Source organism: Salmo salar, chromosome ssa11 (genome assembly GCF_905237065.1).
Source record: "Salmo salar chromosome ssa11, Ssal_v3.1, whole genome shotgun sequence".
Classification (NCBI taxonomy): Eukaryota; Metazoa; Chordata; class Actinopteri; order Salmoniformes; family Salmonidae; genus Salmo; species Salmo salar.
The window spans coordinates 77694017-77810652 of record NC_059452.1 but is presented as its reverse complement, the minus strand read 5'-3'; the positions used below and the strand labels follow the sequence as shown (position 1 = coordinate 77810652).

General features: G+C 44.4%; 1 protein-coding gene across 11 annotated transcripts; it reads right to left on the bottom strand.

Moving 5' to 3' along the window:
• Nucleotides 1-6350: 6350 nt before the first annotated feature.
• On the bottom strand, nucleotides 6351-113306 carry LOC106563161 (RIMS-binding protein 2). 11 transcript variants are annotated; one of them, XM_045689945.1, is made up of 25 exons: nucleotides 113119-113306; nucleotides 112817-112959; nucleotides 95421-95564; nucleotides 48463-48552; nucleotides 42442-42564; nucleotides 36252-36356; nucleotides 33096-33146; nucleotides 31425-31445; nucleotides 28030-28234; nucleotides 26824-26975; nucleotides 26371-26450; nucleotides 24462-24571; nucleotides 22440-23255; nucleotides 22173-22229; nucleotides 20924-21075; nucleotides 15978-16784; nucleotides 15714-15869; nucleotides 15442-15588; nucleotides 15053-15158; nucleotides 13064-13233; nucleotides 12700-12877; nucleotides 12286-12386; nucleotides 12104-12175; nucleotides 11716-11853; nucleotides 6351-8725 (listed from the first exon to the last, which is right to left on the bottom strand). In XM_045689945.1, exons 2-25 carry the CDS (start codon nucleotides 112943-112945, stop codon nucleotides 8528-8530), a joined length of 4308 nt encoding a protein of 1435 aa, XP_045545901.1. In that variant the 5' UTR covers nucleotides 112946-112959; nucleotides 113119-113306; the 3' UTR covers nucleotides 6351-8527. The 11 variants fall into 11 exon arrangements, with proteins under 11 accessions (XP_045545901.1, XP_045545903.1, XP_045545907.1 ...); XM_045689947.1 differs by having other exon boundaries at nucleotides 22206-22229; XM_045689951.1 differs by lacking the exons at nucleotides 112817-112959; nucleotides 113119-113306 and adding exons at nucleotides 34151-34313; nucleotides 111178-111525.
• Nucleotides 113307-116636: the final 3330 nt, after the last annotated feature.

Sequence of the window (116636 nt, the reverse complement as noted above, 5' to 3'; positions counted from 1 at the left end):
CTGTAAAATATTCATCAGAAAAGGCCACCAGAAGATGGATGACTGGTCCCGCCCCTCTGGTGGAGTGCTAGGTAGAATGGGTGGCAGAGATGGAGAGGTCACAGCCGGTGAGCATTTTAAACATCCGATGGCCTCAGAGCCCCTGGGAGCTAACAGCTCACTCAGGATCCGGAGGGAGGCACAGGAGCCAGGATGCAGTGATATATGAGTGTAATCTCCACTGTCTTTGTCTCTTTCTTACTTTTTTTTTTAGAACGTACGCAGAGCCCCTGTGCCAAATGTACTGAAGCATCGCTGCTTTCCACTCTGTCAATAACTCTTTACTAGCTTCTTTACTGTATTGAAAAATACTTGTATGAATGAAGGCTTTGATATTTTTGGGGCATTTGCAGCCAGTATTTAGAAATAATAATGTTGATGCATAGAAGGTTTATCTGTGCTGTTAGACAGTTGGCATCAGTGCATGGTGTATGCACAGTTAGTGTAATGAGTCTTCACTCAGCTTCGAAGAAAGCGGTCATGGCCAGCACTGTGAGGGAGCACTTGCTGCAAAGGCCTTTGCACTTTACTCTTTCTGGAAATATTGCTATTATGGGTGAAGATCACTGCTGCCATCCTGAGGATGTAAGTCTAACACAGTAGTATGCAGGCAGTTCCCTCTAGTGAGCTACTACAGTACTATGCTGTAAAATTCCCTTTGATTTAGGTTGACTAGTGATTTTAATTAATGCATTACGGCTCACAAAAAAACAAACACCAAAATATATAAATCAAAATGTTTTCATACAATCAGATCTGTAACATAAACTTTCTTAACTCTCTTAACACATTTCACATTTATTTTACTCTATATAATATCTAGGATCACATTTTACCAATGTGTACAAATGATTCACAAAACAATGCATACAAATATATAAATACATGGAAGAACTAAAACTTGCAGAGGCAAACCCTCCGGCTTGAACTACTTCAAGCCAACTCAAAACAAAACTCAACTAAGTCATCAATTTACAAAGCACTTTACTTGAAACCTCTGTCATAAGGCCTACATTGCTAATACTGTCCTAACAGTGACATACAAGATGTCATAAACAGTTGTCATGACTGTTTAGGACATCTCGTCATCATTATGTAATCATTATGATAGAGGCATGTCATACAGTGCCTCCTCTACATGCAGCGTCAGTAGGCTCTCCCAAAGTGCTTGTTGACTTTGGCCGTGGCGATGAAGACAACCACTTCCTGGTTGCTGCTCCCCATATGTGCTAAATTACTAAAGTTTGGGGGATATATATACAGTACAGATATGTTTTCACTGATATGGTGTCTAATAAACCAACCCAAACTTGCCACACAAAAATAAACAAAGAGGTCTCTCCATCTATCTTCTGATGCATAGGTCATATGAGGTTGGTTTACCTTGCCCTCTGGGTCATATGAGGTTGGTTTACCTTGCCCTCTGGGTCATATGAGGTTGGTTTACCTTGCCCTCTGGGTCATATGAGGTTGGTTTACCTTGCCCTCTGGGTCATATGAGGTTGGTTTACCTTGCCCTCTGGGTCATATGAGGTTGGTTTACCTTGCCCTCTGGGTCATATGGGGTTGGTTTACCTTGCCCTCTGGGTCATGTGGGGTTGGTTTACCTTGCCCTCTGGGTCATGTGGGGTTGGTTTACCTTGCCCTCTGGGTCATGTGGGGTTGGTTTACCTTGCCCTCTGGGTCATGTGGGGTTGGTTTACCTTGCCCTCTGGGTCATGTGGGGTTGGTTTACCTTGCCCTCTGGGTCATATGGGGTTGGTTTACCTTGCCCTCTGGGTCATGTGGGGTTGGTTTACCTTGCCCTCTGGGTCATGTGGGGTTGGTTTACCTTGCCCTCTGGGTCATATCCTGGTACTTGATCAGGAAGTGCTGGCCCTCGTAGTCGTCGGAGAAGGGCTACTTGTTGTTTAGCATCATTGAAACGGGCATGCTGACACACCAGAAGGGATTCTGGTACTCATCCATCAGGGTCAGGCTCATCATGCAGCAGTTCTACAGAGAGGAGGGAGAGAGAAATATACATATATAGAGATATAATATATATATATATATATATATATATATATATATATATAGAAAGAGAGATACAGAGAAAGACCTATAGAGAGAAAGACCGAGAAAGACCTATAGAGAGAAAGAAAGAGAGAAAGAAAGACAGAGAGAAAGAAAGACACAGAGAGAAAGACATATAGAGAGAAAGAAATATAGCGTGAAAGACATATAGAGAGAGCACGAGAAAATATCTGTCTGCTGTTCTGTTATTACAATATCCCCATCATCTAGGCCTAGTGGTACGCACGCATGACTAAGAAGCTTTGGATAAATCATCTGCTAAATGGCATATATTATCATATATTATAAAGTGTAACCTCAGCCAGTGGGAGTCAGTGTACCTCCACAGTGCCCTCCAGAGCCTCACACTTCCAGGGCATACTGATTCTGCCAGAGAGAGGCGTGTGCTGGGACAGGCTTCCCCTATTGATGACGTTCAACTGGATGACACTACCATAGACCTGAGCTGGACAACCCCAACCAAAGTCAACTACAGACTGTGGTATGGTACAGCTGCATTATGGTACCCAAAGTATATACAGTAGTTCTAGAATAGAAACTCACTGGGTAGTGGTTTGTTTACTTTGGCGGCAGTAGAGTTGAGAGAAGTGGCCAGCCATTATCTGGGTTCGAGTGGTGTGTAGTATAATGTGGAGCGTGTAATCATGCAGGCCGAAGTTAGGGTCCACGTCATCAAAAGGAGGCTTGTCCTTGCATGGAGTAGGGGGAGGGAATGAGAGAATTAATGACTGAATGATTTAATTATTTAATCTATCATGCATTCCATCATCCTTTTCTGCTGAAATGAAACCTGAAATAGAAAGGACATAATCCAGCCAAGCTCTGCTCAAATGTCCCCTCCAAACCCCTCTTGTCAGACACTGATCTCCCAGGTCACACGCTGGCTCCTGAGGCAGGGGAGAGGAGAGCAAAATACTTTAAATTTAATTGAATCTGGCCCAATGAGTTTCAATGAGTAGGTTCTGACAATACTACAGTAGCATATGTTTTATATATTGTATGTTTTATACCTAACAACAGAGGCAGTACAACTTGAGCACTGACTGCAGTTAGTCTAACCTGAGGACACTCAGGCCTGTGAAGAGGTTGATATCTCTCAACTGCTTCCTCCACTTGGTGTCGTTAAAGCCTATCCATGGTCCTGAAATACAGCCTTCTCCAGTAGCCCTCTCCTGCACCACCACCACACTCAGCTTGTCCAGCACCTGGTGGGGGAAAACACCAATGATATTACAAAAAGTACTGTGCTCACAGGCATATAGTCCTCATCGCAAGCATCCCTGGTGGGATAAGCAAAAAGGAGTGTTATAAAATTGAATTTCAATGACCCTTGTCCATACGCTTGAGCCTCCACTTCTTACTCTGTACATACTCCGCAGAGTACATATTGTGCCACGTTCCACTGCAAGAAAATACTGTGGGTCAAAAATGATCATGCAAGACTGTAGGGAGGAAGAATAGCCTACAATGTGACCAGTACTTCACTCCCTACTCATTGTGAACCACCTCATAGAAGTGCTTGTTGACGTAGCCTATGGAGAAGAGAGGCATCCATGTACGACAGGATCTTCAGAAGGATCTCCGGTGGCATCCTAATAAAACACCAATTAGACATGGTTACAAAATGAATTAGAAAGCTCAATCTTTCCCATCTAGAGCAAACCCAATTGAGCAATCAGATTGCAGGGCATGGAACCAGTAACATTATGCAACCCCTTTATCCGTGTAAAGTGGGTACCATAACAACCCACTTTTACCACTCTGCGATTGTGAGTAACTTCACGCAGCTGACTTGAAAGCATGTCCCGTAGACCTTGGCGGCACGCTTGGTAGTGGTACGACTGGCCGAAGGTAAAGTGGCCTTCACTGCCTTGTTTTTCCTCTTATTATTTTGTGACAGTGCTTGACTTGGGCAGAATCTCACAGGAGCTGAGTACTGGCATCTCAGATGTTTCACTGCTTGAGCTCTGTTCATCTTAAAATATTAACTCAAATGTATTGCGGAGCTCCTGCACCTAAATATAAACTATACCGGTGTTGTGCCGAAAATCTCCCCCCTGACAGAATTCCCCCCCCCTTCGTGTGAACTCGCACACACTCAATTCTTCATTGCTGCAACTTGCTTGCTAGTTAAGATTTCTGCCTTTCACTCCGTTGTCAGTTTAGCCTACATTTCACTGATCTTAGTAGCAGAAAGTATTTTTTTATTTGTGTCCTTCAAGGCAGCTGTCAATGATCACGTTAGATGTCCAATGTCTTATTCGACTAGTAGTTGTTCTGAAACGTTTTACTCCCTCCTCTATGTTTACTACAACACACATACATTAATTATTCATTTTGGTTGCCTTTCCTGACGTGAAGTTTGTTCTACAGAAAGTATTTGACTCTAGCCACAAAATTAAGGAAATTAGAAGGGGGGGGGGGGGCGGCAAGGCCATTTTCTTGTCTGCCTGGAGTGCCTGACTGGAGTACAATTCCCTTATACTTTGCTTGAAAAATGTAAATGTACTAAATAAATACCCTACCATCTAACACTACACTCACTAATTTCACAATTATACAAAATAAAATTACCATCCTACTCCACTAACTAAATGTATTTATTCCTACCTCATGCCATCATCCTGAAAGAATGGGACATCACCACTTAACACATCCTGTAACTCTTCTGATGTCAAGTCTCGCACACCCAACTACCTCTGCAGCTGCCACCACAACCTCAATTTTCTGAAACTTCTGTTCCATCCCTGCAATACAGTTGATAACTATTGCTATAAATGCTAAAAATACAATCTTACTGAAACTTATATAACTTTTTGGTCTATCCCTCTGTACTGGTATATCTCTACTACTCTCACCACTCCTCCCCCTTAACCCATCTTCCTCTACTTTCTTCACTGCCTCAGCATGACAACTTCTGCACTACTCTAACCCTGGAAACCTCAACCTGCCTCTCTTGCACGGTACATTTCTGATCCCCAGCTCCATGGGCACCCCTAGAATTAACACATTCCACTACTTTCCCCAATACTACACATTCCTTTGTATCATGCATTTCTGCACACTTCTCACACCTTGGACCCTCCCTCCTACACACTGCTGCCACATGCCCATAAGCTTGACACCTGTAACATCGTAATGTATTCGGCACATACACTTGTACAGGATAACTTATATATCCTAACTTCACTTTGTCGGGCAAAGACTTAACATCAAAACTCAAAAGAACAGACAATGACTCTTCTGTTTCACCACTCTCGCCACCCTGCATGCGTCGCATCAAACGACGGGCATCACATACACCGGGAATCTTTCCACTCAGCTGGTCAAGTTCTATATTTACTGCTACCCCAATTATCACTCATTTCATTGGTGCCCTTTTCTTCAGAGTGAAACAATTCACTTTTCTTGCCCCCATTCGTTTTACTCTGAGCGCATTCTCCCTCTGACTAACAGAAACACAAACAATTATCACTAGACCACTTCTGGTTACCCTCACTGATTCCACATTACCCAACTCTTTTTCACCTACCGTGAAACTACAAAATGGATCATCCACAAGGCATGAGTCCACTTTTCGATGCATACCTCGGTCTCCGATAACTTCACCACACCTACCACCTCCGATACTTCACCCTCACTCCCTTCCATTTCTCCTCCTGTCTTCAGCCCCCTCTGCTTACACTTTCTACCGTTCTTCTTTAACAAACCATCTCCCTTTTTCCCCACAATTTTTATCAGACTCAAGCTCACCCTCTATCTCTTATACCTCCTCTCCCTCTCTTTTCCCCTCCATTCCTCCTCTGTTTTCCAAGTATACGTCTCCTTATGATAATACTGCACTACTCCTGACAACCATCTTGTTCTTGCTTTCTCTAGGGACTCCATTTCCCCCCAGGCCCGTTCCCTCCACTTCCTCTAAGTGCCACAGAAGCTCCTTCCCACTCCTCCATGTGAGTTTGTTATTGTTCTTATCACATTTATATGGCCATCAGGTCCATATCACTGCTGCCATCCATAGGATGTAAAGTGTAATAGCAGGCAGTAAAGCTGATCCCTTCACTAGGTTTCCCCTTTCATCTCTGGTAGGCTATGCTTCAAAATCCACTTTTAATGATGTTATTAGTTTTAATTCATGCAACATGCGTGAGTAATTATTTGTCATTCATGAATAGGACACTGAGATAAAAAAGAAAATCACACACACCTACATGAAAGTAATCCAAACACAGATGTTCTAGAAAATATCAAATTTATTTTTTTACTTAAAAAAAAAATATTTTTTGCACATGCACACAATATTTGATCACCATAAATATTGTCCAATGATTTCTATCTTTTTCGCTTTGATTCACAGAGCAAGCACATAACCACAGACTTAAACATCTTATCTTGAGGACACCATGGAGAATGCTTGCACTGTTTACAGTAAGAATAAATCTTAAAGCACTAAAAAAGACAGTCTGAAAATCAAGTATAAACATTTAGAAATTATCTACAAATGAAAAAAGTACAAAAATGCAACAACATAGACGTACACGCATTCACAAATGAATGACTTGGTATTATGACTTTAACACCTTTTAACAAATGGATGCATAACATAATGCATAACTTTGGACACATAATAAAATATAAACTATTTTGCCTGCTCAACACTTCATACATTCCTTTTTGGCAATCCATCTTTAGATTTTTTATTTTTTAATAAACATAGAAGATCCCTGTAATCATTATACAGCGGGATATTACACTTGCCTTAAATATCTTAGCTGATGGGCATGTCTGATAGGTCTCTCTCTGACTGGTTTTCACTCTCAATCACATTTAAACATATTTCATTGTGAATCATGGCTTGACATATTGTCCATTATGATTATGCACATCAAATGGTGGCTGTACAGCAACTGTAGTGATGCTAAACTATTACAGAAAGAGATCATGGGTTATGAAAATGGGTTAATATAGGACTTTAAAAGCTGTCAAAAATACAGGACAATGTATGTCTAGCGGCTATAACAGCCTCCCCAGTAAATGACAATCAGCTGGATGCATCCTTTATTTAGCCCTCATTTAGCCCATAAGCCACATGACTACTGGTTTAGAGGTTGTAGGTACAGTATGTAGGTCATCACTCCCTTTCTCTTGCCAATAGGTCTATAAGAGTGTAAACAAGTAAACGGTGCAGAATCTTGAGGGCACACCTAGACATCTTTACTGAAATGGCTGAGTGGGTAACCCAACCCTCTGAACTGAACATTACTGAACATTACACCGGCAATGTAGTTAGCGGCACACCACTAAGATCACATGACTCCTAACCACATGTCCTCTTTTTGGAAAAAAGAATGCACAAACATGAATGCACACTGAGCACACACACAGCCTACACCTACACCCACACACACAACAATGCTTTTCCATTCATCAGAAAAAACATACCCCTTTGTGCAATTGGAAGGCAAACACAGAAGGTTATCTTTAATTAACCGTCTTTTTTTTTTATCAAACAAAGCTGCAGGGATGCAGCAGGGGTTCTTGGCAGACTAGTGTTAGTTTAAAAACAACCTTGTTCAACCATAGAAAACGAGGAATGTCATGCTCATATTGTTTTCATAAAGGCCACTGAGATGGTTCAAACAAACGTCTTACCCAATGTAGCTTCCTCTCCTTGCTGTAATGCTCTGTGGCCAACCACTCTGCAGACTTCTAGGTTCTGTGAGTGATTCAACCCTTTGTCAACCTCATGTTTGTGATGTATTGCACTGAATAAAGCCTCTGTATTAGCAGCCAGCATTACTGACAGAATGCCATCAATAACAGTGTAGTTTAGTTGTTGCTCTAGTGTTCCAGGAGTATGGTCTGTCTCCCAGTATTGACATCTGACTATCACAACAACTTGTTTTTGCCACGTCATGTATTTTAGAGACCTTATATTGGCACAATTGCCATGGAAACCACCGCGGGTTGTAACAAAAAAGAATAGGCTACTCTGTTGTTACCCTACTTGTAACAAATGCACACAAATGCCTTATCAGCATTGTCCTGATTTCCAAAGTCCCTTAATAACCATTTGATTAAAGAAAACAGTGGTAAAATGTAATGAAAGTCCTAGTTTATACTCCTATTTTTTCCTCCACCTCAAATATATCACAGTTATACAGTATGTGAGCAAAGTTCTCATTGAATTTGGCACTGAGTACATGTACGTAAATATGTGTATTCATCACCAGAACATGAATGTTGTATCGCTGACTATATTAGATTAGGCTCACATATATTGTCCTGTAATACATACGAACACGTAGCCATTGTAGTTGTGTGCTGTAGATTCGGCTGATTTGATTGTGTGTACTGTATGCAATTTACAATACTGGGCCCAGCATCTTTTCTGGGGTCAGCTGGGGACAGTTTATTTTACCGGAGAGAGTCTCTTGAGCAGTTTCTTCCCCTTGGAAAGCAGTCCCTTTTTCTTTTTGTTGTCCCGGGGGTCCCTGGGGCCCCTGGCGGGGCTGATGGGCCGCATGGTGCCTGGAGGACACAGGGGACGCACTGTGGGGGACGCTGCTCGGACAGGCGGGGCCGTACTCTCTGTGGTATCCATGGCTACCTGAAGAGAGATGCCATGGTGGGTGTAGGGGCAGGGCATTACAAAGCAAGTAGTTGTCCTTTGTGGCCTACCCTTTCTCTGTCTGAGGTAGGACTAGGACACACAGTTTACAGTCAGCACTGTGTCCTTCAATAACACTATCACCCCACTGTCACACTATAAATCCAATGGGACATTAAAAGACTTTGGGTTCAGTGCTCAAGTAGATCCGTTACTGAAAGTTTCCCAGCCATAGCAATAGAATGAAGGGTTGATATGCCAAAATAGCCATTTCTAGAGAGTCTAATTACAATTCCAACAATACTTGAATTTGATATGGTATGTGTGTTGACCTTGAGACTTCTCAACAATAGCTATCAACATACACAAGTATGCATACATAACGCTGTATAAAGTCATGGGAAAAAATATAACAATGCCATTACAGATCATTATACTTACTGTCGGTTTTCCACTAAAATGTGTGTCAAATACATACATTAATGTTTGGGCAATTCCACGATAATGTAATTGTGCTCATTTTTCACATTAAAATGTATGCCAAACAAAAACTATTGATTTCAAAGTTTACCAAACCATGCAACTCTATGCACAATGATTACTTTGAACAATTTAGAATGAAAAAAAAAACAGAATCCCTCAGTTTTATTCTGTTACCAAACTTTGTATCGGCACAGTTCTTTCTGTAAATGTGTTTTTGTAACATTTTATGTGGAAGTTGTTAAAAGTAGTCCTTGTGCATATAATTATATTGTTTATTAAACTTTGAAATCAATGGTCTTTGTTTGGTATACATTTTAAAGTGAACAAATCTGAATCTCAGCGTAATTCCATTACCAGGGAATTGCTCGTTACAAATATATATGGGCTGATTTCCCAGACACAGATTTAGCCTAGTCCTGGTCTGAAAGGCATGCTCAATTACAATTCTCCATTGAAATATGTTTTTAGTGCAGGACTAGGCTGAATATGTCCATGAAACCAGCCCAATAACGTTTTTCACCTATGGAGTGAAATTATTCAGCATTGCAAAACTGTGTGATTGTACTGTACTGTACTTACACCTCTGGTTTAAAAACAAGAGAGAAGAAACAAAGACGTTTATAAAAGAGGTTATGAATCAGGTATTGCTTTTGGACTGTTATTTAAACTATTCCTTTTTAACTCCTGTCCCTCTGTTGATGGGGGACTGAAGACGTTGGTGGGGCTGGTGAGGTTTTATACATACAAACACTGAGTAGGAAGCCATCAAACAGGTTGTTACTAGTTACCACATCCACAAATCCATAAAACCCACTTCTTTCTACAATTGATCTTCTTAAAATCTGAATTTAAAGCTAACTTTAACCACACTGCTAACCTTATGCCTAACCCTAAGACCAAAAAGCACATTTTTGTTTTCCATTTTGACTTTGTGGCTGTGGTAACTAGTGAAAACATAGAGCACAACATCACAATACCACAGGTTCTGATAGGTCACCGATCATGAGGGACACACAGAGTAATTTACAACACTCAGGGACACAACTGTAGATACCATCCCTCTTGTCTAATGCACTGGGCTGGCAACCAAACATGCTACCATACAGTTCACCGAGGACCTTTAAAATGGTATCTCAAAGTTAAAGAGGAATCATAACTCTGAAACAAATGGGGATTTGCAGTTCCCATTAGTAAATGGTTTATCAATGACTACAGATATTGGGAACTTTTGAGCTTGCAAAATAGAGCACTATCTCAGAGAGTGGTAGCAGTCCCCTACTTTGCAGGCGTTAAATCACTGCAAAAAAAAGTGTTCCAAAAAACAACTTTGTAACAATGTCAAATTTATGCTGCAAATAAACATTCTGGTTACACTGGAAAGAGGAAACACTTTCCTCATTACACCAACTAGTATGTAATACTTTAATGTGCAAGCATGGTTGAATGACCATGTTGCTATACACCTGTGAATGTGTAAGAATGTTTACTGGCTACAAATAAACCATTTAACACAGGTGTAATAATTACAATGCCCAGCATTAGATCTGTCAGGCTGGTATCTCTAGTTGCTCACTTACTGTACGAGGCAGATTTTATGACGTGAAATGAACAATCTTCTTCTGTTTGTATTTGCCAAGCAGGTGAGGAAAAAAGGAAATCAGATGTGGTGACATCATCATTTGAGTACAACCCACACCACAACTATGAGAAAAAAAAAGTAAAAAAATACTACAATGCACACGAACACAGGTCGCGAATGAAAATTATTCATATCCAATTTCTGCTTTTATTGTTCCATTGTACCATTACAGTATGGATGTCTCACTGTGGCTGTTATTTCTTCTGGTTTAGATCAAACATGGCATATCTATCCAATTTCATCAGGCCTGAAAAATATATATATTTTTAAGTGTGTGCAGTATACAAAAAGAAACAAAGCCTCTCCCAGGAAATACAGCAGTTGGGCCAATAAAGTCTACTATTATATAAAAGGTATCAAGTTTATTTTTGAAAAAGGCATGCTTTGCTATATTATCAACCCCTACAGTTTACTCAAATCCTTTTCTTCCATTGGAGAACAACTGATAGAAATCAGGAACTCTTCAGAGGTGTTCATAAAGCACTATTGATAGACACAATATCCAGCGTTTGGTTTTGTGTTTCAGTGCAAAGAGGGTACCCAATTAATGACTTAAACCTTTTTCAAATATCCACTGTCCTTTGTCACTGCTATGTGAATATCACCTGCCCCGTACTGACATAGGTCAAGTGTTCTATTTCTCTGTCCACTTTGGCCTTCGCTTCTTCCTTTCTAACAATCAGAAGGTATGACTGTTTGTCCCTTTCACCAGGCGGGGGATAAGGTTTGTATATTCACCACAGTCACTGTCAAACACGGACGACACACACACACAGAACACAGACGGCAAGTGGAGAAAGCGAGACGTAAATCAAGAGAGACGAAGGATGGATGGACAGAGGGCCTAGCGCTGAGAGCGGCGATGTACCCTTTTGGCCTCGGCCCGGTTGGCGGGCTCGTCCTGGGCATAGCGAGACGGAGTGTCCGTCAGGTACACCTCCACGTCGTCAGGCACTTCTTCTAGAAAATTAGAGGGGACGAGGCCGCGGTGGCCATTGATTTCACCCTGCAGAGAGAGGAGAGGAGGGGGCAGTGGGGATGAGAACCATGGCTAGACCCACTGAACTCTGGTAGTCAGGGAAAGAGCCCTCTCCTGGGCAAAAGGACATAATATGCGTATGAACTAGGTTCATCCAATGGCATTTCTTTAAAAAATGATTAACTGAAACATCCCTGACTTTAACAACCTGTGAATGGCCCTGTGTAATAATAACAAGTTAGTCACATCATGGAACCAAGAAAAGAGGCATACTCACATAGTAGAACCCATCTTCATCAATCTCTCCAAATACAGAGATGATGTCACCAGCACAGAAGGTCAGCTCAGCCTATCAAGAAACAGACACGTCATTAACACCCTTACAATGTCTGTCTATCTGGTTAAATGTGCAGTGTCAGTATGTTTGTCTGTATGTTTTGTGTGTTTGTGTGGCAATACCTCCACGTCCACATTGGGGGAGCTCTCTCTGGGGTCATAGTCGTAGAGGGCCACCATCCTCCTGGTGGCCTGGTGCTGGCGGAAGCCTCGTCTGTCCTGCCCTGTGAGAGGAAACAAGAGGACACTCCAGGAGGTGATATAGTGACAGATGTGTGTAGAGTCACAGAGAGATACGTGTGCCCTGCCCAGTGTGTTACCTATGGTGAGTTCGTAAATTCCGATCTACTCCGAGAGTGAAATGCTCTGAATTTACAAACAACCCAGAGCACACTCTGACACACTGGAGGCAATTTACGAACACACCCCTAGAAAAAGAATACATGGGTACAGTCAAAATGGCTGCCAGTCCACCTATTATGGAATCATTGACTTGAATGAGGATGTCTGTTCTACTTATTCTAGTTATGTGGTTACCTATTCCTACTTTATCCACTGGTGTGTTGAGCGGGAGGAAGCCCTGCTTGATGAGCTGGTCCATGGTCTCCTCGTCCTCAGCCCTGATCTCTGACACCATGTTGCAGGGCAAGAGCCCCATCCTGCCTCCCCTGATCTCCCCTCGGTAGAAACCATCTGTGTCCTTATCACCATATACCTGGAACAGACAGACAGAGAGAGAGAGAGAGAGAGAGAAGAAAAGAGTGAGAGAAAGCGCAACAAAAGAGACGAGAGAGGGAACGAAAGTAATTTTTATGTTGTACATCAATGTTGTACCTCAATGTTTTCAAACACAAGCACAATATCTCAAATTGTATGGCCTAGCCCTGTGTGTGACACCAACCCTAATGATCTGGCCCTCTTTGAAGGGCAGTTCCTCATCTGCTGCGTCCGGGTTGGGAGACATGGACAGGGGGTCGTAGTCAAACAGAGCCACAAAGATCCGGAACGATTCCTCTGGTTCCGACTCATCGTAGTTAGGAGGGGAGCGGCGTTCCCGGTCCCTGTATCCCTCTTAAACACGTGAGAGAGAGAGAAGAACACATCCACCTGCATCTCATGGGGTCACAGTCTATGGCTTTATGTTACTCTGACATTAAATTACATTAATCATAGATTCATATAGCATGATAAACACAAATCTATATTTTGACTGAGTTTGGCAACTCAGTAACACTAGTGAGTAGTAGGGAGGCAAGTTACGCATGCTATTGTGCATGGACTAAATGAGGGGAAGAGGCATATACAGACAGGTGTATTGTTTACAAGTGTTTGACAAGTGAGAGAGCCAAACCATTTAGGTGACCATGCAGTACTACATAATGGATTGAGCTTGCTTCGTCAAACCAACACTTCATTTTGTAGCATGCTAGCAGAATTCTGTGGTCAATCCATCAATTGGTCCCATTATCAGCACAAAAGTATATCACGTTATGTACATCCGTCTGACACCACATATGGTGGATGGAGATTGGATGGAGATTGGATGGAGATTGGATAGCAAGCCGGTTGTGATGGGTTATAAGAACATGGTAGACACCATAGACAAAAACACTATGACACACAGCAACACACACACAGAAACGAGCACATAGACCACAAGACTCTGAGTTAAGCATGCCTACTATTGAACCCTGGGGTAGTGATCTGACTATCGTATTAGGCTCCTCTAAAGTACGCTGGGCCTACAGTTTGTCCAAAGACAACTCGCTGTCTGTCCTTCAGTTGACCCCTTGCTTAGAAACGATAAAATAAGACCAGGCCATCAGCAAAGTAAACATATGAAATCCCAAACAAACAAATGAGTTTGTCTCTATGTAAGATGTAAACATTTATTTTCACTATAACTTTCTGTAACAGTCATTGAGTTTGCTCAGCAAGGACAGCATTGCTATATAATTGTGTCTTCAGCAACCATGACTCCTCCCACCCAGTCATGCATAATAACCCCAGTAAAAGTGTGGTGGGGGAGGTTAGATTGAGAGGGAGAAGGGTTTAGCAGGCATCTGATGGAGTTCAGTGCAAGGGAGGGAGGGGAGAAGCATTCTCTGAGCAGCAGTCATTCCAATCCGCAACATTGGGTGGCCAACATGGGCCCAGTGTGGCTCAGTGAGCCGCCATTTTGGTGCAGTGCAGTGGATCATGCTAGGCGTTCTGAGGCATGTTAAGCCACTCGTTGATGTCACTACTGTTCTCTCCACTAGCACTGGTGGCTTTTGGCAGTGCTTTGGCAGAGGAGCGAGGGAGAAACCACTGCACGTACCATTATAGGAAGGCTTGGCGCCCGTGGGGTGTCGGCGGGACGACCATGTCCTGTGCCGTGCTACACTGCCATAGTAAACATCCTCCGTGATGGATGAGAGGTTCCCATCACTGTTACTCTCTGTGGTTATCTCTACAGGAAACACCAATCAGATGGTGGTGGTTAAAGCGCGCAGGTCACTCATTGGTTGGTTCGTTCTAAGGTCTCTTCCCGTCATAACCTTGATAATCCTAACATATCGCTGGCCATAAACAGAGACATCAAAAGCAGTTTTTTATAATTGGAATATTCATTGAAATTTGATAAATGTGTCTGTGTCCACTGTCACCCTAGCAGCCAGGGAACTTTCTAGTAGCTGATAATACTGTGTTGATTGACTTCTATAAGTATGCTGTCAGTACTTGGAAGGCATGAACATGGTTCAAAGACACAGAGGTGATCTGTAGAAACCGAGGAGCTCATGGAGGATTATAACAGGAAGCAGAATATCTACTGGGGCACGGAGAACATCAAAGCACAAAAAGACTAAAATACCCAGAGTCCTCTCTGTGTTCATGTAACCCTACTGACCAATGGAGGGCACCATGAGAGGGCGTCTCTGGGGCTGTGGACCGTCTCGGGACATTCTTCTCCCCGTCTCCCGATCCAGCCGACCCCCAGAGAGGGTGTTCCCAATCTTAAAAAGATCCCACAAAAACGGTCTTAATATTCCCACAACTAGCAAAAATGACTTCCATGCATGTCATTGCTCCAAATAAAGGAGAATGTGAAGGTCAATCAATCAAACAAGCCTGAGTAAAGTGTCCTACTGTAGACACATGGCTCGACACGTGCCATATCATCCAACAGTAATAAAGGGGTTTGCATGCTTGCTTGTTTCCATTGTACGAGTTGTAATCAGAACCAAACTCAATTTTTAAATGTAACATTTCAATGTTGAGCAGATTTGGTATTCCTACCTTGAGTGCATTGTGGGAGTTGCGTCGTCGTCCCTCCTCCAGCTGCATCTCAGAGTAGAGCTCCTCCTCATCCTCCTCCATGATGTCAGAAAGGTCAGAGCCCCGGCTGCTGTCACTGTGGTACTCCTCACTGTGGCTGTAGTGGGCCTGACACACACACACACACACACACACGCAAACACAAAAGGTGTGAAATCATACCAGGATATACAGCATCTGCACAAAACTATGGAGATGCGTGTATGTTCGATCCTTTTTATTCTGTGTCTTACCGGCCTGCCCAGCTCGGACCCTCTGAGAAACTCATCCACTGAGGCCCCCTGTCTCCTGCGGCTTCGACCATACCCTTCCTCATCCTCCTCCTCCTCATCTGAGTTCTGTTGGTGGAAGGCCTGGCACTGCTCATTGTAGACGACTCTCCTCTCCATCTAACCCAACCAATAGGCAGATATGTGTAATTTAATTCAACAGAAAAATGATCAGACTAGAGCTCTAACCAGGGTATCATTGATTGACTTTATGTATGAATGACTCACTCTGCCACTCTCTGCAGCCACCCTCTGTGCTGCCTTGCGGGCGATGGCTTTGGCCATTTGGTCTGGGATGGGGGTTCCCCTGGGCTGGGGCAGGATCCTCTGGGGGGAGGGTGAGCGCAGGTTAGCAGAGGGGGGTGCCTCCAGGGTGTGCCCGTGCATGGGGGTAGGAGGAGGCTGGCCGGAGGGGGAGCAGGTAGGGTCCCAGGGCTGGCTGGGGATTCCCCCATGGTGGGCCACCTGCTCTTTCGGTTCCAGGTCTCTGGCACTAACTGGTCTCTGGTGGAGCTGGGGGGGGGGGTGAGGCAGCAGGGGTAAGCGGTGCTGGGGCATTGGGTGAGGTGGGTGAGGCTGGAGGTGCAGTGGCTGTGGAGGACCACCAGGGTGAGGGGGGTGAGGCTGTAGGTGAGTCTGGGGCTGGGAGACAGGATGAGGTTGCAGGGGTTGGAGGTGTGGCTGGGACTGAGGGTGAGGAGGGTGGTTAGGGAGGGGTTGTCCGTGAGGCAGGGGTGAGAGAGGCTGGGGGTGAGGCATGGGTAGTTGGGGGTGGGGGAGGTGAGGTGACTGGAGGTGGGATGGGGGGGCATGGGGGTGAGGTGGAGGAGGCCCTGCGTGTAGGTGCGGAGGGGGCAGGGGGGCAGTGTGAGGAAGAGGCACCAGTAGGTTGTTTGGAATGGGGGCGACTTGGGAGTCCTGGGACTCTCCCTGTGCTGACAACGTCCTGACGATGACCTCCCTGGCCTCCAGACACTGGATCCTGTTCAGCTCCACTGTTACATAGTCAGCCAGGGGGTACAACACCTCCGCTATCTGACAGGAAGCACAACACACATAACTTGGGTTGGAGACAGTTGACATTCAATTAATTGTTGCATTCCTTTCAACTGTTTTCACCTCTATTGCTCTTACATTCAGAGCAAAGTCCACTACTATAGACACAGTTTAACTAACACAGACCCTGTGCAAATCTACAAAGGGAGGATGTCAATATTTATGTTCACCAGCAGAAGGAGGGAGAGTGCTTTCTAGGGTTTTCACAGGCGCTTGTATCCTGAACAAAAATATAAACACAATATGCAACTATTTCAAAGATTTTACTGAGTTAAAGTTCATATAAGGAAATCAGTCAATTGAAATGAATTCATTAGGCCCTAATTTATGGATTTCACATGAATGGGAAGGGGTGCAGCATGGGTTGGCCTTGGAGGGCTTTAAGCCCACCCAATTGGAAGCCAGGCCCTCCCACTGGGGAGCCAGGCCCAGCCAATCAGAATGAGGTTTTACACCGAATTCTTTTTTTTTTTACAGACAGAAATACTCCTCAGAACCACCATTAACCACCCCTCAGACGATCCTGCAGGTGAAGCCGGATGTGGAGGTCCTGGGCTGGCGTGGTTACAAAATTCTCCTGGGCTGGCGTGGTACTGCAAAATTCTCAAAAACGACGTCGGAGGCAGCATATGGTAGAGAAATAAACATTCAATTCTCTGGCAACAGACATTCCTGCAGTCAGCATGCCAATTGCACACTCCTTCAAAACTTGAGACATCCCTGGCATTGCGTTGTGTGACAAAACTGCTTATTTTAAAGTGTCCTTTTTATTGTCCCCAGCACAAGGGGCACCTGTGTAATGATCATACTATTTAATCAGCTTCTTGATATGCACACCTGTCAGCTGGATGGATTATCTTGGCAAAGGAGAGATGCTCACAAACAGGGATGTAAACAATTTTACCATCTACTCCAATGTCAAAATGGAAGATAATTCAAACTTTTTTTTAAAGACAAAAGGAAAATAATATAATACACTATATCTTGATTGGATAAGTATTCAACCCCCTGAGTCAATACTTGTTAGAATCATCTTTTGCAGCGATTACAGCTGTGAGTCTTTTGGGGTAAGTCTATAAGAGCTTTGCACACCTGCCCATTATTCTTTTTTAAACTCTTCAAGCTCTGTCAAGTTGGTTGTTGATTACTAGACAGCCATTTTCAAGTAACCAACAATGCAGTTTTAATAAAAAAGAACTGTTAAGTAAAAAAATTGATAAGTAAAAAATTGAAAATAAAAGTAAGGCTATAGCGAGGCTATATACAGGGGGTACCGGTACAGAGTCAATGTGCGGGGCACCGGTTAGTCGAGCTAATTGAGGTAATATGCACATGTAGGTAGAGTTAAAGTGACTATGCATAAATAATAAACATAGACTAGCAGCAGCATAAAAGAGGGGTCTGGGTAGCCCTTTGATTAGCTGTTCAGGAGTCTTATGGCTTGGGGTAGAAGCTGTTAAGAAGCCCTTTGGACCTAGACTTGGCGCTCCGGTACCGCTTGCCATGTGGTAGCAGAGAGAACAGTCTATGACTAGGGTGGCTGGAGTCTTTGACAATTTTTAGGGCCTTCTTCTGACACCGCCTGGTATAGAGGTCCTGGATGGCAGGAAGCTTGGCCCCAGTGATGTACTGGGCCGTACGCACTACCCTCTGTAGTGCCTTGCGGTCGGAGGTCGAGCAGTTGCCATACCAGGCAGTGATGCAACCGGTCAGGATGCTCTCGATTGTGCAGCTGTAGAACCTTTTGAGGATCTGAGGACTCATGCCAAATCTTTTCAGTCTCCTGAGGGGGAATAGGTTTTGTTGTGCCCTCTTCATAACCATCTTAGTGTGTTTGGACCATTATAGTTTGTTGGTGATGTGGACACCAAGGAACTTGAAACTCTCAACCTGCTCCACTACAGCCCCGTAGTCTAGATCTATTACTGAATAATGTGGCAATTAATTGAGGAGACTAAACTGCTGGGTGTAACCCTTGATAGCAAGCTATCATCGTCAAAACATAAAGACTCAATGGGAAGAAGTCAGTCCATGATAAGACGTTGCTCTGCTTTCTTGACATCTAAATCAACCAGGCAGGTTGTCTCCCCTGGACTACTGCCCAGTTGTGTGGTCATGTGCAGCAAATAAGAACATTGGAGAATTGCCGTTGGTCCAGAACAGAGCAGCATGTAATGCACATAGATGTGTACATGGAGGGTGAATGTCAGTGGTGCGCATGTCAATCTCTCCCAGCTCAAAGTTGAGGAGAGATTGACTGCATCACTATTGGTCTTTGTGCGAAGTGTTGGTGCGAGGTGTTAAAGGTACTGAACTGTCTGTTCAAGCAGTTGGACCACAGTTCGGATACTCATGAGTACCACACAAGACATGCAACCAGAGGTCTCTTCACAGTCCCCCGGTCCAGAACAGAGCCTGGGAAACGGACAGTATTAAATAGAGCCTTGACTACATGTTACTCTGTCACCCCAGGTAACTCAAGCTGGCAATAAAAACAGATAAAAAACACATAAAATAACACCCACATTTTTGTTTATACTGAACAAAAATATAAATGCAACATGCAACAATTTCAAAGATGTTACTGAGTTACAGTTACAATAAGGAAATCAGTCAATTTAAATAAATTTGTTAGGCCCTAATCTATGAACTTCATGACTGCTGAGCAGGGGAGCTGCCATGGGTGGCCATAGGGCCATCCACTTGGGAGCCAGGCCCAGCCAATCAGAATACGTTTTATTACCACAAAAGGTCTTTATTACAGAAATAAATACTCTGTTTCATCAGCTGTCCAGGTGGCTGGTCTTAGACGATCCCGCAGGTGAAGAAGCTGGATGTGGAGGTCCTGGGCTGGCGTGGTTACAGTTGGTCTGCGGTTGTGCGGCCGGTTGACGTACTGTCAAATTCTGTGCTTAGCTCTATTACGTTTATTTTTACCCTAATAAAACTCCCTAGTTCTTGCCGATGATGAGCATATCCATAACATGATACAGCCACCACTATGCTTGAAAATATGAAGAGTGTTACTCAGTGATGTGTTGTGTTGGATTTGCCCCAAACATAATACTTTGTATTTAGGACAAAAAGGGTATTTCTTTGCCGCATATTTTGTAGTATTACTTTAGTGCCTAATTACAAACAGGATGCATGTTTTGGAATATCTTTATTCTGTACAGGTTTCTTACTTTTCATTCTGTCATTTACATTAGTATTGTGGAGTAACTACAATGTTGTTAATCCATACTCAGGTTTTTCCTGTCACAGCCATTCAACTCTGTAACTGCTTTAAAGACACCATTGGCCTCATGGTGAAATCCCTGAGCGGTTTCCTTCCTCTCCGGCAACTGAGTTAGGAAGGATGCCTGTATATTTGTAGTGACTGGGTGTATTCCTATACCATTCAAAGCGTAATTATTAACTTCACCATGCTCAAAGGACTATTCAGTGTCTGCTTTTTATTTATTTACCCATCTACCAATAGGTGCCCTTCTTTGTGTGGCATTGGAAATCTTCCCTGGTCTTTGTGGTTGATTCTGTGCTTGAAATTCACTACTCAACTGAGGGACTTTACAGATAATTGTATGTGTGGGGTACAGAGATGAGGTAATCATTCAAAAATCATGTTAAACACTATTATTGCACATAGAGTCCATTCAACGTATTATGTGACTTGTTAAGCACATTTTTACTCATTACCTTATTTCGTTTTGCCATGACAAAAGGGTTTGAATGCTTATTGACTCGAGACATTTCAGCTTTTCATTTTTAATGACATTTGTAAACATTTCTTGAAACATAATTCCACTTTGACATTGTGGGGTATTGTGTGTAGATCAGTGGCACAACAACAATGACATGATTACACACATACGTCACGTACTCTGACACTGTAGTTCACTCACTCTCACATAGTGCATACTTTCTCCCTCACTTCTTTGTCACTTAGGGTATTCCCTTACTCACCTGTCATTTTGCGCACAGTTACTGACTCACTCTCTGTCCCTTAGTGCACATACTCACCCACTCCCTCACTCACCCTCTGACATTTAATGCACACTCCCTCACTCACCCTCTGACCTTCACTGCACACTCTCTCAACCACCCACTCTCTCACTCACCCTCTGTCCTTTAGTGCAGACGGCATATCCGATGACGCTGGCTCCATTGGAGGTTCCGGTGGGTGAGAGGACAGGGGGCTTCCAGCGCACCTGCAGGACCCCTGGGGCCTGGCCACACTGCACCTGCACCTCCTGAGGGGGTAATGGGGGGCCTGGAGGGGGGATGAAATATTAGATACTGTCTACACAGGTTTTACACACACAAACAGGGAGGGAGTGGAGGTGAGTGGAGCACTCATGAGACACCAAGTGCTGTTAACTTGTTTAATCCCATCTCTTTCTGTTGTGAATTACATGATTGTGTCATGTCTATAATACACAAAGCAGTTCCCTTTCCCAATGTTGGTTGCATACACCAATTAAATCACAATTTAAATGTCATGCAATATCTGGTCAATTTTGAGTGGATTGTTTTGAGAGTGAATCCCAAATGCATGAAACGTCTTATCTTGCTAAAATCAAACTCTTTGTAATGTCACTCAAACAGATAAAAGTGCATTTATCGATATAGTACTCATAAGCTAAGCTTTTTGGAATACAAGTGTATTTATCGATATAGCATTTATAAGCTAAGCTATTTGGAATGTTTTATGTGCAGCATTGCCCTGTTGCTTGCCATGTATTGTATGATGAAAATAATGAAAGTAGAAGGCACAAAGGGAGACCCAAGGCCACCTGAAAGCATGAATGTGTGTGTTAGTGTGAATGCATGTGTGCATGTTTGTGTGTGTGTGCATGGGTCTGTGTGGCCTACCGTCTATATAGTCTGTCTATGTGTGTCTGTCAATGTTTGTGTCTGTGTGTGTCTTATGTGTGAGAGGCGTCAGTGTGAGTTGAATGAGTACAGCCTGTTCTCTCCTGGTTCACTGGGTACACCATGCAGGACGTCACAGTGATGTCACAGCTCAGGCAGAGGGAAATGCACACGGATACTGATGTGCACATCTCAGTTAAGGATCGAGTGGGAGGGAGTTACTTCGGCAGCTTTAGGGTTGTGTCCCAAATGGTATCATATTCCCTGTATAGTCTACTACTTTTGACCAGGGCTCTGGTTAAAACTAGTGTACTATATAGCGAATAGTTGGCTATTTGGGAAGTACCCTTAATTTATAATGTATATTAGCATCAAGCCGATGGCAGGGAAAAGCTGAGGAAGTTACTCATAATCGTTTCTTAGGTTTTAAAGTGCTGCTAGCTTGTTTTCATTCAATGTGTCAGTTACCCATGCCAATCAAAAACTACTTCCTACTTTTCCCATAAACAAACTGGTCTTCCTTCTGACCTGATCTGGAATATGGTCCAGGACCTGGACAAAACATAACAGACATACATGGCACGGGTAAAGACATGAGTTATCTATCTATTTTAAATGGTCTATATCTAAAGTCCAATGGACTTTTATCCAACCTTTCCATAACACATTATAGATGACAGAAAAACAATGTATTGGACAAAATAACATATAACATATGTTGGACAAAAGATCCAGTTAGACTTAAGAAGAACCAAGCCTCACCAGCAGCTTGTGTGCAGAACTCCACTGCAGTCTCCTTCTTCTCCCTCTGCTCCATGAGCAGTTGCCATGGCACCTGGTGTGGCCGGGCCACCACCCTCACCTTGTACACCGTCATGGCCTTGAGGTTGACGAAGCGCAGTCTGTACCTCCCCGGCCGCACCACCGCATGCTCCGCCCCATCCAGGAACACTGTGTGCCCATAGTTACTGTTGCTGGGCAACCAGGAGAGCTCGGCCGAGTCGCGCAGGATGTCGTCCACACGCAGGCCGTATGGCGCCACCACCACGTTGGCTCCCACCATCAGGGTGCAGCGCAGCTCGTCCGACAGTCCCCTGTCTGTTACACTCTGCACGGACACGCGGTGCGTATACGTGTCCAGATCCAGCTTCTCCAACAAAGACTTGGTCCTGCCCCCGTAGGGCACGCTGGCACGCACCTCACCATCCACCAGCACGTTGTAGCAGCTGATGTTTCCCCAGCCCAGAGTCACCATGGGGGGCTCCCAGGCCACAATGACGCTACGGGCCAACTGCTTGATTAGGGTGATCCTCCGGGGGTAAGGCACAATGTCATCAGACAGATCCTCAGGATCTAGGGGGCCTGTGCCGTTACTGCAGGGGCCCAGTGGGTTGGTGGAGCCCAGTAGCCCATCCTGAGGGGGCCCTCCATCCGCCCCCATTAGGCCAAGGGAGGTATTGTCCAGAGAGCCCAGGTCCTCCCCTGTGTCCCCTGGCTGGATGGATGGTTTCTCCTTGTCTTGGACAAACTCCACAAAGTTGGAGGGGACCAGCCCTCGCTGGCCATCCAGCAGCTCCCCTGGAGCACACGAAGACAGAGACAGAAAGAGATGCTTACTTTATTATCAAGAAAATACAAACTCACAACCCTATGTCTTCAAATTCCTCTATTAATCTCGTCCCAAAACATACAGTATATTCCAAATAATTAAATGAAAAAGTACCTTTAGAATGTATAGAGGAATGTCTAATATATTTATATGGCAATGAGGTATGTAAAGACGAGATCAAAAGAGTTGAATATGGATATTTCAATTGTCAACAACATGTAATATCACTCAGTATTAGCTGGCTGTGAAGATTTTATTGAGTGATTATTCAGGCAGACACAGTAACACCTTCCAGGAACCCTGTTCTGTTCTGTTCTGATACACAGCAGCCTGATGGTAAAGACACCAGTCTCGCACGGCTGTCTCAGGGGGAATCTATGTAACGCTCAAGCCTTTAATGATGCCTGCTGCAAATGTTACCATCAGCTAAAAATAGACCATCTCATTAGTGAAACAAGAGAAAGAAAAATAATGAATCGATAGCAAGTGTGATCTGTGAGTGTGAGTACTACTGGTGTGGAAAGAGAGACTCTGTGGTGCCCGTCCCCAAGGTTGGGACAGTTCTCTTGAGTCAAACAGAGAAGGTAGGAATATGATGTCATCAATTTCTCCAGGAAGTACAGGGGTGAAAAAAACAATTCCTGCACAATGGAGAGGGTGCGTATGAAATCGCACCCAGTTCACTATAGTGACTATAGCCTCTTTCTCTCATCAGTACTGTACTTGCTTTTCAAAGTCCTCTCTATCTTGTAATTCCAGTCAGTACATTAGTGAGGCTGGGAGGCCCTAGATGGCTCTCCATTTGCAGGGGAATATGTCTGTGATTAATCAGAGCCCTTTTGCCGTATTAGCCTTCTAGCTACAGGGATCAGGCTGCATCTTGAGAACAGCTTGGTCTGAGCCCCAGTATCCCTGTGGTAAATACAAACACCATCCATCTCCAAGCAGCCAGGCAGGCAGGAGCTAGGCTAACACTAGGCAAACTCACCCACCACCAACACCACCACCCATGGCAGCTAGTGATGACTCACCAGAGCTGCTGAAGCAGGCTGTAATCTGTGCCAGGGATGCTAGGAGGATTAGCGTAGCCATGGATGGAAAAGCCTTCATAATGCTAATGAGATTGCATATGTTGCTAGTGGTGAAGTGTGTAGTAACCCTGGATTCCCTCTCACCTTCGTAGAAGCCGTCGTCATCCATCGTGCCGTACACATACAGGTACTTCCCAGCCACCAGGGGGAGCTCTGCCTCTGGGTGCTCATTAGGTCCATCATAAGGGTTGTAACTACACAACAAGAGAGGGGAGGGTTCAACATACAGTACCAGTCAAAAGTTTGGACACACATACTCATTCCAGAGTTTTTCTTCATTTTACTATTTTCTACATTGTACTTAATAGTGAAGACATCAAAACTATGAAATAACATATGGAATCATGTATTAACCAAAAAAAGTGTTAAACAAATGAAAACATGTTATATTTGACATTCTTCAATGTAGCCACCCTTTGCCTTGATGACAGCTTTGCACACTTGGCATTCTCTCAACCAGCTTCATGAGGTAGTCACCTAGAATTCATTTAAATTAACAGGTGTGCCTCATTAAAAGTTAATTTGTGGAATTAATTTCCTTCTTAATTCGTTTGAGCCAATCAGTTGTGTTGTGACAAGGTAGGTGTGGTATACAGAAGATAGCCCTATTTGGTAAAAGACCAAGTCCATATTATGGCAAGAACAGCTCAAATAAGCAAAGAGAAACGACAGTCCATCATTACTTGAAGACATGAAGGTCAGACAATCAGGAAAATTTCAGAACTTTGAAAGTTTCTTCAAGTGCAGTCACAAAAACTATCAAGCGCTATAATGAAACTGGCTCTCATGAGGACCGCCACAGGAAAGGAAGACCCAGAGTTATCTCTGCTGCAGAGGATACGCTAACTGCACCTCAGATTGCTGCTCAAATAAATGCTTTACAGAGTTCAAGTAACAAACACATTTCAACATCAACTGTTCAGAGGAGACTGCGTGAATCAGGCCTTCATGGTGGAATTGCTGCAAAAAAACACTACTAAAGTACACCAATTATAAGAAGACTTGCTTGGGCCAAGAAACATGAGCAATGGACATTAGACCGGTGAAAAGCTGTCCTTTGTTCTGATGAGTCCAAATTTGAGATATTTAGTTCCAACCGCCGTGTCTTTGTGAGACGGAGAGTAGGTGAACGGATGAACTCTGCATGTGTGGTTCCCACCGTGAAGCATGGAAGAGGAGGCGTGATGGTGTGGGGGTACTTTGCTGGTTACATTGGCAGTGATTTATTTAGAATTAAAGGAACACTTAACCATCATGGCTACCACAGCATTCTGCAGTGATACTCCATTTCATCTGGTTTTTGCTTAGTGGGACTCATTTGTTTTTCAATAGGACAATGACCCAACACACCTTCAGGCTGTGTAAGGGCTATTTGACCAAGAAGGAGCGTGATGTAGTGCTGCATCAGATGACCTGGCCTTCACAATCATCCGACCTCAACCCAATTGAGATGGTTTGGGATGAGTTGGACCGCAGAGTGAAGGAAAAGCAGCCAACAGGTGCTCAACATATGTGGGAACTCATTCAAGACTGTTGGAAAAGCATTACAGGTGAAGCTGGTTGAGAGAATGCCAAGAGTGTGCAACGCTGTCATCAAGGCAAAAGGTGGCTACTTTGAAGAATCTAAAATCTAAAACATATTTTGATTTGTTTAACACTTTTTTGGTTACTACATGATTTCATATGTGTTATTTCATAGTGTTGATGTCTTCACTATTATTCTACAATGTAGAAAACAGTACAAATAAAGAAAAACCCTTCATCAGTAGGTGGGTCCAAACTTTTGACTGGTACTGTAGATGTGCTCCTGACTACAATATATACTACAAGATGTTTATGGAGAAAATAGTGCTTCTGATGTGCATGTGGAGGTACTAAGTGATCTAGCACTGGTCCAGAGTGTTATGTGTGGATTTCTGGCGCTGCTCAGTGTCAGCAAGCTATACGTGATTCAGCTTTCCCAGGTGTTGTGTGACAGACCCACTGGTCTCACCTGTAGCGGGCAGTGCATAGACGGACTGTGCCAGTGTAGCGAGGCTTGGACCTGGGTGCACGGCGTATCTCATCCTCCATCTTGGGAAACACACGGGCAGGGAAGCAATCACAGAGTTGCATCTAAATACCATAACTCTGATCCATTGAGGCGAAACCAATTCAAACACAATGGTATGCTTATGATCATTGCCACTCATAATCATGTCTCCAGTGGAATGACTGATCTGACACAGAAAAACTTCCCAGCACTTTTATACTGTCTAGTTCTACTGTCTGACAATTGATGTTGCTGTCTGGTTCTAAACCAATTGGTTTTACAGCTATTGCTCAGCTGATGGCTATCAAGTGCTAGTATACAGCTCATCCATGAATAGCCCATCTCTTGAGCAATAGCACCCTCATGCTTTAGCAACTTTGTCTCTGTATGAGAAGAGAAGAGAGCAGGACCCACCTCTGAGGGGGTCGCCCGTCGCGGGCTGCTGGGGCAGCTCGTTGTCACGGGAGGGGGATTGACAGACAGCAGCTCCGGCCTGTCACTGTCTCCGATCTGCAGTGGGCGGAGGAACTTGGATATCAGCCGAGTGTTTGCTGAGCTCTCATCGCCTGGGAAACATCGATTTCCACACCAAATAAAGAGCATCTGTCATTCCTTCTGCTCTCATTCATGGCACAGCTATTGATTTCGTGTTCAGGGGAGTACACAGCAAACACTCTTTATGGCCAGGACCTGGCTCTGCTCTCTGCCTGACACATCTGCAAGGCATTTCTCTGATGCTTAACACTCTCTAAAGACATTACTGACACGGAACGGGACACTACCATCACGGAGTTCTAGCAGCCACACCTCTACACAAAGCCATGCCTAGGTAATTTCCCATCTTAGACAAAAATATAAAATTTGAATTCTTGGTGGTTAGATTTGGTTCATCATGCTACCAGATTACAACAGTACAGTAGCATTCTCACTGCAGTAAAGCGAGAGAAGAGGATATCTAGAGCAGTATCTCAGAGGCTTCTGATCTACAGTATCTGCATCGATGATTCTGCTGTGTGTTCAACTGGCAGGTGGGGTTAGAATACGTGGGGTTAGAACGTGGGGTTAGAATACTAACGTGTTGATTCTCATTAGCAGATGTAACACAGTATCAGCCCGCTGATCAATGAGCTGTGTCATTGATCATGAATAAAGCAGCATTTCTTCCATTTCCAGTGATCCAGACTGGCCTTGAAGCCTGTTCTGCTGAGATGGACTGAAGTAAAAGCGGGGCCTTACTGTGGCTCACACCAGCCCGTTTAGTTGCCAACTTTCCCTGTCTTTCTCCCACTCTCCCAACCTCAGCCCACAGGGTTCTGGCAAAGGTCATTGTTGTGACAACTAGATTAAACGACTGTCTCGTTCAATTTTGAATTCATTAATTACCCAGGCATAATGACTGACTGAGAGCCTCCTCGTCTGGAGCACAAACATGGGTGTGCACATAGACTTTCAGAACTGTCTTTTGGTCTTGATTGATGAGATACAATGTTTGAATAAAATGCCAGACATGATGTATATACTTTTATTCTCTAGTGATAAGAACTTTTCTGCTTCATATCTATGTCATCTGACACCATAATGTTTTCTCAGAGGGCAGCGTTGGGAGTTGGGAGTGCTCACCTTTCCCTGCCTGGGCTGCCAGTCCGTTGAGGATTTGGGAGAGTTTATTTTCCGGGTGAAAGGGAACGTCGTGTTTGGAGAAAGGCTCAGTGCTGAGGATGTCTACAGTATCCGCCTCCAGACGGAAATCCTCCAGGTCCTTGGACAGCTGGCCAAAACGTTCAGTCTGTGACCTGCATTTCAGCTCCAGGTCGCGAACCTTGACCTTCCGTAGACAGGGATGTGTGGAGGAGAGAGATATGGACACAAACGGTCAATGGAAGGAGGGTTTCTGGGTTCCTATGTAGCAAATCTTTAGAACTATATTGCAAGGAAATGCATGTTTTATGTTAATAACATGTTAGTAATATACCACTACATGGATATGAGTTAAACTAATCATTGGCTTAAATCCTTTACTAGTGCTGCAGATCGCAAGCTGAACCAATTATGGCACGGGATCCCAAAAGAGCCATTTCTAGCTTAGAACAGCTCATTCATATCAAAAACACTGCCTGCCGAGTAATCAAAGGATCTGGAAGTAGAGGCTGTGCAACGCTGATACACTTTGATAACAAAGGCCAAGCAGTGTGACGAGTTAAGAGGCTTATAAAAGTATGTACTTTAAAGACATTATCTAAGCAGCTCCGAGATTACATTTAGAGCCTTGAGTTAACAACCGTTGGGTTTTCTCTGAAAGCTACAAGACTGAAACACCATGGCCTGCACAGGAAGAGATAAGGCAAGCCAGGGTCCTAGTCACGAGGAAAGTTGGTTTCACCCAGCGATAAAACTAGAGAGTCAGAACACTTCAGAGTCAGAACACTCAGCTGCAAGATGGGCTGAGATACAGAAACTGAGGATGAATGAATAGCCATCGGGGAGCCACTACTTTGGTCTGATTGGTTTAAAAAGGAAACAAGGAAATCAAATGTGCTTGGATCTTACAGGACATCTGGTATTTGTCCCAAATGGCACCATATTCCCTATACAGTGCCTTGCAAAAGTATTCACCCCCCTTGACATTTTTCCTATTTTGTTGCATTACAACCTGTCATTTAAATTGATTTTTATTTGGAGTTCATGTAATAGACATACAAAAAATAGTGAAATGAAAAAAATTACTTGTTTAAAAAAATTCAAAAGAATTAAAACCGGAAAAGTGGTGCCTGCATTTGTATTCACTCCCTTTGCTATGAAGCCCCTAAATAAGATCTGGTGCAACCAATTACCTTCATAAGTCACATAATTAGTTAAATAAAGTCCACCTGTGTGCAATCGAAGTGTCACATGATCTGTCACATGATCTCAGTATATATACACCTGTTTTGAAAGGCCCCAGAGTTTGCAACACCACTAAGCAAGGGGCACCACCAAGCAAGCGGCACCATGAAGACCAAGGAGCTCTCCAAACTGGTCAGGAACAAAGTTGTGGAGAAGTACAGATCAGGGTTGGGTTATAAAAAAATATCAGAAACTTTGAACATCCCATGGAGCACCATTAAATCCATTATTAAAAAATTGAAAGAATATGGCACCACAACAAACCTGCCAAGAGAGGGCCGCCCACCAAAACTCATGGACCAGGCAAGGAGGGCATTAATCAGAGAGGCAACAAAGAAAACAAAGATAACACTGAAGAAGCTGCAAAGCTCCACAGCAGAGATTGGAGTATCTGTCTATAGGAACACTTTAAGCCGTACACTCCACAGAGTCGGGTTTACGGAAGAGTGGCCAGAAAAAAAGGCATTGCTTAAAGAAAAAAACAAGCAAACACGTTTGGTGTTCGCCAAAAGGCATGTGGGAGACTCCCCAAACATATGGAAGAAGGTACTCTGGTTAGATAAGACTAAAATGTAGCTTTTTGGCCATCAAGGAAAACGCTATGTCTGGCGCGAACCCAACACCTCTCATCACCACAGCATCATGCTGTTGGGATGTTTTTCATCGGCAGGGACTAGGAAACTGGTCACAATTGAAGGAATGATGGATGGAGCTAAATACAGGGAAATTCTTGAGGGAAACCTGTTTCAGTCTTCCACAGATTTGAGACTGTGACGAAGGTTCACCATCCAGCAATGACCCTAAGCATACTGCTAAAGCAACACTTGAGTGGTTTAAGGGGAAACATTTAAATGTCTTGGCCTAGTCAAAGCCCAGACCTCAATCCAATTGAGAATCTGTGGTATGACTTAAATATTGCTGTACACCAGCAGAACCCATCCAACTTGAAGGAGCTGGAGCAGTTTTGCCTTAAAGAATGGGTAAAAATCCCAGTGGCTAGATGTGCCAAGCTTATAGAGACATACCCCATGAGACTTGCAGCTGTAATTGCTACAAAAGGTGACTCTACAAAGTATTGACTTTGGGGGGGTGAATAGTTATGCATGCTCAAGTTTTCAATTTTTTTGTCTTATTTTGTAACGCCCTGGCCATAAAGGTTTTTTTTGTTCGTTATTTTGGTTTGGCCAGGGTGTTACATTGGGTGGGCATTCTTTGTTCTTTTTTCTAGGTTGGTTTGTTTAGTTGATTTTGGCCGTGTGGCTTCCAATCAGGCACAGCTGTAGTTTGTTGTTGCTGATTGGGAGTCACACATAAGTAGCCTGTTTTTCCTTTGGGTTTTTGTGGGTGATTGTTTCTGTTTAGTGCTTTCTGTTTCGTTGTTAGTACCTGACAGAACTGTCGGCTGTCATTTTGCTTATTTTGTCAAGTGTTCTCTTTTTGTATTAAAATTCATTCAAGATGAACACATCCCCCGCTGCACCTTGGTCTTTCTCTAACAATGGCCGTTACATATTTCTTGTTTGTTTCACCCCCCCCCCAAAAAAAATATCTTGCATCTTCAAAGTGGTAGGCATGTTGTGTAAATCAAATGATACAACCCCCCCCAAAAAATCTATTTTAATTCCAGGTTGTAAGGCAACAAAATACTGTAGGAATAATGCCAAGGGGGGTGAATACTTTCGCAAGCCACTGTATAGTGGACTACCATACAGTGCACTAATTTTGACCACCACCTGGTGTCCCAGGTCTAAATCAGTCCCTGATTAGAGTGGAACAATTAAAACATGCAGTGGAACTGGCTTGGAGGTCCAGAGTTGAGTTTGAGGGATATAGGGAATATGGTGTGATTTGGGACACAACCTTGGACTGGAGTACAGAGGATCTAAGGCAAAAGAGGATCTATAGTGTGATGCAGTACCAGCACTGGGCTCTGTTCATCTGATATACTTCAATTGAATACAATATTAGTATGTTTGATTGCCTAATTACCATACCTTTTCTAACTAATGCACTAATGTGAATTAGAGCCTAAGTGATTCACTGAGACTATTTAAAGGTTATAGGACGAATGTGACCATGGAGATGATGAACATTGGGGATTTTAGATGTTTCAGGTTAGGAAACATAAATACCTGCATTCTGTCCAAATGGTTCTGTTCAGACACAAAAGAAACACATAGAAACACACAATGACATTGAACAAAGATGAAAGAAAACAAACACCCAAATCAAACTGTTACACTGTATGAGATCAATGCATACGTAATACAGTAATCCATGCAAAATCATGTAAATAAATGAGAAAAGAGAACCATTACAAAACAAGTAAGAACGAGTCTCCCATGGGGAATATCAAATAACTTACAATAAATATAAAAAAATAAAATAAAAAACACCCAAAATCATAGCCAAGACAGTGTTGAGAACCATAAATGACGGAAAGGAACAATACTCATGTCCCTAGATAATCTTAGTGTCATCTCCTCTCTAGGTTAACTCGTTTTAACGCAGTAACTGAGCACGCTATTGGAGTTCTATGTGAACAGTGCCAGTCCTCCTAATGCATCTCCTCTACACTGTAGATATATTTCATCATCTGGATGGTTGCGTTTTGAATTTTGTCTGTAAAAGAGGTTTCTCCAGGAACCATTAGTGCCATGGCTGGTATGAGAGCTCCTGAGCTGAGCCTGAGCAATGGCGATGTGGAGCGGTCTCACTGAGTCGTAAAGGAGAGAGTTATGAGCAGGTTTTGCTGACCCAACTCTCTGTAAAAGTCTTCTATTCTCATTACAGCTAAAATCACCACTCAACGAAAGCCTCAAAAAGCTATATATACTGAACAAAAATATAAATGCAACATGCAACAATTTCAAAGATTTTACTGATTTTACAGTTCATAAAGGAAATCAGTGAATTGAAATACATTCATTAGGCCCTAATCTATGGCTTTCACATGACTGGGCAGGGGTGCAGCCATGGGTGGACCTGGGACAGCATAGGCCCACCAACTTGGAAGCCAGGCCCACCGACTGGGGAGCCAGGTCCAGCCAATCAGAATGAGTCCCTCCTCCAGACGATCCCACAGGCGAAGAAGCTGGATGTGGAAATATTGGGCTGGCGTGGTTACACGTGGTCTGTGGCTGTGAGGCCGGTTGGACGCACTACCAAATTCTCTAACACAACGTTGGAAGCAGCTTGTGGTAGAGAAATTAACGTTCAATGGCAACAGCTCTGGTGGACATTCATGTAGTCAGAATGCCAATTGCACGCTCCCTCAAAACGTAAGACTTCTGTGGCATTGTGTTGTGCGACAAAATTGCACATTTTAAAGGGGCCGCATATTGTCCCCAGCACAAGGTGCACCTGTGTAATGATCATGCCGTTTAATCAGCTTCTTGATATGCCTCACCTGTCAGCTGGATGGATTATCTTGGCAATGGAGACATGCTCACTAAGAGCGATATCAACAAATTTCTGCACAACAGTTTTGAGAAATTAGCTTTTTGTGCATGTGGAAAATGTCTGGTACAATTCACATGTTGCGTTTACATTTTTGTTGCTCAGTGTAAATACAGTATGGAGTATGACCTGGGATGAACCAGGCTTACCTCAAAACTCTAGCTTTTCATGAAAGGCAATATGGATTTGGTGGAATTCAAACAACACAATGGAGGTATTTTTCATATGCGTCAATGTGTCTTGCATACACAAACAAAACCACATATTAGTCAATTGACAGCCATTTTGAAAACAGCCACCGAAGCCATCCTCATTTTGCCCATTGGACCTCCATGTCCACTTACCTCTAACAGGTGGACCGCTCCCTCATGCTCTTTCTCAGCTTTAACCTGAGCCTGGAGAATACACAGAAACACAGTCATATACTGTAGGACCTGCAGGTGACACAATGAGCACTGCACAGTATCTCGCTGTCAGTGTTACATCAAACATACAAGTGGCATAGCTCTTGGTACACTGCAGACATACAGGTAACTGCCAAAGTAATGGAAACAGTATATTGAATGTAGGTGTTTCCACACAGGTGTGGTTCATTTACATTTACATTTACATTTAAGTCATTTAGCAGACGCTCTTATCCAGAGCGACTTACAAATTGGTGCATTCACCTTATAATATCCAGTGGAACAACCACTTTACAATAGTGCATCTAAATCTTTTAAGGGGGGGGTTAGAAGGATTACTTTATCCTATCCCAGGTATTCCTTGAAGAGGTGGGGTTTCAGGTGTCTCCGGAAGGTGGTGATTGACTCCGCTGTCCTGGCGTCGTGAGGGAGCTTGTTCCACCATTGGGGTGCCAGAGCAGCGAACAGTTTTGACTGGGCTGAGCGGGAACTGTGCTTCCTCAGAGGTAGGGAGGCGAGCAGGCCAGAGGTGGATGAACGGAGTGCCCTGGTTCCTGAGTTAATTAAGCAATTAACATCCTATCATGCTTAGGGTCATGTATAAAAATGCTGGGCAGGCCATTATTTTGGCTACTATGGCTATGCCCCCATAGGATGACAACTCCCCCATCCACAGGGCACGAGCGGTCACTGAATGGTTTAATGAGCATGAATACAATGTAAACCATATGCCATGGCCGTCTCAGTCACCAGATTGCAACCCAATTGAACACTTATGGGAGATTCTGTAGTGAATCCGAGACAGCGTTTTCCACCACCATCAACAAAACACCAAATTATGGAATTTCTTGTGGAAGAATGGTGTCGCATCCCTCCAATAGAATTCCAGACACTTGTAGAATCTATGCCAAGGTGCATTGAAGCTGTTCTGACTTGGTGGCGAAAGGCCCTATTAAGACACTTTATGTTGGTGTTTCAATTATTTTGGTAGTTACCTGTAGAATAGACAGTCTGAGTTGAACAACAACTGATGTCAGCTCTGCACAGCATGAGGAGGAGAAGGCAGTTAATGCTTCACAGCTGAGGGCTATCTGAGGACCGGGGGAGACTGGGTGAGAACAGATGGGGCGCGATGAGTTCCAACAGAAAAACCTGAAACTGAGGTGCATCAAAATAGCCTCATGAAATCAATCTGTTTCATCCAGATTGGCTTTGATATCAATAAGGACAAACTGTTGTTCTACTCCAATGAGATAATATCTGTGCAATTGCTAATTGAATGGAATCACAGCACAATAAATTAGGTTAAGGAGTAAACAGGAAAAGGAAGGACAAGGACTCAAACAAGCACGCTGAGGCAGATGCATACGAACACATGGATTGAAGCACAGATAGTCACGGATAGACGTGCAGACACACAAGCTGACACACATTCTCTCTGCGTCTCTCTAAAGTGAAGTGCTCGGTTTAGGCTCAGGGGAGTCTGATCTGTGCTGTGTTTGGCGTTTGCGCTAATTGCCTGTCATGGCTCCTCTCTGAACAGAACACATACACAGGAATTCACACAGCTCTCTAGAGGCTCAGATTATTGCTGCCCACAGAGACAGACAATCACAGGAGACCACTGATTATATGGCCCCTTTTACTTTCTCATCTGTCTCACCAGGACTAATGGTAGAATGTTTTTTTGTTTTTTTCATGGAGCATGAGTTAGTGTTTGGGGGGGATCATTTAATGATAGTTGCACAATACTTGTCTCTCATAATCAAATCAAATCAAAGTTTTTTTGTCACGTGCGCTGAATTCAACAGGTGTAGACCTTACAGTGAAATGCTTACTTACAGGCTCTAACCAATAGTGCAAAAAAGGTATTACGTGAACAATAGGTAAGTAAAGAAATTAAACAACAGTAAAAAGACAGTTGAAAATAGCAGTAGCGAGGCTATATACAGACACCGGTTAGTCAGGCTGATTGAGGTAGCATGTGCATGTAGATATGGTTAAAGTGACTATGCATATATGACGAACAGAGAGTAGCAGTAGTGTAAAAGAGGGGTTGGCGGGTGGTGGGTGGCGGGACACAATGCAGATAGCCCGGTTAGCCGATGTGCGGGAGCACTGGTTGGTCGGGCCAACTGAGGTAGTATGTACATGAATGTATCGTTAAAGCTACTATGCATATATGATATTCAGAGAGTAGCAACAGCATAAAAGAGGGGTTGGGGGGGCACACAATGCAAATAGTCTGGGTAGCCATTTGATTAGCTGTTCAGGAGTCTTATGACTTGGGGTTAAAAACTGTTGAGAAGCCTTTTTGTCCTAGACTTGGCACTCCGGTAGTAGAAAGAACAGTCTATGACTGGGGTCTTTGACAATTTTTAGGGCCTTCCTCTGACACCACCTGGTGTAGAGGTCCTGGATGGCAGGCAGCTTAGCCCCAGTGATGTACTGGGCCGTACGCACTACCCTCTATAGTGCCTTGCAGTCGGAGGCCGAGCAATTGCCGTACCAGGCTGTGATGCAACCGGTCAGGATGCTCTCAATGTTGCAGCTGTAGAACCTTTTGAGGATCTCAGGACCCATGCCAAATCTTTTTAGTTTCCTGAGGGGGAATAGGCTTTGTCATGCCCTCTTCACGACTGTCTTGGTGTGTTTGGACCATTCTAGTTTGTTGTTGATGTGGATACCAAGGAACTTGAAGCTCTCAATCTGCACCACTACAGCCCCGTCGATGAGAATGGGGGCGTGCTCAGTCCTCCTTTCCTGTAGTCCACAATCATCTCCTTAGTCTTGGTTACGTTGAGGGATAGATTGTTATTCTGGCACCACCCGGCCAGGTCTCTGACCTCCTCCCTATAGGCTATCACACTGTTACCATGATAACAGTGTGAGGTAACTATGCTATTTTTTATTAAAAAATTGCACTGCTGGTTAGGGCCTGTATGTAAGCACTTCACTGTAAGGTTTACAGCTGTTGTATTCGGCGCACGTGACAAATAAACGTTGATTTGATTTGTCTTGTGACCTCTGTGGTCATACTGTGGTCATGGTGGTTGGAGTCTAGGGCGGAGGCGAGGTGGGGTATTATGGGCTTACCCTCTGCAGAAGGTGAATCTCCTGCTGCTTGGTGGTGAGGACAGCCAGGGCCTGCTCATGCTCCTCTTCCAACTGCTGCCTCCTCTCTGCAGCCTCTCGCATATGCTGTGGAGAACAGGTCACAACACAGTCAATACATGGTCATATGCTCGGGAGACCATAATCATATCACAACATGTTCAATATGTGGTTACATACTTGGGAGACCAGGTCACAACACAGTAAGTTCATGGTCATAGTGAGGTAACTATGCCTTTAAAATCTCCAAATGTATCATAGAATGGTCACACAACAGTCCAAACACTTTTACAGCACCTGTAATAGTTGCTACACAATACATAAAAAGCTCACGTTTTTAATTCAGAGGGTATGAAATGTGTCTACCTGTACTGACTACGTCTAGTCCAACTCACTGATTCCTGTGATCCATCACACAGAGACACCTACACAAAACCCAAATCTAGCCACTCCCAAATTATCTGAGTCATCATGACTGTATCTGCAGAGTTAAGAGCCGCTGCCACCGGTAGGAATTGGAGTTAGGGACATAAGATGTTTCTTGGAGTTTAAAAACATAAAGCAGCTATGGATTTTAATTACTGCACAGTGTGTGTGTGTGTGTGTGTGTGTGTGTGTGTGTGTGTGTGTGTGTGTGTGTGTGTGTGTGTGTGTGTGTGTGTGTGTGTGTGTGTGTGTGTGTGTGTGTGTGCGTGTGCGTGTGTGCGTGTGTGTGAGAGAGAGAGAGAGAGAGAGAGGGGGGGTGTTTGGTACTGTGGTATTCTTTAATCAGCTTGGCTCATTAGACAGGTCAGAGTCCATGTTTGCAATTGTTGAGTGGTTTTTGGCAATACACTGTAGATGCATGTGTTCCAGAGTAGAGACTAAAGAGTGTTCCAGAGTAGAGAGACCCACAAGTAGCAACTGTAATTGAGTACTGGCAGTGTCTGCTGTGGAAAAGTTACCTGAAAAAAGATCGAATCTCTCAATGTTCTAATCTCTCAAAGTTCATCTCAAAGTGTACCAAATTCATGCTGCTGAAATTATGCTTTTTTTGTAGGGGAAGAATAACCCCGGACACCCCTACTGGCTTTGGGCTAAGCAAGCACTGCTTTGCATAATCATAGAGTCTTAAGCTCTGCTGGGGACTCCAGTGACTGAGGGGCTGTCACCAGGCTCCTTTGTGAGGGGCAAGTGCTCAATGTGAAACCTCCCTCCCCAAATTCATAATTTACTACTGCTCCTATAGTCGAATTCACAATTTCTTTTCACCATATACGTAAATACTGTGCAAAAGCACACTCCGTCATCACACACTGTAACCAAGCTAACACCACTAGGCTGCTGTTCACAGAAACATCAGCTGATTGCTAATGTACACTGAATGACCAAAAGTATGTGGACACCTGCTCGTCGAACTTCTCATTCCAAAATCATTGGCATTAATATGAAGTTGGTATATGTCTGAACATTGCTGCGAGGACTTGCTTGCATTCAGCCACAAGAGCATTAGTGAGGTCGGGCACTGATGTTGGGCGATTAGGCCTGGCTCGCAGTCTGCGTTCCAATTCATCCCAAAGTTGTTTGATGGGGTTGAGGACAGGGCTCTGTGCAGGCCAGTCAAGTTCTTCCACACCTATCTCAACAAGCCATTTCTGACTTTCCAACTGACTTGTTGGAAAGGTGGCATCCTATGACGGCGCTACGTTGAAATTCACTGAGCTCTTCAGTAAGGCCATTCTACTGCCAATGTTTTCTACAGTGATTACATGGCTGTGTGCTCGATTTTATACATCTGTGAACAACGGGTATAGCTGAAATAGTTGAATCCACTAATTTGAAGGTGTGTCCACATACTTTTGTATATATAATGTAGATAAATCAGTGTAGATAAATCAGTTACTTAACTAGTCTTTACTAGATTTTCTGCTGCTGACATCTGCCTCAACAAACAGTCGAATTGCCCTCTTCCCAGTCCCTGACAGTGAGAGATGCAACAAGTAGCCTACTACTCAACTCGCCACCAGGCACCCATATGCTCTGCATAAAGGACAGCTCGCTGTCGCACTCACGATAGCAGGAGGGCGAGGAAGGGTATTTTCCAACATTCAAGGGTTTGAGAAATTAGCTTGCTTGATGATCAAATCATTACATTAAAATCGTCACCAATCAAAAGGGCATTTTTCTCATAGGAGGGCATGTACCTCCTAGGAGGGCATGTACCTCTGTCGGCGCCATGACAAGTTGGGGCAGCCGTGCTTCTAGCTCCTAAGCAACTATGCAATATTTTGTTTTTATATGTGTTATTTCTTACATTATTAGCCCAGAATTTTTGGGGTGTTATTACATACAGCCGGAAATAACTTTTGGATATCAGAGCAGTGGTAACTCACCAGCATTACCAGCATTACGACCAGGAATATGACTTTCCCGAATTGGATCCCTTGTTCGTACCCCCCAGGGCAATTGAACTGATTCCAGAGGCTGATCCAAAACACCGCCGGCTGAGAAGAGGAATTCGGAGTGGACTTCTAGTCCAACTAAGGAGGCGCGCACAACACCCACTGCTTCCGAATGTATTACTCGCCAATGTTCAGTCTCTGGATAATAAAGTTGACAGGCTCAGGGCGAGGATCTCCTTCCAGAGAGACATCAGGGCTTGTAACATACTCTGTTTCAAGGAAACATGGCTCTCTCGTGATATATAGTTGTTCACCCGACATAGAATACCTCACAATCAAATGCTGACCGTATTACCTCGCACGAGAATTCTCTTCGGTTAAAGTTACAGCCGTGTATATTCCCCCTCAAGCCGATACCACGATGGCCCTCAAATAACTACACTGGACTCTATGCAAATTGTAAACCAAATATCCTGAGGCAGCATTTAATGTACCCGAAGATTTTAACAAAGCTAATCTGAGGAAAACGCTACCAAAGTAATACCAACACATTGACAGTAGCACTTGCTCTGAGAAAACATTGGACCACTGCTACTCAGCTTTTCGAAAAGGCTTACAAGGCCCTCCCCCGCCCTCCCTTCGGCAAATCTGATCACGACTCCATGTTGCTCCTCCCTTCCTATAGGCAGAAACTCAAACAGGAAGTACCCGTGCTACAGTCTATTCAACGCTTGTCTGAACAATCAGAACCCATGCTTCAAGATTGTTTTGATCACGCGGATATGTTCCGGGTAGCCTCTGAGAATAACATTGCCGAATACACGGATACGGTGACTGAGTTTATCAGGAAATGTATAGATGATGTTGTACCACTGTGACTATTAAAACCTACCCAAACCAGAAACTGTGGATAGATGGCAGCATTCACGCAAAACTGAAAGTGTGAACCACCGCATTTAACCATGGCAAGGTGACTGGGAATATGGCCGGATACAAACAGTGTAGGTATTCCCTCCTTAAAATAATCAAACATGCAAAACGTCAGTACAGAGACAAAGTGGAGTCGCAATTCAACGGCTCAGACACGAGATGTATGTGACAGGGTCTACAGACAATCACGGACTACAAAGGGAAAACCAGCCACGTCGTCGACGTCTTGCTTCCGGATAAGCTAAACACCTTCTTCGCCCGCTTTGAGGATAACACAGTGCCACCGACGCGGCAAGCTATGAAAGACTGGGCTCTCCTTCTCTGTGGCCGACTTGAGTAAGACATTTAAGAGTGTTAACACTCGCAAGGCTGCCGGGCCAGACGGCATCCCTAGCGCGTCCTCAGAGCATGCGCAGACCAGCTGGCTGGAGTGTTTATGGACATATTCAATCTCTCCCTATCCCAGTCTGCTGTCCCCACATACTTCAAGATGTCCACCATTGTTCCTGTTCCTAAGAAAGCAAAGGTAACTGAACTAAATGACTATCGCCCCGTAGCACTCACTTCTGTCATCATGAAGTGCTGTTAAAGACTAGTCAAGGATCATATCACCTCTACCTTACCTGACACCCTAGAACCACTTCAATTTGCTTACCGTCCCAATAGATCCACAGATGACGCAATCGCCATCGCACTGCACACTGCCCTATCCCATCCGGACAAGAGGAATACTTATGTAAGAACGCTGTTCATTGACTATAGCTCAGCATTCAACATCATAGTACCCTCCGAGCTCATCATTAAGCTTGGGGCCCTAGGTCTGAACCCCGCCCTGTGCAACTCGGTCCTGGTCTTCCTGACAGGCCACCCCCAGGTGGTGAAGGTAGGAAACAAGACCTCCACTTCACTGATCCTCAACACAGGGGCCCCACAAGGGTGCATGCTCAGACTCCTCCTGTACTCCCTGTTCACCCATGACTGCGTGGCCACGCACGCCTCCAACTCAATCATCAAGTTTGCAGATGACACAACTGTAGTAGGCCTGATTACCAACAATGACAAGACAGCCTACAGAGAGGAGGTTAGGGCCCTGGTAGTGTGGTGCCAGGAAAATAGCCTCTCACTCAACGTAAACAAAACAAAGGAGCTGATCGTGGACTTAAGGAAACAGGGAGCACCCCCCTATCCACATCAACGAGAGTGGAGAAGGTGGAAAGCTTCAAGTTCCTCGGCATACACATCACTGACAAACTGAAATGGTCCACCCACGCAACAGTGCCTCTTCAACCTCAGGAGGCTGAAGAAATGTGTCTTGGCACCTAAAACCCTCACAAACCTTTAGAGATGCACAATTTGAGCATCCTGACGGGCTGTATCACCGCCTGGTATGGCAACTGCACTGCCCGCAACCGCAGGGCTCTCCAGAGGGTGGTGCAGTCTGCCCAACGCATCACCGGGGGCAAACTACCTTCCCTCCAGGACAGCTACAGCACCGGATGTCACAGGAAGGCCAAATCATCAAGGACAACAACCACCCGAGCCACTGCCTGTTCACTCCGCTATCATCCAGAAGGCGAGGTTAGTACAGGTGCATCAAAGCTGGGACCAAGAGATTGAAGAACAGCTTCTCTCAAGGCCATCAGACTATTAAATAGCCATCGCTAGCACCGTAGTGGCTGCTGCCCTATATACATAGACTTGAAATCACTGGCCGCTTTAATAATGGAACATTAGTCACTTTTACATATTTTGCATTACTCATCTCATATGTATATACTCTATTCTATTCTATTCTACTGTATTTTAGTCTATGCCGCTCCAACATTGCTCGTCCAAATATTTATATATTCGTAATTCCATTCCTTTACTTTAGAAATTGTGTGTATTGTGTGTATTGTTGTGAAATTGTTAGACTTGTTAGATATTACTGCACTTTTGGAGCTAGAAACACATGCCTTACGCTACACCCACAATATCATCTGCTAAACATGTGTTTGTGAACAATAACATTTGATTTGATCTGCTAGGCTCACTCTATCAGATGTGGTGGTGGTCATTCAAAAGCTCCAGAATGAACTGTCCTCTTACTCTCCTACACAGCGATCAAACAATAGCCTACAGATTTTCATAATCGCAGTCATTGGTATCGTCATTGTCATTATCCCTGAAACATTGAGCACACTGGAAATGAAGGAGAATGCTCCACTTCAGGAAATCTTCTTTCTCCATTTTCAGAGTCTTTCTCTGCTTACCCCATCTCTCTCCATAATGTTCTCCAACATGCAATCTACCCATCTGTACAAATCAATAGGCAAATAGGCAATGAGAAAGCAACACACACTTCTTTCATTTTTCAGGAGCAGGAGTCAATTTCCTCTTGATGGGTACATTTTTCCCTCAAACATATCCACTCCTTACAAACAGACAATCAATATGGAATGGAGGAAAGCAGTGATTTGTAATGAGAGCATTTTCACACTGCTATGAGACTACTGCTGATTGCTATTGGCAAATAAGAGTGTAATGAAAAAGGGTGTCCTGCAAAACAGATAACAAAGCTCATGACTTACACCAATTTCTTCCAAGCTTTTATTGTAAAAACAATATGTATTCTATAACTCGAAGGACAGACTTTGTAGATAGATGCATTTGTCCAATCAGATTTTCACAAAAGGTTCAAGTGATCTGGCCTTACGTTAACTTAAACCAATCAGATTGCAAAGGCCTTATAGAACCGTGCAGCTGATGTTTAGTCCATATCTCATGATTGGCTGCGTTGGAGGAAAAGTAGCAGTGAATTTAGGAGAGCTAGGATGGATTGATGGATGTTTGGATGGATGGACGGGCAGATGGATTCTCACCTTGAGGACCTGCTCGAGGTTCTCCAGTTTGCCTTGGAGCTGTTTCCTCTCCTCTTGAGCCAAGTCTCTCTCCTGACTCACAGTGCTATAGGTGTGTCTAAGTTGCTCATATTCTGACCTTACCTAGAGAAGAAGAAAATAAGGAAAGAGAGAAATCAAGTCAGGGGAAGAGTGAATCAGAGAGACTAAATATACAGTATATGCATTTGGAGTGAGGGAAGAAAAAATTAGAGAAAAACATTTTTTCTTCTGTTCCAACAATTTATCCTTCTTTTTCATTCATTTCCATGTATTTCCGAAGTAACAGAGGCATGCAAAATTGATGAAGTTTGGTCTTACACCATTACATGAATCAGAGTTTCATGGGAGTGGGGGGGGGGGTTGGAGAGTTCACAAACTGAAGTAAAGTTAATCAGCCTATTTCCATAGTGACTATGAAAGGTAGCTGCTGACTCAAAATCGGTGGCTTCATTTCATCATCAATCTGAATGCCTTGAAGGTGAGTTCAGTTGGGTTCTCTGGAGTTAGGCTGCATCTGAACAGAATCATTCCTCACCGCTTTCCAACCCCTTAAGTCACTAATTAATTACCACGACAGATTAGCTCATTCAAGGTAATTTGCAGACTCCACGAAATTGCACCACACAAGTTATTCATAATGTTGTACTTGTACGCTGAAACAAATGATTTCAGCCAGACCCTCAAACAAATTAATCTATAATCATTCTTGGTTGTGGGTAAAGTTTGGGACAAGATCTTCTGTTCTGATATAAAATCACATCTACTGTATATCTCCCCATAATTCCAGTATTCTGACAACTCCACTTAGATGTGATACAATCCTTTCTCTACATAGGGGTCAGTTAAAGTTCATCTGGGGCTCATGAGGGGGGTTGACCATAAAGAGAAAATGATAATGACAAAGACCAAATTGACAGGCTTACAGTCCTGACAAGTTCCTCTCAGCACTCGTTCACTCTCCCCCTTTCCTGTCGTCCATCTGGGGCTCTCTGTCCCCCCTCTGCATCCCCTCCCTCTGATACAGGAAGACCGCTCCACTCACACCTCCCATCGATCTCACGTCATCCGCTTTGAGAAATCGCCCCTTTGACGCGGGGGTCAGACAGAGGCGCGTTATTTACTAAGTCTCCACAATCTCATTAATACCCAGAGAGAGAGAGCACCTTGGCTAGCGCCCAGCACTAACGCTAACTGCTCCTGTGATTACTGCCTCTGATGCTAACCCTAAGCATGCCCCCTCAGGTAGTAGCATCAGACCCAGGCTCGGGCTCTGGTACCTCCCGTCTTTCATCTCAAAGACGTAGTAGCATAAGACACAGGCTCGGGCTCTGGTACCTCCCGTCTTTCATCTCAAAGACTTAGTAGCATCAGACCCAGGCTCAGGCTCTGGTACCTCCCGTCTTTCATCTCAAAGACCCGTCTTGGCCGGCGGAGAAAGACAGCTCGTTTTTGTTGGGGGTGGCGTGCGCGAGGAGCTGGTTGGGGCAATAGGACGGAGCCAAGAGCCAAGTTGTTCCCTTGACACGTGTTAAAACTGGTCCTCTGTAAGTGAGACTATTAGCGCTAGTCGCCTCCCTCCACGGTCGCTCGGTCGCTCAGTCTGACTGACTGACTGACTGTCAGTCAGTCAGTCAGTCTGTCTGTCTGTCTGTCTGTCTGTGCGTGCGTGCGTGCGTGTGTGTGTGCGTCTGCCGGACGGGAATGAGATAGATAGAGATAGACACACTGGGAGGCTGGGGAGTGGTGCTCTCGATGTTTGTGTCATCGAGTACATCTGCATGCACACTAATAACTCAATATTAAACTGATTATGGCAGTAAGGCCATACATTGCAATAGTCATGTAAACACTTTACTCTACTTATCTAAATTGGCGTAAGATCAAAATCTACGTAGAGCAATTAAAATCTGGCTTTCTGAGCAATCTTTTGAATTATTAGGACATGTACAGCTTAACAGCTTAATCGGTATTCTAGCTGTGTATTTGATCTGCGCATGTGCCAGCATTGGGTAGCGCAAGCCTCCCTCTTACACGAGAGTGAAGTGATTTCAGAAAAACTGAAAGTACTGTATGCATGTTAGAAATAGTGTTCACATACAAACTTTATATATCCGAACTCAGAATGAAATAGGCTTCGCAAAAATAACATGGTCGCTGTGGTAGAACGTTTATTTTGATTGCTGATTTTCCGCATTTATTTATACTTTAAAAAAATATAAAATGCAACATGCAACAGTTTTAAAGATTTTACAGAGTTAAAGTTCATATAATGAAATCAGTCAACTGAAATAAAATAATTAGGCCCAAATCTATGGATTTCACATGACCGGGAATACAGATATGCATCTGCTGGTCACAGATACCTTTAAAAAAAAAAAGTAGGGGTGTGGATCAGAAAACCAACATTTGCCTCATGCAGCACAACAAATCTCCTTCACATAGAGTTCATCAGGCTATTGATTGTGGCCTGTGAAAAGTTGTCCCATCTGGATATTGGCGGGAACAGGAACACGCTGTCGTACACGTCGTACCAGAGCATCCCAAAATGCTCAATGGGCGACATGTCTGGTGAGTATGCAGGCCATGGATGAACTGAGCCATTTTCAGGTTCCAGGAATTGTGTACAGATCCTTGTGACATAGGGCCGTGCATTATCACGCTGAAACATGATATGGGCCTCAGGATCTCGTCACGGTATCTCTGTGTATTCAAATTGCCATCGATAAAATGCAATTGTGTTGATTGTCTGTAGCTTAATGCCTGCCCATATCATATGGTACACTCTGTTCACAACGTTGACATCAACAAACAAACAAACCACTCACGCCATCCGCCCGGTACTGTTAAACCGGGATTCATCCGTGAAGAGCACACTTCTCCAGTGTGCCAGTGGCCATCGAAGGTGAGCATTTGCCCACTGAAGTCGGTTACGACGCCGAACTGCAGTCAGGTCAAGACCCTGGTGGCGACAACGAGCGTGCAGATGAGCTTCCCTAAGAAGGTTTCTGACAGTTTGTTCAGAAATTCTTTGGTTGTACAAACCCACAGTTTCATCAGCTGTCCGGGTGGCTGGTCTCAGATGATCCTGCAGGTGAAGAAGTTGGATTTAGAGGTCCTGGGATGGCGTGGTTTCAGTTGCTCTGCGGTTGTGAGACCGTTTGAATGTACTGCAAAATTCTCTAAAACAACGTTGGAGGCGGCATATGGTAGAGAAATGAACATTGAATTATTTGGCAACAACTCTGGTGGACATTCCTTCAGTCATCATGACAATTGCACACTTCCTAAAAACTTGAGACATCTGTGGCATTGTGTTGTGTGACAAAATTGCACATTTTATTGTGGCTGTTTATTGTCCCCAGCACAAGGTGCATCTGTGTAATGATCACGCTGTTTAATCAGCTTCTTGATAAGCCACACGTGTCAGATGGATGGATTATCTTGGCAAAGGAGAAAGGAGAAAGGCTCACAAACAGGGATGTAAACAAATGTGTGCACAAAATTTGAGAGAAATAACCCTTTTGTGTATATGGAACATTTCTGGGATCTTTTATTTTAGCTCATGAAACATGGGACCAACACTTTACTTTATGTTTCATTTATATTTTTGTTCAGTGTAAGTCCCATCAGGTAGCCTGATTTCAGATGTGTCCATGCAAACAGGATTATTATGGAAATCCTTATTTTTGCAAAACGTAAATATTTTAAACTATTATATTAATCTGACTATCCACAATAATCATATTATTGTGTTCATGTATAGTAACCATACACATTGTGGTGTCCTGGTTTTTGTGTCCCAGATCACAGTGTTTAGAGATAGTAGTAGAGCCAAGTGTGGGCATTGATCATCATGACTGGGCTATGTGCTATGAGCATGGTCTCTCCACCTCCATTGATAATGCACTTCAACTACAAAATTCTACAACATCCATACGGTAGCCAATCTGTTCCATGCTGCTGTGAATATCATCTATCACTGGCTAATACGTTATGTTACGGCTAACAGATATCCCAGCATCTATGGTACACAATCCATGGTACACTCCTCACCTAATGTCTACAATTCCATTGAACCACGACAAGCATCATCTCTCAATGGAGACAGGCAGTGAAATTGTGCAAGGGGCTTTCAGTGGCTATCAATCTATTAGAGATGGATCCCATATTCTATTAGGTAGTGAAATGCAGAGCCCCATCTGTGAGAGATATCCCTGGGGCCCTGTGGCCCTGATATGTCAATATGATATACAGTTGAAGTCGGAAGTTTACATACACTTAGGTTGGAGTCATTAAAACTCGTTTTTCAACCACTCCACAAATGTCTTGTTAACAAACTATAGTTTTGGCAAGTCGGTTAGGACATCTACTTCGTGCATGACAATGGTAATTTATCCAACAATTGTTTATAGACAGATTATTTCACTTATAACTCACTGTATCACAATTCCAGTGGGTCAGAAGTTTACATACACTAAGTTGACTGTGCCTTTAAACAGCTTGGAAAATTCCAGAAAATGATGTCATGGCTTTAGAAGCTTCTGATAGGCTAATTGACATCATTTGAGTCAATTGGAGTTGTACCTGTGGATGTATTTCAAGGCATACCTTCGAACTCAGCGCCTCTTTGATTGACATCATGGCAAAATCAAAAGAAATTAGCCAAGACCTCAGAAAAGAATTGTAGACCTCCACAAGTCTGGTTCATCCTTGGGAGCAATTTCCAAACGCCTGAAGGTACCATGTTCATCTGTACAAATAACAATACGCAAGTATAAACAACACGCAGCCGTCATACTGCTCAGGAAGGAGACTTGTTCTGTCTCCTAGATATGAACGTACTTTGGTGCGAAAAGTGCAAATCAATCCCAGAACAACAGCAAAGAACCTTGTGAAGATGCTGGAGGAAACAGGTATAAAAGTATCTATATCCACAGTAAAACGAGTCCTATATTGACATAACCTGAAAGGCTGCTCAGCAAGGAAGAAGCCACTGCTCCAAAATCGGCATAAAAAATCCAGACTACGGTTTGTAACTGCAGATGGGGACAAAGATTGTACTTTTTGGAGAAATGTCCTTTGGTCTGATGAAACAAAAATCTAACTTTTTGTCCATAATGACCATCGTTACGTTTGGAGGAAAAAGGGGGAGGCTTGCAAGCCGAAGAATACCATCCCAACCGTGAAGCACAGGGGTGGCAGCATCATGTTGTGGGGGTGCTTTGCTGCAGGAGGGACTGGTGCACTTCACAAAATAGATGGCATCATGAGGTAGGAAAATGATGTGGATATATTGAAGCAACATCTCAAGACATCAGTCAGGAAGTTAAAGCTTGGTCGCAAATGGGTCTTCCAAATGGACAATGACCCCAAGCATACTTCCAAAGTTGTGGCAAAATGGCTTAAGGACAACAAAGTCAAGGAATTGGAGTGGCCATCACAAAGCCCTGACCTCAATCCCATAGAAAATTTGTGGGCAGAACTGAAAAAGTGTGTGCGAGCAAGGAGGCCTACAACCCTGACTGTTACACCAGCTCTGTCAGGAGGAATGGGCCAAAATTCACCCAACTTATTGTGGGAAGCTTGTTGAAGGCTACCCAAAATGTTTGACCCAAGTTAAACAATTGAAAGGCAATGCTACCAATTACTAATTGAGTGTATGTAAACTTCTGACCCACTGGGAATGTGAGGAAAGAAATAAAAGCTGAAATGAATCATTCTCTCTACTATTATTCTGACATTTCACATTCTTAAAATAAAGTGGTGATCCTAGTTGATCTAAGACAGGGGAATTTTACTAGGATTAAATGTCAGGAATTGTGAAAAACTGAGTATAAATGTATTTGGCTAAGGTGTATGTAAACATCCGACTTCAACTGTATGCCCATTGATCAAGAGATTTTAGCGCTGTGCTGTCGTGCAGTTCAGCCCTAGTCAAAAGTAGTACATTATGTAGGGAATAAAGTGCCATTTGGGATGCATGCTGAGAGTCTTACCTACCTGGTCATACTTGGATGCCTTCAGGCTGTGGCTGGACAACTCAAGGTTCAGACGATTTTTCTCCTGCAACGCATCCTGGAGCTTAGTTTTCTGAGGAGGGATAGAGAGAGGGAGAAATATAGGCAGGAGAGAGAGAGAGAAAGAGGGTGTGGAGAAAGAGAGTATTAGTCTCAGTGCGACAGTACATTCAATGGTGATATCGGTGTATTAAATCATAAAGTAATAGTGTGTACAGTACAGCAATAGGCTACAATGCATGTTGTTCGTTTACTCCATCTGCAAATGTGTACTGTTATACAACACATAGACATTCATCTCAGGTTGTTGTATCCAGGTCACAAAGCCCCTTTGTTATCTAGACAACAGAATACACCGCTGCACGCGTCACCTTCCATTTGGTGTGTGACCAACACCATTAACAGTGCCACCCTGAGTTCTCCAATGACCCAGGAGGTAAATCAGCACCCTATGGGCCCTGGTCAAAGTAGTGCACTACATAGGGAATAGGGTACCATTTGGGACAAAGTTGTTGAGAGGCGGAGGTCTTCCCTCTGACAGATCTGGGGACGTTTATGCCAAATCTCACACAGTGAAAGAGGTGTGAAGTGACTCTTGCTTTAATACAATTATGTAACAGGCTTAAGTCCTGAACACACACAGAGAGAGAGAGAGAAAGAGAGAGAGAGAGCTGTGAGTGTAGATGCCAACTCTAGACCCAGGGTGGTTGGAGGATTTGTGGGGAGGATAAAGCCTCAGCAGGCTCCCTATAGTCACATTGTCTGCACATATGGAGGGACTCAATAAACAGCAGACTGCCACTGTGAGTGAGTAAGTGTGTGTGCACGCATGTGTGTGTGTAGGTGGTAAGGTGTCGATGACAACATGGAGACACAGAGGTGCAACACATTCTCCCCATCCCCTCTTCCTGCGGTGTACTGTACTGTACACTGTACTGTGGCTCCGGAGACTCCTCTCCCTACAGGGATAATCCTGATGTCAGTGTACTTCAGGTGACAGATCCACTTTGTACCTTAGCCCTAAGAGGACTAGACAAGGCCTTAGAGTCAACACCGCTGTCTGTCACACACAGCGAGAATAGAGGTGGGCGAGAAGAGAAGACAGGGAAGGAGGGAGATTGACTGAGAGAGAGAATGTTCCTGGTCTGACCCCCCTCTTATGGGCATGACTGGGTACAGTTGCAGGCAGTGAAGTGTCCTCCAACAACTCCTCCTATGAGTCAGAGATTCACAGCTTCACTCTCGTCACACGACCTGTAGCACAACCCTCTATTCCTAGCCTCTGGAAGGGATGTAAATGCTCTTTCATCCCTTTGATGTGTACAGACTGCATGCTGTTGTTGAACATTCTATGGACACTTCAAACCTGCTGTAAAAAAAATCTAAATCAAACACTGACAATAAAATACTTTAAAACCCACTCCACAAACGATTAACAAATGAAGACAAATGGAGCAACATGGTTAAAAAACAGTAGAAGACCAGGGTGCAAATGGAGCTGAAAAACATTCATTTCCAGCAAGGAGCAGTGCTGTAGAAACACACAAACAGACAGACAGTGTCTGTGTATCTAAAATCCATATTTGCGTGCCAGCCTGATGGGTGGAGGGTGAACAGAGCAGACGAGAGAGAGCCCTCAACACTCCCAGTGACTAATTCACACTGACATCTCTGGCTGTTTTCCTCCATCCTCATCATCATCCCAATCCTCTAATTTAGCCTGTGGCACTGCATCTGCTCCGGACGCTCTGTCCAGCTCCCAGAACACAGGCCCAGAGAAAAATAGATCATAGTGTGTGGGGACTCTGTCTGTAACTCACAGCACACTGTTCATATTATATCAAATGCATTGCATTGTTGTTTTGTATCCACACACTTGCAATTATGAGCTACTATCACTGTGCATCTGATTCAAAATAGGGTTAATCTCTGTCTGTAGGAGGTGATTAGAGAGCAAACACATTATGGCTCTAGGCTATAAGACTACTCTTCTCTCCTCTGTATCCAGCAGTATCTTCATGTCAAGGTAGTCTCTCATTTTAAAGTACTAAGTCAATGTTTTAAACACACAGAGAGAAACACCTGTATACACACGTTCTCTCTCTCTCTCTCTCACCACAAGTGATCGCTCTCGCTCTCTCTCAGAACACCAAGGTAATCTGTCTAAATGACTATCGCCCCATAGCACTCACATCTGTAGCCATGAAATGCTTTGAAAGGCTGGTCATGGTTCACATCAACACAATCATCCCAAACACCTTGGACCCACTTCAATTCGCATACCGCCCCAACAGATCCACAGATGACACAAGCCTTCCCTGTAGCTCAGTTGGTAGAGCATGGTGTTTGCAACACCAGGGTTGTGGGTTCGATTCCCACGGGGGGCCAGCACAGAAAAAAAATGAAAAATGTATGAAATCTATGCGTTCACTACTGTTAGTCGCTCTGGATAAGAGCGTCTGCTAAATGATGTAAATGTTAAATGTATTGCACTCCACACTTCCCTTTTCTACCAGTATAAGAGGAACACCTATGTTATAATGCTGTTCATTGACTACAGCTCAGCATTTAACACCATATTGCCCTCCAAGCTCATCACTAAGCTCGGGACCCTGGGACTGAACGACTCCCTCTGCAACTGGATCCTGGACTTCCTGACGGGCTGCCCGTAGGTGGTGAGGGTAGGCAACAACACATCTGCCACCTGACTGCGTGGTAGTGTAGTGTTAATGTATATAATGTGGTTGGTTTATCTATACCTAGACAGCAATTTACCTAAATGTCTTAGACAGACAGTACGTATTGTACAGTATGTGTGTGTCTGTGTTTCTTCAGACTAAATTCATTCCTGTGGACCCCGTGGTTTCCCGCTGGTCCCTTTAAACTCCCGGGAGGATTTCCTAGGTTAATGAGACGACATGCAGCTTTGTTCCTGGGAACAGTAGGGAGGCCCTCAGTGCCTCTACTAGGTGGCCTCCATACTGTCTCTTTGATGGGATTAGTAGCAGGCAGGTCACACTGGGATACACGACAGTGTTGGAGCTATACCATAGCACTATCATCAGGGGCATCAGAGTTCATGTAGAACAAAAGCAGAAGATATCCTTATAGAGAGCACTGCAGTATTCACTGAAACATGTTTTAACGGGTCAAGTCTATCACACGACTTAGGACAAAGCAATATATTGGGCATGCATTCTATGTGGTACGCTAGTTTGCATGTTGGAACGTAGCCCATCTTTCGTAACACTGGCCCCCATTTCCTTCAGCCACACCCCCACTCTGTGTTAGTCCAGTGTGATGTAGATGATGTAGGACAGCGAAAGGGCAAAGGGAACGTGACATGGCCCATAACCTTAATAGAAGGATCAGTTGTCTGTTCAGCACCATCGGGACTGGAAGATTCAGAACCTCCCAGCCAGCTCTCAGCAGCAGTGAGGGAGGCCATGTGCCTACAGTCATACTATGATAGGACTTTCAGCTGATTCTGCTTAACAATGTTCCTCTCACCTCTCCCTGTTGGCTCTCTACAGGTAGCTCATTCATAAATCACAAGTACGTGGGGATAATCCTGTGTTTTGGTGTGTGTGTGTATGTGCTCTATGTGCGCGCGCCATGAGTGTGTATGTGCTCTGTGTGTGTGTCAGTAGTAGCAGGCCTACGGGGCATCTCTAAAACAGTGCCGGGTTGAAATGAGGACTGTGCTGCCAGGACACAGCAGGCTCAGTGTACAGCAGAAAGAAGATCTGCACTGTGAGCAGTGCACACTGGATACGTCTGGGTTGCATAACCAGCAGCTTTTGGGAGGAGCTGCCTCTAAGCTCTGGTCCAGGGTCAGTTTCTACAGCAGAAAGAAGATCTGCACTGTGAACAGTGCACACTGGACATGTTTGGGTTGCATAACCAGCAGCTTTTGGGAGGAGCTGCCTCTAAGCTCTGGTCCAGGGGCAGTTTCTACAACCTCAGTCTTAACTTATAAGGATTTAAACAACAAGACCCGGTCTTGTGGTAAAGGGCAACTTCTATTTCAGTCAACATCTGCCCTGAAATCTCTATGGTTGCAACCCAAATGGCATCCTATTCCTTATAGTTCACTACTTTTGGCCATGGGCCCTGGTCAAAAGTCACGCAGTATAAAGGGAATAGGCCAGTGTCAGTTAGGACGCAGATTTTTGCTAGTGCACTCTCGCTCTTCTGACATGCCTAGGGTGTGTGCTATCTCTCCCCTGTGCTGTCTGACGTGTGTATGTTTTTGGATCCTTTGATATACATTCCATAATACATGCCACCTATCATTGTCATCAGGACTACCTGGCCTGATGACTCCTTGCTGTCCCCAGTCCACCTGGTCGTGCTGCTGCTCCAGTTTCAACTGTTCTGCCTGCGGCTATGGCCACCCTTCATAGCCTGGTTCCTTCCTAGGTTTCTTCCTAGGTTCTGGCCTTTCTAGGAGGTTTTTCCTAGCCACCGTGCTTCTACACCTGCATTGCTTGCTGTTTGGGGTTTTAGGCTGGGTGTCTGTACAGCACTTGGTGACATCAGCTGATGTAAGAAGGGCTTTATAAATACATTTGATTGATTGATTGTCATTTTCGCTATTTGACCAAATGACAGTCAGCCTTAGCCTTGGACTCACCAACATAACAACAAGCCAGGCCAGACTTTAGTTTGTCCTTGTCCTTTTTCACTGGCTAAAATGAAGAGGCTGGATTGATGGGGTAAAGTGACATGCCCAGCTCCTGAATTGTTAATGTATTTTAGTTGAGCTGTATGAGCAAAGATACAAGATATAAGAAGGGGTTGGCCAGAGAGAACGCTTTTAGGGGAGAAATTCTAAGAGAGGTTTGTGAAGGGTGTTTTACGCCAGATTACAAATCAGCAACACCTAGCCTACATGCACTTGCGGAGATGAGAGAATCGTACAGGTGTAAGCAACATCATTTGGGATTGGTATGGGTAGTGGGTGTGGTATGCCTATATATTCCTGCAGATCGCTAGCGTCTCAACAACCACACAGTCTAAGGAATAAACTATGCGTGTAAAGGTTGCTCTTCCTGAGCTGGCTGCTTGTGAAAGGCACAGAGAAAGACCCCCATCGCCTGCCTCCACAAAGCAGGACGAGTCTCAGCCAGGCTTTCACGAAGGAGACAGAGGAGAGTACTGCCAAGAGAAAGGCCAGCACTACAGTCATGAAGGATTAACTTCTTCACTGTATAATACACCTCCTCCACATCCTCCTTTCCCTCTACCATACATAACCTCCCTGCCTAGGTTGTGTGTGTGTGTGTGTGTGTGTGTGTGTGTGTGTGTGTGTGTGTGTGTGTGTGTGTGTGTGTGTGTGTGTGTGTGTGTGTGTGTGTGTGTTGAGTTCATGCTGTGCATGCGATCGAGTGAGTCCGTATTCATGTATGTGAGTATGTTTGTATGCAGTGTATGTGTGTATGCCTGTATGTGTGTGTATAAGTGAAAGGATCCAGCAGTGTGCGTGTCTGTGTGTGTATGTAGGGCCTGGGGCCAGGGTGACATGCATTGGCCCCTTTTGAGAACAAACGGGCCCCGGGGCTGTGAGGGACATGGGCTGTTCCACTCTGGCAAGGAAGCCTCAGGGGAGAGCAGAGCACGCATCAGATGGCGTGACTAAAAAGAGCTTTCAGTCAAACAGCTACCCAGGAAAGAGCAGAAAATAGCCCATATTAATATATGTAGCCTTAGAAATAAGTTTCATGAAATCAATAACTTGCTAACATCAGATAACATTAACATATTACCCATTTCTGAGACTCACTTAGATAATTCATTTGATGATACAGCAGTAGCAGTACAATGAAATAACATCTATAGAAGAGACAGAAATGCTTATGGGGAGGTGTTTCTGAATATATTCAGAGCCATATCTCTGCAATTCTTAGAGAAGATCTTATGTCAAGAGTTATTGAAGTGTTGTGGTTGCAGGTTCACTTGGCACATCTAAAGCCTTTCTTTTGGGATGTTGCTATAGGCCACCAAGTGCTAACAGTCAGTATCTAAATAATATGTGTGAAATGCTTGATAGTGTATGTGATGTAAACAGAGAGGTCTACTTTCTTGGGGACCTGAATATTGTCTTTTTTTATCAAGCTGTCCACTCAGGAGGAAGCTTCTCACTGTAACTAGTGCCTGTAATCTAGTTTTAGGTTATTAATCAACCTACCAGGGTGTTTACAAACACTACAGGAACAAGACCATCCACATGTATTGATCACATGTTTAATAATACTGTGTAACTTTGTTCTAAAGCTGTATTTGTACCCATTGGATGCAGTGATCACAATATAGTGGCTATATACAGTAATGCAAAAGTTCCAAAAGCTGGGCCTAAATTAAATTAGTGTATAAAAGATCATAAAAAAGATTTTGCTGTGACTCTTAGGTGGATGATGTTAAAAATATTTGTTGGCCTGATGTAATTAATAAGGAGCATCCAGACGCTGCACTTGATGAATTTGTGAAATTGCTTCTTCCAATTATTTATAAACATGCACCTGTTAACTTCTATGGGCTAGGTGGGACGCTAGCGAGTGAAATATCAGGGCGGAAAATTCAAAAACAACAAAATGTCATAATTCAACTGTCTCAAACATACAACTATTTTACACAATTTTAAAGATAAACTTCTCGTTAATCTAACCACATTGTCCGATTTCAAAAAGGCTTTACAGCGAAAGCAAAACATTAGATTATGTTAGGAGAGTACATAGACAAAAATAATCACACAGCCATTTTCCAAGCAAGGACATGTCAATAAAACCCAAAACACAGCTAAATGAAGCAATAACCTTTGACGATCTTCATCAGATGACACTCCTAGGACATTATGTTAAACAATACATGTATGTTTTGTTCGATAAAGTTCATATTTATATCCAAAAACAGCATTTTACATTGGCGCGTGATGTTCAGAAAATGTATTCCCACCAAAACGTCCGGTGAATGTGCACATTAATTTACAAAAATACTCATCATAAACGTTGACAAAACATATAACAATTATTTTAAGAATTATAGATAGACTACCCCTGGATGCAACCGCTGTGTCAGATTTTAAAATAGCTTTACGGAGAAAGCACATTTTTCAATATTCTGAGTACATAGCTCAGCCATCACGGTGAGCTATTCAGACAACCGCCAAGTTCGGGGCAACCTAAACTCAGAATTAGTATTAGAAATATGCTCTTACCTTTGCACTCCCAGGACTGTTGTTTTTGTTCGAAATAATCCACATTTATGTACAAATACCTCAGTTTTGTTCAGATCACTTATCCAAAGGCATAAAGCGCGAGCGCGGAGCGAGAGACGAAAAGTCAAAATGTTCCATTACCGTACTTAGAAGCATGTCAAACGCTGTTTAAAATCAATCTTTATGGTATTTTTAACGTAAAATTGCGATAATATTCCAACCGGACAATAGCATATTCATTCAAGAAGAAAAAGAAGGAGGGGCTCGCTCGCGGGACCAAGCATATCCAATTCCTTTGTTGCCAGGCAGTCCACTCAGAAACTGAGCTCCTATTATCTGCCCAGTGACAGGAAAATGCTCAAACCACTTTCTGAAGGCTTTAGAGAGCCAATGGAAGCCTTAGGAAGTGCAACGTCACTCCACAGACACTGGAGCTTCGATAGAGAATCAAAAGAAGAACTACAATTCTCAGACTTTTCACTTCCTGCTTGGATTTTTCTCAGGTTTTTGCCTGCCATATGAGTTCTGTTATACTCACAGACACCATTCAAACAGTTTTAGAAACTTCAGAGTGTTTTCTATCCAAATCTACTAATAATATGCATATTCTAGTTTCTGGGCCAGAGTAGTAACCTGTTTAAATTGGGTACGTTTTTCATCCGGCGGTGAAAATACTGCCCCCTAGCCCAGACAGGTTTTAACAAACTTACTGTTAGATCTGTTAAGGCTCAATGGATTGATGAGGAATTGAAAAACTGTATGGCTGAAAGACTGACTGGATGACTTACTGTAAATTGAGAAATTATTTGAGTAAACTCAACAAAAAGAAGAAGAAACTGTATTATGAAGCCAAGATCAATGATATAAAGATTGATGGAAAAAAAACTTCAGTACTTTAAATTAAATTACTTCAACTCCATCTTTCATTGAATCAGATGGCTTATTCATCACAAAACCATTTGATGTTGCCATTTAGTTTAATGATTACTTAATTGGCAAAGTAGGCAAAGTTTGGCAGGAAATGCCAACAACGAACAGTGAACCATCGTATTCATGCATAAAAAAAATGAATAATGAAAGAAAAGCATTGTAAGTTTGAATTTTGGAAAGTTAGCGTGAGAGAGGTGGAAAGATTATTGTTATCAATCAATAATGACAAACCTCCTGGTATTGATAACTTAGATGGAAAGCCACTGAGGATGGTAGCTGACTCTATAGCCTATCATATCTGTCATATCTTTAATCTGAGCCTAATTACTTTGGAGGGAAGCCAAAGTAATTCCTTTACCCAAGAGTGGTAAAGCGTCCTTCACTGGTTCTAACAGCAGACCAATCAACCTGCTGCCAGATCTTAGCAAACTGTTGGAAAAAATAGTTAGACCAAATACAATGCTATTTCTCTGTAAACAAATGAACAACAGCATGACTTTCAGCATGCTTATAGAGAAGGGCAGTCAACATGTACTGCACTGACACAAATGACTGATGAATGGTTGAAAGAAATTGATAATAAGATGATTGTGGGAGCTGTACTGTTAGATTTCAGTGCAGCCTTTGATATTATTGACCATAACCTGTTGATGAGAAAACCTATGTATTATGGCTTTTCAGCCTTTGCCATGTTGTGGATTCAGAGTGACATTTATCTTTCTAATAGAACTCAGAGGGTTTTCTTTAATGGAAGCTTCTCTAATGTCAAACATGTAAAGTGTGGAGTACCGCGGGGCAGCTTTCTAAGCCCTCTACTCTTTTCTATTTTTACCAATGACCTGCCACTGGCATTAAACAACGCATGTGAATCCATGTATGCTGATGTTTCAACCATTTACACATCAGTAACAACAGCTAAAGAAGTCACTGAAACCCTTAACAAAGAGTCACAGTCTATTTTGGAATGGGTGGCCAGTAATTGGTCCTGAACATATCTAAAACTAATAGCATTGTATTTGGTACAAATCATTCCCTAAGTTCTAGACCTCAGCTGAATCTGGTAATGAATGGTGTGGCTGTTGAACAAGTTGAGGAGACTAAATTACTTGGTGTTACCAGAGGGGTTGGGTTAAATGCGGAAGACACATTTCAGTTGAATATATTCAGTTGGACAACTGACTAGGTATCCCCCTTTCCCTTTTTTTTACCTAAGTTGGTAAACTGTCATAGTGAAAACATATAGATTCTATGGTTATAAATATCGGGAGAGGTCTGTCTGTAATAAAGAGATGCTCTGCTTTTTGATACCACACTCAAAAAAGCAAGTCCTGCAGGCTCTAGTTTTATCTTGATTATTGTTCCGTCATATGGTTAAGTGCTGCAAAGAAAGACATAGTTAAGCTGTAGCTGGCCCAGAACAAAGCGGCATGTCAAGCTCTTCATTGTAATCAGAGGTCTAATATTAATACTATGCATGCCAATCTCTCTTGGCTGAGAGTTGAGGAAAAGCTGACTGAGTCACTTCTTGTTTTTATAAGAAACAATGTGTTGGAAATTCCAAATTGATTGTACTGTCAACTTACACACAGCACTGACACACACACTTACCCCACCAGACATGCCACCAGGGGTTTTTCCCAGTCCCCAGGTCCAGATTATATTTAAGTAAACGTACAGTATTAGACAGAGCCATGAGTGCATGGAACTCCCTTCCATTTTATATAGCGGAAGTGAACAGCAAACCTGGTTATAAAAACAAATTAAGCAACACCTCAAGGCACAACGCCTCTCCCCCATGTGACTTACTTGTTGTGTGCATGTACTGTTATGTATGTATAACTGATAGATTCACAGACACACGGCATATTCATGTTTTTAAATGTAGAGTACCAGTAAAATGTTTGGACACACCTACTCATTCCAGGGTTTTAATTTTTAATTTTTACTATTTTCTACATAGTAGTAAAATAGTGAAGACATCAGAACTATGAAATAACACATAGGGAATCATTTAGTAACCACAAAAGTGTTAAATAAATCTAAATATATTTTATATTTGAGATTCTTCAAAGTGGATGACAGCTTTGCACACTCTTGGCATTCTCTCAACCAGATTCATGAGGTAGTCACCTGTAATGCATTCCAATTATGAAGTGTGCCTTATTAAAAGTTAATTTGTGCAATTTCTTTCCTTCTTAATACATTTGAGCCAATCAGTTGTGTTGGGACAAGGTAGGGGTGGTATACAGAAGATAGCCCTATTTGGTAAAAGACCAAGTCCATATTATGGCAAGAACAGCTCAAATAAGCAAAGAAAAACGACAGACCATCATTACTTTAAGACATGAAGGTCAGTCAATCCGGAACATTTCAAGAACATTGAAAGTTTCTTCAAGTGCAGTCGCAAAAACCATCAAGCGATATGATGAAAATGGCTCTCATGGGGACCACCACAGGAAAGGAAAACCCAGAGTTACCTCTTCTGCAGACAATAAGTCCATTAGAGTTAACTGGAACTCAGATTGCAACACAATTAAATGCTTTACAGAGTTCAAGTAAGACACATCTCAACATCAACTGTTCAGAGGAGACTGCGTGAATCAGGCCTTCATGGTCGAATTGCTGCAAAGAAACCACTGCTAAAGGACACCAATAAGAAGAAGAGACTTGCTCGGGCCAAGAAATACGAGCAATGGACATTTGACCAGTAGAAATCTGTCCTTTGGTCTGATGAGTCCAAATTTGAGATTTTTGGTTCCAACCGCTGTGTCTTTGTGAGATGCAGAGTAGGTGAATGGATGATCTCCACATGTATGGTTCCCACCGTGAAGCTTAGAGGAGGAGCTGTGATGGTGTGGGGGTGCTTTGCTGGTGACACTGTCTGTGATTTATTTAGAATTCAAGGAACACTTAACCAGCATGGCTAGCACAGCATTCTGCAGCTATATGCCATCCCATCTGGTTTGCGCTTAGTGGGACTATCATTTGTTTTTCAACAGGACAATGACCCAACACACCTCCAGGCTGTGTAAGGGCTATCCAAGAAGGAGAGGGACGGGGTGCTACATTAGATGACCTGGCCTCCATAATCACCCAACCTCAACCCAATTGAGATGGATTGGGATGAGTTGGACCACAGAGTGAAGGAACAGCAGCCAACAAATGCTCAGCATATGTGGGAGTTCCTTCAAGACTGTTGGAAAAGCATTCCAGGAGAAGCTGGTTGAGAGAATGCCAAGAGTGTGCAAAGCTGACATCAAGGCAAAGGGTGGCTACTTTGAAGAATCTCAAATATAAAATATATTTTGATTTGTTTAACACTTTTTTGGTAACTACATGATTCCATATGTGTCATTTCATAGTGTTGATGTCTTCACTATTACTCGACAATGTAGAAAATAGTACAAATAAAGAAAAACCCTTGAATGAGTAGTTGTGTACAAACTTTTGACTGGTAATGGATGTAAATTGTAATATTTTTTGACAGTAATGGCTTTTTCGTTATGTGTCCGACCCCAGCAAGACTAGTTGTCGCCATTGACGTCAGCTAATGGGGATCCTAATACATCGAAAATCAAATCAAATCAAGATGACATAATACATTTCACATCACCGGGACATATTGCTCCCATTCATCACACTGGAGCATATAAAAGGGTAAATAAAAATGTTTTTCCCCCGAAAGTCACTTAGGTGGCTCAGTGAACTTTGAGGTGATTAAGAATCCCTATGGCAAGGACTTACCCAAGTCTGACGAGGACTCCATCCCGCAACACACAAGACCCAAATCTCTAGCAAAACATACGACTGAAGAACGGCTAAATAATTCAAGGTTGACCCCATTGCACAGTTAAAACGTATGCTATAAATACACTGAACCCTGTCATGTTGCTTAGCCCACTGTTTCCATGGCGATGGTACTGTATAGCACATCAAAGGGGGTCCCAATAGGTCCTGTAAACCTATATTGTTGACTCTACACTCTACAGTACATGCAGTTTGGCTTGTGGACCCTCATCCTTCTCTAGTGAGCCCAGCTCGGTGACACCATGTGACTGAGGGGCAATCCCAGGTAGAGGTGGCTATCATGTTGGCTGTGTTTGAACATAACCATATACAGTCTCCCTAATGTCCCCATGGCCTGGTCCCCTCAGCCTGTGTTTAGTCCTGCTGTGGCTCAGTCCTCCACTAATGAATGATTCAACTGCCAAGCACAAAACCACCATACTGGGGACTTGGAGATAGGCGGAGCGAGAGAGAGGAACATGGAGAGAGGATAGATGAGTGGAAGATGGATAGATACTGGAAAGAGAGTAGGTATAACGATTAAGGCAGAGAGAGAAATAAAAAGAGAGAGAGACAGAGACAGAGCGAGAGAGAGACAGAGTGAGAGAGACAGACAGATAGAGCGAGAGAGAGAGAAAGAGAGAGAGAGCGCGCGGCGAGGGGCTTGTAGATAGCTGGGAGTGCCAGCTAGCCCACTGTTGTGGAAATAACTAGTGTTTTCCATTAGTGCCGGCTGTCAGCTAATCAGGCGGTTACAGACTCATTTTCAGCCAGCTACATTTTCCACTTCATATTAACTAGGCTACTTTTCATTTCAATTTCAATTTGCTAGCCCTCTCCCGCTAGAATGAATGATATGCACCTTGTAGCAATCTATTGATAAGATAAGCACCTGTCAGTCACAAAGCCAACAATCACTGGAAAACGCAGCAGAGAGGAAGAGGCAAAGCGAGAGGTTTCACTCTCGCCAGAATCTGTCCAAAATAAGCGCAATGTGTTTCTATAGGCTTATTTTGGACCTAAGCTTGTCGCCTGCCTTCCCGCCTTTGGGACAACGACTCCCATTGTTAGGGTGGAGACATCTCGTCAATATAGGATCTCGTCATTATATACAGACCACTGGTTGTTGTCGAATTTCTTTACACGGAGCGAGAGAGAGAATGTAATGTATTTATTATGGATCCCCATTAGCTGCTGCCAAGGAAGCAGCTACTCTTCATGGGGTCCAGCAACATTTTGGCAGCTATAAAAAAAATGACAAACAGATTTCACAACACATTAAGTGTTTGTCATCAGACCACTACTCTACTACCACATATCTACAACACAAAAGCCATGTGTACGTATGTATAGTGCATATGTTATCATTTGTGTGTATACATGTGTCTGTGCCTGTGTGTGTTCCTCTTCACAGTACCCGCTGTTCCATAAGGTGTATTTTTATGTTTTTTTTTAAATCTGATTCTACTGCATTGCCCCTAATGCCAAATTAATGTCAAACTGACTGAATAAAGTCTCTCCTATATTTCTTTGCCATTCATAAATCATGCAGTATGGTTATATTACATGCCCATGGTATCGCATCAGGACAAGTAAATTAAAGGAATTCCTAGGTTTCCTTTCCTAGGATGTCAGGGCTTGCCAGACAGTGACGTTAAATTGAGTGATTCTCTTCAGTCAGTGTAGCCTACTAAATCGTATTGGTGAGAGTGTTCATACATGAATTCATACATTTTCAGTCATTTAAATTGTAAAGTCATGTTTTTCTACACAGTAACACAACACATTTTTCCAATCTGGTAGGTAAACTCTGTATAGTATGCAATCATTTAGCTGTGTATTTCAGATGGAATCAAGGCATAAGACCATTTTGTCAACCGACATTTCTTTAGTCGAGCAGTAGCAAAAAATATATATAATTTCATGGTGAACAAGACACCTGTCTGATTTACGCCTGTCCATTGTGGATGCCATGGGGATGGCACAGTCCATCGCTAAGACGTGCTACTGCAATTGTATTTGGTTATATTATGTAAGAACAATGGTGTAACACTAATAAAACTAATATTATTTTGTAACAAATGCGCTTTCTTTTGCGTTGGATAGCGGTCGCTGTCCGCGGTTCTGAAACATCAGTGGGCTAATGCCGCCTTTTCCTAGACCATCTTGCTATGTGTATAACAGCAACGTTGACCAGCATATTGGTGTAGAGAACAATGCGACGGAGGAAGCAGCGGAGTTAGGTGACGAGAAAACAGCACTTACCTTAAGTGTTTAAGTGAGGAGAGAGGAAACGCCATCTTAATTAGGTTTATAATCAATAACCTAACTTAAATGTGCCTGGCTTTATAAATCATCCATATATATCTATAGAAATAAGACAGATCCTGCTTCTGTTTGAGTGTTTGTTTAATAGCCTACTGATTCCGTGAGGTTTGGCAACCACCACATCGGATAAAAATCCGACTTTTTTTCCCATTAGAACAGCCTCTCTGGTATTACTTAATTTATTTAGTGTTGTTTACACTCTTCCAAATTGTCAGAAACATTTTATTTAGAATAATAATAACCCTCCTTTTTCTTGATCTCCTTCTTATTGTTATTATCATCATCATCATCATCATAATAATAAGTAATGTCATTATCATTAGTCGGGTTTAGCATAAAAGCCTTGTATAACTTCTCTTGGGTAGGGGGCAGTATTTTGACGTCCGGATGAAAAGCATGCCCAAAGTAAACTGCCTGTTACTCAGGCCCAGAATCTATAATTGGTAGATTTGGATAGAAAACACTCTAAAGTTTCTAAAACTGTTAAAATTATGTCTGTGAGTATAACAGAACTGATATGGCAGGCGAAACCCGGAGGACAAACCTCCCCCCCAAATAAATCAGCCTACCCCTATTTTCAATGGCAATCACTTTTATTATAAGGCCACACCCTCCCAGATTGCAATTCCTAGGGCTTCCACTAGATGTCAACAGTCTTTAGAAAGAGTTTCAGGCTGGTTTCTGGAAAAATGAGACAGAAATTGTAGTTTTTCTAGGTGACTCCCATTTTGGCTGAAGTGTTTCCAAGCGTGTGAAAGAGAGCGCATTCTTTGGTATTTTTCTCTGGTAAAGACAATAACGATTCTCCGTCTTAAATTGTATCATTTATTTACGTATTAGGGTACCTAAGGTTTGATTATAAACGTTGTTTGACTTGTTTGGACAAGTTTATTAGTAATGTTTGGGATTCATTTTGTATGCATTTTGATGGAGGGAAACTGGGTGGATTATTGACTGAAGCACGCCAGCTAAACTGAGTTTTTATGGATATAAAGAAGAACATTATCGAACAAAAGGACCATTTGTGATGTAACTGGGACCTTTTGGAGTGCCAACAGAAGAAGATCAAAGGTAAGGCATTTTTTATATCACTATTTCTGACTTTCGTGTCGCACCTGCCTGGTTGAAATATGTTTTTCATGTGTTTGTATGCGGGGCGCTGTCCTCAGATAATCGCATGGTTTGCTTTCGCCGTAAAGCCTTTTTGAAATCTGACACAGAGGCTGGATTAACAAGAAGTTAAGCTTTATTTTGATGTATTACACTTGTGATTTTATGAAAGTTAAATATGTATAATACTGTAGTTTGAATTTCCGCTACCGTCCCACCTGCCCATAAGAAGATAACCACCATCAAGCTGTAGGCCAAAGAGCGCATCCTGTTTAGTCTTAATACTGTAACTTACTTAGGCCTATATTTCAATACTTATATAGGCTACTGTATCAATCAATCATCCATTTGTTAATGTCATCACACAGCATATGAGTCATTCATGATTTTAAATGCAGTCAAGCATTTTCATTTTAAAATAAAGCAACTTTGAATAATTAGCGTAAACAATGAATAAACTGTTCCATTTCGTAAATTGCATTCTCTAATGAATGTAACTGTTTTTAGTCTTTTCTGTAATAAAGGCTTTACAAAAAAACATTACAACAGACTCTTTGGTACACTTCTAATTTATTTAGTGTTGTTTACATTGTTCCAAACCGTCATTAAAATGTTATTGTAATCTAACAGCACCTGTTTGGCACGCATAATATGCATGCAGCCCTTGCTCCTTACCTTATGTTTCTTGATGTCCAGTATTTTCCCAAACAAGTCAAATTTGTTCCACACATCCAACTTCCCCTTTATCCCCTGAGCAACCAGTAAACATTCCCCCTTTCAAGTTCATTTGTCAAGTTCTCTGCATCTATTTTGCTTTCACATTTGTTCAGAGTTTGTAATAACCAATTTATTGATGTGATTATGATATGCTATAGGTCAGGCCCTATTGGGCACATGCATGCAATGCATACATATGTCACATAAAGAGAGCAAGGGCTGAGGCAGCTTCAGCAACATGGACAGCACGATAAACACAGTTGAAGTTCTGTAGTGGTTGTTGTAGCATGGAGGAAAGAGAGACAACACGTTCTAGTCACACAATCACCCACTGTCATTATTTTTAACAGCACAGCAAATCTGAGTAGTCAAATCAATTGCGGTCGGAGTCCCTCTAGTAATTTGTTTGTCTTCATTATTTAATCAAACAGAGCCCTGAAAGCATCAGACAATCTCAGCGCATATTGTTAATCTGATTAAAACACTATCTCAGCAAAAAATAAACATTGTCTCACTGTCAACTGCGTTTATTTTCAGCAAACTTAACATGTGTAAATATTTGCATGAACATAAGATTCAACAACTGAGACATAAACTGAACAAGTTCCACAGACATGTGACTAACAGAAATGGAATAATGTGTCCCTGACCAAAGAGGGGGGGTCAAAATCAAAAGTAACAGTCAGTGTCTGGTGTGGCCACCAGCTGCATTAAGTACTGCAGTGAATCTCCTCCTCATGGACTGCACCAGATTTGCCAGTTCTTGCTGTGAGGTATTAACACACTCTTCCACCAAGGCACCTTTATTTATCCAGGTAGGCCAGTTGAGAACAAGTTCTCATTTACAACTGCGACCTGGCCAAGATAAAGCAAAGCAGTGCGACAAAAACAACACAGCATTACACATGGGATAAACAAACGTACAGTCAATAACATTATAGAAAAATATGAATACAGTGTGTGCAAATGAAGTAAGGAGGTAAGGCAATAAATAGGCCATAGTGGCGAAGTAATTACAATTTAGCAATTAACACTGGAGTGAAAGATGTGCAGATGAGGATGTGGAAGTAGAAATACTGGTGTGCAAAAGAGCAGAAAAAAAACATATGGGATGAGGTAGGTAGTTGGTTGGAGGGGCTATTTACAGAGGGGCTGTGTACAGCTGCAGCAATCGGTAAGGTGCTCCGACAGCTGATGCTTAAAGTTAGTGAGGGAGATAAGTCTCCAACTTCAGGGATTTTTGCAATTCATTCCAGTCATTGGCAGGAGAGAACTGGAAGGGAAGGTGGCCAAAGAGGTGTTGGCTTTGGGGATGACCAGTGAAATATACCTGCTGGAGTGCGTGCTACGGGTGGGTGTTGCTATGGTGACCAGTGAGCTGAGATAAGGCAGAGCTTTACCTAGCAAAGACTTATAGATGACCTGGAGCCAGTGGGTTTGGCGACCAGCCAACAAGAACATACAGGTCGCAGTGGTGGGTGGTATATGGGGCTTGGTGACAAAACGGATGGCACTGTGATAGACTGCATCCAATTTGCTGAATAGAGTGTTGGAGGCTATTTTGTAAATGACATCGACGAAGTCAAGGATCGGTAGGATAGTCTGGCAGCAAGAGTGAAGGAGGCTTTGTTGCGAAAAAGGAAGCCGATTCTAGATTTAATTTTGGAGTGGAGATGCTTAATATGAGTCTGGGAGGAGAGTTTAAAGTCTAGCCAGACACCTAGGTATTTATAGTTGTCTACATATTCTAAGTCAGAACCGTCCAGAGTAGTGATGCTAGTCGGGTGGGCAGGTGCGGTTGAAGAGCATGCATTTAGTTTTACTAGCATTTAAGAACAGTTATAGGCCACGGAAGGAGTGTTGTATGGCATTGAATCTCTTTTGGAGGTTTGTTAACACAGTGTCCAAAGAAGAGCCAGATGTATACAGAATGGTGTCATCTGCTTGAAGGTGGATCAAAGAATCACCCACAGCAAGTGCGAAATCATTGATATATACAGAGAAAAGAGTCGGCCCGAGAATGGAACCCTGTGGCACCCTTAATAGAGTGTTGGAGGCTATTTTGTAAATGACATCGACAAAGTCAAGGAGAAGTCATAGAGACTGTCAGAGGTCCGGACAACAGGCCCTTCCATTTGACACACGGAACTCTGTCTGAGAAGTAGTTAGTGAACCAGGCAAGGCAGTCATTAGAGAAACCAAGGCTGTTGAGTCTGTCGATAAGAATACGGTGATTGACAGAGTCGAAATCCTTGGCCAGGTCGATGAAGACAGTTGCACAGTACTGTCTTTTATTGATGGTGGTTATGATATCGTTTAGGACCTTGAGCGTGGCTGAGGTGCACCCATGACCAGCTCGGAATCCGGATTGCATAGCGGAGAAGGTACGGTGGTATTCGAAATTGTCGGTGATCTGTTTGTTCACTTGACTTTCAAAGACTTTAGAAAGGCAGGGCAGGATGGATTTAGGTCTGTAACAGTTTGGGTCTAGAGTGTCTCCCCCTTTGAAGAGGGGGATGAGCGCGGCCGATTTCCAATCTTTAGAATCTCAGATGATACGAAAGAGGTTGAAGAGACTAGTAATAGGGGTTGCAACAATGGCGGCAAATAATTTTAGGAAGAGAGGGTCTAGATTGTCTAGCCCAGCGATTTGTAGGGATGCAGATTTTACAGCTCTTTCAGAACATCAGATGTCTGGATTTGGGTAAAAGAGAAGCGGGGGGCGCTTGGGCCAGTTGCTGCGGGGGGTGCAGAGCTGTTGGCCTGGGTTGGAGTAGCCAGGTGGAAAGCATGGCCAGCCGTAGAAATTCTCGATTATCGTGGATTTATCGGTGGTGACAGTGTTTCCAAGCCTCAGTGCAGTGGGCAGCTGGGAGGAAGTGCTCTTATTCTCCATGGACTTTACAGTGTCCTAGAAGTTTTTGGAATTAGCGCTGCGGGATGCAAATTTCTGTTTAAAAAAGCTAGCCTATGCTTTCCTAACTGAATGTGTGTATTGGTTCCTGACTTCCCTGAAAAGATGCATATCTCTGGGACTATTCGATGCTAGTGCAGTACACCACAGGGTGTTTTTGGGCTTGTCAAGGGCAGTCAAGTCTGGAGTGAACCAAGGGCTATATCTGTTCTTAGTTCTACATTTTTTGAAAGGGGCATGCTTATTTAAGATGGTGAGGAAAGCACTTTTAAAGAACAACCAGGCATCCTCTACTGACGGGATGAGGTCAATATCCTTCCAGGATACCCGGGCCAGGTCGATTAGAAAGGCCTGCTCGCAGAAGTGGTTTTGGGAGCGTTTGACAGTGATGAGGGGTGATTGTTTGACCGCGGACCCATAAGGGACGCGGGCAATGAGCCAGTGATCACTGAGGTCTTGGTTGAAAACAGCAGAGTTTTATTTAGAGGGCAAGTTGGTCAGGATGATATCTATGAGGTGCCCATGTTAATGGTTTTGGGGTTGTACCTGGTAGGTTCCTTGATAGTTTGTGTGAGATTGAGGGCATCTAGCTTAGATTGTAGGACGGCCGGGGAATTAAGCATATCCCAGTTTAGGTTACCAATCATACGAACTCTGACGATAGATGGGGGCAATCAATTCACATATGGTGTCCAGGGCACAGCTGGGAGCTGAGGGGGGTCTATAACAAGCGGCAACAGTTAGGGATTTATTTCTGGCGAGATGGATTTTTAAAAGTAGAAGCTCGAATTGTTTGGGCATAGACCTGGATAGTATGAAAGAACTCTGCAGGCTATCTCTACAGTAGATTGCAACTCCGCCCCCTTTAGCAGTTCTATCTTGACGGAAAATGTTATAATTGGGGATGGAAATTTCAGAATTTTTGCTGACCTTCCTAAGCCAGGATTCAGACACGGCTAGGACATTAGGGTTGGCAGAGTGTGCTAAACCAGTGAATAAAGCAAACTTAGGGAAGAGGCTTCTATGTTAACATGCATGAACCCAAGGCTTTTACGGTTGCAGAAGTCAACAAATGAGAGCGCCTGGGGACACACAGGGCCTGGGTTAACCTCTTCATCATCAGAGGAACAGAGGAGGAGTAGGCTGAGGGTACTGCTAAAGGCTATGAGAACTGGTTGTCTGGTGCGTTGGGAACAGAGAAGAAAAGGAGCAGATTTCTGGCCGTTGTAGGATAGATTCAGGGCATAATGTACAGACAAGGGTAAGGTAGGGTGTGAGTACAGTGGAGGAAAACCTAGGCATTGAGTGACTATGAGAGAGGTTGCATCTCTGGAGGCACCAGTTAAGCTAGGTGTGGTCTCCGCATGTGTGGGGGGTGGGACAAAGGAGCTGAGGCATGTTGAGTGTGACTAAGGGCTCCGCAGTAAAATAAAACAATGAGACCTACCCTAAACAACAGCATACAAGGCATATTGACATTAGAGAGAGGCATAAAGCGATCACAGGTGTTGATTGGGAGATCTAAGACAACAACGGGTGAGACAACGGGTAAAAAGCTAAGACAACAACGGGTAAATGGCGATGAATGGGCAGAGAGGGTCAGTTAGCTACACACAGGGCCTGAGTTCGAAGCTGGGGTCGACAGATAAACAAAATTAAGTACCGTGTTAATGAACAGTCCAGCACGCATCAGCTGTGTAGCCGAGTGATCATATGGTCCAATGAGCAGCAATAGATGAAACAGGGAGCCGTTTGGTAGCCTTTACTACGCGAGCAGGAGACATGGCGTTCAGAAAAGCAAGCGGGCTGGGGCTAGCAGATTGGTCATCACCGACATCCACGACGCAGAGGCCGGTTGAGAGCACATCGGCCAAATTACGTCAGCAGACCAGTCATGATGGATCCGCGGGGCTCCGTGGTGACAAAGTGTCCAGGCCAATTGGCAAGAGGTATTGTAATTGGTGTACTTCATTTGCTAGCCGGGAGATGGGCCTAGCTCGAGGCTAATTGGTGCTTACTTCTGGACAAGGGCGTTAGCCACAATAGCCACTCGGTAGCAGCTAGCTAGCTGCGATGATCCGGTGTAACGGTCCAGAGCTTGTGGCAGGAATCCAGTGATGTGGGAAAAAAGCAGTCTGATATGCTTAGGGCTGATATCGCGCTGTGCAGACTGGCAGGTATTATCCGGGCTATACTGGCTAAAGCGGCTGGTGTCTGAGCTAAAGGCAAAGACCACTAGCAGTGGCTAACAATGACTAAATAGCTATTAGCTAATTAGCTGGCTAGCTCCTGATGGCTAGCTTCTGATGGAGGTAACAGTTATAAGGTCAAAAAAAATAGCAGATCCATACCACATTGGATGAGGCGGGTTGCCGTAAGGTATATTTAATCCGAATATGGAAAAAATAGATATAAAATAAATATATTGAAATGTATACAAAACCCCCCAATAATTGAATATTTACACGGGACAAAAACAAACAAGTTTTACTGCTACGCCATCTTGGAATACATGAGGGAGGAGGATGTCTTCCCTGTAACTCACAGCGTTGAGATTGCCTGCAATAACAAGCTCAGTCCGATGATGCTATGACACACTGCCCCAGACCATGACAGACCCTCCACCTCCAAATACATCCCGCTCCAGAGTACAGGCTTCTGTGTAATGCTCATTCATTTGACGATAAACGCAAATCCGACCATCACCCCTGGTGAGACGAAACCGCGACTCGTCAGTGAAGAGCACTTTTTGCAAGTCCTGTCTGGTCCACCGATGGTGGGTTTGTGCCGATAGGCGACGTTGTTGCCTGTGATGTCTGGTGAGGACCTGCCTTACAACGGGCCTACAAGCCCTCAGTCCAGCCTATTGCAGACAGTCTGAGCACTGACGGAGGGATTGTGGGTTCCTTGTGTAACTCTGGCAGTTGTTGTTGCCATCCGGTACCTGTCCCGCAGATGTGATGTTCGGATGTACCATTCCTGTGCAGGTGTTGTTACACATGGTCTGCCACTGCGAGGACGATCAGCTGTCCATCCTGTCTCCCTGTAGCGCTGTCTTAGGCGTCTCACAGTACGGACATTGCAATTTATTGCCCTGGCCACATCTGCGGTCCTCATGCCTCCTTGCAGCATGCTCGTTCACGCAGATGAGCAGGGACCCTGGGCATCTTTCTTTTGGTGTTTTTCAGAGTCCTTAGAAAGGCCTCTTTAGTGTCCTAAGTTTTCATAACTGTGACCTTAATTTCCTACCGTCTGTAAGCTGTTAGTGTCTAAGGATCCGCCCCTTTTTTTCAATTTTCGCCTAAAATGACATACCCAAATCTAACTGCCTGTAGCAAGGATATGCATATTCTTGGTACCATTTGAAAGGAAACACTTTGAAGTTTGTGGAAATGTGAAAGGAATGTAGGAGAATATAACACAATAGATCTGGTAAGAGATACTACAAATATTTTTTTGTACCATCATCTCTGAAATTCAAGAGAAAGGCCATAGTTTATTATTCCAGCCCAGGTGCTAATTTAGAATTTGGCCACTAGATGGCAGCAGTGTATGTGCAAAGTTTTCGACTGATCCAATGAAGCATTGCATTTCTGCTACAATTTTTAGATCAAGACTGCCCAAATGTGCCTAATTTGTTTATTAATAACTTTTCATGTTCAAAATTGTGCACTCGCCTCAAATAATATAATGGTATTCTTTCACTGTAAAAGCTACTGTAAATTGGACAGTGCAGTTAGATTAACAAGAATTTAAGCTTTCTGACAATATCAGATATGTCTAAGTCCTGGGAAATGTTCTTGTTACTTACAACCTCATGCTAATCACATTAGCCTATGTTAGCTCAACCATCCCGTGGAAGTGACACCGATCCCAAAGAAGTTTTAACGACTGTTCCACAGGTGCATGTTCAGTAATTGTTTTAGGTTCATTGAACAAGCATGGGAAACAGTGTTTAAACTCTTTACAATGAAGATCTGTGAAGTTATTTGGATTTTATGAATTATCTTTGAAAGACAGGGTCCTGAAAAAGGGACATTTCGTTTTTTTGCTGAGTTTAGGGATGTGTCTATATATGGAAAAATACACGTTTTAACATTTCGACCAACCGATTGGTCAAAAGAACAGATGACTCTCGTTCGATTTAAGATTTTTTTTGGTCGGTGACAGCCCTAATTAGAATGTACCAGAGTCCACCAAAGTAGAGGTCCTTCGGCAAAACATTGAGGCGGTTGCGGGGGCTATTTTATGTACCTGTGGAAAACACTGAGTAACACATTTCTCATCTGTGTCAACATGCTTCTCAACCGGGCCAGGCTCATGTCAACATGACCAAACGACTACAAACGACCAAATAAACTACAAACAAGCTTAGACTAAGAAGCTACTGTAGCATTCTACTATAAAATTCAACTGCCCAATGCCTGCGGTACTACTACTACTACGCATATAGGTCTGAAACGCTACCCACTCCCTTCAGCCGACTGGCTTAATGACACTAACGCTTATGGTGCGTTTGCGAGCAGTCATCCTCACCTCCTCATTTCCCCACCTCCTCACATATGTGAGGAGGTGGGGAAAGGAGACCATGGGGTTGCTATAGATACCCTGTTTACAGGTAGAATATCGGAGGTAAAAGTGCTAGGCTTCCACAAACCTAATTTGCACCATTACACTGCCAGTGTTTTCAGATCCCAGAGTATCAGATGTTCTTTTGAGTATTATAAGTGTGAGCCAGCAGAACAGCAGTGTAAGCAAATGCTCCTCATTTAATCTGTTATTCAAACAGGCAGGAATAATTACATGAGTAAATTAATCTATCAAAGATACGCAGTCTGAATGGGAACATTGAGTCATCTGGTCTGACTCACCTGCAAACACTGATACAGATACTACAGGATTAGTGGGAAGAGAGAGGATGTTTTCTTGTGCTTACGCCTCATTTACACACTGTACTGTACTCCACACACTGCACATGTCTGTGTGCAGACAAAAATGCATCTACATGCTGTGCTGACAAGCAAATGCATCATGGATCTGATTCAGTGTGTGTCTGTGTGTGTTTGCACATGTAAGTGCATGCATGCTTGTGGGTGTCAGCACATGGATGTAAGTGTGTGTGTATGCCCAAGCATGCGTGTGACTATTCCGAGCCCTCTCCCTGGCTGTGTGTCCTCAGGAACATTGAGATTAGTCAAGGCTGTCTTTTTACTGGCAGACTATTCCTAAATTAATCTCAAGAGAAGAGGGGGAAAAAATCATCCAGCTGGGGATTCAAAATAGAAGTTTAGTACCCCCCCCCTTCATCCCTCCTCTTTCCCCCCTCACCCCCTGGCATCCGGCTGAGCTCAGCTGGCAGTGGCTACCAGTCTGCGCAGAAAATATAGGGAGAAAGAACAGAATGAGGAAGAAGAGGCGGCCCACGAGCCACTAATGTCATTGCTGCTGCTGTTGTTTGAGGATTCACACCAACAGAACGAGAGAGAGAGAAAGAGAGAGAATCATGCCTGTCGAAATACTGCAGACTGAGAATTTAGGTTATACACCCTCCCTCACATCTACACTCTCATCTTCCGTTGGTCCCTTTCACACGCCCACGCAAAAAAAACACACACACTTACATATACATCCTTTGTCAATATAATTGTGACTAGAGCAAATTATTTACTTTCAGCTTTGTTTCTAGAACCTGCCTCCACCTATGAGAAGAGAGCAGTAGTCGAGACCAGTATCAATGCAGTTATGATATAGTAAGTGGAGAAAGGCAATATTCCCAAGAGCCTCCTCCCTATCCCCCCAAAAATGTACTGCAGTCAGTCTTTATGTTGTAGAAGCAGAATCTACATCCTGTAAATCTATGATACAACATAGTGTTGGGATCAAATAGCATTTCTGCTGAGGAGACTCCCATTGTCTCCATGGCAACCCCTTGGCCAGGCAAAGGGAGAGGTTCAGGTTACACAACCAACATCCAAAATAAGGAAAAGACAACACACACACACACCATTACATTGTACATTGATTGAATAGTATGGAAACAGGTACTATAGAACATCTGCATTTTGAGTCTAGGAGCTGATGTGACAGGCCTTAATGACCACACAGGCCACACACAGCTATGAAAAACAGGTGGCAGTGTACAATGAAGAAGAGCGTGACAATGCAGGAGCGCCCAGCATCCCTACTGTGTCCCAGTAGAGTCACAATGTGCTATTGCACTCCTCCATCTCCCAGCTCTCCTCCGGCACAGTACATGGGAGAGACTTCCCTCAGCCAGCCACAGACATACAACCACACACATGCTCAGAACACAGGCACGACACCCAAGGGGGAGAGAGAGAGAGAGAGAGAGAGAGAGAGACTATGCAGCAGTTAGTGCAAGCAGAGTGGTGATGAAGGAGCAGTATTTACCGTATCTGCTGGCTAGCTAGCACTGTAGCATTGTGACTGAGATGCTGCTAGTGTTCCTTCCTCTTATCTTGGGAGGCTAAATGTCAGGTGGCTGCATCAGCAGCAGCAGCAGCTCCTGGGCCAGCGTCTCTCCCTCCCGTCCTCCCTCTCTCTCATTCCGCCCCGACTCTCTCTTCCCCCGTCTCTCTCTCTACCTCCTGAGTCTCACTCTCTGTCTTCCCCCTCTTTCTCTCACGCTCTCTGGTTGTGCAGCTAGCTACAGAATCCCCAGTGCTGTATTCATCTCCTACCAGCAGCAGTATCAGCAATAGTGTTCCGGGAGCTGTCCTTTTAGGGGGAAGCTGCCCTGCCTGTCGGGGGCTTGGCTTCCAGTGGGCTGGCTGCCTGACTGACTGAAGGCTGGAGATGCTTGCTGAGGGGTTGGTCTGAGGCTGGAGAGACCCCTCCTCCAATCCCTTCCTCCCCTCGGCAGCTCCCCTCCATGCAGCTGTGGAGCAGGCATAGTCGATGGGGTGGGGCTAATTGGGCAGTGCTTTATTGATACTGCTCTCTTTGTCACACACACAAGCAAGCAAACACTCAATGCTAATTGCTAGCATGCTAAAAGTGTATGCTGCCTGTGACTGCAGCAGGAGGAGCAGAATGAGTGGAACCTGTTTTATTGTAGACACATAGCCAACTGTAGTTCTCAGTCAGAATGGGCGGAACCTGTTCAGTCCCTCCAGGATTCTGTGATTGCAATTCTTTTTTCAAAATCAAATTTGACCAATCACTGCACTTTTTCCATATAAAACAGTCAAATCATCACAATATCATCACATAAAACTGACCCATCACACACAGTACAAAATGAGGGCTCGCAATTTCAAACGATCACCGCACATTTACCGCATAATATGGTTCAATCAAACCACACGTCAACAAATGTTTCCCTCTTCAGCGCATTTTCACAACAAATTGGACAACATGAGAGAAAAGAGAAACCCGCACACTGCTCTTGCTAGTATCGCTGTTCTTTACTAAGCTTTACGTATCAGCCTTAAGGACTTTGTCAGAGCTCAAATACGCGAGTGCCTTTTGAATTTTGAACAACATTTTTCATTGCATATTGCCAGGAAAAATTGCCAAATCAAGCATTTTTGGCCACAAATGTGTGTGTGTGTGTGTGTGTGCAGGATTTTTTCTGCATAGTGTTTTTATGGGCCGCAGTATTTTTTGAATTTTTATAATTTTCGTGAGGAAAAATGTTTTCAGTCTATACTTAAATGACTAAAACCAGAAATAAAGTACACTACATGACCTAGACACCTGCTCGTCGAACATCTCATTCCAAAATCATGGGCATTAATATGGAGTTGGTTCCCCGTTTGCTGCTATAACAGCCTCCACTCTTCTGGGAAGGCTTTCAACAAAATGTTGGAACACTGCTGCAGGGGCTTGCTTCCATTCAGCCACAAGAGCATTAGGGAAGTCTGCACTGATGTTGGGCAATTAGGCCTGGCTCGCAGTCGCCATTCCAATTCATCCCAAAGTTGTTCAATGGGATTGAGGTCAGGACTCTGTTCCGGACAGTCAAGTTCTTCCACACCGATCTCGACAAACCATTTTTGTATGGACCTCACTTGTGCACAGGGGATTTGTCATGCTGAAACAGGAAAGGGCCATCTTCCCCAAACTGTTGCCACAAAGTTGGAAGCACATAATTTTACAGAATATCATTGTATGCTGTAGAGTTAAGATTTCCCTTCACCGGAAATAAGGGGCCTAGCCCAAACCATGAAAAACAGCCCCTGACCTTTATTCCTCCTCCACCAAACTTTACAGTTGGCACTATGCATTGGGGCAGGTAGTGTTCTCCACCAAATTCAGATTTGTCTGTCGGACTGCCAGGTGGTGAAGCGTGATCCATTACTCCAGAGAACGCATTTCCACTGCTCCAGAGTCCAATGGCGGCAAGCTTTACACCACTCCAGCAGATGCATGGCATTGCGCATGGTGAACTTAGGCTTGTGTGCTGACGTTGATTCCAGAGGCAGTTTGGAACTCAGCAGTGACTGTTGCAACACAGAACAAGCAAATTGTATAAGCTACGTGCGCAAGCATTTGGCGGTCCCATTCTGTGAGCTTGTGTGGCCTACCACTTCACTGCTGAGCCGTTGTTGCTTCTCGACGTTTTCACATCACAATAACAGCACTTACAGTTGACTGTGAAGAAATCTGACAAACTGACTTTTTGAAAAGGTGGCATCCTATGCCATGTTGAAAGTCACTGAGCTCTTCAGTAAGTCCATTCTACTGCCAATGGTTGTCTATGAAGATTGCATGGCTGTGTGCTCGATTTTATACGGGTGTGGCTGAAATAGCCAAATCCACTGATTTGAAGGGGTGTCCACATACTTTTGTATATATAGTGTCTATCATGTTATGTACATCCATTTAACATCACATACGAGCTTATGGCAAAATCAGGCGTTACATACTTTACAGTTACACATGGATAGAGATTGGATAGCAAGCCAGACGTGATGGGTTACAAGAACATGGTAGACACCATAGACAAACACTATGACACACAGCAACACACACGTGGCTGAAATGGCTGAATCCACTCATTTGAAGGGGTGTCCACATACATTTGTATATACAGTGCATTCGGAAAGTATTCAGACCTCTTCCCCTTTTCCACATTTTGTTACGTTACAGCCTTACTCTAAAATTGATTGAATTATTTTTTTACTCATCAATCTACACACAATACCCCATAATGACAAAGTGAAAACATGTTTTTTGAAATGTTTGCAAATGTATATAAAAAAAAAAACAGAAATACCTTATTTATATAAGTATTCAGACCCTTTGCTATGAGAATCGAAATTGAGCGCAGGTGCAACCTGTTTCCATTGATCATACTTGAGATGTTTCTACAACTTGACTGGAGTCCACCTGTGGTAAATTCAATTGATTAGAGATGATTTGAAAAGGCACATACCTGTCTATATAAGGTTCCACAGTTGACATGCATGTCAGAACAAAAACCAAGCCATTAGGTCAAAGAAATTGTCCGTAGAGCGCCGAGACAGGATTGTGTCGAGGGACAGATCTAGAGAAGAATACCAAAACATTTCTACAGAATTGAAGGTCCCCAAGAACACAGTGACCTCCATCATTCTTAAATGGAAGAAGTTTGGAACCACCAAGACTCTTCCTAGAGTTGGCCACCTGGCCAAACTGAGAAATTGGGGAAGAAGGGCCTTGGTCAGGGAGTTGACCAAGAAACAGATGGTCACTCTGACAGAGCTCCAGAGTTCCTCTGTGGAGATGGGAGAACCTTCCGGAAGGACAACCATCTCTGCAGCACTCCACCAATCAGACGGAAGCCACTGCTCAGTAAAAGGCACATGTCAGCCCACTTGGAGTTTGCCAAAAGGCACCCAAAGGACTCTCAGACCATGAGAAACAAGATTATCTAGTCTGTTGAAACCAAGATTGAACTCTTTAGCCTGAATGCCAAGTATCACGTGGCACCATACCAACGATGAAGCATGGTGGTGGCAGTATCATGCTGTGGGAAGTTTTTCAGCGGCAGGGACTAGGAGACTAGTCGGGATCGAGGGAAAGATGAACAGAGCAATGTACAGAGAGATCCTTGATGAAAACCTACTCCAGAGAGCTCAGGACCTCAGACTGGGGCGAATCTTCACCTTCCAACAGGACAACTACCCTAAGCACACAGCCAAGAAAACGAAGGAGTGGCTTCGGGACAAGTGTCTGAATGTCCTTGAGTGGCCCAGCCAGAACCAGGACTTGAACCCGATCAAACATCTATGGAGAGTGTGCCCTCAGGCCTGGAGGGTGTGCCCTCAGGCCTGGAGGGAAGCTAAAGTCATTCCGCTACCAAAGAATAGTAAAGCCCCCTTCACTGGCTCAAATAGCCAACAAATCAGCCTGTTACCAACCCTTAGTAAACTTCTGGAAAAAATTGTGTTTGACCAGATACAATGCTATTTCACAGTAAACAAATTGACAACAGAATTGCAGCATGCTTATAGGGAAGGACATTCAACAAGCACAGCACTTACACAAATGACTGATGATTGGCTGAGAGAAATTGATGCTGTCTTGTTAGACTTCAGTGCAGCTTTTGACATTATCAATCATAGTCTGCTGCTGGAAAAACTTGTGTGTTGTGGTTTTACACCCCCTGCTATATTGTGGATAAAGAGTTACTTGTCTAACAGAACACAGAGGGTGTTCTTTAATGGAAGCCTCTCAAATATAATCCAGTTAGAATCAGGAATTCCCCATGGTAGCTGTTTAGGCCCATTGCTTTTTTCAATTTTTACGAACGACATGCCACTGACTTTGAGTAAAGTCAGAGTGTCTATGTATGCGGATGACTCAACACTATACACGTCAGCTACTACAGCGACTGAAATGACTGCAACACTCAACAAAGAGCTGAAGTTAGCTTCAGAATGGGTGGCAAGGAATAAGTTCTCCCTAAATATTTCTAAAACTAAAAGCATTGTATTTAGAACAAAACACTCACTAAACCCTAAACCTCAACTAAATCTTGTAATAAATAATGTGAAGACTGAGCAAGTTAAGATGACTAAACTGCTTGGAGTAACCCTAGATTGTAAACTGTCATGGTCAAGACATATTGATGCAGTAGTAGCTAAGATGGGGAGAAGTCTGTCTATAATAAAGCAATGCTCTGCCTTCTTAACAACACTATGAACAACGCAGGCCCTAGTTTTGTCGCACCTTGACTACTGTTCAGTCATGTGGTTAGGTGCCACAAAAAAAGGACTTAGGAAAGTTGCAATTGGCTCAGAACAGGGCAGCACGGCTGGCCTTTGGATGTACACAGAGAGCTAATATTAATAATATGCATGTCAATCTCTCCTGGCTCAAAGTGGAGGAGAGATTGACTTCATCCCTACTTGTATTTATGAGAGGTATTGACATGTTGAATGCACACCCATGCATACCTCACAAGACATGCCACAAGAGGTCTCTTCACAATCCCCAAGTCCAGAACAGACTGTGGGAGGCACACAGTACTACATAGAGCCATGACTACATGGACTACATTGATTTAAAAAAACAGATAACAAAAACACCTTATGGAACAGCGGGGACTGTGAAGCAACACAAACATTGGCACAGACATGCATACACACACACACACACACACACACACACACACACACACACACACACACACACACACACACACACACACACACACACACACACACACACACACACACACACACACACACACACACTATACATACACATGGATTTAGTACTGTAGATATGTGGTAGTGGTGGAGTAGGGGCCTGAGGGCACACAGTGTGTTGTGAAATCTGTTAATGTATTGTAATGTTTTAAAATTGTATAAACTGCCTTAATTTTGCTGGACCCCAGGAAGAGTAGCTGCTACTTTGGCAGCATCTAATGGGGATCTATAATAAATACATATACAAACTGTGATCCATACTGAGATGGGCTGTCTGTCCCCACCCTGAGCGTTGATGATTCATCATGCAGAGGCCGTAGAGAAGCCAGATTTTGACATCGCATATAATGTAATAGTTCCATTTCACGCCATGCTGTTCATGTAAATAATGTATTAGAATTTCCGGTATCTCGCTGTTGTTTATCCCGGGAAAAGGGAAGTGGTTTGGGTTGGTAAATCTCGGTAACTGGGTTCTCACCATACAACCCTAGCGCACACACCTCATAACTGTATATCATATTGCCCTAATCAGTGGGTGCCCACTGCTGTTAGGGCCTAAAATTACTTAAACTGTCTAGTGTTTCCAGATTTCTATCATTACTTACAATATGAGTTAAATAGTTTTCCTTACAAAAAAGTGTAATTAATTATGTTAAAAACAGAATGGTGTGGGCGTATATTGTTCATAAAGATATGAATGTGAGTAGACCGCTCATTGGCCAGCTCATCCTCGTCTAGACCATTGATTGGTCAGTTCAACCTCCTCAGGAGTATGTCATCATATTCTATTAGGAAATAGTAAGTATTTTTTAAATGGTCTGTTTGAGATACAAGTTTGAGGTGGAGTTATGCTTTGGCCACAAATACAAGTGTAGCATGAGTCAACAACATTATTTTGGTTTGAGGTAACAGAATATTAACTTTTAAAAGTGAGATTTTCACTGGACAGTTACTTTAATCCAATTAGTCAGGTTTTGAAATAATTCAGGAAGGCCCTAGATTTCAATGGTGTCATCATTTTTGCACACACGCTTCTGCGGTGACAGAGACCGCTCTTGCTTTAGATCTTTCTTATTAGATTCATATGGATGAGATTCTACAGAGACATTTGTATTGATGAATTTGACTGAAACAACTGGTGGTATTACTGAAATGGGTCTGTTTTTACAGCTCTCTCACTCTGAGGGGTCACTTCAGTCATTAACAGCTCAGAGACAGGAAGAGGCAGTTGCCAAGGCAATGTAACTAGAAACAATTCCTAAGTTGTGTTGATTTGTGGGCCATGTTTCACAGCCATTTGGACAAGCAGTAGTTAAGGATTTCTAAATTCCGACAGCACCTTCCTTTGGCTAGCTGTGGCCTCTGTGCCCTCTATGGACATCATCATCACGTCATCAGTCATGTCAATACTGACTAGTCACCCCTGCATTGCTACTGGGCAAAATATGTGACTTCTTGTTTTAAGAATGTTATTTCTCTCTCATTGACTTAGACATTGAGTAATATATACAGCGTTGCATAGGCCTACATAATTTGACCCTTTAACATAACATTACAGTATATCACAATGGAAATTAAAATTCTGCAGTACATTTTCCATAAATCCATTCTGCGTTGGAGTGGGTGGGTACCTGAGATGCAATGGATTCCTGAGATCTTGCCTAAATCTGTTACATTATTAAAAGCAGTCTTCATTCAACAAGCCAAGAAACTTGTGATGTGGAAGACAAAAAAGATAGTTACATATTGGATATTACTTCTGATGATATATCGTATCTTATCGCTTTGACAATTTCGCAATATTAGTTTTGCGCTATTTGTCTTAAAAAAAATTTTTTTAACTAGGCAAGTCAGTTAAGAACAAATTCTTATTTTCAATGACGACCTAGGAACAGTGGGTTAACTGCCTTGTTCAGGGGCAGAACGACAGATTTTCATGGGGATTCGATCTTGCGACCTCTCGGTTACTAGTCCAACGCTCTAACCACTAGGTTACCTGCCAACCCAGAGTTGGCTGTACCACCTGCACCAAAACTCTAGTATTTTTTCCTTCATAGCTTGTTCTCCATCTTCTTTTTAAATAAGGAGCCAATTTGTTTACAACACTTATTTCAATGACTAATCAAAAATAATTTACTCATGGCTCTCTCTTGTCCGTCTGCAGCAGACATAGTGCCTTCAGAAAGTAATCACACCACTTGACTGTTTCCACATTTTGTTGTGTTACAGACTGAATTTAAAATGGATAAAAAATGTATTTATTTTCACTGGCCTACACACAATACCGCTAATGTCAAAGTGGAATTATGTTTTTGATTTTTCTGTTAACAAATTAATAAAACATTTAAAGCTGAAATGTCTTGAGTCAATAAGTATTCAACCCCTTTGTTATGTCAAGCCTAAATGAGTTCAGGAGTAAACATTTGCTTAACAAGTCACATAATAAGTTGCATGGACTCAGTTGCATTTTTGAATGACTACCTCATCTCTGTACCACACACATACAATTATCTGTAAGGTCCATCAGTCGAGCAGTGAATTTCATATGCAGATTCAACCACAAAGACCACGGAGGTTTTCCAATGCATCGCAAAGAAGTGCACGTATTGGTAGATGGGTAAAAAACAGGCATTGAATATCCCTTTGAACATAGTGTAGTTATTATTTACACTGGATGGTGTATCAATACACCCAGTCACCACAAAGATACAGGCGTCCTTCCTAACTCAGTTGCCGGAGAGAAAGGAAACTGCCTCAGGAGTTTCACCATGAGGCCAATGGTAACTTTAAAACAGAGTTTAATGGCTGTGATAGGAGAAAACTGAGGATGGATCAACAACATTGTAGTTACTCCACAATACGAATCTAATTGACAGAGTGAAAAGAAGGAAGCCTGTACAGAATTAAAATATTCAAAAACATGCATCCTGTTTGCAACAAGGCACTAAAGTAATACTGCAATTAACTTTTTGTCCTGAATACAAAGTGTTATGTGCTGTATTGGATTTTCCCCAAACATAACTGAGTACCACTCTACATATTTTCAAGCATAGTGGTGGCTGCATCATGTTATGGGTATGCTTGTAATAGTTAAGGACTGGGGAGATTTTCAGGACACAAAATAAATGGAATGGAGCTAAGCACAGACAAAATCTTAGAGAAAAACCTGGTTTAGTCTGCTTTCCACCAGACACTGGGAGATGAATTCACCTTTCAGCAGGACAATAACCTAAAACACAATGCCAAATCTACATTGGAGATGCTTACCAAGAAGACAGTGAATGTTCCTGAGTGGCCGAGTTACAGTTTTGACTTAAATCTACTTGAAAATCTACTTTCTGAACATTCGAGACGTGTAGTCCACTTGTCATTCCAATCTCCTTTGCATTAGCGTAGCCTCTTCTGTAGCTTGTCTACTATGTGTCTGTCTATCCCTGTTCTCTCCCCTCTGCACAGGCCATACAAACGCTCCACACCGCGTGGCCGCTGCCACTCTAACCTGGTGGTCCCAGCGCGCAAGACCCACGTGGAGTTCCAGGTCTCCGGCAGCCTCTGGAACTGCCGGTCTGCGGCCAACAAGGCTGAGTTCATCTATGCTACCCTCCAGTCCCTAGACTTCCTGGCGCTGACGGAAACATGGATTACCACAGATAACACTGCTACTCCTACTGCTCTCTCCTCGTCTGACTACGTGTTCTCGCATACCCCTAGAGCATCGAGCCAGCACTGGAATCCTCATCTCTCCCAAGTGGACATTCTCTCTTTCTCCCCTGACCCATCTGTCTATCTCCTCATTTGAATTCCATGCTGTCACAGTTACCAGCCCTTTCAAGCTTAACATCCTTATCATTTATCGCCCTCCAGGTTCCCTTGGAGAGTTCATCAATGAGCTTGACGCCTTGATAAGTTCCTTTCCTGAGGATGGCTCACCTCTCACAGTTCTGGGTGACTTTAACCTCCCCACGTCTACCTTCGACTCATTCCTCTCTGCCTCCTTCTTATCACTCCTCTCCTCTTTCGACCTCATCCTCTCACCTTCCCCCCCCTACTCACAAGGCAGGCAATACACTTAACCTCATCTTTACTAGATGCTGTTCGTCCACTAATCTCATTGCAACTCCCCTCCAAGTCTCCGACCACTACCTTGTATCCTTTTCCCTCTCGCTCTCATCCAACACTTCTCACTCTGCCCCTACTCGGATGGTATTGCGCCGTCCCAACCTTCGCTCTCTCTCTCCCGCTACTCTCTCCTCTTCCATCCTATCATCTCTTCCCTCTGCTCAAACCTTCTCCAACCTATCTCCTGATTCTGCCTCCTCAACCCTCCTCTCCTCCCTCTCTGCATCCTTTGATTTCCTCTGTCCCCTATCCTCCAGGCCGGCTCGGTCCTCCCCTCCTGCTCCGTGGCTCGACGACTCACTGCGAGCTCACAGAACAGGGCTCCGGGCAGCCGAGCGGAAATGGAGGAAAACTCGCCTCCCCTGCGGACCTGGCATCCTTTCACTCCCTCCTCTCTACATTTTCCTCTTCTGTCTCTGCTGCTAAAGCCACTTTCTACCACTCTAAACTCCAAGCATCTGCCTCTATCCCTAGGAAGCTCTTTGCTACCTTCTCCTCCCTCCTGAATCCTCCTCCCCCTCCCCCCTCCTCCCTCTCTGCGGATGACTTCGTCAACCATTTTGAAAAGAAGGTTGACGACATCCGATCCTCGTTTGCTAAGTCAAACGACACTGCTGGTCCTGCTCACACTGCCCTACCCTGTGCTTTGACCTCTTTCTCCCCTCTCTCTCCAGATGAAATCTCGCGTCTTGTGACGGCCGGCCGCCCAACAACCTACCTGACAGGTCGCTCCTACCAGGTGGCGTGGCGAGAATCTGTCTCCGCACCACGTGCTCTCACCACTGGTGTCCCCCAGGGCTCTGTTCTAGGCCCACCCCTATTCTCGCTATACACCAAGTCACTTGGCTCTGTCATATCCTCACATGGTCTCTCATATCATTGCTATGCAGATGACACACAATTAATCTTCTCCTTTCCCCCTTCTGACAACCAGGTGGCGAATCGCATCTCTGCATGTCTGGCAGACATATCAGTGTGGATGACGGATCACCACCTCAAGCTGAACCTCGGCAAGACGGAGCTGCTCTTCCTCCCGGGGAAGGACTGCCCGTTCCATGATCTCGCCATCACGGTTGACAACTCCCTTGTGTCCTCCTCCCAGAGTGCTAAGAGCCTCGGCGTGACCCTGGACAACACCCTGTCGTTCTCCACTAACATCAAGGCGGTGACCCGATCCTGTAGGTTCATGCTCTACAACATTCGCAGAGTACGACCCTGCCTCACACAGGAAGCGGCGCAGGTCCTAATCCAGGCACTTGTCATCTCCCGTCTGGATTACTGCAACTCGCTGTTGGCTGGGCTACCTGCCTGTGCCCTAAACCCCTACAACTCATCCAGAACGCCGCAGCCTGTCTGGTGTTCAACCTTCCCAAGTTCTCTCACGTCACCCCGCTCCTCCGCTCTCTCCACTGGCTTCCAGTCGAAGCTCGCATCCGCTACAAGACCATGGTGCTTGCCTACGGAGCTGTGAGGGGAACGGCACCTCCGTACCTTCAGGCTCTGATCAGGCCCTACACCCAAACAAGGGCACTGCGTTCATCCACCTCTGGCCTGCTCGCCTCCCTACCTCTGAGGAAGCACAGTTCCCGCTCAGCCCAGTCAAAACTGTTCGCTGCTCTGGCACCCCAATGGTGGAACAAGCTCCCTCACGACGCCCGGACAGCGGAGTCAATCACCACCTTCCGGAGACACCTGAAACCCCACCTCTTTAAGGAATACCTGGGATAGGATAAAGTAATCCTTCTAACCCCCCCTTAAAAGATTTAGATGCACTATTGTAAAGTGGTTGTTCCACTGGATATTATAAGGTGAATGCACCAATTTGTAAGTCGCTCTGGATAAGAGCGTCTGCTAAATGACTTAAATGTAAATGTAAATGAAAATCTAAGGCAAGACCTGAAAATGTTTGTATAGCAGAGCTTGAAGAATTCTGAAAAGAAAAATGGGCAAATGTTAAACAAGCCAGGCATGGAAAGCTCTATGTAATAAATTTTGAATTCAGGGTGTAACACAATAAAATGTGGAATAAGTCAAGGGGTATGAATACTTGCTGAAGGCACTGTATGGTGAGCAATATGCTTGGAACATCGAATCGCAACACATATAGAATCGAGAGAATCGCAATACATATCGTATTGGCACTGAAGTATCGCTACAATATCATATATTGAGGTCCCTGGCAATTCCCAGCCCTAGTTGGTAGGTAGGTAGTTATATATTTATTCTGACCTTTCAATTACTTAGCCTATGTGCCAGCAATGAGCTCTCTGCTCTGCCTCCAATTTGATTATGGGTTGGCTCAGTCTGTTCAGATCTGGATCAAGTCTGCTTTGATTAATGCCGACACAAACCTTGCTGCCCAGCTGAACTCAGTGCCCTGGCTGGCTACATCAATGATGAATATAAACTCTGGATTGCTGATGCTATGTATTGGCCATTGAGATGCTTTGAAGCCACCGGTCAGTCATATTGGCACTCCCCAGTAGGAGCATTCTTCCATAGGAATGAATGGAATTCTACAGTATTTCAATTAAATTCTTCAAGGACAAAATTATATGTATTCAAGTATTTTTGTTGTTATAGTGGGGACAGTAACATTAGCAATCTCAAAAAAGTATACTTAAAGGAAAATGTTTATATACACATTATACATACAGTTCCAGTCAAGTTTGGACACACCTATTCATTCAAGGGTTTTTCTTTATTTTTACTATGTTCCGCTGTCACGACTTCCGCCGAAGTCGGTCCCTCTCCTAGTTCGGGCGGCGTTCGGCGATCGACGTCACCGGCCTTCTAGTCATCGCCAATCCACCTTTCATTTTCCATTGGTTTTGTCTTGTCTTCCCTCACACTTGGTTTCAATTCCATCAATTACATGTTGTGTATTTAACCCTCTGTTCCCCCCCATGTCCTTGTCCGGAATTGTTTCTTGCAGTGCTTGTGCACGTTATGTTGGTGGATGCCGGGTTTTGTTTGACCCATTAATTTATTGTTCTATTTACGGTGGTTTTTATGTTTATTAAATGACACCGTTGTAAATTACTTTTCGCTCTCCTGCGCCTGACTTCCCTGCCGCCAGTACGCACCACGCTACATCCACATTGTAGAAAAATAGTCAAGAAATCAAAACAAGGAAATAACACATTTGGAATCATGTAGTAACCAAAATAGTGTCAAACAAATGAAAATATAGTTTATATTTGAGATTGTTCAAAGTAGCCACCCTTTGCCTTGATGACAGCTTTGCACACTCTTGGCATTCTCTCAACGAGCTTCATCTAGATTGCTTTTCCAACATATGCTGAGCACTTGTTGGCTGCTTTTCCTTCACTCTGTGGTCCAACTCATCCCAAACCACCTCAACTGGGTTGAGTTCAGGTGATTGTGGAGGCCAGGTCATCTGATGCAGAACTCCATCACTCTCCTTCTTGGTCAAATAGACCTTACACAGCCTGGAGGTGTGTTGGGTCATTGTCCTGTTGAAAAACAAATGATAGTCCCACTAAGTGCAAACCAGACGGGATGGCGTATCGCTGCGGAATGCTGTGGTAGCCACGCTGGTTAAGTGTGCCTTGAATTCTAAATAAATCACAGACAGTGTCACCAGCAACGCACCTCCACACCATCACACCTCCTCCTCCATGCTTCACGGTGGGAACCACACACGTGGAGATCATCCATTCATCTACTCTGCGTCTCCCAAAGACACAGCGGTTGGAGCCAAAAATTTCAAATTTGGACTCATCAGACCAAAGGACAGATTTACACCAGTCTAATGTCCATTGCTCATGTTTCTTGGCCCAAGCAAGTCTCTTCTTCTTATTGGTGTCCTTTAGTAGTGGTTTCTTTGCAGCAATTCGACCATGAAGGCCTAATTCACGCAGTCTCCTCTGAACAGTTGATGTTGAGAGGTGTATGTTACTTTAACTCTGTGAAGCATTTATTTGGGCTACAATTTCTGAGGCTAGTAACTAGTGGTGTAAAGTACTTATTAAGTAAAAATACTTTAAAATACTACTTAAGTAGTTTTTTTGGGTATCTGTACTTTACACTTTTGGCAACTTTTACTTTTACTTCACTATATTCCTAAAGAAAATAATGTACTTTTTACTCCATTTTCCAATTCACACACTTATCAAGAGAACAGTACTAAACACAAATGCCCCATCAATAAAAAATAAAAAAGTTTTTTGTTGTTGTGCCATCTGTTTTTTTTAATATAAGGAAATTGAAATGATTTATACTTTTGCTTTTACTTTTGATACTAAGTACATTTTAGCAATTCCATTTACTTTTTATACTTAAGTATATTCAAAACCAAATACTTTTAGACTTTTACTCAAGTAGTATTTAACTGGGTGACTTTCACTTGAGTCATTTTCTATTAAGGTATCTTTACTTTTACTCAAGTATGACAGTTGAGTACTTTTTCCAACACTGCTGGTACCTCTAATGAACTTATCCTCAGCAGCAGAGATAACTCTGGGTCTTCCTTTTCTGTAGAGCCAGTGTCATCATAGCAATTGATGATTTTTGCGACTGCACTTGAAGAAACTTCCAAAGTTCATGAAATGTACCAGATTGACTGACCTTCATGTCCATCATGTATTTAAAAAAATGATATATATATATATATATATATATATATATATATATATATATATATTAGCTCACATAATATAAAAGTATACGTTATGGTGTCTGTAATAGAATAAATGTGGCAAAAACAAACGTAGGCATTAATAAATGCATTTATATAGCTTCCCCCCAAAAATTGAAATGGTGGGGGAGTGCCAAGATGGAGGCAAGGTGGCTTCAACACAGCGCACCGTATTAGTCATCTAGCTCATATATAAAGCCTTGGGCTACACCCAGACTGCATGGGACTTGTTAGAGGAGTGGTGGGGCTTGGTAATAATCTTTTGGAAGAAGCTAGCTAGCTAACGAAGAACAACAAAGAATATCTAGTTAACAGAAGAAAAGAAAGAGAAAATCAGGACAGAAGAAAAAGGATATCAAAGTGAAACAGTTCTCTAAAGACACAAGAGACAATAATACAAGAAACAACACTTCTGTAGCTTGTCAACTATGTGTCTGTCTATCCCTGTTCTCTCCCCTCTGCACAGGCCATACAAACGCTTCACACCGCTTGGCCGCTGCAACTCTAACCTGGTGGTCCCAGCGCGCACGACCCACGTGGAGTTCCAGGTCTCCGGCAGCCTCTGGAACTGCCGGTCTGCAGCCAACAAGGCTGAGTTAATCTCAGCCTATGCTACCCTCCAGTCCCTAGACTTCCTGGCGCTGACGGAAACATGGATTACCACAGATAACACTGCTACTCCTACTGCTCTCTCTTCGTCTGCCCACGTGTTCTCGCATACCCCTAGAGCATCGAGCCAGCGGGGTGGTGGCACTGGAATCCTCATCTCTCCCAAGTGGACATTCTCTCTTTCTCCCCTGACCCATCTGTCTATCTCCTCATTTGAATTCCATGCTGTCACAGTTACCAGCCCTTTCAAGCTTAACATCCTTATCATTTATCGCCCTCCAGGTTTCCTTGGAGAGTTCATCAATGAGCTTGACGCCTTGATAAGTTCCTTTCCTGAAGATGGCTCACCTCTCACAGTTCTGGGTGACTTTAACCTCCCCACGTCTACCTTTGACTCATTCCTCTCTGCCTCCTTCTTTCCACTCCTCTCCTCTTTCGACCTCACCCTCTCACCTTCCCCCCCTACTCACAAGGCAGGCAATACGCTTGACCTCATCTTTACTAGATGCTGTTCTTCCACTAATCTCATTGCAACTCCCCTCCAAATCTCCGACCACTACCTTGTATCCTTTTCCCTCTTGCTCTCATCCAACACTTCTCACTCTGCCCCTACTCGGATGGTATTGCGCCGTCCCAACCTTCGCTCTCTCTCTCCCGCTACTCTCTCCTCTTCCATCCTATCATCTCTTCCCTCTGCTCAAACCTTCTCCAACCTATCTCCTGATTCTGCCTCCTCAACCCTCCTCTCCTCCCTTTCTGCATCCTTTGATTTTCTCTGTCCCCTATCCTCCAGGCCGGCTCGGTCCTCCCCTCCTGCTCCGTGGCTCGACGACTCACTACGAGCTCACAGAACAGGGCTCCGGGCAGCCGAGCGGAAATGGAGGAAAACTCGCCTCCCCTGCGGACCTGGCATCCTTTCACTCCCTCCTCTCTACATTCTCCTCTTCTGTCTCTGCTGCTAAAGCCACTTTCTACCACTCTAAATTCCAAGCATCTGCCTCTAACCCTAGGAAGCTCTTTGCTACCTTCTCCTCCCTCCTGAATCCTCCTCCCCCTCCCCCCTCCTCCCTCTCTGCGGATGACTTCGTCAACCATTTTGAAAAGAAGGTTGACGATATCCGATCCTCGTTTGCTAAGTCAAACGACACCGCTGGTCCTGCTCACACTGCCCTACCCTGTGCTTTGACCTCTTTCTCCCCTCTCTCTCCAGATGAAATCTCGCGTCTTGTGACGGCCGGCCGCCCAACAACCTGCCCACTTGACCCTATCCCCTCCTCTCTTCTCCAGACCATTTCCGGAGACCTTCTCCCCTACCTCACCTCGCTCATCAACTCATCCTTGACCGCTGGCTACGTCCCTTCCGTCTTCAAGAGAGCGAGAGTTGCACCCCTTCTGAAAAAACCTACACTCGATCCCTCCGATGTCAACAACTACAGACCAGTATCCCTTCTTTCTTTCTCTCCAAAACTCTTGAACGTGCCGTCCTTGGCCAGCTCTCCTGCTATCTCTCTCAGAATGACCTTCTTGATCCTAATCAGTCAGGTTTCAAGACTGGGCATTCAACTGAGACTGCTCTTCTCTGTGTCACGGAGGCTCTCCGCACTGCTAAAGCTAACTCTCTCTCCTCTGCTCTCATCCTTCTAGACCTATCTGCTGCCTTTGATACTGTGAACCATCAGATCCTCCTCTCCACCCTCTCCGAGTTGGGCATCTCCGGCGCGGCCCACGCTTGGATTGCGTCCTACCTGACAGGTCGCTCCTACCAGGTGGCGTGGCGAGAATCTGTCTCCGCACCATGCGCTCTCACCACTGGTGTCCCCCAGGGCTCTGTTCTAGGCCCTCTCCTATTCTCGCTATACACCAAGTCACTTGGCTCTGTCATATCCTCACATGGTCTCTCCTATCATTGCTATGCAGACGACACACAATTAATCTTCTCCTTTCCCCCTTCTGATAACCAGGCGGCGAATCGCATCTCTGCATGTCTGGCAGACATATCAGTGTGGATGACGGATCACCACCTCAAGCTGAACCTCGGCAAGACGGAGCTGCTCTTCCTCCCGGGGAAGGACTGCCCGTTCCATGATCTCGCCATCACGGTTGACAACTCCCTTGTGTCCTCCTCCCAGAGTGCTAAGAACCTTGGCGTGATCCTGGACAACACCCTGTCGTTCTCCACTAACATCAAGGCGGTGAACCGATCGTGTAGGTTCATGCTCTACAACATTCGCAGAGTACGACCCTGCCTCACACAGGAAGCGGCGCAGGTCCTAATCCAGGCACTTATTATCTCCCGTCTGGATTACTGCAACTCGCTGTTGGCTGGGCTCCCTGCCTGTGCCGTTAAACCCCTACAACTCATCCAGAACGCCGCAGCCTGTCTGGTGTTCAACCTTCCCAAGTTCTCTCACGTCACCCCGCTCCTCCGCTCTCTCCACTGGCTTCCAGTTGAAGCTCGCATCCGCTACAGACCATGGTGATTGCCTACGGAGCTGTGAAGGGAACGGCACCTCCATAACTTCAGGCTCTGATCAGGCCCTACACCCAAACAAGGGCACTGCGTTCATCCACCTCTGGCCTGCTGGCCCCCCTACCTCTGAGGAAGCACAGTTCCCGCTCAGCCCAGTCAAAACTGTTCGCTGCTCTGGCACCCCAATGGTGGAACAAGCTCCCTCACGACGCCAGGACAGCGGAGTCAATCACCACCTTCCGGAGACACCTGAAACCCCACCTCTTTAAGGAATACCTGGGATAGGATAAAGTAATCCTTCTAACCCCCACCCCCCCCCTTAAAAGATTTAGATGCACTATTGTAAAGTGGTTGTTCCACTGGATATCATAAGGTGAATGCACCAATTTGTAAGTCGCTCTGGATAAGAGCGTCTGCTAAATGACTTAAATGTAAATGTAAATGTAATAAAGTGGTGGGGGGGTAAAGTCGGATCCAGACGGATTGTGCAAAGGAGGGGGGGGACAAACACTCAATCCATTGCTTAAGTAACCCAACATTTTATAGGTAACTCCTTCCTGTCACCATACTGCCATGGTGTCTCATTGTGGAATAGAGGAATCGTGTCGGCCCTGCACATTTTTTCCTCCCTCTATGAAAACGGGGCTGTACTTTTAGCGGTCTATTGGAGAGGATAATGGATTTATGGAGGCTGCCTGAGAGATAGAGAGAGAAACAGCTGAAAGAGGTCTGCTCTGCCTGGGTCAAATTCAATTAGGGAGGATGGAGACCTCAGCCAAAGCAGACTGTGACGAAAATCACTTTAGGAACCCTTCGCCAAAACAATATGAATTTCCTGGGGGTTAGTTTAATGGGATCTAATAGGATTGCAATGTACTGAATTTGAATGGGATATGTTAACCCTGTGATTTTGTCTTCATGCATTTGAATAGCACACATTAGTGATGCAAATTATGACCCTGGCACTACACTGTCATTAGCCTTTATTGTTAATTCGCCGTTGTTCCAGTTAGCATCCATATTGTTCTTATCATGAGGACTATCATTGCGGGGGCTGTGCCCGGGGCTCGCACAGCGGAGGTGTTGCCATGGGGATGGTGTCTGGAAAGATGGCTGTTGCCTTTTAGCGGGAGCCCTCCTTAAAGACACACAGAAGGTCATTTCTCACCCAGGGTCCACTCCTGCCATGCCCAACACAGAGGGTCGCCAGGCAACAAGCAACGGGGCTACAGCAGCCCTCTCTGTCACAAGATACACAAAAGTACGTGGACAACCCTTCAAATTAGTGGATTCAACTATTTCAGCCACACCCGTTGCTGACAGGTGTATAAAATCGAGCACACAGCTTTGCAATTTCCATAGACAAGCATTGGCAGTCGATTGGCATTACTGAAAAGCTCAGTGACTTTCAAAGGGGTACCGTCATAGGATGTCACCTTTCCAACAAGTCAGTTAATCAAATTTCTGCCCTGCTAGAGCTGCCCGGTCAACTGTAAGTGCTGTTATTATGAAGTGTAAATGTCTAGGAGCAACAACAGCTCAGCCGCGAAGTGGGAGGTCACACAAGCTCACAGAACGGGACCACTGAGTGCTAAAGCGTGTAAAAAAATCACTAACTACCAAGTTCCAAACTGCCTCTGGAAGCAACGTCTGCACAATAACTGTTTCTCGGGAGCTTCATGAAATGGGTTTCCATGGCCGAGCAGCCGCACACAAGCCATGCGCAATGCCAAGCGTTGGCTGGAGTTGTGTAAAGCTCACCTCCATTGGACTATGGAGCAGTGGAAACATGACTGATGACTCACGCTTCACCATCTGGCAGTCTGACGGACGAATCTGGGTTTGGCGGATGCCAGGAGAATGCTACCTACCCCAATGCATAGAGCCAACTGTAAAGTTTGTTGGAGGAGGAATAATGGTTCGGGCTAGGCCCCTTAGTTCCAGTGAAGGGAAATCTTAATGCTACCACATACAATGACATTCTAGATGATTATGTGCTTCCAAATTTATGGCAACAGTTTGGGGAAGGCCCTTTCCTGTTTCAGCATGACAATGCCCCATGCACAAAGCGAGGTCCATAAAGAATTGGTTTGTTGAGACTTGTGTGGAAGAACTTGACTGGCCTGCACAGAGCCCTGACCTCAACCCCATCGAGCACCTTTGGGATGAATTAGAATGCCGACTGCGAGCCAGGTCTAATCGCCCAACATCAGTGCCCGACCTCACTAATGCTCTTGCGGCTGAATGGAAGCAAGTCCCCTCAGTAATGTTCCAACATCTAGTGGAAAGCCTTCCCAGAAGAGTGGGTGCTGTTAAAGCAGCAAAGGGGGAACAACTCCATATTAATGCCAATGATTTTGGAAAGAGATGTTTAAGCAGGTGCCCACATATTTTGTATGTAGTGTATCGCCATACTAGCAACCCAGACACTGTCACTATAACCCATCCCCACACTGTTAACCCAGCCTCTGTCATAACTTAAACCCAATCTAGCAACCCAGTCTCCGTCATAACAAATCCCCACAATGGAATCGATCCCAGTCACTGTCACAGTACACTACCAATCTGGCAACCCAGTCACTGACATATAATATAACCAATCTGGCAACTGATTCCTAAGTGGCAAATATAACTCCTCACCTCTCTACCATGCAAGCTGATATGTGGTGAGCGTTCTGGCACAAAATGGTTACTGTGCATCACCAAAGTGGGTGCCACAATGGATCAGGTGAGCTTCCCCCTTACTATGTAAAAAGCTTTGATTACCTCAGTAGGTAGAAAGTTGCTATATAAATCTTATTAATATATACATACAACTGCCAAAATAAAGAAACAATTGAGTAAATGAGGGATACAAAGTATATTGAAAGCAGCAATTAACATCCCATCATGCTTAGGGTCATTTGGTATTTTATTAGGATCACCATTAGCTGTTGCAAAAGCAGCAGCTACACTTCCTGGGGTCCATAAAAATCATGACATAATACAGAACATTAATAGAAAAGAACAGCTCAAGGACAGAACTACATTTTAAAGGCACACGTAGCCTACATATTAATACATACACACAAACTATATAGGTCAAATAAGAAGCGTTGTGCCGTGAGGTGTTGCTTTATCTGTTTTTTGAAACCAGGTTTTTCATTTGAGCAATGTGAGATGGAATGGAGTTCCATGCAATAATAGCTCTATATAATACTGTACGCTTTCTTGAATATGCATCCATACACATTAGGGTCAGGTATAAAACGCCCAGTTGCCCATTATTTTGGCTAACATGGCTAGAAGAATACATCTCAGTAAATTGGAAAGAGGGGTCTCAAAACAGGATAGGGGATTTAAAGGGTGTATGTGCCAAGGCACATTCAAGCTGTTCTGGCGGTTCATGGTGGCCCAACTCCCTATTAACTTTTTCCTTTATTTTGGCAGTTACCTGTATACAATCCAGCATGTCATAACACATAGAAAACCAGTCGCTGTCACTTTAACACATCCCCACTCTAACAACCCAGCCTCTGGTGACTCATCATCCATTACATTTCACACAGCTGGAATGGGAAAGCATTCCTCCTGCACAAGGAACATGGAGTTACGAAATGAAACGTGCACACAACAATGTGGATGTGTTAACACTCCAACACATACACATATAGTACATACACAATAGTGAACCACATTAAATTACCATGAGAGCATTAAGATACTGGACAGACGTGACAGCTGATCCTCAAGTCATATGGATGACAGAAAGCAATGTTCTGGGATTTAGGCCTATGCGTGTTGGCCAATGACAAGCCAATATTGTGTGTACAGTAAGTACCCATCTCTGCCTTCTCCACCTTACATCTCCATTGAGTGAAATTGATTTGGAACAAGTGAGGCTTGCAACAGCAAGCAGCCATTATGGTCTGTCAGTTTCCCTCTACCAATCTGTCCCTATCGTGCTAGTGGGCCTGTTGCCAGGACAACGGCTTTTACACCTTCACCCCTGGGACCAAGGTGAGCCCCAGAGGACTTCCTCCCCTTCCCCTGTTCTCCTCTCGTCTGCTCTTCACTTCACCTCCATATCTTACACACTCTCCTGACTGCGCAATACACAGTGGCACGACAAACCGCACAACATCTGCTATGCATGAGAGCTTGCCATAAAGACCTATTTACCATAAAGGAACGAAACATAAACTCGCTAGTCTATACAATAGACATACTCTGAGAACAATATTGTGATCAAAATAAATGCAGTATGATAAATCACTGCCTTCAAGGCCCAAACTGAGGGTTATCGGGATAGATGGAGACTGATCAAAAACACAGATATGCTGTACTCTGGAGAATAGATGGCCCATAACAAAAACACCTTTTAGTGATTGAGAGCTGTCTGGGCTAGTTGTGTGGAGGAGAGAGGAGAAAGTCCAGACTCACCAGTGTTCTATACTGCTGTTTCTCCTGGCGAAGGGTAGCCACCTCAAGCTTTAGGGCTCGGTTTCTATCCTCCAGAAGGCGGAAGAGGCTGACGTTGTGGGATGAAAGAACTGTGGAGTGCAGGGGAGTAACCTCATGTCTCAGCTGCAAGAGAAGGAGGGAAAGATATACGCTAGCCATCCGTCTTATCCTGAATCTCCATGCAGGCTTTTGAAAGAGGAAGCTGAATAGGCTTGGGCCTGGTCAGTATTTGAATGGGAGACCACCTGGGGGAAAAAAACAGGGTGGGGTGTTCTAGATTTAGAGGGCCACTAATACAGAGTGACAAACTCCTCCATCTGGTCTAAGGAAACCCCATTGCCCGGGAACAGTGATAGGGACACTGCCCTGCTATGGGTGCCATCCCTTAAACCAAGGACATAATAAATGCAATCCAAAAACAGGACCATACCCCAAATTAATGTTTTTAGCGTCCCCCAGTGCTACAGTGCAAATTATTTATGTAAGACAACTGTACAGGATGACATAGGAGATGAGATGATTTCATAATTGCCAGTCTCACATGATGACATGTGTGCCCAGCTATAGGTCCTCCCCAGGAACTGTCATACAGCAGGAAGGGGATAGGGTTGTGACTGTGGCTGTGACTGCATGGAACTAGGGATCCAGGGCCAGTCTGACGGGACAACTGACTCAAGGGAACACTAATGCTGCCTCTGTCCCTGTCTGCTGAAATTAGCCACCCTCCAGTGGACACGTCTCCCCCATGACTCCGTCTAAACACTCCATCCCCTCAGGGTGAGAGGGAGGTGTGTGTGTGTGTGTGTGTGTGTATGTCTGTGTATGTGTGTGCAGTGTGTGTTGATGGTAGTTGATGAGCAAACACAGATATACCCTTCAGACCCGTTCACCCCACACACAGCTCTGTGGAAGGAAAAAGAGAGAGGTCCGGCCGGCCGAAGAGACATCCAGGCCTCTCACAAAGCATTATGGGGGAATGATATAGGGCTGAAAGTTGGTCAGCTGCAGTTTGAAATCCCTAGTGAGGTGTAGTGCTCCTGTTGAGCCCCTAAGCGAGGCACTTAGCCGTCTCAGGCACTCCAATATCTAGAGATATAAAAAGCAACGTATCCACCTAGACAAAAGCAACCTGCAGAGCACTACTTTGAAAGCCTCCCTGTACGATGTAATGGCTCTGTCTTCCTGTTCGGTCTCATGCCCACTCTTCTGTGATTCATCTTTCTCTTAGAAATGTTTAATGACCATAGTGTATAATGAGAAAAATGTGTCTGAAAGACAAGCTTGTCAGAACATCCATTTACTCTCTCTAAAAGCTTTTCAAATAAATAGCTTTGGTCCCTCAGTGACCTCTGATCAGAACGTCTTCCAACCACATGAACCAAGTCACGAAAACACCAAGAGCCAAGACCACAGGTGTGTGTTTTATCTGGGCTATTTGTTACTTAATTCCTAAGATATGAATGTGTTTGGGATCTTAAACTGAACCTTCCAGGGGAGGATTTCCTAATCCTGACATACACACACGCTGCTGTGCAAATCACTAACACCTACCATTGGAAGACTGTTTGTCAACCATCCAGCTGGTACCCACACACAACAGCCCCCCTGACAGATAGACCAACAGCCACAACACCAACCAGGGAACCAGGCAGGAAGCCAGCCAGACAAACCTGCGGATCAGCCAACCAGCTCATATAGCAGAAAAGTGGCAGATGGACACATACGCGAGACATCTGATTCACAAGCCATTAAGACCAAAGAGAGGGTCGTTCCATGTCTTTTCAGCAAGCCATGACACCCCCAATCTCAGATTGTTTTGATGTTGTTTCTGTAGTTATAAACGGAGAAGATTAGCATTCATGCAACATTATTTTGTTGAAATGAATTTGATCTCTGAGAAATTAAGCTAATTGATTGCACCGAAATTGGCCACTTTAAAGGATCGGATTCATATATTCAATAAATATAGTACATAACAACTGATTTGGACTCCCAAAATTCTAACAATGAGTAAGATATAAGGATTCCAAAGAAAGCCACCCACGGACCCAATCCCCCCCCCCACACACGCCAATCCCAACAACAAGTATACAATATACACTGCTCAAAAAAATAAAGGGAACACTAAAATAACACATCCTAGATCTGAATGAATGAAATAATCTTATTAAATACTTTTCATTACATAGTTGAATGTGCTGACAACAAAATCACACAAAAATAATCAATGGAAATCCAATTTATCAACCCATGGAGGTATGAATTTGGAGCCACACTCAAAATTAAAGTGGAAAACCACACTACAGGCTGATCCAACTTTGATGTAATGTCCTTAAAACAAGTCAAAATGAGGCTCAGTAGTGTGTGTGGCCTCCACGTGCCTGTATGACCTCCCTACAACGCCTGGGCATGCTCCTGATGAGGTGGCGGATGGTCTCACATTTACATTACATTTAAGTCATTTAGCAGACGCTCTGAGCGGGAACTGTGCTTCCTCAGAGGTAGGGAGGCGAGCAGGCCAGAGGTGGATGAACGCAGTGCCCTTGTTTGGGTGTAGGGCCTGATCAGAGCCTGAAGGTACGGAGGTGCCGTTCCCCTCACAGCTCCGTAGGCAAGCACCATGGTCTTGTAGCGGATGCGAGCTTCAACAGGAAGCCAGTGGAGAGAGCGGAGGAGCGGGGTGACGTGAGAGAACTTGGGAAGGTTGAACACCAGACAGGCAGCGGCGTTCTGGATGAGTTGTAGGGGTTTAATGGCACAGGCAGGGAGCCCAGCCAACAGCGAGTTGCAGTAATCCAGACGGGAGATGACAAGTGCCTGGATTAGGACCTGCGCCGCTTCCTGTGTGAGGCAGGGTCGTACTCTGCGAATGTTGTAGAGCATGAACCTACAGGATCGGGTCACCGCCTTGATGTTAGTAGAGAACGACAGGGTGTTGTCCAGGGTCACCCCAAGGTTCTTAGCACTCTGGGAGGAGGACACAATGGAGTTGTCAACCGTGATGGCGAGATCATGGAACGGGCAGTCCTTCCCCGGGAGGAAGAGCAGCTCCGTCTTGCCGAGGTTCAGCTTGAGGTGGTGATCCGTCATCCACACTGATATGTCTGCCAGACATGCAGAGATGCGATTCGCCACCTGGTTATCAGAAGGGGGAAAGGAGAAGATTAATTGTGTGTCATCTGCATAGCAATGATAGGAGAGACCATGTGAGGATATGACAGAGCCAAGTGACTTGGTGTATAGCGAGAATAGGAGAGGGCCTAGAACAGAGCCCTGGGGGACACCAGTGGTGAGAGCACGTGGTGCGGAGACAGATTCTCGCCACACCACCTGGTAGGAGCGCCCTGTCAGGTAGGACGCAATCCAAGCGTGGGCCGCGCCGGAGATGCCCAACTCGGAGAGGGTGGAGAGGAGGATCTGATGGTTCACCGTATCAAAGGCAGCAGATAGGTCTAGGAGGATGAGAGCAGAGGAGAGAGAGTTAGCTTTAGCAGTGAGGAGAGCCTCCGTGACACAGAGAAGAGCAGTCTCAGTTGAATGACCAGTCTTGAAACCTGACTGATTTGGATCAAGAAGCTCATTCTGAGAGAGATAGCAGGAGAGCTGGCCAAGGACGGCACGTTCAAGAGTTTTGGAGAGAAAAGAAAGAAGGGATACTGGTCTGTAGTTGTTGACTTCGGAGGGATCGAGTGTAGGTTTTTTCAGAAGGGGTGCAACTCTCGCTCTCTTGAAGACGGAAGGGACGTAGCCAGCGGTCAAGGATGAGTTGATGAGCGAGGTGAGGTAAGGGAGAAGGTCTCCGGAAATGGTCTGGAGAAGAGAGGAGGGGATAGGGTCAAGCGGGCAGGTTGTTGGGCGGCCGGCCGTCACAAGACGCAAGTTTTCATCTGGAGAGAGAGGGGAGAAAGAGGTCAAAGCACAGGGTAGGGCAGTGTGAGCAGGACCAGCGGTGTCGTTAGAGGATCGGATGACGAGGATCGGATGTCGTCAACCTTCTTTTCAAAATGGTTGACGAAGTCATCCGCAGAGAGGGGGGGGAGGATTTAGGAGGGAGGAGAAGGTGGCAAAGAGCTTCCTAGGGTTAGAGGCAGATGCTTGGAATTTAGAGTGGTAGAAAGTGGCTTTAGCAGCAGAGACAGAAGAGGAAAATGTAGAGAGGAGGGAGTGAAAGGACGCCAGGTCCGCAGGGAGGCGAGTTTTCCTCCATTTCCGCTCGGCTGCCCGGAGCCCTGTTCTGTAAGCTCGCAATGAGTCGTCGAGCCACGGAGCAGGAGGGGAGGACCGAGCCGGCCTGGAGGATAGGGGACATAGAGAATCTACGGATGTAGAAAGGGAGGAGAGGAGGGTTGAGGAGGCAGAATCAGGGGATAGGTTGGAGAAGGTTTGAGCAGAGGGAAGAGATGATAGGATGGAAGAGGAGAGAGTAGCGGGAGAGAGAGAGCGAAGGTTGGGACGGCGCAATACCATCCGAGTAGGGGCAGAGTGAGAAGTGTTGGATGAGAGCGAGAGGGAAAAGGATACAAGGTAGTGGTCGGAGACTTGGAGGGGAGTTGCAATGAGATTAGTGGACGAACAGCATCTAGTAAAGATGAGGTCAAGCGTATTGCCTGCCTTGTGATTAGGGGGGGAAGGTGAGAGGGTGAGGTCAAAAGAGGAGAGGAGTGGAAAGAAGGAGGCAGAGAGGAATGAGTCAAAGGTAGACGTGGGGAGGTTAAAGTCACCCAGAACTGTGAGAGGTGAGCCATCCTCAGGAAAGGAACTTATCAAGACGTCAAGCTCATTGATGAACTCTCCAAGGGAACCTGGAGGGCGATAAATGATAAGGATGTTAAGCTTGAAAGGGCTGGTAACTGTGACAGCATGGAATTCAAATGAGGAGATAGACAGATGGGTCAAGGGAGAAAGAGAGAATGTCCACTTGGGAGAGATGAGGATTCCAGTGCCACCACCCCGCTGGCCAGATGCTCTCGGGGTATGCGAGAGCACGTGGGCAGACGAAGAGAGAGCAGTAGGAGTAGCAGTGTTATCTGTGGTGATCCATGTTTCCGTCAGTGCCAAGAAGTCGGTGGTGCTGGAGGGTAGCATAGGCTGAGATGAACTCTGCCTTGTTGGCCGCAGACCGGCAGTTCCAGAGGCTGCCGGAGACCTGGAACTCCACGTGGGTCGTGCGCGCTGGGACCACCAGGTTAGAGTGGCAGCGGCCACGCGGTGTGAAGCGTTTGTCTCCTGAGGGATCTCCTCCCAGACCTGGACTAAAGCATCCGCCAACTCCTGGACAGTCTGTGGTGCAACGTGGCATTGGTGGATGGAGCGAGACATGATGTCCCAGATGTGCTCAATTGGATTCAGGTCTGGGGAACGGGCGGGCCAGTCCATAGCATCAATGCCTTCCTCTTGCAGGAACTGCTGACACACTCCAGCCACATGAGGTCTAGCATTGTCTTGCATTAGGAGGAACCCAGGGCCAACCGCACCAGCATATGGTCTCACAAGGGGTCTGAGGATCTCATCTCGGTACCTAATGGCAGTCAGGCTACCTCTGGCGAGCACATGGAAGGCTGTGCGGCCCCCCAAAGAAATGCCACCCCACACCATGACTGACCCACCGCCAAACCGGTCATGCTGGAGGATGTTGCAGGCAGCAGAACGTTCTCCACGGCCTCTCCAGACTCTGTCACGTCTGTCACATGTGCTCAGTGTGAACCTGCTTTCATCTGTGAAGAGCACAGGGCACCAGTGGCGAATTTGCCAATCTTGGTGTTCTCTGGCAAATGCCAAACGTTCTGCACGGTGTTGGGCTGTAAGCACAACCCCCACCTGTGGACGTCGGGCCCTCATACCACCCTCATGGAGTCTGTTTCTGACCGTTTGAGCAGACACATGCACATTTGTGGCCTGCTGGAGGTCATTTTGCAGGGCTCTGGCAGTGCTCCTCCTGCTCCTCCTTACACAAAGGCGGAGGTAGCGGTCCTGCTGCTCGGTTGTTGCCCTCCTACGGCCTCCTCCACGTCTCCTGATGTACTGGCCTGTCTCCTGGTAGCGCCTCCATGCTCTGGACACTACGCTGACAGACACAGCAAACCTTCTTGCCACAGCTCGCATTGATGTGCCATCCTGGATGAGCTGCACTACCTGAGCCACTTGTGTGGGTTGTAGACTCCGTCTCATGCTACCACTAGAGTGAAAGCACCGCCAGCATTCAAAAGTGACCAAAACATCAGCCAGGAAGCATAGGAACTGAGAAGTGGTCTGTGGTCACCACCTGCAGAACCACTCCTTTACTGGGGGTGTCTTGCTAATTGCCTATAATTTCCACCTGATGTCTATTCCATTTGCACAACAGCATGTGAAATGTATTGTCAATCAGTGTTGCTTCCTAAGTGGACAGTTTGATTTCACAGAAGTGTGATTGACTTGGAGTTACATTGTGTTGTTTAATTAAGTGTTCCCTTTATTTTTTTGAGCAGTGTATATTCTCTAAGTTTGACAAGTAGCATGGGTTTGTGGCTCAGAGTATTGTTTTTTCATCCTATTTTATACATTCTCAGTGAATTTGGTGATGTTCTTTCCAGATTCCAAGATGGCGCAGCAGTAAAACGTATTTGTTTTTGTAAATATTCAGTATTTTTCGGGCTTTTTTTATACATTTCATTATATTTCAATCTCTTTTTTCCATTTTCGAACTAAATATACCTTCCTGCAACTCGCCTCACTCAATGTGGTACGGATCTTCTATTTTTAAATCCTTATAACTGGAACATCCATCAAAAGCCAGCCATCAGAGGCTAGCCAGCTGATTAGCTACTAGCTATTTAGTTATTGTTAGCCACTGCTAGCGGTCTTTACCTTTAGTTCGGACACCAGCCGCTTTAGCCCGGATAGCCTGGATAATACCTGCCAGTCTGCACATCGTGATATCAGCCCTGAGCTTATCGGACTGCTTTTTTCCCCCCACTACATCACCGGATTCCTGCCGCAAGCTCTGGACCCATAAACCGGATCTTCGCAGCTAGCTAGCTGCTACCAAGTGGCTATTGTGGCTAACACCCTTGTCCAGAAGCATGCACCAGTTTGCCAGTCGGGAGATGGGCCTAGCTCGAGGCTAACGAAGTACTCTTGCCAATTGGCCTGGACCCTTTGTCGACACGGAGCCCCTCCGATCCATCACGACTGGTCTGCTGATGTAATTTGGTCGATGTGCCCTCAACCGGCCTCTGCGTCGTGGATCTTGGTGATGACCCATCTGCTAGTCTCCCACTCACCTAGCGTAGTAATCGACTACCGAACGGCTCCCTGTTTCATCTATTGCTGCTCATTGGACCATATGATCACTCGGCTACACAGCTGATGCCTGCTGGACTGTTCATTAACACGGTACTTCATTTTGTTTATCTGTCGGCCACAGCCTCGAACTCAGGCCCTGTGTGTAGCTAACTGACCCTCTCTGCCCATTCATCGCCATTTACCCGTTGTTGTTGTCTTAGCTGTTTACTTGTTGTCTCATGCGTTGTTGTCTTAGATCTCCCAATCAACACCTGTGATTGCTTTATACCTCCCTCAAATGTCAATATGCCTTGTATACTGTTGTTTAGGGCAGCTCTCATTGTTTTATTTGACTGTGGAGCCCCTAGTCCTGCTCAACATGCCTCAGATCGCCCCCTTGTCCCACCCCCACAAATGTGGTGACTGCACCTAGCTTAACTGGTGCCTCCAGAGATGCAACCTCTCTCATCGTCACTCAATGCCTAGGTTTACCCCCACTGTACTCGCACCCTACCATACCCTCGACTGTACACTATGCCCTGAATCTATCCTACTACGCCCAGAAATCTGCTCCTTTTATTCTCTGTTCCCAACGCACCAGACAACCAGTTCTCATAGCCTTTAGCCATCCCCTCATCCTACTCCTCCTCTGGTGATGTAGAGGTTAACCCAGGCCTTGTGTCCCCCCAGGCGCTCTCATTTGTTGACTTTCACAACCGTAAAAGCCTTGGGTTCATACATGTTAACATCAGAAGCCTCCTCCCTAAGTTTGCTTTATTCACTGCTTTAGCACACTCTGCAAACCCTGATGTCCTAGCCGTGTCTGAATCATGGCTTAGGAAGGCCACTAAAATTCTGAAATTTCCATCCCCAATTACATTTTCCGTCAAGACAGAACTGCTAAAGGGGGCGGAACTGCAATCTACTGTTAGATTGCCTGCAGAGTTCTGTCATACTATCCAGGTCTATGCCCAAACAGTTCGAGCTTCTACTTTTAAAGATCCATCTCTCCAGAAATAAGTCCCTCACTATTGCCGCTTGTTATAGACCCCCCTCAGCCCCCAGCTGTGCCCTGGACACCAAATGTGAATTGATTGCCCCCCATCTATCGTCAGAGTTCGAACTGCTAGGTGACCTAAATTGGGATATGCTTAAAACCCCGGCCGTCCTACAATCTAAGCTAGATGCCCTCAATCTCACACAAATTATCAAGGTACCTACCAGGTACAACCCCAAATCCATTAACATGGGCACCCTCATAGATATCATCCTGACCAACTTGCCCTCTAAATACACCTGCTGTTTTCAACCAAGATCTCAGCGATCACTGCCTCATTGCCTGTGTCCGTTATGGGTCCGCGGTCAAACGACCACCCCTCATCACTGTCAAACGCTCCCTAAAACACTTCTGCGAGCAGGCCTTTCTAATTGACCTGGCCCGGGTATCCTGGAAGGATATTGACCTCATCCCGTCAGAAGAGGATGCCTGGTTGTTCTTTAAAAGTGCTTTCCTCACCATCTTAAATAAACATGCCCCTTTCTTAAAATGTAGAACTAAGAACAGATATAGCCCTTGGTTCACTCCAGACTTGACATCCCTTGACCAACACAAAAACACCCTGTGGCATCGAATAGACCCCGCGATATATGCAACTTTTCAGGGAAGTCAGGAACCAAGACACACAGTCAGTCAGGAAAGCAAAGGCTAGCTTTTTCAAACAGAAATATGCATCCTGCAGCACTAATTCCCAAAAGTTTTGGGACACCATAAAGTCCATGGAGAATAAGAGTACCTCCTCCCAGCTACCCACTGCACTGAGACTCAGAAACATTGTCACCACTGATAAATCCCCGATAATCGAGAATTTCAATAAGCATTTCTCTACGGCTGGCCATGCTTTCCACCTGGCTACCCCAACCCCAGCCAACAGCTCTGCACCCCCCCGCAGCAACTGGCCCAAGTCCCTCCCCCCGCTTCTCCTTCACCCAAATCCAGACAGCTGATGTTCTGAAACAGCTGCAAAATCTGGATCCCTACAAATCAGCTGCTTAGACAATCTGGACCCTCTCTTCCTAAAATTATCCACCGCCATTGTTGCAACCCCTATTACTAGTCTGTTCAACCTCTCTTAAGTATCGTCTGAGATTCCTAAAGATTGGAAAGCGGCTGTGAGCAGTCATCCCCCTCTTCTAGACCCAAACTGTTGCAGACCTATATCCATCCGGCCCTGCCTTTCTAAAGTCTTCGACAGCCAAGTGAACAAACAGATCACCACTCCGCTATGCAATCTGAATTCCGTACTGGTCACGGGTGCACCTCAGCCACGCAGAAGGTCCTAAACGATATCCTAACCGCCATCGATAAAAGACAGTACTGTGCAGCTATCTTCATCAACCTGGCCAAGGCTTTCGACTCTGTCAATCACCGTATTCTTATCGGCAGACTCAACAGCCTTGGTTTCTCTAATGACTGCCTCGCCAGGTTCACTAACTACTTCTCAGACAGAGTTCAGTGTGTCAAATGGGAGGGCCTGTTGTCCGGACCTCTGGCAGTCTCTATGGGGGTGCCACAGGGTTCAATTCTCGGGCCGACTCTTTTCTCTGTATATATCAATGATGTTGCACTTGCTGTGGGTGATTCTTTGATCCACCTTCAAGCAGGCGACACCATTCTGTATACATCTGGCCCTTCTTTGGACACTGTTAACAAACCTCCAAACAAGCTTCAACGTCATACAACACTCCTTCTGATGCCTCCAACTGCTCTTAAATGCTAGTAAAACTAAATGCATGCTCTTCAACCCTGGACGGTTCTGACTTAGAATATGTGGACAACTATAAATACCTAGGTGTCTGTCTAGACTGTAAACTCTCTTTCCAGACTCACATTAAGCATCTCCAGATTAAGCATCTGTTGTCTGTAGCTTGTGAGGTGTGGAAACACTTTGTTGCTTTTATGGATTTTGTCTTGTTGCTTTTTGTTCTATGTTGCTCTGTCTGTATGCTATGTCTTGCTTGTCCTATGTTGCTCGGCATGTGCTCATGGCTCAATGATTGTCTATATTGTAATTGTTTTTAATAACCTGCCCAGGGACTGTGGTTGAAAATTAGCCGGCTGGCTAAAACCGGCACTTTTACTGAAACGTTGATTAATGTGCACTGTCCCTGTAAAAATAAAATAAACTCAAACTCAATCCAAAGTTAAATCTAGAATCGGCTTCCTATTTCGCAGCAAAGCCTCCTTCACTCATGCTGCCAAACATACCCTCGTAAAACTGACTATCCTACCGATCCTTGACTTTGGCGATGTAATTTACAAAATAGCCTCCAACAGTCTACTCAGCAAATTGGATGCAGTCTATCACAGTGTCATCCATTTTGTCACCAAAGCCCCATATACTACCCACCACTGCGACCTGTATGCTCTCATTGTCTGGTCCTTGCTACATATTCGTCACCAAACCCACTGGCTCCAGTTCATCTATAAGACTTTGCTAGGTAAAGCTCCGCCTTATCTCAGCTCACTGGTCACCATAGCAACACCCATCCGTAACACGCACTCCAGCAGGTATATTTCACTGGTCATCCTCAAAGCCAACACCCTTTCCTTCCAGTTCTCTGCTGCCAATGACTGGAACGAATTGCAAAAAAAGTTGGAGATTTATATCTCCCTCACTAACTTTAAGCGTCAGCTGTCAGAGCAGCTTACCGATCGCTGCAGCTGTACACAGTCCATCTGTAAATAGCCCATCCAACCAATTACCTACCTGCTCTTTTGCACACCAGTATTTCTACTTGCACATCCTCATCTGCACATATATCACTCCAGTGTAAATTGCTAAATTGTAATTACTTCGTCACTATTGGCCTATTTATTGTCAATAACACAATAGAAAAATCTGTATACAGTGTGTGCAAATGAAGTAAGGAGGCTAAATGTTAAAGGGATAGTTCACCCAAATTACAAAATTATATATTGATTTCCTTACCTTGTAAGCAGTCTATGGACAAGGTTCAACAGCACCCCATGCTTTGATTTTGTTTACCTAGAAACGGTTTCAAATGCATGTCTATATAAGTATGTTCACACTTCATGTCCAAATTATCTCAGGTAACATACAGTGACACAATTCATTTGTAGACACTTTGGGATGATTTGAACATTAAGCGTAACAATGCAAATATAGGTACCATTAACTTGCATTGGATTTGTCCCACAAATGCTAAAAAAGTTTGAAACAGTGGACAACAAAACCAAAGCATGGGTTGCTATCGAACCTTGTCCATAGACTGCATACAGGGCAAGGAAACCAATATGTCATTTTGTGATATGGGTGAACTATCCCTTTAACATTGATCAAATTAAACAATTTTATAAATGAATAGCAGGAACAGCACCTGGTCATATCAAGACGTAGGATGAGATATAAACCTAATAACTTCAATGACTAATTTTTCTGAGCAGGGTAAAAAAACATAATGAAAGGTTGTTGGAAAGTTGGCATTCTAAGACTGAGAACGCATTACATACGAAGAAACAATACTCCGAGCCGCAGCGCCATACTACTTGTCAGACATAGAGAACTGATACTGTATACTGGTTGGGATTGGGTGGGTTGTGGGGGTCCGTGGGTGGCTTTTTACCATTTCTTTCGAATCCTCATGTCTTACTCATTAATAGAATTTGGTCCAAATCAGATGTTATGTACTATATTTATTGAATATTATATGAATCCTATATTTTAAAATTGTCAATTTGGGTGCAATCAATGGTGGGTGTCGAAATCCTCTTTCTTGTGCTGTTTGAGGTGGAATGACCCGAGAATCAGACATCCAACCAGCCAACAAACCATCACATCTATCTGAAAAAAGACAAACAGGATGAAATTCTAACTTACAAGCCATTCAGGCCTAGAGTTATCCAACCAGCCAGCCAACCATACACCCAATCAGAAAACCAGCCAGCCAGGCTGGAAGAAACAGGCTTCAAGACCATTCAGACAGCCAGATATTCTAACCATGATTTTTAGCTAGCAGTGAATGTAGCCAGATGCTTCGACACAACGCCAGGCAGCCATTCTACCACTAGCCCTACTACTTCAGAGAGATAGCTAGTCTACCAATTAGCCAAAATATAACTGGAAGTCTCTCAACATCCCTATGAGAGGCTAGAAGCCGGAACTATTCTGTCCATCACACAGAGGTTGATTTTGGAGGAACTACAGTGCTATCAAGGCATTCATGAGTCTGATTGTGTCCCAAACGGCACACTATTCCCAATATTGCACTACTTTTGACCAGAGCCCAAGTAGTGCAGTATATCGGGATAAGGGTGCAATTTGGGACGTAACCTGTGACGGTTGTAATGAAGTGAAACCCAGCGAAAGCCAACCTCAGCGCAGATGGACTGGAATGGAGTGAGTTGGAAAAAACCCTGAGATCTGTTAGCCGCAACATCCAATGTGCTAAATGTCAACCTCAATAACGCCACCTTTAGCACCCACTGTGACCTTGAGACACTACTATACTAACACAGCCTGTGGGGGTGTTCTCTCTCTCTCACTCTCTCTCTCCATTTCTTATCTTTTGAAAGCAATACCAACTAATCACATGCTACCACACACAGATATTCACTATGAGTCATCACACACTCAATGGCTTCGTCCACTAAAATTATATTTTTACCTGGTCCTGGTCGAATCTGCTCAGGTATGTTCAACTCTGCTTTACCTACCCAGTTCCACCCATCCTACCTCCCTAACCATGAGGAAGCCTCACCCAGCCTATACTCTCCCCTCTCCCTCCACAGCCCATGCTAAGTCCTGCTGGCACAAGCCAACCCAGTTAAATGGCATATGGCCTTGGCAAACCCCACACTGCCTTGCCCTGCCATGGCTAGCTCCATTTAGCCCAAGACAGAAGCACAAAAGCCTACACGGTCCTACAGACTAACATGTTTAGACCCATGCATGTAGCCTAGCCAAGCTCTCCACAGGCCTTCCCAGCTCCATGGAGCCATGGCCCTGTCTAATGTAGCTACTCAGCCTGGCCCAGCCTAGGCTAGAGTGTTTCCGCTGCAGTCCCAGCCATAGCAGTCTTTCATAACAGCAGAGTAGAGCTGAGGAGGGGCTCACAGCAGACAGACACGTCGCTCTCTCTGCATCACAGAAGTATCGCCCACGCAAACAAGTCATTGGGCAACCGTGCACAAATCACAAACACACACACATAAGCATGCTAGCACACACACACCTGGTTAGTCATGATATATTCCTCTTCAGTGGATTGAAGAGGGAAGTCACGGATAACATCTGGTTTATGATGCGAGTGCAATTATGTACATAGTCAATGAACACTGGTCACTTGAATAATGATTACATACTGTTTTACCCAGTTTATATGTATATACTGTATTTTAGTCAAGGCTCATCCTATATATCTACTGCTGCACAGAACTTTTTTATTTATATACTGTCTTTACACTCCATTATACACACTACACGGCCAAAGGTATGTGGACACCTGCTTGTCGAACATCTCATTCCAAAATCATGGGCATTAATATGGAGTTGGTTCCCCCTTTGCTGCTATAACAGCCTCCACAACTTCTGGGAAGGCTTTCCACTAGATGTTGGAACATTGCTGCAAGAGCATTAGTGAGGTCGGGCCCTGATGTTGGGCGATTAGGCCTGGCTCTCAGTCTGCGTTCCAATTCATCCCAAAGGTGTTCGATGGGGTTGAGATCAGGGCTCTGTGCAGGACAGTCGAGTTCTTCCACACCGATCTCGACAAACAATTTCTGTATGGACCTCGCTTTGTTCACGTGGGCATTGTCATGCTGAAACAGAAAAGGGCCATCTTCCCCAAACTGTTGCCACAAAGTTGGAACCACAGAATTTTCTAGAATTTCATTGTATGCTATAACGTTTCCCTTCACTCGAACTAAGGGGCCTAGCTCGAACGATGAAAAACGGTGCCAGACCATTATTCCTCCTCCAAACTTTTTTTAATTGTTGTATTTTACTACCTTTTTCTCCCTAATTTCATGATATCCAATTGTGATTTTGTCTCATCGCTGCTCGGGAGAGACTAAGGTCAAGTCATGCGTCCTCCAAAATATGACCCACCAAACCGTGGTTCTTAACACCCGCCCGCTGAACCCAAAAGCCAGCCGCACCAACGTGTCTGAGGAAACACCGTTCAACTTGTTCTCAACTTGCCTACCTGGTTAAATAAAGGTGAAATAAATAAAATAAAATAAATAAAAACTGACGACTGCTAGAGCGCGATGTAAACGCTGGGTCAATTTTGTGCCGCCCTATGGGACTCCAGGTTATGGCCAGTTGTGACACAGCCTGGGATCGAACCCGGGTCTGTATTGATGCCTCAAGCACTGCGATGCAGTGCCTTATACCTCTGTGCCACTCTGGAGGCCTCCACCAAACTTTACAGTTGGCACTATGCATTCAGGCAGGTAGCGTTCTTCTGGCATCTGCCAAACCCAGATTCATCCGTCGGACTGCCAGATGGTGAAGCGTGATTCCTCACTCGAGAGAAAGCATTTCCACTGCTCCAGAGTCCAATGACAGCAAGCTTTACACCGCTCCAGCCAACACTTGGCATTGCGCATGGTGATCTTAGGCTTGTGTGCGGCTGCTCAGCCATGGAAACCCATTTCATGAAGCTCCCGACAAACAGTTCTTGTGCTGACGTTGCTTCCAGAGGAAGTTTGGAACTCGGTAGTGAGTGTTGCAACTGACGACAGACGATTTTTACGCGCTAGGCGCTTCTGCACTCGGCGGTCCCGTTCTGTGTGCTTGTGTGGCCTACCACTTCGTGGCTGAGACGTTGTTGCTCCTTGACGTTTCCACTTCACAACAACAACACTTACAGTTGACCGGGGCAGAAATTTGACAAGCTGACTTGTTGGAAAGGTAGCATCCTATGACGGTGCCATGTTGAAAGTCACTGAGCTCTTCAGTAACACCATTCTACTGCCAATGTTTGTCTATGGAGATTGCATAGCTGTGTGTTCAATTTTATACACCTGTCAGCAACGGGTGTGGCTGAAATAGCCGAATCCCCTAATTTGAAGGGGTGTCCACATATTTATTTGTATACAGTGTACATACTGTATATATTTATATTCCGGACTCTGACATTACCCATGCTGATATTTCTTAGTTCATTTATTTTTCTGATGTGTGTATTGTTTTGTACTGTTATGTATTAATGCACTGTAGGAGTTAGAAACATAAGCATTTCGCTACACCTGCGATAAAATCTGCAAAATATGTGACCAATACATTTTGATTCTGATTTGTGTGTGTGTGTTTAGTGTAACCAAGCATGTATATGCCTATGCTTTTGCAGAAATGTGTATGCTGCATTTTGCTAAGGAATATGGCAATAACAATTCCCGCTGAGACAGTGGCACAACACTAGTGGTGCAGAGGGTAAAAAAGCTCCATACCTCAAAGGCAGTTCCCCCTTTGTGTCAAAACGACTGTATCCTCCCTCTTATCACCGGCCGGCAGGGCTGACACCCCAGTGGTGTGTGTGTGTGTGTGCCTACGAGTGTGTGCAGCGTGAGCGTTCCCCAGGCTTAATGGTTGGTCCAGTCTGCAGCTTGTAGCCGAACGGAGAGCCAAAAAGACAGACAGTGAGAGAGCCTCTCAGCCCTCTCAGAGGAAAACTCAAGCAACAACACACCCTCCGAGAGTCAGATACACACTAGTGCTCTCTAACACACACACCATTTCTGTCACTTGCTTGTGTTCCCGCTCTCTCTCGCGCTCTCTCCCCCTTAGTAGCTCTCTCAGGTTCTCTACCACGACACACTCACTCCCTCCCTCCCTCTCTCACCTACTCTACTTCTCCATCTCTCGTTCTCTTGCTCCCTTCCCTCTCTCACAGATGCACGCACATGCTCAGTGCAGTCCACATCCCTCCTCTTCATCCCAATCACAAGAATTCACAGACACAAACCCACTGAAGTGTGTCAGCATTCATATCATTGGCCTGTGTAAATGATTGCATCATGGATGAGCGTTTCCTTTACACGCATCTCCTACCTGCAGCCGTCCCTGAGCAGCCCTCACACCCGTCTCGCTCTCACCATCTCTCTCTCTCTCTTTCTAAAACAGAGAAATGCATGACCTGAGCCCACTGCGTCAATGGATTCCTCCCCTGGTACACGTAACCTTGCTCAATGCTCCTTTTTCCATCCTCTTAGCCATGATTCATCATCTTTTCTCCCCTCCCCCTCCCATTCAAACACTGACATACATCCCTCACTTTTTAATCTCGATTCCTTTATGCATTTATTTTCTTAACTGCTACGTAACCTCTAAAAGACACTTATGCTAAAGTACTGGAGGACAAGGACCAATGGAAAAAACAAAACCCCCAGGACAGACCAATCAAAACTAACCGTCACATTGACAGACCAATAAGCATCAGTGCCCTCTCAGCCCTCCCCCAATTCCAGATCATACCTCTAAAAGCAGAGTGGTGTTTTTAGGGAGATTACAAAATAACAGCTGCAGGTATTGGTTAGCAGATCTCTATGTTACAGGGATGGAGAGGGAGAGGCAAAAAACGAAATCTCCTCCATTCTGTTGCTTAGCAACACCAACTGCTTTGAGTGTACACACTATCTCCCTCTCTCGCTCTTTCTCTCTGTCCTTAGATACAGTTCTTTATAAGCCAGTTGGTTTTCAGGCACAATGCAAAAGCTAGTTGGGATTGGACAGCCAAATTCCAACCACTCCCTTCAAAATGTAAATGAGTCTGAGGAAGCAAGGTGCCATTTGACAAGACATTCTGGCCACACCCACTAAAGATGCTAATAACACGTCAACATGGATTTCACCCTTTTTCTTCCTCTGATTGGTGAATCCAGACACTGCTTTTTACCATAGAGTCATTGGTGTTTTCAGAGAACTATGCTGTCCTCTCCTGGACACATTGACAATTGATTTATAGTACAATATATGAACAGATGGACCTTTAACAAGGATATGCATACAATTTGGGTTATAGTGAAAAGGTAACAAAAGATCAAGCAAGGTCAGAAGGCCAAAAGTGAGCTCACGTGGGTGGAACCTTACCTTCCCTTGGACCTGCAGGTGATGGGAGTTCCTGGCAGCGATGATTGACAGCTGTCTCTGGATCCACAGCAGCTCTGAATGAGACTGTCTCAGAAGCTCCTCAATGTCACTTGACCTGTGACCTCGCATGATGTCCTGGCAGTCTGGCGCACACACACATCGTAAATCACAAAGAAACACAGAGATGGATGCTGTAAAAAAAAAAAAACACGCACGCCCACAGGCTCGCAGACACACAACAAATTTAGACTTTGTATATTTAAAAACAGACTCATGCTCACACATATGCACACTGTACTCACATTACAAACACAATACGGCTTCATCCCTGGATTAGGTGTAAATCCAATGACCTGGTGCTCAAGCCTTTCACCTCCCTATAACACAGATACCTGTCCATAGTTTACCAGTGCTGCTGCCATGCATCCAGAGCTCCATGGCTATCCCCACAACAGGCCGCTTCTGCTGCTCGCTGCGCCCACTCATTGACTGACTGACTGTGTATGCGTGTGTGTGTGTGTGTGTAGAGACAGAGGCAGGCTGGGATTATTCATGTGTTCTCCAGTCCGTTACATAAGAGGGAGCAGGGGGATTATTGTATCACAGCACTACAATGACAGGAGGAGCCACTGGAGCCAGGTCAGCTTTTATCAGCCACAACTAAATCTTCCTCTCCATCCCTCCGCTCCTGTCCTCCTCCTTCCATCCTATCACTGTCATTAGCATCACAAACACCATTGTATGGTGACTGATGGGGTTAAATAAGCAATTAGGCCGGAGGGAGTCTGGTATATTTAAGCAATAAGACACAAGGTGTGGTATATTGCCAATATACTGCAGAGTGCCTGGACACAGCCCTTAGCCGTGTTATATTGGCCATATACCACAAACCCCAGAGGTGTCTTACTGCTATTATAAACTGGTTACCAAAGTAATTAGAGCAGTAAAAATAAATGTTTTGTCATACCCATGGTATACGGTCTGATATACCATGGCTTTCAACCAATCAGCATTCAGGGCTTGAACCATCCGGTTTATAATGACCATTAATTACATTGGTAAAAAGGTTTATAATAGCAATAAGGCAGCTCAAGGGGTTGTGGTATATGGGCAATTTACCACGGCTCAGGGTTGTATACCACACCTCCTCGTGCCTTATTGCTTAAGTATACCATGGCTAAGGGTTGTTCTTAGGCACAACGCTAATACTGCTTAGATCCCGGGGAGAATTATACAGATTAGGCTATGAAAACCCCAGGAAACATGATGATATGGAAGATTCTCACGCAGGTTTTATATAATCTGTTATCAGTACTCAGATGCTCCTTGGCTTAATCTCAAAATAATGGTTTATTTTATTGTTGATAATAGAGTAAGGTTCTTTACAATAGCTGTTTGAAATGAGAAATGTAATTTATCTGCCTAAATGCTAAAGTACTGTATGTGTTGTGGTCAGCACTTTTTTTCCTACTACCACAAGGACAACACTATATGGCAACATGGTGTCACAATTTCTGAGAATTTTCATTCCAGGTCCTAACTTTGATTGATTGCACAGATAACACTGAAATACTGCTCTTATTCATACACACATCCTCAGACGTTCCCATTAACTTTTTTTTCTCCAGCTGCTGGGGTTTCTTACAGCAGGGCTTTACCTACCTGGTGAGAAAGCAAACAGTCTATGCATTCACCCTATTAGTCATTTAGAACATGTCCATGTTCTACATTCTCACTGAATAATGACATTCTATCATTTGACTCTTTAGCCTAGAATAGATGCCAATATTTTGTGGCCTTAAAAAAAGGTGCCTTAGAGGAGAGCTGTCCTGTTATCCCAAACCAAAGCAGACTGCCTTCCCTTTAAATCTTGAACATGCACGCACACACACAAACACACATACTCTGCCAAATTCATACACACCTCACAGCTTCTTAATGACTCACCTTGGAGAGCTTTTGTATTGCTGCAGGGAGAAGAAGAAACAGAGAGCTCGGGGTTGTTTTCAAAACGGCAGGAAATGAAATGCTTACCTCATTACATTTCAAATTAGTCCCCATGTTATGCCTGCTGAACACGACCATGGTCTATTGTTGTAGGCATGAGACATGAATGTCCCCACAGCAACCCACCCCTTGCCCCCTCGCAACCCACCAATTAGCACTTGTGTTGTTATTTATAGGCAGGATTTTCACAAAATAGAAAAAACAATGATACCTACCCCTGATTCATGTATATTTTCATTCTACGTTTAGATAATAAGAATGGAAAAGCAATGATGTTCATACATACACCACACTACAAAAGCATGTGGACACCCCTTCAAATTAGTAGATTTGGCTATTTCAGCCACACCCTTTGCTGACAGGAGTATAAAATTGAGCACAACGCCATGCAATCTCCATAGACAAACATTGGCACTAGAATGGCATTACTGAAGAGCTCAGTGACTTTCAACGTGGCACCGTCATAGGATGCCACCTGTACAACAAGTCATTTCGTCAAATTTGTGCCCTGCTAGAGCTGCCCCGGTTAACTGTAAGTGTTGTTATTGTGAAGTGGAAATGTCTAGGTGCAACAACGGCTCAGCCACAAAGTGGTAGGCCACATAAGCTCACAGAACGGGACCACAAATTGCTGAAGCATGTAAAAATCGTATGTCCTCAATTGCAAAACTCACTACCGAGTTCCAAACTGCCTCTGGAAGCAAAGTCAGCACAATAACTGTTCGTCGGGAGCTTCATGAAATGGGTTTCCATGGCCAAACAGCCGCACACAAGCTTAATATCAACAAGTGTCGGCTGGAATGGTGTAAAGCTCACCGCCATTGGGGCAGTGGAAACACGTTCTCTGGAGTGATGAATCACGCTTCATCATCTGGCAGTCTGACGGACAAATCTTGGTTTGTCGGATGCCAGGAGAACATGACCTACCCCAATGCATAGAGCCAACTGTAAAGTTTGGTGGAGGAGGAATAATGGTTCGGGCTTGGCCCCTTAGTTCCAGTGAAGGGAAATCTTAACACTACAGCATACAATGACATTCTAGACAATTCTGTGCTTCCAACTTTGTGGCAACAGTTTGGGGAAGGCCCTTTCCTGTTTCAGAATGACAATGCCCCCATACACAAAGCGAGGTCCATAAAGAAATGGTTTGTTGACACTTGTGTGGAAGAACTCGACTGGCCTGCACAGAGCCCTGACCTCAACCCCATCAAACACCTTTGAGATTAATTGGAACACCGACTGCGAGCCAGACCTAATCGCCCAACATCAGTGCTCGACCTCACTAGACCCCGCAGCAATGTTCCAACATCTATTGGAAAGCCTTCCCAGAAGAGTGGAGGCTATTATAGCAGCAAAGGGGGGGACCAACACCATATTAATGCCCATGATTTTGGAATGAGATGTTTGAGCAAGTGTCCACATATTATTGGTCATGTAGTGTTCATGAAAGACAGTACCGTGCAGTATCGAAGAGCCCTTACTGCTGCTCGATCATCCTATTTTTCCAACTTAATTGAGGAAAATAAGAACAATCCGAAATTTCTTTTTGATACTGTCGCAAAGCTAACTAAAAAGCAGCCTTCGCAAATGGAGGATGGCTTTCACTTCAGCAGTAATAAATTTATGAACTTCTTTGAGGAAAAGATCATGATCATTAGAAAGCAAATTACAGACTCCTCTTTAAATCTGGGTATTCCTCCAAAGCTCCATTGTCCTGAGTCTGCACAACTCTGCCAGGACCTAGGATCAAGGGAGATACTAAAGTGTTTTAGTACTATATCTCTTGATGCAATGATGAAAATAATCATGGCCT

Coding starts and splice junctions, on each gene's coding strand:
- LOC106563161 (XM_045689945.1), bottom strand. CDS start 112,945: ATGCGAGGTCACAGGTCAAGTGACATTGAGGAGCTTCTGAGACAGTCT. Junction 48,553..95,420: donor AACAGCAGTATAGAACACTG/GTGAGTCTGGAC, acceptor ATCCCTCCTCAG/AAAACTAAGCTCCAGGATGC. Junction 33,147..36,251: donor AGATTCACCTTCTGCAGAGG/GTAAGCCCATAA, acceptor TGTATTCTCCAG/GCTCAGGTTAAAGCTGAGAA.